The following is a 143,070-nucleotide window of genomic DNA, read 5'->3' as shown; positions in this document are numbered from 1 at the left end:
CGGTTGTTTAATGGCTAGGTTGTTGCAGTTATCAAATCTTGTGTGCCTAATGGGCTAGGTGACTTGATTGTATCTCTGAAGGTAGGAGTATTTGAATCCCACTATTAACTTAATTTTGAAATTTTCTTTGCTGGGATTTCTCCAATGATGTACTGTGGCTATTATTTGTTTTCAGTATCCTACGGGTACCGTTAGTGCAAGCATCCATCGTAAAGTTCTAACAGAGAGTGAGTTTGGAAGGGACATATCTGTAGGTGCAGTTATGATACTAAAAGAGGTTTCAAATATCCTTCTTATTCTTCTTTTGCATTTCATGAATAGTGAATTGCTGATGAAAATTTTCAATATACATTTTTTTTTTGAGGATGAATAAATAACAACTAAATTTCAATATACATTAGGACACTAACATAAGCTCCTTCTCCCCCAGGTTGTCGTGTTCTCTCCTTCTTGGTCAGCATGTTATCTAAATATAACTCTGCATAATGTGGTTAAGGTGTGTGTTTGTTTTTTCTTACCTGCTCCTTTAACTTGGAAAGATTTATTATTTTATTGTTCTGTTGCTTTCATTTGGAGATCAATAATGTAATTCTGATGTGTCCTCCAAATAATTTCATTACTTATTAAAGCATTTGTCCTTTTTTGGGATCCATAGGCTAAACCGCACCCTTCTAGATACTTTACCAAAGTTTTTTTTCCGTCTTTTCTTTTTTGACATTACATAGGGCAGGGGTCATCCACTATTTGTAGTGTCATTTACAAGTTTGCTGGGCTACCGCAGTCCACAGAGGCACTTGATTGACTTAGCTGGCCACCATTTTTTGGTTGAGCAGCTGGATGTGTTGCTTTCATTTCAATAAGGGCCTAATGAAACTTGTTACTAATCATTATGCAGCTAAGATATGATGGATGAACAATAGCTTTAGCAGCTTCAGAGCCAAATCAATTTTTTTCATTTTTTTATGATGATATGTTCCTTGGCTTGATGTCTACAACTCAATTCAGCTAAGTCCTATCCCAACTGAATCCTGTTTCACCATTAAGTTGAGATCCAAATATTCAAAAGAGAATCTGAAGAACATCTGCTTGGATAGATGTTACCATACTCCCCCCCCCCCCCCAGAGGGTTACTTAATTAAACATTTAAGAATCACATTCAACATACTGTGTTGTTTTACTTCCAAGAGGGAGTAAAGGAAGGGTGTTTCTTAAAGGGTTTATGAGTTTAAAGCAGATACTGCAGATTTTACCAGTTTTTTGTTTATGTAGTTTTGCTGGAGTTTAATCATGGAGGTCATTTTTCATCTTGCAGGCCACAGAATTTTTTTTAACTTTATGAATCACTTTCACATGACTTAATGAAAGGATTGGTAAAATAAACATTGATTTTACATGTAACTGAGATGAGAAATAGAGGAATGAAAAGGAAAGGGTCCAAGTAACCAAGTGAAAATCATGTAGGAGTGTATTCCAGTAATCAGTTCTGAGTTTTTTCCTTCTGAATATGATTGAGAATACACAATGCCACTAAACATTATGAAATGATGGTAATTGCATTGAGGCTTATCAGATGCTTTCTTGGGTAACTAGAGGAACATTTCTGTTTTTAAAAGCTTCATTCTCACCTTTGAAGGATGAAAGTGCCTCTCTATTTCCCCAAATAAACTATTCTAGATTTTTCTAGGAAGTTCTACCACTTGTCTGTCCAAAATTGTGTTTTGCTTTGAAATTCAAGATGGCTTGAATATTTGAATTGTCCAGGATCCCCACCTTTAGAGCAACAGAAGCTTAGAGCCTCAACAGTTTGATGATATGAGATTATTACAAAATTATTACAAACTAAGTTTTGTTTTGAAATAATTTGTAGACTTGTGTTTCTATGCCAACTAGGCTATGTTGCTCGATCACACACTTGAGCAGTTTTGTGAAGTGGACAGGAACTGTTAAGTCATATCATTAAAACTGTTGATTGAGAAGCTTTGCAGTTCAATCTGATCCTCGGATGCTCTACATGTCAAAACCATGTGTCTGTCAAAGGATGGCTTGAATTGAGCCATCAGCTGTTCAAAAAATGAGTGACTATATGAGAGTGGCTAGTTCCAATTGCAGCTGATTTGAAATTGCTTACAACAGATTTCCCCACCCCAACTGTTCAATGGAGTTAGTTTTAAGAACACTGACCATGGAAATAATCATGTCGTTATTTCTCATTTTTCTTATCTCATTTATTCATTCCTCTTACTTTGATTTCCCTTTGTGTGGATCTCAGTTTTCCTTACTTTGTTTTGAAAGTATCCATGTAGCCGACCCCATTTAATTGGGATAAGGCTGGGTAGTTGTTGTTGTTGTTGCTAGTAAATGACTACGACATTTAAATTTTATTTCGTCCTCTTGTGTAACGCTGCATCATATGAAAATAAGATATGGTGATTCTTGAAAAGACTATTAGAATTTAACCATGTAATCATATAGAAACTGAATCTGTTTCCCAGTAAGCAGAGAATTTCCTCATGTCCATGTCCTTAGAAATCTAGAGTAGGTACTTTGTTTTATCCTCCAAATAACTTGCTTGTCAACTTGACAGACACTATCTTGTTAACAGGTTTTCGGTAAAGAATGTGGACCTCCTCCAAAACAAAATGACGATGTATCTGGAGACAAACTTGCTGTTTCTGGAAGAGGTAGGTTATTAGCATCTGCTCTAATTCATTTCTTGCACGATCAGAATGTCGCGGATGCATTTTAGAAGTGTATATGCAATCTGTTGATTCAGTTTTTGGATGATCAGAACAAAGCAAAGAAACTAGGCCTGGGATTATGGAGAGGACATCACATTTGACAGACGGAGCAGCTCATGGAATCACAGCTGGTTTTGTCAGAAGAGATGACAATGATGATGGCAGAATGGATGTTGACAGTGAAAAGGGGGAACATAGTCTAGCAGCAGGAAGCTTCCACTTTTACAGCAGCAGTAGTAGTAGGAAGTCCCATCATGCTGCCAAAGAAGAGGCAGTAAGAATAGATTCCAACAGTGAAGAAGGGAAAACAGTCAATAATCATAGGGGACATCCTAAACATGTACCTTTGGGAAGCTTTCACAGCAATAGTAGTGGATGCCAAAATGCTCCTAAGGTAGTGGATACAGACATGGTCAAGGGTCCTAATGATCATGAAGCTGGGAGAACGAATGTAGTTAAGAAGCTGCCACGTATTTCAAGTACTTCACTACCAGAGTGGACTGATGACCAGCTAGAGGAGCTATTTGCTGCTGGTTCTCAAGATAGTGACTCCTTACTCTCATAAGCTGTATAGTTTACTGTATTGATGTGAAACACCAATGTAAACCCCCTCCATTCTTTCCCAGAGAAGAAGGTGAAACACCATAGAAATATCCACCATGATGTTGAAGGTTTCATATACATACACCTGTGTCTAATATTCTCTCCTCTTTTCCTTAAAAGCAATTCAAACATGAGCTACTAGTTGCAGGCCAGGTTCGCTAATAGTTAATGTTATGTTGCTGCAATGCCGCATGTTTTCCCTGGGGATTTGAGGTGGTGGAATTAAGTGCAGTGATTCATGTGGGCAGGCTGGAATCCTCCATCCCCCAGAACGAAGGCACTTAGAACCAACACACACAGGGTGCGGAGCCCCCATATTGGTGGGTCATACGATGGAGGTAGGCCATTAAATTTGACTATATGACTTATTTGACGATCATATATTACCCGTTATTCAAAATGAAAATTATGACCTAAATATTAATCAATGTGATGGAAATTGAGATGGTTTTTGGAGTCATAGAATGTCTTTGTCAAATTTTTATCACATTGACTTGGGCTGGGCACTGGTAATCAGGGGGATTGGTGGTATCGATCAATATATAGATATTCTATGAAGGAATTGAGATGGCTTTTATCACATTGACTTGGGATGAGCTTTAGTTTTTGGAAAACCTAGCCCATTCTGTTGCACCCGTTGGACCCCTAAAATTTGGAATCAGGATCCGGATCCGTCCCAGCTGATTTCGATTTAATCCAAATTGGAATGGGATCGATCATCCTTGACTTATTCCGATCCTGAATTTTAAAACCCAGATACGTATGTATTAGAATCATTATCCCCTCCAATTCCTCACATAGGGGTCGAAATGACCACCCTACCCCTGTCCAAAAACACTGCCCAAAAATGGGGTCCACTCCCCCCTATTAGAGGAATTGGAGGTGATAATTATGTGTATGTATTATGAGGGGAGTAGGATACTATCTATATACTATAAGATATTTATGAAGAGCGAGGGTTTGCTACGATGCCTGTATACGTATTACAGACAATGGGAGGGGTGGAGAGTCTGGAGACGAATCCCATAAACAGATGGGAGGTTTGAGGAGAAACAAAACATATGGGCCCATATTCATGTGTCTTGGCGTGCAGTTTGATTCGCTCATTGGCGGCCGTGTATGAATTACAAAATCTTCTCTATTCTAGCCTCTTGAATACCTATGCGATTCGGGAGTTGAGTGTCTAGGTATTTGTGGAATAGAGAAAAAGTTCTCAGTTTATTGACACCTTCTCAAATGGGAATTTTTTGTTTTTTGTTTTTTTCAGTCTCCTGTCTTGACCATGTGAGCCCCATATAAATGATACCGTTCTCTACGCCCCATCTATTCTTGTGGATTAGAATTCAAGCACAACATTCAGATTCCCAGCCTCAAATATATGTGACTGAAAAAACACCTTTGTAGTTAAAAGTCTTTTTCATATCTAGATGGAATAACCTTGTTACATTATGGATCAGAGAATTCATCCACTTTTTGCCTTAAAAGTGGCATGTGTTTGCCACAGAAGAGATGTGTTTGCCACAGAAGAGAATACTTGTCATTAAGCTTTACAAATAAGGAAAAAGTTGAGATGCAATTAGGCTCTCATTAGCAAGCTTTATTGATAAGACAAAAAAGGTTTAGTGCAATTTGGTACTCTCATAGTCTCATGTGGGGTTTGCCCATAATCCGTGATTGCGTTACTGGTATCCTAAATTAAATATAAGGTGCGGGTTTCCCACGATGAGAGTTTGGAGAACAATCTACACACCACACAAATGGTAGTGTAGAGAATGGTATCATCTACATGGGATCCACATGATTCAAAACAGGAATTATTAGTATGGACCCCACATCTTCGAATCTGCATTCCAATGTTCTCTAATTTTTTTTTTTCTTTAAATATAATTAGTTTAAATTTTTTTTTATTTGATGAAAAAGAAAATTCATTAAAAACTAAGACAAGTAAAGGCATTGCTCCTTTGAGTCTTTGTTTGAATCCTCTTGCCTCGGCTTCTTGAGCTGATCATGTAAACCTAAAGTCCATATTTCACAAGACAAATTAATTATAATAATAACAACAGACGCTTATCCTCCTTTAATTTTGTGGTCGAAACTTCTATCAGTGATGATCAATAGGTGGTTTGAAGAAGAGAAAGAAAGATAGAAGCTTGGTGTGGGGGTGCTTGAGAGTGAGTAGTAGGACCACATTGTAATTAGGGTTGGTCTTTCTGAGAATCAAGTCTTTCCCATGGTCCATACAAAGTAAGCTGTGATGGAGGCTAGGTGTAAATTTTATTGGTTTACTTTATTTTTGGCTATTTTCATTCACTTCTACCAGCATAGTTGGTGATAGAAGAGTTAGATGCATGGATTTAGTTCACAGTGTCGGCACCGATATAGGTCGTCTTGATATTGATAATATTGATATGGGCTGACAATTTTAGGATCCAGCTCCAATGTAACGCGGGGTGCGTTACAAATCTTGTGGCATGGCACCAAAGCTTGCCACGTGGATGGTGTGGATAGCATGTGCACCACTTTTAGGATTTTCAGCTCAATCTGCACCATCTAAATGGGAACTAGTCCACATGACAAGCTCTGATGCTACGCCACAAGATCTATAGCGCATCCCACGCTATAGAAGAGCCCAATTCATAATTTTACAGCTAAGATTTTAATACAAATTTTTTTACTTTCTTATACTAATTGTTTCTTTTTCTAGCATCAGTTTATTATTCCTTATTCCATTTCAAGAAAAGGTTACCTCAATAGTCAATACCATAACCAGATAGGCAAAATGGATAGCAGATCGTATTCCTTTTGGATTAATTCAAAACCATTAGAAGAGAAGAGGGCACCATGTGTCAAGCATATGATAAATCTGAGGCCGTGATTCAATTTTATGGCCACCTTATATCCTATTGCATATTTGTATCTTTTTACTCCTTTTGCTTTATTCATACACTTATTCTCCAAAATTAGAATTGACACACAAAAGTAGAAGAATATAGGGTTTATCTATCACCAAAATTTGGAATTGCCTGACATGACATGCCAAGGGCATAAGAAGCCAGCTATGGTTCAAGGTATTGGTACTGTATCGGCAATATTGATATTATCTGTGATACCGACACGGCCGATACAGATTGAGAGTATCAGCCATTTGAGCTCAATCCTGGCCTGATACGGGCTGATACCAGCTAATCCGATACAGGTCAGGAGTATTAAAAAAAAAAGTGTATTTTTAAATTGTGCCCAATCCTGACCCAATACAGGCTGATACTAGTTGATCCGATACGAGAAAATCAAGAGTATCGGCCAAAAAGCATTTTGTTTTTGAATTTGTGTCTAATCATGGCTCGATACACGCCAATACCAAGTGATCTGATACAGATTGAGAGTATCAGCCTAAAAACAATGTGTTTTTTAATTTGCATTCGTTCTTGACCTGATACCAGTTTATCCATATCGGTATTGAGAGTGATACCGATACCTAAATCAAATGGAGCCATCACAGGCTAGAGTTGAACCCAGGTGCAAGGTATAATTGTCCTGTTAAATAGAAATTGGGGGAAAATTCCACTACGAATGTACTATACTATCACCCTCTCATATAGTAATTTTTTATTATTTTATCTCTGCTACCTTAAATCATATGGAGCTCAGATAAATTATATCGTTCTTTGCATCGCCATTGATATAGCATGACAGATTCCTACGTTATAGGAATCTTCTCCCATAGAAAATCATTTTCATAAGAAAAACCACTTTCTTTTTTTTTTATTGGGGGGAGGGGGGGAGGAGAACATTATCAGGTTGTGTGGTCCCTATGCCCAAACATGACTCCCTTAAAATGACCGTCCCACCCTCTACAAAATGAAAATCTCCCAAATTGATGTCCCTGTGGATCCCTTCCATACAACCGGGCAACATTCTTCTTTTTTTTTTTTTTTGAAAAATTTAGTTTGTTATCGTGTCCATTGCCATCCATAGTGGAAGCTTATGTCATCGTTATGACTAAAACAAATGAAGTATTTTGGCTTAAGTTTATCTAGAAGTCCTGACTCCTAATTCCTCTATCCCTATGGTTCTCTATTTCTTTCTACTTTCAATTCAAAATTCTTTAAGGTTGAAGTCTTAGGGCAACTGATGCAAGCAAATTCCAAACTTGGCGTAGTAAAGTTGACATGAACAAAGGAAAATGATGTCAAAAGTCAAACATGAATAGTCAGATAAAGCCACGTCATGCCCACGTGGCAAAAAGACACGCTTCCCATCAAATTTAATCCACAGAGTCATAACAATCAAGCTCGACACAATCTTTCATCGACAATTAAGGAACACTATATGCTTTTATTATGAAAGACATTTAATATAACAAACAAATTTTATTTAGTACAATTGACCCTTCAACCATGGTTTCAAATATTGTTATCGGATCGATCGTATCGGTTGATTCATAACCGATTCTGTATCGGTGAAACAATTCTCAGTAAAGATAAATTTTGTTCTAAAATCTTTTTTTTTTTTTTTTTTTTTAAATTATAAGTGAGGGCAACACTGATACGACTGCTAGTTATGCAATCGGTCAGAATCGGCCAAAATATACCATTTGGATCAGTTGGAATTGGGATTGACCTTGATCGATTCTGATTTAACCGTTCCATTCCCAATACTTAAAAGTCAAGAGGTTAATTCCCATTCAGACTGATCTAAATCGATCGATCTGTACTGGGTTTCAAAGGTTAGGGTATATTTTGATCGATTCTGATCGATTTCCTATTGATCCAATCGGCCAAGACTAATCTAGATCTCGATTCCGTTCTTTTAAACTCTGACTTCAATTTAACCAATCAATATCGTATAAATGATACCAAATCCAATCTAGGTACATTAATATATACACTAGGCAACCCTATCCATCAAATACTGTGTATCACAACCTTGAAAAATCTGTTTTAATAAATTAAAAAACAAAAACCTTGTTGTAACTAATATTGGTTATCAGTTAGCCCTCAAAGATTTATTTGAGTGATTTTTCATATCTAATTAATAAGGATCACAAATCTAATCTAGCTATGGGATCAAGGTTTTAAAACCTCGAACCTGATATGGGATTGGTCTTCATTGATTTCGATTCAAATCATCCCCGAATCAATTATGAATCAAACGGATTTGGCTGGATTCACACTAACTCGGTTAACTCATTATCAAAGAATTTGGTTAGGACCAGATATAGGATCTGTCATCATCCATCGTGATTGGAATCATACTAGAATCAGCCGTAAATCGACTAGACTCAGCTAAAATGGGTTGGAACTGACCGGACATGGCCCGACTCGGTTGTTCTCTGTATGCCTAGAATCGGGGTAATCGAAAGAGTCAAATTGGCTGATTCTGCCGATTCTAATCCAGTTTTTAATACGAAGATGATAATAGCCTCAGCAATGGAGAGAACTTCAGAAGTATCTTGGATCTGATTTGCTTTGCTTAAGAAGCACCAGATCTGGTGTCTATTTAATAAGATTAGATACATCATAGGCATGGATTTAGGAATCGGTATTGGATCGACCGTTTCGATCAATTCATGTCGATATTAGTCATGGCCGGTTCATAGAAAATTAGTCAGTGCATAGATTAAAAAAAAAAAGTATCAGTATTTTTTTATGCAAAATTGTCCGATCCAAATCAGCATGGATTGGACGGTTTTGGCCTTGATTTTCCTTAAAAATTAGTTTGTTTTTTTTTTTTTGTCAATTTTACCCTTGGTTCTTACCATTCCATCGATATATTGACCTCTATCAATATTGTTCTAAATCGACCAATCCGAAATCATGGTTCCTACTGAAGTGTGCTTAGGGGGCTCATAAAAGATTCCATGATCCATCTCTTTCTTCCCAACCCTTACATGTGAAGGAATGAATTCTAATGTTTCATGACCAGTACACCATTATAAGAGGTTTGGCCAAATTTGGTAATTTAATTACATTAAAGGCTCATATATATTTGGGTCCAAGTGGGATAAATTCTCTTTAACAGTTCAGACCACATTGTAAAGGAAAAAAAGCATCTAAAAGACCTATAGTGGTAATATTCTTTTCTGATAAATTATTAAAAGAAAAAGAGTATATAATATAATTAAGATTAAACAGTTGTGTTTGTTAAGAGAATAATCCCCCATAATTTGATAGGGAGGTTGATGGTGACCGAGGTATGGTATACCTACACAGTGGATCATCAACAATAATAGTGTATGATCAATATGGTAAAGTCTATAGTTGACGATAGCCAAGACCATTTATATATATCAAACCCTGACCATCCATCTTCTGGTTGGACCAAGTTTTGGTTATGACTGAGCCAGGTCCAGATTGAATTTATCCAACTTTGAATGTCAAACCAAGCCTGAGATAAAATCAATCCCTATCTCCATGTTTACTTGGTCATAAATTAATAAATAATTAAATGAATGGAGAGGGTTTGAAAGCACACCAATGAGAAGCGACGAAATGGATTCTTATAAGGGGATGAAAAGGTTATTTTACGCGAAGAAGACAGAGATAGAGAGCCAGGGTGCTAATATTGTATCTATATTCCTATGTGGTCGGCTCAGAGAATCTTTTCCCTTAAACCATGTCATATTCAAGACTGGCCTGTCCCAAGATTCCCAACCCATTTGACAGCCCTCAATGGAACTTCCTGTGGGGTGGGTTTTTACTGTTTAACCTTACCAGGGGTGTCCAAAATGAGATCGCACTACTTGAACCAACCAAAATTGATCAGATTGGATCAAAATTGACCAATTGGACTCTTTATCGATGAGTATTGGTTTTGGTTTTTTGAAACCAGGAAAAGATCGAAAAAGTAAACCCGATAAAGTGCAATAATTTTTATACTTTTTCCTTTTTTCACAATGTGAAAAATCAAAATTGTACTGAAAATAGATTGATTAGGGACCGTTAAAGAAACAAATAATGAACTGAAACTAACTTAGGGAGGGGGCCATAGATATTGGTTTTGATATAACTTTTGTAGATCGAACTGATGTAAGAAAACTGACCGAAATCAAACCGAACCGACCATTTAACACCCTTAAACCTTACAAAGCATGATTAATGATGGAAGCTCAATCCTACCCTAGTATGTGTAACATGATGTGTGTGTGTGCATAGTAAATTCCCTTGTTACGTCAACAGCTTGAAAACAATGAATGAGCAACTAGCCAACTAAAGTGTACAAGAGGAGGGGGGCCAATACTTTTAAGGGACTTTCTTTATAAACAAAAGAAGCCAATTTCTCCTTACCAATGCTTTACAGTAGTTGTTCTTATATTAGAAATAATTTAACTATTTTGCCTCTTAAAGTTTGTTTTAATAAAGTACGGTTAGAAATGTAAGGCTAAAAAGGTCCCCCTACCCCCTACCCTCTACCCCCTACCCCTACCCCGTACCCCCTATTATAGTTTGAAAAGATTATAAGAAAGAAAAAAAACGACATCTTACCGTAAAGGATAGGCAATTAAAATTTGGGTCAATCTCCCCTGTAAGCCGTAACGAAACGTTAAGTATGGGACGAGGAATCAAAGGGAAACACAAATGTCAAACTCATACTCATAATAATAATATATAGATTCTTAAGGGGATAGTGATGGTGTTTGAAGAGAGTAAAAAATATTTGATGGGTTTGCTTTGTCTTTCCTTGAAAGGGACTATTCATCGTAAAAATGATGCCCTATCCGCGCATGAAAAAGGCCATTGTAGATAGAGAGAGATGAATGATATATTTTGAAAGGGAAAGTGTTATCTGCTTGAGAGTGTGGCTTCTACACATGTACGGAGGCCAATGGAAGAATGTACGAGAGCATCAGGTAGGGTGGGGAAGTTATTTCGCCCTGCCATGTGTCTAGGTGTAGGGCGCATATTTTCAGACATAGTTCTTTTTCCCATTTTAAAAATAAAGTTATGAAAAAAAAGGCTGGAACACAGCTGATATATCGCAAGCTAGCATTTGTTATTTCTCTCTCTCTCTCTGAATGACACCCTCCCCCTTTTGTATGAGCCCCATGCCCTCATTGGTGCCCACTATTAGCTTAATACGTGTGGGCGGTGTGCCTAACTCTCTTCCTAAAATTATTTTTTGTGTGACAATTACATCTTCATGAATGATATATTTTTAAAATTAAAAGTGACTAGCTTGATTTTCATGTAGAACATTTATGTACATGGGTATGAAATGCATGAACCACTTTAGTGATTTGATTCCGATTTTATTGTGTGGGAATTGGAGTTTAATTATCATTATTACAAAAGTTGAATTTACATGCCATAGTTTGGTAGCCCTAATCTTTCCTTTTGAAAACAAAGAGCATTTCATCTGCCCAAGTTCAACCAATATTATCTAACAATATATCTTAATTTAGTTCTAAAATGAGGTTAAAGGACAAAGGAAAAAGGTTTCATTAAAAGAAAAAACCAAGGAAAAATAACAAGAAAAAGTAGATTTTACAATACATAAATTCATTGCAAAGCTTAAATTGTTAGTAAATAACGATTTACTGTTTGCTACTTGGCAGTACATGGGTTGATAAAAGACCTCACATACGTCTCAATGATCAAATTTTAGTTCATAGTAAGTAAGGAAAGTTACAGTAATTCAAAATTGTAATGAAATTATTAAAATAACATCAAATGGAGATGAATATAAAATATAAAATAACATCTTTTATAATTTTAGCTACTTCTGCTACTCTTTTGTGTTTATATTGAATCATGGTAGTTTGAAAAGAAATAAATTAAAAGACAAATTTCTTTTAATTTATAAAATCAATAGTGACATAATATTCGTTGTTTCTAAAAACACATAAATTTAAAAAATAATAAGTGATTTCATAACATTATGATAATTTTTTGTTATTTTAAAAAATCTTAAACTAATTGCTTGTGAAATTGTTTGTTAATAAACTATAACTTTAATTTTAATTATTAAATATTTTTCAAATTTATATGAATATTAATTCATTTATTGGATGGTGCACCATGGAATTAAAAGGAAAAAGAAGTGGGGTTGAAAGAGGGAGGGCATGAAGGCCCTCAACGTACCCCCTCTCTCTCTCTCTCTCTTCTACCTACCAATAGAATGGAAAAGAATAAAATGTTAACATCACCCAAATCTTTAAATATTACATGAGGGATACTCTAATGAACATTTTGACAGGTGGATGATTTGAAGCAATGCATGCCACTAATTGGTTAAAGTTTTAATTACTTTCCTAATATATTTTAATCATGATTAATTATTTTTATTACCAATAATTTTGTTTGGATTAGGGGTTGGATTTGATTGCGTCCACATGTCAATATTCCCGTGGTAATCTACCCTCTAATGACATCAACCCTAATCATAAAACAACAAAGGGAGAAAAAAAAAATTAATTTGGTTGATAAATGTGTTACTACTAAATAATTATTTTCTCCCAAAAAAGAAATAATGACTTGAATAGCCATTAAGAGAAATGAAATTTGTTTTTATTTTTGGTAAGGAGGAAAATGCTATTTGAGCAAATTGCATTGGACGCATTAGCACTCTCAATCGCTATTTCTCTTCTCTTCACACTCTCTCTCCTCCCTAATATACGAACCGCCGTGCCTTTTTCTTGCGTATCCTACCCCGCTTTGCTCAAAAAACCCTCTCCCAATTATTAATATTGCAATTGAAAAGTTATCTAATACTCTATATCACCTAAATTCAAAAAATTTAAGAGATCATTTTTGTGATTATTTATACTAAATTTTTTTTTTGTTATGATAATTACAACTATACCCTCACAAATTTTAATAGACATAGTGTTACATGTAATCAACATTACTTTGAGACAATGGCATTTTATGATATAAAGCTCTTGTGTTGACACTAATACATGGCATTTGATAAATATCTTGGTAATAACTATACCAGAAGAAACCAACCCTCCCGTGGCTTCACCTTCCCCAACCCTCACCCTAAAACCCCACCCTTAAAAGGGGGGGGAAAAAAAAAAAAATCAAAAGTTACTAACCCAATAGTAGAATAATTACAAATTGAGAATCTCTTCATCGACCATTATTTTCATTCTCAACTTAGGATTTGTTAAATTTATTATGACCCAATTTTCCCACACACGATGAATCTAACATCTTTTAGAAACGATCTGATGGAACTCTTGGACAATGCGTAGAACATTTCGAACATTAATACACAAGGACAGTATTTATAGCCATCACAATGGTGGGTGAGGAGATCCTTGGATAATGGCGGATTGGTAAAGGAAAATTTTTTCCAACCTATTAACATTACATCTTTAACCCTCTCAAATGAGACAATAAAAGAGTGAAATACAGTTAAGAAGTGAGAGTTTAAAACCAAACAAAAAAATCATTTTCAATGATTTGTCACTTGGTTAGGTTATCAGGCTCTGCAAATTATATTTTTTCAACCCAATTTTATTAAAGAAATAACACAGGTTGTTGTCATAGGCTGTACTTTTATATTTGTTTATTATTAAGGTTTTATTTATATAATTGAAATGCAACTGATGTAGATTTAAAAATCTTAAAAAAGAAAAAAGAAAAAGAAAATAATAAAATCAACAATCCCAACAAAACCCTTCTTTTGCAGAGCTTATTATGTATGATATATCCCTTCCAACAAAAGTAACTAACCCCATGCTGACGTCACCCTCCGTTTACATTTCTTCCTATTTTTAACGTGCCACGCTCACTGACTTTCAACTCTTCTGCCATACACACAGAGAGAGAAAGAGAGAAAGAGAGAAAGAGAGCATTTTGGTGAATGGTGTAGTTGTGTAGAGAAAGAAGAAACGAAACCCAAAAAAGAAATCTTCCCTTCTTTGTTGTAATCATTAATTATCAAAAAAAAAGCCTTCTAACTTTGATTTGTTTCCTTACTTTGCTTCTTCTATGGCACTCTGATGGAATGCTATTTATAGATTGAAGAAAGGGAGAAGCAGAAACTTATTCTGTAGAGATAAAGGATATAATTTTGTGTGCAGATACAGAGGGTCAAGAGGGGGTTTGGTAGAGACTGATAGAGAAATTGTATTTATTTTGTTTGGTTTTTGTAAATTTTTTTGTTGGATTTAATTTCCATGGCTGCTGTTGCGGAGAATGCCATCGGTTCGGATGATCAGTTCATCCATCGTCGCTCTTCTCCTACTATTACTGCTGTTCATTCTGCTGGTGATGTTGCCCCAGATTCTTCTTCTCCCAATTCTGATTCCAAATCTGAGTTTCAGAGCGATGTGCGCAAGCTTGTTGATTTGCTCTCGAAATTGAATCCGTCTGCGAAGGAATTTTTCCCATCTTCTTATTCGCCGGATCGTCAATCACAATCACAGTCTCCGCCAAGTTATTTTAATGGGGTTAATAAGGACTTGGCAAACAACGGGTCTGCGATTTATCGAAGGGTATTGACAGCCTTGGTTTTATCATTTCTCTTTTTCGTGTATTTTGATCTATAAGGTTTGGGATCAGGTTTACCTATCCTGATAATCCATTTCTGAACAAAATGTGTTAGATAAATATATTATATGACACGGTTGGGTTGGGGTGGGGATTTTTTTTTTTTGGGGGGGGGGGGGTGGGGGACATAGCCGCCGGGATGATCTCTATGTTGTAGTTCAATTTACAGAATTATCGATGTCATCTAGGAAATTTATGGGGTTTCGTAGTTTGTCTTATTTCTTATCCTTATTGCGTTGGTGAGTTCATTTAGCTTCTTTTCAATGCCTAGTTGATTTAGGGAGAAGTTTGTTTCTATTAGAATTTTGTCTGTAGGATATTCCATTATTTGATGTTCTTGGTCGGATTCTCAATTTTTTCTCACCCCACTCCTCATCTCTCTTGTAGATGAATATTTGTTCCTTTGTTTGTTTTTAACTGAAATTTATTTTCCTGCTTTGCCAGAAGAGGAACAATTTCAGTCAGGGGAGGAGGAGGTTGAATGGGAGAGCCCTTAGAGCTCAAAGAGAAGATAGCATTAGGCGAACAGTATATGTTTCTGACATCGATCAGCATGTAAGTTTAAGAATTATGTAATACTTATACTCTCCATTTTCGTTGTTGGTTTACTAAATAATTACTTCTTCTGTATGCTATCTACCTAGAAATGTTGGTTTTAGTGCTGGAGATATTACGTTGATGGAACTTTTTTGATCTGTGAAAACTAGGTCACTGAAGAGCGGCTTGCTGCATTGTTCATTAACTGTGGACAAGTAAGTTTGATATTAGTTAGTTTTGTTATCATATCATCTGTTTGGGATAATATCTGTGACTGCTTATAATGTGCAAAGTGTCTCTTGTAATAAAAAAATTTCATTGCCCTTGTAGATTGAAGTAGTCCTTCATACCTTCATTTTTTTTCCCACCTAGAGGCCAGGATTCCATGTGAGTTCAACTATGGTCATGATGTTTCTGTCATGGGGATGTTTTCTTTGGCCTTTTAGGATCTGCCTCTATCAAATTCAAGTGGCTCCTATTGTAGTAACGTGGAAGCAGAAATTTATTTCAGTTAGTTTTCTCTGTGGACATTGTTCATTTGAACTCTGTTATTGTAGACCTGAACATTTTAATTAGGTAATATTTATAAATATTAGTATAGTAAAAGGAACAAAAAAGGGCTTAGATAGAAAAGGTAGAACCAAATAAAATAAGGAAGAGCTTATCAAAAGAAAAAAGGGAAGAAAATATGGCAAGTGTAAAAGATAACCTGCAAGATAATTAAAGAATTCTCATTACAGTCCATAGATTTCCTAACAACTCCTCTAGCAATCAATGGCCGACTTTTAGATACTAAAACCTTATATCTTTCTGACCACCTGTTGATTGGCCATGTATCCTCTGGTTTTTTAAGAATTTGTTGCCTATCAACCCGACTCAATTCAGTAAGCATATATCTCAACTACCTGTGTTAGGACACTGGAATCCTGGTTGTTGTCCTATGCAGGGCCAAATGTTCTGTCAAAGTCATTGCCCCATGTCCTATCATTCTGCTTCAACCCAAAATTATTGGCCTTCTGTCTTATCCTTCATCTTCTGTCGCATCATTTCTCATTGCTGCAGTCATTGGTCATTGTTTCCTATGACTGAAGTATCTTTGCTGATCTTTCCTCATCGTTTGACCTATTGATGCTACCTCTGATTTTACTTTATCCATTCTAGTGTTGCTACTTCATCTCAAAATCATCTCCCTCACTCCTCATTCTACATATGTCTTAGCATTCTGCTCCATAAAGCATGACAATTAATTTTCTTTTCTTTTTTTTTGTTTTTGTTTGGGGGGTGGGGGGTGAACCATAGGTTTAGAAAAAAATGAAAGATGGTTCAATATTGCTAGTGTTTTTGCATGGCGTCTCAACTGGTTTAGATGGTTTTTTCATTTTTTATCCATTCTTCACATGTACTTTATCTTTGTATTCCTTCTTCTTACAGATTTTTACTGTTCCCCCTTGCTTCCTTAATAAAATATGTTTTTTCTTATTAATCTTCATTTCCCTTAGTAAAGTTCCCATATTGTGAATGCCTCTGAGCTCTTTGTTCTCATTTTTGTCTTTTTATGAGCATGCTTTAATGTCAATCTTTAATTTGGTTCTTATTCTTAACATCTGCAAATTTTGAAAACTCTTTCATGTTGAAACCTGTAAAATCAATTGGCTTTAATAGATCTAGTGGAGAAATGGTATCATGCAATAATGCAGGTTTGAATTTTAGTATTTGTTATTCGTCAATTTTTTTCTTACACTATAGGTGAATGAGTTGTAGCAAATCCCGACTTTCATAAAGAGAGGAACCCTCTTTGTGGTGAATCATTTGAGTCCCTAACCTCTTAACATGACTTGTAGCCCTTTTATTGGATTAACCATGAGGTGGTAGGCATTTATTTACACATACATTTGGGCTAATTGTGGTGAAAACATGAATATCTCAGCAAATAAGTTTGTTCATTCTCAGTAGGTGTTGATTCGTTGGTGATTAACCTGCTGACATTGCCAGCATGTCATTTCCACTCTTATGTTATGAATGGGAATATGATCATATCTTTTACTCACTACATCCCATGAAGACTGTCCACTTTGACAAATCTCACTTTTTAAGGTGAGATATTTATCCCATTAATTACCCATTAATTTTATTCAACATTTCCAAAATTATCCCCACTAGTCTCTTTGTTGTTCATTTAATTTTGCTTTTTAAGTTTTAATAGAACACATAACAAAGGGTAATTCGGGAGTGTGAAAATTTTAATGTATTAAATGGTTCAATGGATAAAAAATTTGGAACAGAATAAAGTCCTAAAGAGGAGAGAGGAGTATCTATGATGTTTGATGTATTATGAGTTTATGACTATGTCCTACCATGACTTGGTTGTTTAATTTCTATTGCTCTTTTATGAGAACATGTTTTGCTTGTAGAGAAACAGATTTTAGGGTATGATGTACTTGAAGAGTGCAAAATTGTTGCTTTGAACTGTATATTTAGTTACCATGGTAAAGTGATGACACAAATCTGATATCTGCATTTTTAAATGTATACTTTGAAGGTAGTTGACTGTCGTGTTTGTGGTGATCCTCATTCAGTTCTTCGGTTTGCATTTATAGAGTTTGCTGATGAGCGTAAGTTGTTATCTTGCTCCATACTTTTCATCTTTCTTATGTATTTGTTGTATGCTGCAAAAAATTTATATGGTTCTGTAAAATTGTGATTTTCATGGGGAATAAATGTTTAACAGAAGGTGCAAGAGCAGCTCTCAACCTTGGTGGGACCATGCTGGGTTACTATCCCGTCAGAGTTTTACCTTCAAAAACTGCTATATTGCCCGTGAACCCTACATTCCTTCCCAGGGTGCGAACTAGAAATGCCCTTCCTGTTTTTGGTTTGATCAATCTCTTTAGGGTTGCTAGCTACTGTATTTTCCAATTTTGTTGGGCCATAAATTCTTGTTCCTTTTTCAACAATTTTGATTGGATTATATTTATTTTATGACTGAATAGTCCGAAGATGAACGGGAGATGTGCGCCAGGACAATCTATTGTACAAATATTGATAAGAAGGTATATTCTTGTTGATTTGTTTTTGGAAGTTGATCGCTCTGGTTTTTGTGGTAAATGTCTGAATGCACTTCTCTGCCTCATTTCTAGTGGAAGTGATTGAATGCAACTTGGGTTTATCTTTATGATCTTATGTTTTTAAACATGGCCATTGGTGTGGCCTATTTTTTCTTTACTTTTACATTTTTGGGACAATTTCCCAGTTAAAGTTTTTTATTGGCAGGTTACTCAAAATGATGTAAAAGTTTTCTTTGAGACAATCTGTGGTGAGGTCAGAACAATGCCCCAGAACTTTTTATTCTCCCCCCTCCCCCATTATTCCTCCCCCCCCTCCCCCTTTTCTTATCAGACCAAAAACTGTTTGCTTTGAAGTTACTTTGCTTAGCTTTCATAAACTTCATTTATAGGTTTCTCGCCTGAGGCTCTTGGGAGATAATGTGCATTCAACACGTATAGCATTTGTCGAGTTTACCATGGTAATATTCTAGACAACAGTGTTGCAATGCCTGTAACTGCAGACTGTCCTTTGTTCTAATTTTTAGTTAAGATGTGGCAGTAATTCCTTTTTTTACAACAATTATTTCCTTTTAAATGCATGCATGTGTGCTAACTGTACATGTTGAGTCTCCCACAGTTTCACATGTCAGATGATGTTAGTTTTCTATTGTTCATTTAACCGATTTCAAAACTTTTATTTGTCATTAATTTGTTGGTATACATATTGCTCTTTCATGAAGTCGTATCGCCTTTTTACTTATGACCAGATCTTATTTATTGCAAGAAACTATTACTAATTTCTATCTAGTCTTTTCTGGGGTCTTTGGAGCACCGTGATCTGGGTTGACTTTCTCATTAGCAAAAAGATTTTAGGCTAGAGGGGTAACTAAGGAACAGAGGCTTGAGATAAGGCCCGGCAAGAAAAAATGAAATAACAAAACAGTTTATTTTTTGGGGATGGCCAGATGGGTGAGAGCCACTAAAGAAGTTTGTGACCCTATATGTTGAGGGCAGCTTGATCTTATGTCACTTCAGATGTCTTTAGGGGGGATTTCTGTAGACTATTTTTGAGGCATTGGGATGTTGTGACCTCTTCCTCAATGCTTCGGTGCTTCAGTTGGGTCCAGCATTAGTGGATGCATCCTGCACTGGATTTGCTTCGGTACTTCTAGTGACCTACTTGTTGAACTTCTGGAGCCCCCAATACTTCAGGTACAGGGCTGCAGGAACTAGATTTGAAGCCTGTTTCATTCACTTGAATCTTATGTAATATCCTCCTTCATTCACTTGAATCTTCTCTTTTGTATTTAAGCTCAATTTCATGTAAACCTTAAAACATGATCATTTTAAAATCTGGTAGCTGATTATTGTCATTTGATGTTTGGGGCTTCGGCTGCAAAATCATAACCTCATCCTTTTTGCCTTAGGCTCTCCCACCTGAGTCTGTCAATTTATGATTTTCTGTTGGTGTAATAAAAAAAAGAAGTGGCTGATATTGTGGTGTTGTGATTTTCAGTGTGAAAACATGTATCGGGTTCCAGCTTCGGAATTTGCTTTTTAGTCAATGACTGAGTTGGGTGGCATACTGGTGTTCCATACTTTGGTTTGGGGCTTGGGTTGTGAAATCACAACTTGACCCCAATTTGGTAGTAGTTGAGGCCTTAGGCAATCTGATTCGAGTATGTCATGTATTTGTGTTTGTTGGTGTAATAAAATGAGTGGCTGATTTGGTGGTTGTAGTGATATTCAATGGAAAAACATGAACTCAGTTCCTAGCCTCTGAATTTACTTGGTTAATAACTAGTAGCTCAAGCAAAATTAAACTCGGGTTTCGTCTGGGGGAGTTAACTGAGGTGAAATTTCTGGTTGTTTTGGGCTGCCTTCAGTTCCTAGGATGGGTTAGGATAACAATGCCAGGAGGCAGATCAAGATTCATGGGCTAGGCTTCTGGAGTTGTACTTTTGCTAACTTAGCCACTGTCATTTCAATCTCTTCCTGGAAATTCCCATAGTCTATCAGATCTCTGTATCAGTTCATTTGTTTTTAAATTATCTTCTTGATTGTATTCCCTCTAGTGTTCTCTTGTTTAATGAATACATATTGGGTCTGTATTTTGAGTAATGGTGCCAGTTGCTACATTAAGATTGTTCCATTACTTCTCTTGTGGACTGGTGTTCAAGGATAAAATAATTGTGTTTTCTAAAGGATGTGTATTTTGCATTACACCCTCCAGAGAAGGGGGAGAGGGGGGGGGGGGCACACACACATGTCCTCCAGAATTGTCACTACTACATCATTAAGATGAAGTAAACTAGCAGCTCCTCTTTTAGCTGACAAATCAGCATGATGACTAGTACGATAAAGAGCATAAATATATATAAGTATTCAATGCATCTTTTTGGTCACCCATTAACAGGATCTGCATCAATACCACTGACAGTTGTGAATTTCATTGACAGATTGTGAGGAATTTTGAAAGTTCACTAGTTTCTTGTTTTCATTTTTCATTGAATTAAAATCCTTGGGGTGTTTGTCCAATTGTATAGTTATCAAAAAGGCGGTGCCTGTTCTCTATACAGAAACTTCTGAAAAGGGACTAACATGTAAGGTTGGGAGCCTAACTAAAAAACTTCAACCAGTTTATCAGAATTTTCTATTTAATAGACCCAGTATAGATGTTAGTACTTACCTATCGGAGTAGCCCATAGTACCTCCTGAGCACTGGTAGAAACACTCAGTGAAGCTAGCTTTTGGTGTGTAACCATGCTTCATTATTCATTCAAACTGGAAACTCTAACTTATCTTTGTAAACTGACTCTTTGCTTGTCATGTCACAGGCAGAAAGTGCCATTATGGCACTGAACTGCAGTGGGATGATTTTGGGAAGCCTTCCGGTTAGGTATGATACTCAAGCTGGCTCACTGGACTGTATTTCATTTTACTAGTGTAGGTGGTGATTTTGTCCAACTGAAGTTGTGAACTTGTGTGCAGGGTAAGCCCTTCAAAAACACCAGTAAGGCCTCGAGTTCCACGCATAACAGTGAACTGACTAGTCTAAGAACCATGAAGCAATGTCATTGGTTTGTTTGTTCCTTGTTGAGAGAGACTATGTTGTGTTGAAGGGGTGGTGAAACTTTGTAGTTTCAGTATGTAACCATCTTTTCGTGGCAACATTTTCTGCATCTGAACGTTTATGGCCTGATCTTCAGGCTTTGATAGAATCGGCTCATTCATAGCTTTATCATCAACGTACTTTCTCACCATGTTTATTATTATTACCTTATGGGTGCTGCTTTATCCTGTCATTACTAGCAAAACAGTAAGCAACAAAACTTCCTTGCTGTTGTACCTGTTTAGGTTCCAAGTTAAAGCACCATTGCATATAAATCCAATGGTGTAATGTTTGGTTTTGACAAATATCAAATGGAGAGTCACCATCCCATACACTGCTCGCTCGCTATCCATTGCTGATTGTTATGAACTTGCACTGGCATGGTTATAGCATGGTTATGTAGGAAAGGTTTCTCTAACCATTCCTGTAACTTTTCTTTCACTATTTGTTATGCATGGATGAAGCTTGTTAAGTGTCACTGTGGGTAACTCGTTTTGAAACACCTCCTCATGGGTTATCAGTTGTCTTGAGGACCTTGGATTAATCTCCAGTGGAGCTTCCAAGTGGAGAGGATTTATGGTTTTAACGTTTATCCTTGCTGAGTTCCTTCATAACTCTGTCAGAGTTGGGTTGGATTGGCTGTGTTTTACTTGGAATCTATGAATTTAATTGTCCTGTTGTTTAGTTCATTATATGTTTGTCCAGATTCAGTACAGAACTTGGCTTTTACTTGGTGGGAGGGATAAACATGAACCTTAGTTAAGCTCGCTTTTCATCAAAAAAAGATTTGTCCTCTCTCTCTCTTTTTTGTTTGGATAAGATAAAAGGATTTTCTTTCTGTATGATCATAAATAGCTCAAGTCCCAGTAACCTTTAAAGTTGGGCCATGAGTGTGCGTGTGTGCATTTTTGTCTCATCTGCTGTGTTGCCGGATGTGCATCGCCGCCCCACCGGTACTGCAAAGGATTTTAAATACCTTACGCCCATCTCTTGCCAAGCTACCATCGCTTTCCCATCTCTCTATCTCTTTTTGTGCGCTAACCCTGTGTCCATTTCTTTTTCACAAGCCACTACAAAAAAAATTTATGCAGTTTTCTTCCTAAATTTTTCTTTTTCAGACAACCACATCTTACAAAACCACGGTTCCGAAAATCCAAATCGGATCAATCATATTGGCCGTGACCGATTTCAATTTCTTCCGATTTGACATGATTGTTCTTTCCAAGAAACCTTAGAATCACTTCAGTGTTTAGATCTGATAGCAGATTCTAGGGTTCTTGGGTCTGGATCATAATCAGGATTTTGAATCCTTGCACACAACTCTCTTGTTTTCCTTTTTTCCTCTCCATATTGTTGTCTTTTTCTATCTTGTTATTCTTTCGTTTTTTTTTTCCCCGCAAGCAAACAATGTTGGTGTTTCGGTTGCACGGACAATGAAGGGATTGAAATCAAATCAACATCAAAGTAGAAATTATTGTACTCATTATTACCTAACGTGATTGTTTAATTAATTCTAAAACATTCTATAGAGAAGGCAGAATTATCCATAGGTGAAGTGACCGCGTGAGGACCATAAATGGAAAACCGAAAATCTGAATTCAATATGCATCCCTATCCGTTTAGATTTTTATCCTGTCGAGGTCCCTGCCTGGTATGGTTGTCTAGTTCCTTTTATAGGAAGGCGAAAATGATGACTTAATCTCACTTGGGCAATGTGTTCGGGTAAGGGGTTAGGTTGTCATTTCTGGCCCCTTATAAGAGGAACCAGACAACTGTACCAGGCAGAAAACCGGAGAGGATAATGATCCGGGACATTTGTATTCATTTAGAGATATTGGGGAAAAAAAAATTTGAATACCCGATAAAAATCAATCTAAAAAATCCAAATACATGATAATAAAAAATTAAGTAAATAATGATCTTGAGGGTTATTGAAGATTCAACAGGTTCTAGAATATGAGGAAAAGAAAATCATGATCTAAGAGGTATGGATTTAGAGTGAATTATATTTGCTAGGGAGAGGAAGGTCCGGATTACACAAGACATGGATGTAAAATTGTAAATAGATGGTTGAAAATCCGAATTCAATCCACATCCGAATCCGTGTAGAGGTATCTGTATTCGGCCAATGAATATTCGAATCCGATCACATCTAATCCGTATCCGATCCATTTACAGGTCTTCACTCATCATCACACTCCTACTCTATTTACAAGCTCGAAACTACCCTCCCCATTGGCAATCTAACGCCATTGATGCGCATGGCATGGATTAAGGTATCGGTTGATCTGTATCAGTATTGGTTATATCAACCCATCCATATACCAATGCGCATCTTTGGTATCTGTAAAAAATGTGGATAAAAAAACTACCCTTCCCTTTGGCAATCTAACGTTTTTTTCTTTCTTTTGGGGTGTTAATCTCTCATTTCCTCCTCTTCTTCTTCATTGTGCTACGCGATCAGGCAGCGATCTCTTGCCTTGATTCCGAACTGATGTCGTTGGTATAAAAACTCATTTATCCCACCCCAAAAACAACCTTTTTTGGGGGGAGGGGTATTAGATGATCTATTGATTTGGCCATGAACAGCTCGTGATAGAAGGATTACAAACTTCCATCAATCACGGAGTAGAAATAAGCCAAACTATCGTACACGGTATTGACAGGAGCCTCGTGTTAGGGAATCAACAAGAACATTTGCTTCCCTAGAAATACAAAAAAAACGACCAAGTCCTAAAACAATGGGACAACTGCTTAATATCATCAATGATAGGAGCAATAGATGGAGAACCGAGCTTGAGGGCTTCAGGAGAGGCGATATTACGTTCACGCAGTCTGATTCGGGAAACTGCTTCAAGGAGTCCACTCCTAATTGCAAGTGCTTCACCCACTGTAGCATTTTCAAATTGAACAAACTCTGTTTTGACCAATATAGGGAGGCCCTGATGATTTCTAATAAAAATCAAGATCAACCCCCACCCAGTAACACTGTATATGTTATGACACGTCGTTTTGTCTCAGTTCTCTCGATCCCGGTCCAATCCTAGATCGGAAATCAGTATTGGATCAAAAGTAAAATTGTAAAAGAAAAAAAAGAAAAAAAAAAAAAAAAAGCTGCCTTTTAATGAAAACTAGGGGTAAAATTGATCAATCTAGGCTGACCCGAATCAGTATCAGATAGGTTTGCGGAGACCAATACCGATACCGGTATCTCAATCCCTAACTTAGAGACTTCTGAAATCTTTCCATAGTGAGGGGGTGTTCACACTCTAGGGGGTCTTACAACTATTGAACAAGTACCCTGGGAGGTTGTCGGACCTTGAGTTGATGTTCAATTGCATCGACTGGCCTGTCATCCAAAAATGTGATCATGAGACTCTCATTGATGATGCTAGAAACCTGTAACTCTACCCCCCTTATAGAAGTATTTAAGATTCGTAAGAAAATTCTTTGTCGGGCTCCCATGACTCGATCTCTGTCCTTTCCATTTGAAAAGACATTGCTACCCCCATTGTTTTGAGGAGGACAGATATAGATACATGGGAATGCTGGCGTAGGCCACACTCCCGACAGAAAACTACTTCCATTAAGATTCGCATTCTTCGTGCTCATTTGGCAAAAAATGTTCTTGTATCAAATGTATTAGAATTGAAAGAAAAAAAAGTGATTCACCCAAGTCATTAGGTCTTAAAGAGTATGTGTCGAGTTTAAAAACTTAGGTTTCCAACTATGCCTGTTTAGCCTAAAGAAAGTGGTGGGATGGGAAGGATGGGAAGGATGTGGAGGACTAGGGTGTGTAAAGGTATGTGGAAGAACTTTTGTGTCATAACTCTCACCTAATTTGTCACATGGCAGATAATGCAAGTGGAGATGCACCTAAAAGAACAATATATATTATTTAATTTGCATGAGGTTATGAAATAGAAAATTTATTTTGGGAAAAGTTCAAACCCGAACATACACACACACTCTCTCTCCTCCTTAAATAAAATGGCCTCGATGTTATGTCCAAAATCATCTGCAGCACCTTATTGATGCACTCCTCTATCAATCGATCTGTATTGATATTGACTGTGACTGATATTAATATGTATCGTTGGCCTTTGTAAAAAAGAAAAAGGCATCATTTTGGTAGATTCGACTGATACCAACCTACTTACTCACATGCATCGATATCAATCAATTTCGAAGCTGGTCAATACCCGTTTTGACACTTTTGAGTTAGAACCATGCTCCTCTGTACCACTTGTTCAAAAAACCCTCTCTCCATTTGTTTGTTGGGTTTTCTTTTCCATCACTATGCCTAGTAAAATATAATGTTTTACTATTTCTTTGCATGCCCACTTTGTCTTCCAAAAATCAAATCAATCCAAAAGAGGGCATTATTGGCATTTAACATCATCCGTCAAGAAAAAGACGATTCCGTGGCCACGGCGAAGAAAGGGTGAATGGGGTCATGGCTCATGGGTGAGAACTGAGAAGAGAACAGGGAGTAAGGAGACAAAAGAGTACAAAACACAACCGTCGCGGCATCGGGGAGAGAGAAGGTAAAAAAAAAAAAAAAAAGGGGGAAAGAAAAAATAAATTCCAACGGTAGGGATCCGGCGCGAAACACAATTTTGCTTTCGAACTCCCTTCGATTCGACGAATCCTTATTGGCGCCACCTTCCCCCGCCAATTTTATTTTTTTAATCTCTCATTCACTGGTAAAAACCAAACGATAATACATAAACCGAAGAGAATCTCTCTCTTTCTCTCTCATCATTTCTTTCTTCTTTATTTCCCTCTCTATATTCTCATTTCTCTATGAAAATTCAAATTCAAAATCTTTCAAAACAGCTATTCTATTCTCTGTTCACTTGTTCTATCTGCTTACTGCACATGGCGTTAGGGCTAGGGTTAGGTTTCCGTTTATTATTGTGTGATTTATCCTTTTGTTTTAGTTATACTGCAAGTACTATTACTTAAACTGACTCTGATGATTCTACATTTTTCATTTTTCTTTTTTGTTTGGTGATAAAATCCTGTTCTAGGGTTTCATGGCGGAGTCTGGAGCTCCAGGCACTCCTGAGAGCGTTCATTCGGGCGAACAAGGCGGCGGTGGGAGTGCTGGGGGTTCTCAATCGGCTAGTTCTGCAACGAGAGAACAGGACAGGTTCCTTCCCATAGCTAACATCAGTCGGATCATGAAGAAAGTTGTTCCCCAAAATGGGAAGATCTCCAAGGAGGCTAAGGATTGTGTGCAGGAATGTGTCTCTGAATTCATCAGCTTCATTACTAGCGAGTATATCTTCTCACAAATTCAATAAGATCACTTCTTTTCCTCAGACAAATGATTAACATTTTATGCGTTTTCAATATTCTTGTCATTTTACAGTTCTTTTTCCTTACGTGTTACTAGCTGCTATTTTCAATTGATGAATTGGTTTAGGGCTAGCGACAAGTGCAACCGAGAAAAGAGAAAGACAATCAATGGAGACGATTTGTTGTGGGCCATGGCGACGCTAGGGTTCGAAGAATATATTGAACCGCTCAAGTTGTATTTGCAGATATACAGAGAGGTACTGGAAATGCAAGTATTTTTTCTTTTAATGCGTTTTTTGAGTTTATTGGTTCTTCCTGATCCCCCATTCATCATTATGTAATATCATAATTTATTTTATGCGAGTATTGACAATTGTTTCTCTCCTCCCTCCTTTTTGATTGGTTTGGTTCGTTGGCTCAACCATTGAGATTTGCTCAGCAGATGGAGGTATTTCATTCTACCTCTGACACCTTTTATCATCCCTGATTATTCGTCTTCATATCATCTTTTCAATAAACATAACAAACAGTTGTTCATATTTAGAGTTAAACTGGGCATGCAGTCTAAACTGTCGTATTAGGATTATGATTTGGATATTTGTAGGAATCAATGAGATATTAACTAGAATAAGAGGAGAAATGAACAGTTCTCCTTTTCTCATTTTGAATGCAAAATTTAGAATTGTGGAAAAAAAAAAAAGGAGTCACCTCCGGCCCCAAGCAATTCATTCTACATAAGAATTGGTCTTGAAGTCAATGTGCTCTATTAGTGGAACCTCCCTTTGTCCCTCTCGTAATCTAAGAACTGCTGCATGTATTTTTTGAGAGGGTTTGGCTGGCATTTGATGTGGTCACAATATCTCTTATAACGATGAAGTCTCTTAGGATTTGCTGTTTTTCCTTCTCCATGGCTTTGTTTGTTTCAACCTCATATTTTTTCAGGATTTGCTAAGAAAAATACAAAATTGCATAAGGATTAAGAGGGAAAAATGTTTTTCTGAAATGCAATACAAAAGGTTGAAAAAAACATACATTTTAAATTTTAGGATGCTGTTTTCCTAAAAAAGTGGTGGTATCTTAATCATTGATACACTTGGCACCCATGGAGGACTCCAACCCCATCTGGATGAATTCTTTTCCTCTGTTCAACCATGCCTAAAAATGCTTTCTTGTCATGTCCAACCAAAAAAATGACATAGTTTAAATAAAAAAAGATGAAGGTGAAAGGTTTTGTACACTGCCATGCATGAATACAGTCGTCACTTCAGCCAATTGATTACCTGTGTAGTGCTGACTGTATACATATACGACCATGTATGAAAACCAGTTCCAAAGATAAAGTATAAAATTTATAAATAAGAATAGGGCAAGAGAATGCTAACTGGTCGTGTAGCCCCTACACCAATGCGGGGGGAGCCAATGAGAGTGCGCACAGAGGCATAGGTTTGGGTGGGATTTTCTATTTCAATGGGGGCTGCACGGTCTATTTGTGCGCTCCTGTGTCTGGGCGCAGTAACCACGCGACCGGTTAGTGTTCTTTTTCCCATAAGAATAATTTTCTAGGAAAATATATTGCAGTGACATACTAAGCCCATCAATTGGATGTTTAAATTCATGATGACTCTGTTGTCGCATAGTTCTTGACAGCATGATCATTTGGTTTTCAATGATAAGCCATTCTTGTTGTACCTACCAGCCTGTTCATCCATGGGAAAGACTAATCTCCCATTTGGTGTCTATGTTTAAAGGGTGACAGTAAGGTTCGCTCTGCTGATCAGGCTGGAAGAAAGGATGTTGTTTCAGTCCGTGGAGACTAGGTTACTCAGGTAAATAATAAAACCTGTACATTGTGTTGCATAGTATTTTTCTGGGGGGGGAAAAGTACTGTTATGCTAGGTACTTGTTCCAAAAAACCTTTCCCAACAAAAAAAGTTGTTTTTAAAAAAAAAAATAAAATTTTTCAGCAACCAATGAGGGGAAAAAAATAACAGCTGTTGAAAACATAAACACAGTTTTCTGGCTTATCATTTTTGCGTGTCTTTGAGTTGCATGTGGGTTTTAATTGGTAAAACGACTAATTGCCATGCTAAACATAAGGCATAAAAGCTAGATTCTTAGAAGATAGAAACATTGAGCTCCCTCCCTCAATCTCTTTCTCTCTCATCTCACCCATCAACTCAATTGCTGCTGCTGTGGCTATAACAATGATGTATTGTTTCTATATCTCAAACTTTTTTGTGGCTTCATTTTAGTATTTGTTACTCCGTTTTTGCTTAACTAGTATCTTATGGTTTTCATTGACATCTTAGCCTTTGTTCCAATCATGGTTCAAAATATCGCGATATATTGCCGATATTTTGGTATATTTCGGATATCTCGACACTGTTGAGACGAGATGACCATACGAAATGGAAAAAGTATAAATTTTGGTATATTACTTAAACAATGTGTACTTAACTATTTATACATCAGGGTCCGACCGTATACTATCAATCAAGGGTGCAAACCCAAAACACCACTTTGAGTTCATTTTTTTGAAATATGAAGGTTTGAATGTGTTTATTTAGCTTAAATAAGGGTGTATATGAAGTATCAGGCCTTAATATGGCCAAAACCCCACCGAGATGGACTGCCAAAATATGGTAGAAAAAATACCATATTTCGGCGAAATTTTGGTAAATTTCAGATATATTGGAAATCTTGACCTGCCCAAAATGGCGAGACGAGACGAGATCTTGAACTATGGTTCCAATCATACACCTAAGTGTTGGACACTTTTTGATTCTTGAGGGCTTAAGAAGGGGAAGGCAGAAAAAACTAATAAAAAAGAAAATTTTTCTTTGTATTGCTCTAGGAAAACAAAAAAGATTGTTCTCCATGGTGGAGAGATTTCATCTGTTTTCTTCTCAAAATGGAGCACCTGTCTGCATAGTTGTCAAGGTGGCAAGGCGACCCAAAGTGGTGGACGGGTGCCTAAGCACTTAGGGGACAAGGTGCCCACTTAGGAGACCAAGGTGTCTAAGTGTTTCCCCTTTTTTTCTAATAGTGTTTAGTATGCTACAATATATACCTTATATCATAAAAAATCAACATTAAGCCATATCAAGTCATCAAAAATCAACATTAAGAAACATCAAGTCACATCAAGTCATAAAAAATTTATATTGCCTCCACTGAAGCGTTGCATGCTCATCAGACACTACACTGTCTGTCGCTATTGGAACTAGCTGCACTGTGTGTTGTAACTAACACCATTCAGCATTGGAGCCACTGATGCAATCTGGGGTTCGAAAACCTGGCTCGGATGCCTAATGGGGCCTCCTAATCAATAATAGCCCAATTCAAGAATTGAGTGGCAGAATAAATATTTTAAAATTGCAAGGGGGATGGTAAAGCCATAAGTAACCAAATAGAGGAGGGGCACTTGATCCACTAAGGCAAGGACACAAGGAGAATTAGTATTTATTATCTAGGGTTAAACTTGGGAGGTGAATCAAAAGGAAGGGCAACGGGTAATAAAGGTGAAAAGGAGGGGTATTTTAAAAAGTGGGGTGAAATAAGGAAGAAGAAACAAAAGCCTCTCATTCAAAGCTCCAAATTGCAGGAAAATTGAAGGTTAAGTTTGAAATTCCTTTCTCTATCAAACCCACCAAAAAAAAGAGCCCAAGGATCAAGAACCAAACAGAATAATTTCTGCAAGTTAGCTTTAGCGTAAGCAGAGAAACCGGCATTAATCTCTGATTTCAGTCTCACTATGGGAGCTTTCTAGGATTATTTCCCATGGTTCAGGTCGCCCTTGGGAGTGGAAGCCAACACCCAAATATCAGCCCACAGATTGAAGGAACTGAGGAATTTCAGTGACTTGCTTCCAACCAACAATACTTCTAGCGACAGGGAACAAGGATAAATAGGAGAAGGGAAAGCAGAAATAAGGAAGAAGAATAATAGAAGAAGAGGGAGTCTTGCTGGATGGGGAAGAAAAAGGAAAGATGAGAGAGAAGAGAGGGGAGGGAAGAAGCTTGCATACACAAGGCCACGAAGGCACACATCACACAAAATCAATAAAACCCAATGCAAAGCGTCTTACAATAAAGCGGTAGTCGCCTAGGCCTCAACAACCGCCTTTGGACGCACATCTCCATTTCATCCATCCTATTTTAATTCTCTAGGCAACATCATCCTTTATATCGCCTCCTTTATTTACGATTGTACCCAAATATCTTGAATAATCACCTTATGGTATCTTCCTCTCATCAATATACACCTCATTAAATGTCCTAATGTAACTAAATTTACATATATTCCATCTTTGTTCTACTTATCTTAAAACCTTTTAATTCTAAAGTTGTTCTCCATAACTCTAACTTGGTGTTAATTCTTGCTTTTGTCTTATCTACCAAAATGATATCATCATAAAAAAGCATACACCAAGGAACCTCATATTGTATGTCTCTAATTAAATCATCCATGATAAGTGCAAACGAATAAGGACTTAAGGTTGATCCTTGATATAACCTGATGCAGATACACTACCTTGGACCGACCCAAACCCAGTTGGGTATATAAACTAGGGATGTAAACGGATATTCGAAAATGCATTCGTATCCGTTTAGGAGAATCCGAATCTGTTCAAAACTAATCGGATACGAATACGATAATCCCCCTATCCGACCAATTATTATCCGATTCGTTTAGCAATTCAAAGGTAATAAAATATCTGAAATGTATTTTTGGGTTTGTCTACCCTTTTAAGTTACCTTATTGGATTTTGTTATCTTATTTTTATAAATTTATAAGTTAAGATAATGTTATTCTTTTTCTAAATTTGCTATTGGTTTATATATATTGTTTTAAGCAATGTGATACATGGAATCACATATCTATTAAAATAAATACAAGATAAAATCAAAAGTAAAAGACGTAAGAAAATCGAAGACTAAGAAGAGTAGAAGAAAGGGTAATTGGTGAACTCTCAAGTCTCAATCCTAACCCTCATCATAAAAATGATAAAGATGTCAATGGATAGTCGAAAATTCGTATTCGATTTATGTTCATATCCATTTACGAGAATTTGTATTAAAAAAATCACTATCCGGAAACTATTCGAATCCGTCCGAATATAATCGGATACGAATATGATAATGCCACTATCGGACTGAATTCGATCCGTTTACATCCATAATAGAAACAAAGATGAACCAGGTCTAGTTTGAGATTTTGGATCTCCTAGGATTTTAGGAATTTATGTTAGTTGGAGAAATAATGTCTTCTAGTGTATTTTATTCTGTTTATTGTAGAAGTTAGCTACATAGGATATTTGGTTTCCCAATTGTTCTTAGTTTCCTAGTTAGAGAGTTGGTCTTTATTTTTAGGAGTCTTTTATTTCCCTTTATATATGATGTAATTCTCCATCATTAGAGACAGATTTGAAGAATGAATTGAGTTTATAGTTTGAGTAGCTTGAGGACAGTGTGCGTGTGCACCCTTCACCCCCTCCTTATGCGATTTCTTCTCTTTCCCCTTGTAACTCTGATATCTTTCCAGTTCCCCTCTTCTCCTAACTGGCCCTCCACCAATTTGGTATTAGAGCCGAAGGATCTCCATGTCCTTCCCTGTACATCTCTCATCTCATTCTCCTTCCCTAATCTTCCTTCATATTGATGTTCAGCCGATCCCAGCAGAAAAAAAAAATTCACTTCGATTCCACAGAAGACCCCACCCATTGCGGATACATCAGTATCCCCAAACCCCATTCCCCCTGACCACCCGTAGCAGCCCCTCCCTCTATATTCCTAGTTTTCACCACATTCCTTTTTACCCACTGAAAACCCAATCCCTGCCCTTCGATTCCACCCTTTAATAAAAACCCAACCTACTTTGTTTTTCCTTCTCTTCTTCGTCGCTGTAATAGTGGACCCAAAAAAAAAATTTCTTGCGTATCACTGAACTCCAACCCGCAATGAACCCCACCGCCCCTTTCCCTTTGAAATCTAGGGTTCGACCTAGTGAAAAAAAAAGCTGAGTAGAGAAGATAGAGTGAGAGTCAGAAGAAGAGAGACAGAGAACATAAAAAAAAGGAGAGAAAACTCCTACCTGGTTCGAAGCTGTCGCTACATTCTTCCATTGAAGTCGCCGTCCTTTGTTGAAGTCCAAGTGTGAGTCAAATTCCCCCAACTGTTGTTCGATTCTCCTTGTCAAAGTCCTTCTGCCATTTTTTCCATTAAAGTAGCGTTAGGAAGAACCCTTCTGCGCGCCTAAACTCCTCCGATTCTCCCTACCCAAGTCGAACACGGTAACCCCACTCACAAGTCCCCTTTTGTGTCTTTCTCTTTTTATTTTCCTAAACTGCCCCCTCTAGTTTATCCTTATTTTGTTATTAGCCCTTCATTTAAAACCACTTTTCCCATAATATTCCCCCTTATTCTTTTCGTTTATTTAGGTCTTCTTTTTTTATTTCCAATATTACCCCCTTATTTTACCCCCCAAAAATATTACCCCCCTTATTCAGTTATTCTATTTTGTCTTTCTTTTATTTTCTTCCAAGTTTACACCTTCCCACCAATACATTACCGTAGCCTTCTTTTCTTCTCTTTAGTTTGCAATCCACTAAATAACTATTTTGCCATTGCTATCATAAACCCACTATCATGGAAGTTGCTCGGTATGATTTACTCCTTTCGATTAGCGATGGTTCTGTAAATTGCAAACATAACTTTCTAATTTGACAACAGGATTTTGGGAGCTTGCCAATATTAACAACAATTTCTATGATCACATGTCAAGCATGATCATAGTTATCAAGGCGGAAAGGCGACCATGGTGTTTTAGAGGGTAAAAAATCAAGCGACACCTCATGGCATCAAGGTGCTCGCCTAGGCGCCTAAGGCCTTTAAGGACCCTGGATACCATGGCGTCGCCTTGATAACTATGAGCATGATACAATCTTCAGAAGGCAGATTAGATGTGGAAGCAAATGCGGATAATGAAAGTGACGTTCAAATTAAAGTATACGTGTTCGATTTCAGTTGTTAAACCCCACAATCAAATTCCCATCAAAGGGACATCATTCGCTAATGACCATCAAAAGATTGTGATGGTTGATCATGAGATGCGTTGGATCATTGCCCCATCAAAGCCGATGTTTGTGGATGCTGATCGACTGGTGCTGGTTCTGTCATTTTACAAAACTCGTCCACGAGTTTTTCTCAACACCGGGGGAATTGATGCAGATACACTACCTTGGACCGACCCAAACCCAGTTGGGTACATAGACAAAGATGAACCGGGTCCAGTTTGAGATTGTGGATCTCCTAGGATTTTACGAATTTATGTTATTTGGAGAAATAATGTCTTTTAGTTTGTTTTATTCTATTTATTTTAGAAGGTAGCTACGTATGGTATTTGGTTTCCCAATTGTTCTTAGTTTCCTAGTTAGAGAGTTAGTCTTTATTTTTAGGATTCTTTTATTTCTCTTTATATATGATATAATTCCCCATCATTAGAGACAGATTTGAAGAATGAATTGAGTTTATGGTTTGAGTAGCTTGAGGGCTGTGTGTGTGTGCACTCTTCTCCCCCTCCTTATGCGATTTCTTCTCTCTTCCCCCTTGCAACTCTGATATCTTTTCAGTTCCCCTCTTCTCCTAACCGGCCCTCCACCATAAGCCCATTGTAATTGAGACTTCATTACCTTAACCTCCCAGAGTTCTTATGCTAGTCACCACACCATCATTCATACCTTTTAATTATGTCCACATATTTATTTGAGACCTTTCTCTTCTCTACTCTATGCTAGATTAACTCTCTAGGGACTTTGTTGTAGGTTTTTTCTAGGTCTATAAAGACCATATGGAGATCCTTCTTGCTCTCTCTATATCTTTCCATGAGCATCCTAGTAAGAAAATAGCTTCCATCGTGGATGTTCATGGCATTAAACCATAATAGTTTCCTTTCTCGTGGTGGGTTTCAATAACCCTCTCCCATAACTTCATCTTATGATTCATTAATTTTATACTTCTATAGTTATTGCAGTTCTAAATGTCACCTTTATTTTGTAAATTAGGACCACAATGCTTCTTCTCCATTCATCCTGGCTTTTCTTTATGCTCATAATCTTTTTAAATAATTTTGTTAGTCAGGCTAAACCATAGATTCCTATGCTCTTACATACTTCTATTGGTACCTCGTCTGGGTTAGGTCCCTTGCCTACTTTCATCTTTCTTAAAACTTCTTTTGCTTTAGGCACCCTACTTTTGTGTATATATCTACAAGTGGTGTGTAGATGAGTAATGCCGTTTTCTGGGGCACTATTACTTGAAATGTGATGACTTTGGGAATTGTGACTTGTGTCTATGTGAGACAACCCACTTTATTTATAATAGTAAGATACAAGCACAAAGATGATAAAGCCCCTAGGACAACACAAAATAAACCCCAAGGACAAATATACCCTTGAACCCATGTTACAACACTCCTCCTTAATGTAAAGCGAGGTTTGGGTTAACCCAGCCCCAATTAAACCCACAATAATTCACAGCAGTCAACTAATATTAACCCCAACAGCAAAGGTACAAACCAGGGCCAAAAATTCAGATTTAGGGTGCAAACAGAAACTCAGGTTTCAGTCAAGTAATGGGACTGGAATCAATGTCGAGTGCAGGCCTAGGTATGCTCAGCAAACCCTCCAAGTAGGGGCTGATTTGAATGGCCAGAAACAAGATTACCAACAGGACACCAAAATTTGAAAGTATAGAACTGGGTGTAAAAACCAAACCAGCCAGCAGTTTGGATCCAAACTTGGATCGAGTGGAGGGCATAGTTGTCAAGGCGTCGCCTAGGCGTCCAGGCACCTTGCTCGCGCCTTGATTTCTGGTGTCGCCTAGGCGACGTCTTGTCATCTTGTTTTTTATCCCCCTCTACCGCCTTGATTCGTGTAGGCGCCTTAACAACTATGGTGGAGGGTATGAGGAGAGGGGCTTGTGCTCCAAATTTCAGCCTATTATGATGGCTGGTTGCTGAGATATGAACTGGAATCAAAATTAGAAGGTTTGTTGAGATCCTGCAAACCAGCAGCAACTTGGACTCCAAACAGGGATCGAGTGTAGCTCTCCTTGACAGGGTTCAGCCCTCCAAAGCCCTGCTGAAACAGGGTTCAGGTTGCAGAGAAGTGTAGGCTCGAAGTTTTTGGAGAATTTTGGGCAGAAAACTGATCTGCTGGGTGACTCGATCCTTCTATGGTTGTGATCAGCAGCAGCAGTCTCTAGTTGAATATGGGGATGTATTCTGGTCCTTCACTGATGCAGCAGCAGCACTCGATTGTGGCCTCAAGCAATCGAGAATGTGGAGTTCGAATGGGAGAAGAAGAGAAGATAGAAGAGGAGGAGGTAGGGGAATGGTTCTCTCAGCCTGGGTCTCTCACCCACGCCTATCCCAACTGTTGAAACAAGGAGGTTCTCCCATAATCGATGGCAAGCTTGGCCAGAAAATTCTATTCTCAAAAATTGTGTTCCTTCCTTACAATAAGAGGCCTATTAATAGCTTAGGCAAGCTTACAATAAAAATAGAAACTAATCTAAAATAGAAAGTAAGGAAAATAGAAACTACTAAATCCTAACTAAAATAGGAGGTAATGAAAATTAGTAACTACTAGGCTTTAGCCACAAGCAAGGAACAGGAATTAAAAACTAGTAAATATGGTAACTACTAAAGGCTGCAGTCATAAAAATAGAAACTAAAGTGCACCGATCCTAGTTGACTGGTCAAAGGAGAATCTGTTAAAATTGTGGAGCATCTATGGGCAGCTTCTAGAAACCCTGCTGGGCTGGCTCGAGCTGATCCAGTTCTGTCCCAAAAAAGGACCTGGTTCGATGGTTCTTTGCTTCTTCCTCTTGCCAGAATCTTCATCACTCCTCTTGGTGCATGGATGTCACACATGCCTAACTTGCACACAAGAGGACAAAACAATTTACTATTTAATCCCTTAGTAAAAACATCAGCAAGCTGGTCTCTTTGATGAAATGGGGGTCAATCTCCTCATGCTTGGTGTGATCGTGCTAGACCAGGTTGTGAGCAATACTGATAGCAGATTTGTTGTCACAATGAAACATCATAGGCAAAGATGTAGGAATAGCCAAGTCGTTTTACAATGCCTAGAGCCATATTTATTCACAAATGCCATGGGACATAGCGCGGAACTCAGTTGCAACACTTGACCTTGCAATAATGGATGAAGACATTTTATTGAATAATTATTTAAGAAATGGTTAAAAGACTTAAAGTTTCTACTACAAACTACTAAGTACAGTGAAGTGTGAACAATGCATATGTTGAATTATGTACACCAGAATATCGTGGGGGTATTTTGGTCATTTTATAGTTGTATTTTTTACTTTTTTGTTCCTCCTAGTTAAGTCGGCTGTACTAGGGGTATTGTTGGTTATTCATATGTAATCTCTCATATTATAAATACAATGCTTGTTTGATCATATTGATCATCCAAGCAATTATTACTCTTTAATGCAGGTTTGCTAACATGGTATCAGAGCAGGTTTCGAATTAGGGCAGTCTCCTCTCCTCCCATTCTCGATTTCCCCTCCCTTTCCCTTCATTCTCGAGCTCTTCTTCCCCTCTCTTTCCCTTTGTTCTTCATCCTCCCACTAGGGTAGCACTGATGAGGTGATCTACAGATCCAGTTGTTGCCCTCCATCACCTCATTCATGTTATAAAATTTTTTCAGATCGATAGGAGCTTGTACATTGCTTGTGATATTTGAAGACTTCAAGTTTTTTGGACGGATTCGTCTACTCTACCAAAGGATCTCTCTACTTTATTGAAGCTCAAGAACTGCAGTAGATTTATATTGGATAAGGTTCTATCTCCTGCCATACTAAGGCTTCTCCCCTTGATTGATTTTGTTCTCATCTTGGGTTTTTTTCAAAACCCTGCAAAATATAGATTTTGGTTTTCTCCTTCTCTGTTGCTGCTGATTTTTTGAAGGGTACTCTAGTTCTATTAGAAGCACACTTGATCCAAGTTTCAGCTCCTTTTGGTGGTTCTTTTATTGCAATCTACCCTCCTTCGATTTCACCAAAATCAGGGTTTTTTCCAAAACCTTAAAAAAGTCTATCTCAGGGATTGCCCTACCTGTTGCTGTTGGTTTTTAGGGACAACTCTTCCTACATTTAAAAAGGTTTTTCCTCCAATTTCCAGCTCTTATGTTGGAGTATTTATTGGGTTTCTCATCACCACAGCACCTCTTTGCGATTTTGATTTCTCTGCTGCATCATAGATGGCTTTGAGGTCTCTTTTGGCACTTCTGCTGCTGATGGATATGGTAGGAATGAACCCCGCGACCTTCTCCCTAATCCTATCAAGTTGGATGAGAGCAATTACCTGATATGGTCTCACTCTGCCTACTTTGCCATTGCTGGCCTTGGGCTTACTGGCCATATCGATGGTACTGTTGCTAGGCCAACTGAAGCTGGTGCTCCTTTGAACAGGTGGATCTCCAATAATGGTATCCTAATGTCTTATTTGATTGGCTCAATGCAATTAGACCTTGCCAGTGGATTTCTTCTTCTTGATACTGCTGCCCTGATATGGTCTGCCTGCAAGGAAACATATGGACAGCTTGGTAATGATGCCCAGGTTTATGAACTCCGGAAGAAAGTTCTTCATACCATTCAAGGGGAGTTATCTGTCTACAAGTACTATGCTACTCTTCGCAGCCTTTGGAAACAGTTGGACCATTTTTTTTATTACCATCCTTCTACTCCTGGTGATATTGCCTCTTACAAGAAGCATGTTGACAAAATACAGGTGTATGACTTCTTGGCTGGATTAAATGGGGATTATGATTAGATTAGAGTTCAAGTGTTGGGTCACTCTCCTTTTCCCACACTTGAACAATCTTATGCCTTGGTCTCCTCTGAAGAGTACCGTAGGGCTGCTATGCTCCATCCTCCACCTACTGAGAGATCAGCTCTCCAGACTGCTTCCACAACTATTCCTATGATTGCTTGTTCCTCCCCTTCTGGTGATTCTACCAAGAGCATTGTCACTTGTGAACATTGTCATAAGCCCTACAACACCAAGGACAAATGTTGGAAACTTCACGGGAAGCCAACTGACTTTGAAGCAAACGGGCTGGCAAGAAGAAACCAAACAAGAAGGCCCATCACTCTGAGTCTGTTGCTATAGCCCCTATTACTGACACTGGTCTATCTCAGAAGGATCTACAGGCATTCCTACGTGTGCTAAAGTCTTCCGCTACTGTTGCCTCTACTACAACAGCTATTGCCAATTCACCTACTCCTTCAGGTTCAAACTTTGCTCGGTTAGGTATTTCATTTGGTGGTCATTGTGTTTCTATGGCTTCTCATCCTTAGATCATTGATTCTGGAGCTATAGATCATATGACCGGGTCCTCTAGTCTCTTCCATCGTTATTGTCCCACTTTTGGGAAAGACAAAGTCAAAGTAGCTGATGTTTTCATTTCTTCCATCTCTGGAAAAGGAATCATCAACTGCACTTCCTCTCTTTCTTTGTCTTCTGTTTTGCATATTCCTAATTTTACTACTAACCTTCTTTCTATCAGTAATATTACTTGTGATCTTAACCGCAAAGTAACTTTTTTTCCTTCTCATTGTGTTTTTCAATTGGCTTATGGGAAGATGATTGGATTGGGTAAAGTGCACGGTGGTTTGTACCTGTTTGATGATGGTCGTCTCACTCCACCCCCATTACCATCTCCACATCAGAACTCCTTAGTCTCTTCTAAAATTTACTATGGCACTCTAGCTTAGGTCATCTTCCATTAGGGATTTTAGCATCTTTATTTCCTACTTAGGTCAAAAAATGTGATAAGATCGAATTTTTTTGTGAGGTTTGTGTTCTGGCCAAACAGACACGTTCAACTTATTCAATTTCAAATAAAGAGTTCTTCCATTTTTCAATTGGTGCATTCTGATGTTTGGGGCCCTAGTTATAAAACTTCACTTTCTGGTCATCGTTGGTTTGTTTCTTTTATTGATTGTCATTTTAGATACACATGGGTTTATCTTGTCCACACTAAAAGTCAAGTTTTTTCCTATTTTCAGCATTTTCATAAAATGGTCCAAACTCAGTTCTAGGCTACTCTCAAGGTTTTGAGAAGTGATAATGGCACTGAGTATAGGGAAACTCAATTTCAAAAATATTTTGCTGATCATGGGATTGTTCACTAGACTAGTTGTGTCGATACCCCGGCCTAAAATGGTATGGCTAAAAGGAAGAACCAACACTTGTTGGAAGTTGCCAGGGCGTTGATGTTTTCGCGCCATGTTCCCTCCCAATATTGGGGGGATGCTGTTCTCATTGCAATCTATCTCATTAATCGGTTGCCTTCCCGTGTTCTTGACTCCCGTAGTCCGACTAAAATTTTACATGGGAGTTCCACCTTTGTGGTTCCTCCCAAAGTGTTTGGTTGTGTGTGCTATGCCAGAGAAACGAAATCTCATGGAAAACTTGAACCTCGAGGGTTGTGGTGTATTTTTTTGGGCTACTCTCCAACCTAGAAAGGTTATAAGTGTTACCATCCCCCTTCCCGTTGTACTCTGGTCAGTATGGATGTCGTTTTCCATGAAAGTCTTTCTTATTATCCATCCCCACATCTTCAGGGGGAGAGTTCTAGTTCTAGTGAAGATGTGTTTGTGTTTCCTCCCCCATCTCCCTTGGCTGCTGCCCAGCCTCCTTAGTTGCTGTCCAACCTCCTTTAGTTGCTGCCCAGCCTTTTTCGTCTGCTGCCCAACCTCCTTTGGCTGCTGCCCAGCCTCCTTTGGTTGCTGCCCCTTCTTCCGAAGGGATTCCTTTACAGGGGGAGCTTGTTGAAAATAATGGTTGTGATGTTCTTGGTTAGGGAGAGTTGACTCCAGTCCAGAGAACCATCAGTGACTTTCGGAAGAAAATTGACAACTCTAATACTATAACCTACAGAAAGAGATGCTCCAACAGAGGGCAACATCAATCCATGACTTTCGAAAGAAAATTGACAACTTTAATACCATAACCTACAAAAAGAGATGCTCCAACAGAGGGCAACATCAATCCACTATGGCACCAATACCTATCCAATTGTTGGCTCAGGATCCATATCCTCCTCCTCTTGATGAGCCCTCTCCTTCCGACCTATCTATTGCTCATTGCAAAGGTACTAGGACTTGCACCCTACATCCCATTTCTTGCTTTGTTTCTTATAGTTTTCTTTCTCCGTCTTTTCATGCATTTGTGTCCTCTCTTTCTTCTATTTCTATTCCTAAAAATTGGCAGGAAGCTTATATAGATGGAAAGTGGAAGGCAACTAAGTTGGAAGAAATGAAAGGGAAAAAACTAGTGGGATGTAAGTGGGTGTTTGTGGTCAAACAAAAGGTTAATGGGACTATGGATTGATATAAGGCACGTCTGGTTGCAAAAGGCTTCACTCAGACATATGGGATTGACTACTAGGAGACCTATGCTCTTGTTGCAAAGTTGAATACAGTTCGGATTTTGCTATCTTGTGCAGTCAAATCTTGGATGGGATCTACAACAGCTGGATGTAAAGAATGCCTTCCTAAATAGAGAACTTGGTGAGGTGGTGTACATAGATATTCCACCAAGATTTTCTTGTGACAGTAATCAAGGTAAGTGTGCAAATTAAAGCGAGCATTTTATGGGCTGAAGCAATTACTTCGAGCATGGTTTAGTCGGTTTCACAAGGCCATGATTTTCGTGGGCTATAAGCAGAGTAATGCTGATTACACTCTCTTTATAAGGAGGGCTGGTGAAAAACTCACTGTTCTTATAGTCTATATGGATGACATTATGGTTACTGGCAACGATGGTGATGAGATCAGTTGGTTGAAGAAGTTTCTTGGGCAGGAGTTTGAGATTAAAGATTTAGGGAAGCTATGGTACTTTTTTAGGATTGAGGTTGTTAGGTCTTCTAAAGGCATCTTTCTCTCCCAGAGAAAGTATGTCCTAGACTTGTTGGCTGAAACTGGTTTGTTAGGTTGTCACCCTTCAGATACTCCTATGGAGGCTATTGTTCGTCTCAAAGAGGAGAGTGAATCTGTTGATAAAGGCCGATACCAAAGACTAGTGGGGAAGCTAACTTATCTCTCACACACATGTCCAGACATTGCAATTGTTGTGAGTATTGAGTTAGTTCATGCATGACCCCTATTCTTCTCATATGGAGGTTGTTCTTCGGATTCTTCACTATTTGAAGTCAGCTCCTAGAAAGGGCATTCTTCTGTCTTCTCATGATCACCTACAGATAGAGGCATATACCGATGTTGATTGGGTTGGTTCTGTAGATCGGAAGTCTATCTCTGGGTATTGTTCTTTTGTAGGAGGCAACCTTGTCACTTGGTGTAGCAAGAAGCAAAATGTGATGGCTCGTTCTAGTGCTGAAGCAGAGTTTCGTGCTATGGCACAAGGCATTTATGAGTCACTTTGGCTAAAGGCTTGCTATAAGACTTTGGTGTTCCTGTTCATCTTCCTATGATGTTGTACTGTGACAACGAAGCTGCAATCAGCATTGCACACAACCTGGTATAGCATGATCATGGTATAAAATTTTGCGATATATCGTCGAAATTTTGGTAATTTTGACACTACCGAGACGAGATGGGCTTCCGAAATGAAAAAAGTTCAAATTTCGTAGAAATAATGTGTATTGAGTAGTATATTTCGGTATATTTTGGTAAATTTTGTAGAAATACTTTGTGTATTGAGTATTGAACTATTGACTATTATGAAGTTTATGCACTTATGACTTTATGAGTTTAAACTTTAAAGTTTAAACTAAAGGCTACATTTGACTTTATTTTTGTTTCATTACTTTGCTTAAATTTCTTATTATGTCTTTTAGTATTTAAACAATATGTATTTAACTATTTTATACATCAGGGTCCGATTGTATATAGTCAATCAAGGGTGCAAACCCAAAACACCACTTTGAGTTCATTTTTTTTGCAATATGAAGGTTTAAATGTGTTTATTTAGCTTAAATAAGGGTGTACATGAAGTATCAGGCCTTAATATGGCCAAAAACCCATCGAGATGGAGTGTCGAAATATGGCAGAAAAAATACCATATTTCGGCGAAATTTCAGTATATTTCAGATATCTCGGTAGGCCCAAGATACCGATATATCGCGAGATATTGAACTATGAGCATGATCGCACCAAGCATGTTGAAGTGGACATGCATTTCATTAAGGAGAAGTTGGAAGAAGGGTTGATTTGTGTTCCCTTTGTGAAGTCTACTGATCAGGTTGTTGATATTTTCATCAAGGGGTTGTCTGGGAAATTGTTCCATCCTAATCTAGTCAAGTTGGGCATGATTGATATATTTGCTCCAACTTGGGGAGTGTTGAATTATGTACACCAGAATACCGTGGGGGTATTTTGGTCATTTTACAGTTATATTTTTTTATTTCTTTGTTCCTCCTAGTTAAGCCGGCTGTATTAGGGGTATTTTTGGTTATTCATATGTAATTTCTCATATTATAAATACAATGCTTGTTTGATCATATTGATCATCCAAGCAATTACTCCCTAATTCAGGTCTACTAACATTGCATAGACACCCAACCCAAGTACAGTGAACAATACATAAGTCATAGACACCTTACTACTGATGTAGCCTAGGTGAAATAAATCTCACTTAGGACCAGGTTCTGTCTTAGGGCTGGCTGAATGGACAGATTAGGGTTACTAGGGCAGAAGTTAGGGTTAGGAATGGGAGATTGAGTTAGGGTTTATTGGATAATGGTCTGCAGGTTTTTAGGAGTCTATTAGTATTGGATCTAACTAGGTTTAAATAAGAAATAGAAATTCAGAATATCAGGGTTAGGGTTTTGGGTTTTGGGACTAAAGAGGATAAAGGGATCTAGGGTTTCTAGAGGGAGTCAGGCCAAGAGCTTCTGGCCTAGTGTCACAGAGGTAGGGGATAGGGTTTGGCTGAAGTATGGGATGATTTGGATGGCTGGTTAGGTCTAGGCAGGTTTAGGGTTGTTGGGGTGTAATGGAGAAGAGAGGAAATTAGGGTTTAGTTGTTGAGATGAAGGCTGCAGGTTAGGTCGAGTGGAAGGTCTGCTGTGAGGGATCTGTGGTTAGAAGTTTAATGAAAACTGATGGTCAGATCTGTAGTTACGAAGGAATCCTAGTTAAAATAGGAGTTGCAGATTTAATGGGGTTGAGGGTTATGGAAATTGATAGAGGATGTAGGGCTGGGTTAGGGAATAAGAAGGAACTAATTATTTGCAGAATTCTGTAACGGCTTACTTGTAATAGAAGAACTTCAATGGCAGCAACTCGAAGAGCTTGATTGAAGAAGAAGAAGAACCTCCCGATCTGCGAGATGCAAGGAGTCGCTGGATTTCTCCAACCTTAGCCCTTGATATAACTCACAAGGGGTCTTGATATGACACACAAGACAGAGAAGCAGCAGCAGTCATGGCGGCAGCAGCTAGAAGAAACAAAATTTCAAACATAATAGGTGGGGGAGCCTCCCACGATTCTTCTATTTATAATAATAAAGGGGGGCCAAAAGGCCTTACAAATAATCAATCTAAAGCAATCCTAATTAGATTAGGAGTTGGGATTCCTAATCTGAATCCTAATTATAAAACATAGAATAGACTTATACTCTAAATAGGAGTATAAGTGTAAACAACTAAAACAAATAAAATAAAATACTAATCCCTCTAAAATCGTGGAGGGGAACTAAGAAGATAAACCATGAAAAAGACTGTTTTAACCCTAGGCTAAAAGAACAAACAAATAAAAAGGCTCCAACAAAAATCAAAGAACAGCCAAATTAATCATGGTTTCGGCTTCTGCATCAACTACCCTAGTCTTCCATGTCCCAACTCCCAACAATACAATACTATGAGTATGTGACTAGCCACATAGCAGCAGCAATCAATCTCTTTGTAGTGATGTGGCAACCCCTAGTAGTGTATCCCGGTAGTTTTGAGTGATGAAGTGGCTAAAAAGTCAAGAACCAAGGTTTTCCCCCCCTTCTCTAGACAGAAAACTCCCTTCTCTATCGAGTTACTTCAAAATTTCAAAGTTTGTCTTGAGTTAGTGCCTTTTTATAGTGTGCAATGTACCTTTTTCAGAAATTTCGGCGAGACGGTACAAAAGTACCAAAATCTCGCCGAAATTTCGGTCGAGATATTCGAGTTAGTGCAGGTTTTATGTCTCGGTTATGAACTTATCTTGAGGATCTTGGTTTCTAGAGTTTTTCGATATCTCACCGAGATTTAGAACTATGGCTGGGATCAAATGAACTGTCACAGTGGCAAAGAACATTCTGGATGTAGGACAAAACATGAAGAAAAAGTGGCCAAAACACTATTTGCGTTATTGTTCACGTGAACAGTGTCACAGCCCTTATATTGCCTTGGTGTGAATGATATTAGAAGATCTTGTGGGGGCCAAGACTAGATCGTGTGAAGATTTTTTTACAAGAGTCAATTTTGTCTATGCATGGGGATTTAGGAGTTAGTTTAGTTTCTATTTAATAGTTATTTTGTTTCTATTTTTTGGTACTAGTAACTTAGTCAAGTAGGCTTTCTATTTCAGTTAGTTTCTAACTTAGTTTAATACTTGTGAAGCAAGTCTCAGCCATATAAGAGAATGCTATTTTATTTCCTTCTATTTTTGACTCATCCCCTTGAGTATATTTATATGTAACAGCTCATAGAGGCTCCCCATGATTTTAATGAAGTTGAATGTTGCTTTGAGCAAGTTTCATGTCCAAGTGTGTGACATGAAGGACTGTTGAGAGCCGAAACCCGAAGGGCTGAGAGAACCAAATCTCCTTATCCCCCTTTATCTTCTTCTCCTATCTTCTTCCCTTCCACGATCGATCTCCCCTGCTGTGACTAGCTTGTGACCATAGTTTGAAATTTCGTCCCGTCTTGCCATTTCAGGCTGGTCGAAATTTCTAAAATTTCGGCGAAATATGGTATTTTTTTCTGCCATATTTCGGCACTCCATCTTGGTGGGTTTTTGGCCATATTAAGGTCTGATACTTCATGTACACCCTTATTTAAGCTAAATAGACACATTTAAACTTTCACATTTCAAAAAAATGAACCCAAAGTGGTGGTTTGGGTTTGCACCTTTGATTGACAACGGTCGGACCCTGATGTATAAATAGTTAAATATACATTGTTTAAGTAATATACCGAAATTTGAACATTTTTCATTTCGGAAACCCATCTTGTCTCGATAGTGTCAAGATTTCCAAAATATGCCGATATATCGGTGATATATTGCGAAATTTTGAGCCTTGCTTGTGACTGCTACAAGCTTCTGTTGTGAACCTCTTGGAGACCAGACTCAAACCACCAATTAAGCGTAGACTGCTGCTGTTGCAATCAATCAAAGAGAGACCTTCTACACCCTGCGGTTCTGCTCCAGCCTTGGTTTTTCTCCTGCAACTTTGTTCTCCAATTTCTCAACAACAAGAAATCTGATCCAGCAGTGCTTTGGAGGACTGATTGAGATCACCAAAGACTACACTCGATCCCTGGTTTGGTGTCCTAATACCCATTGGTTTGGAAGAACTGCCCTAACCTTCTAATTTTGACTCCAGTTCATATCTCAGCAACCTGCCATCACAACAGGCTGAAATTGGGGGCAGAAGGCCTCCTCATACCCTCCACTCAATCCTAATTGGGAGTCATTCCCACTGCTGGTTTGCAAGTTATTGTTTTCTTTCTATTTTGGTGTTTACCTTCTAATTTTGATTTGCTTCCCGTATTGATAATCTACTGCAACTATTATCGATCCTACTGTAGAGTGGTTCTTAATTAATCCCCTTCTACATTATGCATTGGTATTGTTGTAGATGCTTCATATGACTGTCCCTGCTCTTCCATTCCCATTGGATTGCTTGTAGTCCTTGCCTCATAACTGGAGAAAGTAATGTTTGAAATAAAATATGTTAAAATTGGAGGCCAAATGCTTTTTTGTTTGTAAAACAAACCATATTTAGCAAACCGATAAACTGTGGAAAATTATTGCAATGAGGCTCAAAACATTTATTCAAGTTTTGTCGAAAAATGACACTACAATATCTTTGACCTAACAACCACCATGACTTTGAGGTAGCAATCCAAGTGGTGATGCATGACATACATGTAATGCTAAATCAGATTCTAAAAGAATATGTTTTATTATACTTTGTAGTGTAGCACCCATGAGCCTATTTTCATTAATTGGGTGGTCATTGTTAATACATTGCCACAGAACGAGTTTAAAGTGTGGTAGAACTGGCAATTTCCATGCATACTTCCGAAGAGACTTCTTAAGGATTAACTCAATATTCTGAGTCGAGAAAGTTACAGCTTTCACTATCTAATTTTAGTTGCTGAGCATATCCAAGTGTACATTGTTGTGCTTGGCAAGTGGATTCTCAGTATTTCATTGGCAACAGTGAAGGGAAGATTTAGTGCAGACTGCAGAGTTTACTCTAATTCGCTGTTTAGTTACCATTCAGTGTTGATTTCATTCTTTGGGCTTCACCTCGTGTTTTCTCAACTTAATAATGAAAGTAGGATACGTTTTTACCTTCATTTGTTTGAGGCACTTGTCAGCATGGTTTGTGGTATCCTATTCCGGCCTTCGAATTGGCTGATTCTGCTTACTTGAACCATGCTTGTTGGACTATTCTTTTCTACTAGGTCAGCTCATCCTAAATAGGGTTCCTGTTTTAAACTGTTTAATTATTATTTCTGATGATGGATCACCCTAAAAAAGTATGAGTTCTATATTCGGGAAAAGGAACGCCACTCGGTCGTGTGCTGTGGCGTGTACCTGCGCCCAGACACAGCCGGGAGCGAAGTGACCAGCACACCCCTTCCTTTCCATGGGGGTGGGTGGTCATTTCGCTCCCGGCTGTGTCTGGGCGCAGGTGCACGCCACAGCACACGACTGGGTGGCATTCTTTCTCCTTCTATATTATTAGTGAATGTGGAGAAGCAATAGCTGATGAAGATGCTTGAATGTCTGATTTTGCAGTTAATGGTGCAGCAGGGAAGTGACTTCTTTCATTGAGGGTTGTGATTGGATTGATGGAATGTGCACACTAATTAGATCTTGTTTGGGTTATGTTCTCACAGTAAATTCTAGTAGTGATAGTTATTATACTTCATCAGGTGATGTGGAGGGCCATCTGGTTCAGGAAACAGTAATTGATAGCAACCACTGGTATTACTCTGCTAGTGGCAGGGGTCCCAGGAGGTCATGGGATCAACTTTCCTTCACCTGGGAGAGTGTTTTGCAATTCATAGTATTATATTTGATCACTCATCACATTTATTGAATTTTGGGTTCTAAAACACCACAAAAGTGAATGTAGGGTTACAATTACATTGTTAATAGGATGCAGACGCTTGTCTTTTCCTTTTGCAATTAGTCTAATGACCTTTGGTTCATGACTAATTGGGTTTCAGTTGAATTAGGATGATGTTTGATTACATTCTTGGAGCTTCATAATGAAAACATATTTTGGGTGTTTGATACTTGGATTGCAACTGAAATGGCAACTAAAGCTAATATGTATTTGTGACTTGAGTTATGTTCTGGTCTGAAGTTTCTTCACTAGAAAGAAGAAAACCAAGACTGCTAGAATAATAACTGATGCAGTCAGAGATGAAGCTCCATTTGTGGAGGATGATGTGGACCATGAACAAGCTCTCCCAAAACAATCGAGGTGGAGGCCTGACCGGTTGGCCTTGAAACGGCAAGGATAGAGTAGCCTAACAGCCTAGTAGTACTATTGTTTTTAGTAGTTTCTACAGTTTCCTTATTTATCTGAATTTCTTGCTATTCTTGGTAATGACTTTGTTAGTGGATTGGTATTTTTTTTTATTTCCTTTTTGAATAGTTGTTTGAGCAAGTTGTGCCTTCTTTTCAACTCGTAATTTTTCCTGACCTTGTTCCTGGAAGAGCAGAAGTTATCTTATTTTCTTGTTTCTTGCTTCTCTCACCTGCAGTGACTACAATAATGACCACAAAAACAAATAGAACATAAACTTAAGCACAATATAGACCTAGCTTTCTAAGGTTGTCAATTGGAATGGTTCTAGGTAATCAGGACAGGTCCTACTTGATTTCAATATTTTGGGGTCATGACCAGTACTGTTCCTATTAGCTAACCGGTTCTAAAATTTGGAACCAGTTTTGATTATTAATGGTTAAGATGGTTTGGATTCTTAATATGTTCTCAACTCTGTACATGCTACACAGTGGGAGAGAACCAGTGATGCAATAGCTAATAGCTTCCACACCTTGGAACCAGTATAGATTATTAATGGGTGGAATTGAAATTACCTGATTGTGAGAACAGGGGAAGCAATAGCTGGAGGTCGTTAAGGAGGAGGTGGTCAATGTTGGTAGTGTAAGGTGGTGAATCCAAGTGGCTGAAGCTATGAAGGGATCCACAAATAACCTACATTAGAGCATCTCTAAGGTTCTGTCTGGTTGCAAGCAAAGAAAGGGTAGGAAAGGGAAGAGAAGTGAAATCGGTTTGAGAAAAAAAAATGAAACATTTGTAACCATGATTGTAATTTACTTAAAACTCTTATTGTATTTGGTATTTATACTTTAAAGATGTAATCGTTTATATTTTTTTTCTTTTTAAATCAAAGAGATTTAATTACAAAATAAATAAAAAGTTAATAACTACGTTTGAAATATTTTGAAACTAGTTACACAATCATTATTGACAAGTATTACAAATCTTTCCATTTTAATTGTGTCAACATCATTTCCTTTTCGTAGTTATCATTATTGATAACTATGTTTTCTAAAACAAATTAGTGCAACTAGAAGAATATTACCCATGATAAGTATCAATATTGTTCCAAATGAGAAGAATTATTGAACCACTAAATCCAACTAGAAGCTATTTCTATCAAAACTCAAATTTCAAAAAGTGGTTATTAGTAATCTCAAAATCATCACATAACCAGTCTAGTCTGTAAGCAATATTCTTCTTCCAATCCTTATCTTTAAAGAAAGCCTAATCCCTAAGCAAGTGATATGATGATATGATTAATTACAACCAAATTAATGACCAGTTGAATTGAAACATTAAAACAAAAACTAGCAAATCAAGAATTATAAAGTAAGGGTGAATTAGGGAGTTAACACAATGTCCTACAGATGGAACTCCTCCCCATTAAATCTCCTAAAGTTGAGAAATAGTACTGGAAAGAAGAATGTCTTATAGCAGGTAATTACACTTTGTATCTTATATAGTAAGCAACTATCCATGCATGCACTTGACAATCTTTTCCGCCTTCTACTTCTTCTGTTTCAAATGCCTTTAGCCAAAGCATGCACCTCATTTGCAAAAGCACCCTCTTTTTAGTAACACAAACACATGTACGTACACAACCCACATGCAAAAGCCTCTCTTTTCCTTTCTACATGTTATCTTATCCATCCAACCTTTTCCCTTGCATCACCAGGCAAGAGACTTGGATCAAAAAAAGAAAGGAAAGAGAGCATTGACGAGCTAATAGGAACATGCATGGTTTCTTTTTCTTTTAGGTTTTTCTTGGATGGAGAGAGAGAGAGATATTTTGAAGAAGATGAAATAAGTATAGATAAACGAAAACCTACAACGAAGCAAAAAGAATGAAAATCACAAACAACAATTACACAATGGATACAAGGATTAACGTGGTTTGACAAAATTGCTTATGTACATGCTGAGATGAGACTTGCTTCACTATCCTCACACATCTCTCAGATTATAGAGAAAAATCATCTTGCTACAAATATATAGTAAAACTCTACATAAGTACATATTACTAAAATATTCATGTAACCTTACAAAAATTGACCTCAAGGCCACTGGTCATTTGGGCCCTATAGCCTCTTAACAGTCCTTCGGAATCAGTACACAAATGTAAGCAATGGAATACAAGACATCGTACCCCACCACTAGGTAAAATGTAAAATTGTGTACCATAATATGCTTTTTAGAAAGTCCTCTTTTTTCAAGAGTTTCCTTTCCCCCCCCCCCCTCTTTTATCATTTATAGCATAACATGCATATATGCCATAGTTGGAAAGCCAAGTTTTCTAACTTGACTCGCCTTTCAGAAACCTGGTGACTCGGCCTTGCCAAATCTAGTTAAGGCGAGTCATATTTTTTTAATGCAATAAAATACTTTGCTTTTATTAGTCATTACATATATACATGAGAGAGAGAGAGAGAGAGATATGAAGGCAAGATACTCAAATTGGAATTATTTTTTTAGTGAGTTATTATTTTCGAATTACACTTTTATTAGTTATTACATTTGTTGATTTATTTACTTAACAGTTAAGTAATCAACTATTTATTTTCAAAAAATGACTAGACTCATTGAGTTTATGGTGACTCGGGTAAAAAGATGGAGTCTTATTTGATTCAAACAATTTATGATTGAGTCTTGTTATTTTTCACCCTAATCTAGTTTACATAAATCTTGATTAGATCTATTAAAATACTACTCGACTCGGATGACTCACCTTAGTCAAAACCTGATTTTCCAACTATGTAAACATGCATGGCTCGAATGATCTTGGACATGTTGGTCTTGTTAAGTTTCTTTCGCCACAAGTAACCACCCCACCCCATCTCACGGCATCCATGGACGGACGGTGTGAGTGTGAGATGGGGTGGGATAGTTACCAGCAGGAAAGGGGATCTGGATTCATCCTTAAATTGGGCCTATACTGACAGCAATAGTTTCCACTCCAGGATTGTTGGAATGTTGAGGTTCCATTCAAGACCCACAGTTCCATGTAGTGTGTAAAGCATTATAGGGTCTCTTGTGAATCCCAAAAAAAAAAAACTTAAAAGAGTCTGAACCTTTTTTTTTTATGAAAACAAAAGAGTCTGAACTTTGAAGTGCCTTTCGAACATGCATTTATGAAATATGTTTTGGCTTGACTTTACTGCTTTAGCAAAATGAATTAGTTGTCAGTATATTATAATTCAAACTAAGATTAGAGACTAATTATGTCGACCGTTTGGTTTGTTCTAGTAAGTAAACCGGTTTAAGTTGAATATTTGATCACAGTGCCAATGCATGTCTCACACTCTCACCATTCCACTTTGGTTTTAAGTTTGCAGGTTAACCACTTTAAATGTCCAGATTAATTAAGTTCTAATAATTAACTACTTTAGGTTACGATCCAACACTAAAGTAGAGAGAATCTCTTAACCTATGGTCATCCATGGGATCTCACCCTTTGATTGGAGTAGAGAAGGGTATTTCAGACCTTCAACAATAGGGACGAAAATTAATGATGATTGATATTCATTCTTTCCATAGACCAATCATATCATCAATTCACCATCAATGAAGAGATATTTTTCTCTTACAATGAAGAAAAACTAAATCCATATTTTTAGTACGTAAGTACTAGAGGTTCTCTTCACTTTCCCTTAGTAAAGCATAGGGTTAAATCATCAAATGCATAATTAAAAAAATCCCCCAAAAATATAAGGTGTTTTAGGGCATCATGCTACATTGATTTTTGATAAATCCTACACAACTAGAACGTAATGTGATTAACATGTAGAGACTTTTTGGACCTTAAACTTCATATTCCATTTCTAAATAGCGATGACAAGGCTTAGAGAGCTAAGTATGCAAGGAACTCATTTCAAAAAGAGTTTCTTTCTCGTCCCTAGGCCTAGTGAAGTAAAAGGCTTCACAATTTGTCACATGACAGTATATGAGTAATCCATGTGATAGAAAACCAGACAAGCATCTCATTTGTATAATTTAAACTTAAAATGAGTAAAGGAAGTAGCTAAAATTACGAAAGATGTCATTTTATATTTTATATTCATTTCCATTTGATGGCATTTTGATAATTTTACTAAAACTTTGAATCGGAGTTAGAGCAAGTTTCCTTGTTTACTGGCATGTTTCACAAATATTCAACTGTTTCAAATGCCTTTAACTATTGAGATGTATGTGGAGTCCTCTATCACATAGACTAACCCATGTACTACCAAATGTCAAATAGTAAAACGTTATACTTCACTATGCATGTTATCTAATGACGCTTAGAAGGACCCTTTCAAAAATTATGAGATTGAAACAAATGGTCAGTTGAATATTTGTGAACTGGTCCAGGTTTGAACCAAACAAGTAGGATGACTCACTTGTAAAGTACCAAGCCAATTGGAGACCCCTAGAACCCCGTAATATCTTATTTATTACTTTTGTAGATGGTTTAATTGCATGTTCATAAAGAGTGAGCTGATAGGATCATATAAGATTTGGGTTTATTTAAAACATCAAGTCATCAACATTTATGCTTTGGAAATGTTCTTTTCAGCAAACAGCGGAGGAAAGTGTGGGAAAGGGATATGAACAAAAGCTACTTTGGGATTTGGTGGAGATAAGGGTAGTGCGGCCTCTGTAGAGTTATGGGGTCACTTCACCACGTAATCGCCTATTCCTTCCTCTTATACCAAACACTTCCTAGGTAGGTTTACCTTTGAAATTCCACCATATCCATGCATAGTGTTTCATCCAATTAAAGCATTCTAGCAGTGTCAGTTTATCCTTAATGCCCAAATTGCCCCATTGTCACCCAACTCTCTCCTCCTCTTCCCCCCCACCCCAAAAAAAAAAAAAAAACATTTATAAAAAAAAAACATTCTAATTGTTTTAAAAAAAAAGAGGTATATCCAGTGCATGAGGCTCTTGTCGTCACTACATAGTCTGGAGAGAATCATAATGTACGTAATTTTACCCCCTCGCAGAAAGACTATTTTTCAATTTGAACCTGCAACCACTAGGTCACAATGAAATAACCATACTGTTGCACTGACACCCACCCTCTACTACATTTTAATTGTTTTTCCCCTCACTAATATCTTTAAAATTAGCAAAATCACAAGTGACTGGTCAACTCTTAGTTTAGGGCTGCCTTAAAAAATGATGATTTCACTAAAGCCCCATGGCTAAATTATTTTCATACTAGGCTTGATATGGTAATTAGTCATTTACACTTATGAAGATTACACACCTCTAGAAATTACAATTGTTTTTTTCCTATTAAATATTTGATCATTTATATGATCCCTTATGTTTAATAATCAACATTTGCTTTTTTAGTTTCTCTTTTGTTCTATTCCCAACCCCCACCCTCCCAATATGGTATATAAATGCCTCTTGGCCTTAGTTGTCTTGAACATTTTGGTTAATATGTGAATCCTAAATCCTTGGAAAGCTACCCATGTTAGCTTTTGGCTTTTACTGGGATTTCAAGGATTGTCTGTGACCCATTATATTGTGGTTTCCAACCCTTTACATATGATGAGACACTCCCCTTATCCCTTCTATGGCTTCTTTTGACACCAGACCTAAGCTTTTCTAGCAGAAGTTCCTGGTGGGCTGGCTGGCTGTGACTTAAAGTGGGAGGTAATGTCTGCTAATAGGCAGAACCCACTAATCCCTCCTTAATTGATCTGTTAAAAAGAAACTAAAGATCATGCAAATTATAATCTCTAGATTAATAGTATGTCATTAGTTACATCCAATGTATTAGTGTGTTACCACTTACCACATTCGAATTCCTAACCAGCCTTTCTGGGAATTAATTAATCCAGAATCAAATCTGGCATATCCTTTTGGCAAGTTGATGCCTAATGGTTTTAATAACTATAGCAAAAGTAATCTGAGACTAAACATCTCCTACTTAAGTACCAATCTAGATTATAAAGTGTTAAGTAATCTCATTTGGTATCAAAATCCAGTCAACATCATTGGATTCCATTACTAATTATCATCTAATTTATTTCATTGATAGGTTTCACCCTGTCACATACTATTAATTCCTTTATGGATCATCATTCTAAGCATAACATCATTATGCCTAGTGAAGTATAACACTTCACTATTTGCCACTTGGCTTAGTCCATGTAATAAAGGATCCCACATAAATCTCAATGACTAAATTTTAATCCAAAATAAGCAAAGAGAGTTGCTCAAACTCTGATTCAAAGTTTTAGCAAAATTACCAAAATGTCGGAGATTAATATAAAATACAAAATAGCATCTTTTGTAATTTAACTACTTCCTCCATTCATATTATCTTGAAATTTTACAATGAGATGCTTGCCCATGTACTACCATGTCGAAAATAGTGAATCGTTATACATCACTAATTATCGTTGAAGTACACTGATTCTTCTTCTTAGATTGGTTTATTTTTTTGGATACCTCAAAGCTTCTCACATTGCCACAGAAATGGAGGAGATTCTACCTAACTTCTTGCTCTACATTGAACCTTTGATCCCAAATAAGGATAAAACTTAATAAGGGGGTAATTTGGGCTAGGCTCTACAAGATCCAAGTTGACTCAACCAAGTTTTAAGCTGTGACTGTATTAGTTAGCTGTCTATTCTCAATTTCTTTTCATGTAAATTAAAGCTGTTAAATATATCTTTCCATGTAAGCTGTGGTATATCTTTACATGTAAAGCTAGTTCTGCCATGTATAGATCTTCCAATGTATATATTGTTTCCTCTTTAATGGAGTTATAGAGTGGATTTTACCATTTCACACCAAGAAGCTTTCCTAAGTCAGGAGATGAAGATTGATATTCAAAAGCACCCTAATAGATACTGCTAAAGGCCAAAATGGTCTAAAGAGTGAAATTGCAAAATAGTGGGTCTAAATAGATATGCATATTTCTATATTACCCATGTGATCAATGCCCCTAAAATACCTAAGCTTTGAAGCTTTACTCGTCATCCAAGAAAATTTTAATTTTTCTACTAAAAAATTATCAACAAATGAAGTCCTTGTTTGACCATTTGGAAGTAGACAATATATTTGGATTGAAATTTTGCAACAAGTGGGGGAGAGATGATGTGGAAACACGTGGACGCTTTTGATTAGCCTCTTAATCTATCATGTGCAAAAATGAATACTCTCTTATTCCACACTTTTTGACCTTGCCCCATGGCAAAAATAATTGATGTCTGATCGAAATTGTTAACTACTCAACCAAGTTGTTAACAACTCAGCTAATTATTAGAGGGGACCTGTTTTCTTATAGATCGACATGGACGAAAGAATCTTCTTAATGGGCACCTAGATTTGCCATGTGATAGGTCGAATGGGATTTTAATTTTGTGCATAACTAAACTCTAAGGGTTTCCATGCAAATGTCAAGTTTCAGTCCAAATTGAGTTTGACAAGTGAGGATCAAAGCTTGAAAAATCTATATGCATGGAGTATTTTATTGAAGGCTGAAATTTTAAACGTGGTCAGACAATTAATCCATGTACCAGATTTGCCACATCACTCTTCTCAAAGTGGTGGTTTGAGAATTTTTGTGCCATTAAGAATCTTGATAGGCAAAAGTTTCCGTGCACGATCTTGTCCCCCTTCTTATAATAGGGGTCAAAATGACATACCTTCTATTTGACACTTTGTAACCCGTTCCACCTTATGATCCGTGCATGGAAACTGAGTGTGATTCATGTCCTTGTACGAGGATGGTCCTTGGGACCCCACTGCCCACCCACCTAGAATCCACTGCCCCCTTGTGGATCGTTTAGATTCTAGGTAGGTGGACGTGGGGTCCCATTGTCCCAATAACCGTCCTCGTACAAGGACGTGAGCCGAACTCATGAAAATCTCCCCCATTTTAATATTATAAAATTGTTTATTAAAATCAAAGACGTACAATTCAGACATTTTTTTTTGTGGTCGAGCTCCTTTGCGGCCTAGGGTTATGTGGCCATCATGTTATGCACAATTCCTAAATCGCCACCTCAGCACATATGCCTATCCAATGGTTGGACATCAAACTCCTTTCAAAATTGAATTTTGGGTTGCATTTTTTAGGAGCTCGATGCTTAATCATTTTTTTTTTGGATAGAGATGTCCAATCATTGGATGGGCATCTATGTTGAGGTAACGACCTGAGAGTTGCACACAGCATGATGACTATACAATCACAGGCTGCTGAGACGATCCAAATCCTTCTTCTTTTTTTTAAGGTACATTTTTTTTTTTTTTTTAGATTAAGAGCTTGTATATAGGGGGAAGGAGGGAATTAAGGGATGGGGATAGGCCCCAAAGTGGTTATAACTCATGACCTCTTATTTGAGGAGTTGGTCTTTTGCAAACTTAGCTGACCCCTTGGGATACATTGTTTTTTAAGGTACATTGTTATGACACCAATTCTAAAACCCATTTGTGAGCGAGCTTTTTGTCTGTATTTCATTTGAAGAAAAGAAAGTGTAATGAAGGGTTTTTTCGTCATTTCAGTGAGCTTTATCCGGAGGAAGAAAGTGGCGGAGGCTAAAGAGGGGTAGACGTTTCGTCGATGGAAAGAGAAAGACCCAAGCAAGAGCAGAAATTAACAAATTAAGACGACAAAAGGAGCCGTAGACTGGGAGAAGATGAGAAAACGAAGTCATTTAAAAACCAGCTAAGAGGTAAGTGTTAAGGCAACACTGCCAAGGCAAGCCAAACCCAAACCCACCTCAAAACCCCTCTTAACAAAATTGCAAACAAGCAAAGAAAGGAATTCGTCACAGCTTCTCTCCCCCCCTATTTCTCTCCCTCCTCCAAACCTATTCAGATTTCTCTCTCTCTCTCTCTCTCCACCCCAGCAGCTACCTTCTCAAGAACTACCATGATTCACATTTTTCTTCTCTATGCTCTCTGCTTCTCGGGTACTCTCTCTCTCTCTCTTGAAATTTTGGTTTTCTAGTCTGCATTAATGGAGAAACCACTTATTTTGATTTATGGGTTTTGTTTTGTTTTACAGATTTTGGATTGATACATGGAGTTGAAGCTTTAGGTGTCAACTATGGCCAAATTGGCAACAATCTCCTTCCACCACAGGATGTCCTTGCCCTTTTAAACTCCCTAGAGATAACCAAAACAAGAATCTATGATACCAATCCCCAAGTCCTCACTGCATTTGCCAACACCGGTATCGAACTTATCGTCACCGTCGAAAACGAGATCCTCGACGATATGATGGACCCACAACAAGCCCTTCAATGGGTTACCACCCACATTAAACCCTACTTCCCTGCAACAAGAATCACCGGCATCTCTGTCGGCAATGAGGTCTTCACAAGCAGTGATTCTTCTGTAATAGCTAATGTAGTCCCTGCCATGGTCAGTATCCATGGAGCACTGGTTCAACTAGGCCTAGACTCATACATACAAGTCTCTACAGCCAGTTCCTTAGGAGTCTTAGCCAACTCCTTTCCACCATCTGCCGGTTGCTTCCGGAGTGATCTCGCCGGAGTCATGTCGCAGTTCTTGCACTTCTTATGGAACACTAAAGCACCTTTTTGGATCAATGCTTACCCATATTTTGCTTACAAAGATGATCCAAATAGAATCCCTCTAGATTATGTTCTCTTCAATCCTAATCCAGGAATGGTTGATCCATACACAAAGTTAAACTACGATAACATGTTATATGCACAGGTTGATGCAGTGATATTTGCTGTTTCAAGAATGGGTTTTGGAGGAATGGAAGTTAGAGTTTCAGAAACTGGGTGGCCTTCTAAAGGAGACCCAAATGAGTATGGTGCAACTTTACAGAATGCAGCAACTTATAATACAAATTTGTTGAGAAGGCAGATGAAGAATGAAGGAACACCATTGAGACCTGGACAGAGGCTTGAGGTTTATGTGTTTGCTTTATTTAATGAAGATATGAAGCCTGGGCCAACTTCAGAGAGGAATTATGGACTTTATAAACCTGATGGCACCATGGCTTATAATCTGGGGATTTCTGCTTTATCTACAACTCCTTCATCAACTTCTTCTTCATCAATTCCTTCTTCATTAACTCCGGCTTCCATCTCTCTTACTTCCTCTGCTACTCAGGTAAAAGTAAAACCATAGGTCCCTTTTTTTTTTTAATTAAAAATTTTTTACTTTGAATTTGTTAATAAGTTGCAGCCCCAAGGCTTAATTAAATGTACCTATTGTGTATGTTACATTACATTAATTTCATGTTAATTTCTTTGTTTCCAATTAAAAGGAGTATAGATGTGCAGAATATTGTGATTAAAATTTATGATCTGATTCTACTTTTTCTTTTTTTTTTTCTTCTGTGCCTTTTATGATATTATTGTGTAACAGGCCAAAGCAAGCAGATATGAAAGCTTGGAATATTGGATTTTTGTATACTTGTTGACATTCCAAGTCTTAATGAGAAGACCATTCTAAGCAGATAGAGTTGGCCATGGAAATTGAAAAATCCAAAAAGGGTGTTTGGAGTTTGGACTACTAAGATGGTGCATGGAATATTTGAAGGTGATTATGTCAATACATGGAAGTGTCTTAATGATTGAATTTGAATTTCAAAAATTTGACACGTGGTTAATTCAAAATATTCTCTAATCATCATCTAATGGTTGAAATTATCACATCATCTTTCCACGTGGAAAAAATTGATGTACCCCATACATATATGCCATATGGGTGGCCTCTTCATAAAACCTTTTGCCCTTTATTTTCTTAATTGCGGTTATATGAGAATAAATCATCTTGATTGGTTGGGAGTAAAGCGATCCACTTTGGGACGTGGAATCCACAAACGGTTCTAAATTCTCATACATGATGTGTTTCCATTTTTTTTTTCTTTTTAAGTAAATCTTGGTCTGTGCGGTGCTTACCTTTTCTACATAGTAGGATAATAAAAATAGAATCCAAGGGCAAAAGGGTTGATCGATTCTTATTATTTTATTAATTAAAATTAATGATAAACCAGACAAGGAGGACGAGAGATGGGTGAGCTTTAATGCTTTATTCCCTTCCACAACCGTCAGCATTAAAGGGTCCTAAGTAAAATTAATGATAAACTAGATTAAGGAGAGAGAAGAGAGAGAGACGGAGAACCAGCTTTATTCCCTGACAATAACCGCCACCATGGGCCATATTGATACTTTTTTAAGAAATGCGATAAATCAAAGGCTCACTAGCCTCTTGTCTCTTTCTCCCACCACCCCACCCCTGCTTCTATCTTCATGTTTCGTTAGTGGAAACATAGTCTCTTAAGGCAGTTTCAGCCATTTTCACATGCTGACCACCAATTGTTTGGGTACTATCTAGGCACGAGACTCATAATATAACTATAACCGGCCAAATCCTCACCGTCCAAAACAAAAATTAAAAGGTGGGAGAGAGAGAAAAGGAGAGTCCAATGTGAGACCCACCCACCAACTAGAGAGAGAGAGAGAGTTATAGACCTATACACCTTTTCTATCATTCTAAGGATAGAATTTGTCACCTTTAATAGAAAATGGTAGACTTGGTCCCCCTTGTTAAGAGTGGCAATTTAGCATGATATGCTGACTAGCTTCTCTCCACTCTTATTGCAAGCAATGATGAAATGAGGATTGAGAGCTTTCAATTTAAGGTGAGGAAGTTGAGTGATGTTCATTGTAGACCCAGCTGCTCAAGACAACGAACGGTAGAGTTAAAGTCCACTATTAACTTATTGCAAGCAATTCACTGAGACACCATTAAAATAAATTCCTCTCCACTTACTTTGCCTTGTCTCTGTTTTAGTTTAATCTTTCGAGAATTCTATACCTGCATCGCCCTTACATAGTATGAGTTCTTGAGATGTAAGAATAACAATATGGGCAGCAATATAAGACTATATTCTATATATAACCAAAACAATGTAGACTTACTTGTAATCAGTTGTATATTGAAAATGAAAAGACGGGTTCCACTTCGTAGAAACAAAAACCAATTGATGTTGGATTGAGTCGTATCAATGCGACACTCTCTTTAAGGTTTTTATTTGTCCCTTAATAGTGAAGTCCGGATTGACGTGCAATTATACCTCCAAGATGAAACAATCCACAAATCACTTAAGGCAACACTCCTATTGTGATTATAGAAGGGGATCCGAAAGCTAAACTCAATACACCTTGAACACTAATACTGGAGGAGGAACCAAAACACAGAGGAAGAACGATCTTTGGGTTTAGAAACTACGTATGGACCAATCTTTGTTACAGGTAATAGAATACGAAATACAGTCAAAGCACACACTCTGTTATGTCTCAAAAACTGTTGAAGAAGTAAAGTGACTTCTTCGATCTGTTCGTTCAACTATTTATGTAGAAACATACGGGTGAGTGTGTATGTATACGTACAGATATGACTATACATACATGTACTCCTACCTACAGGTGCCTCTACAAGTAAGAGTGTGTTTGTTTGAAGTTCGAATTTTAAACTTTCATATTAAAAAAAAACTGAAATTCGAAATTCAAACTAACTATATATGTAAGACCACATCCTCACCCAACCTTGAGCTTCCCTTGGAACCCTATGTCCTTTAAGGACTCATGAGTACTAATGGGAGAAAGTTCTCTATCCGGGCATGAGTCTAGCGCTCTCCCAATTTGAAAAGACACCCCTGCTCACTTGTTTTGAGGAGGAGAGAGATAGACACATGGGAGTACTGGTGTAGGCCACACTCCCGGACAGAGAATCACTTCTCTTTATATACAAGTTCACCTCTTTGAAGCTAAGCAATATGGGACTAAAAAAGGAGATTCCTTAATCATTGCTTGCTTTTAGCTCCAACATAACAAGTGCAAATTCGAAACAAAGAAAAGCAGGAAAACAAAAGTGAGTGATTTTGAATCTTAAAATAAAAAATACAACATGAGATACAAACCATTGGATCATAATGGCGCTAGGTGAAACCCCTAACTTGAGGATTGAGCTCCTCTCTAGGGAGCCCAACACGCCCAGGGGGTATCCAGCTGTTGGGCTGTGCCGCACACATCCTTAAGCGTGTGCCGAGATGTGTGAGGCACAGCCAAACCCTTGGATGCCCCCTGGGCACTCCCTGGGCGCTAAGCTCCCTGGAGAGGAGCCGGATCCCTAACCTGAACAGGAGAATATTAGAACAAGAGAAGAGTTTTACATCAGTTTATATCTAAATCCATTATCGTTGGAATGAGATAAGGTAATATAAATGTAAACAAAACCATGGCTACTAAAGCAAGACAAGAAGTGAAAACAAAAAAATAAAGGGTGGCATATAAGGCTAAGGCCAATTGTGTTTGATTGTCCACTTTGTCAAGCTGGTTTTAACTCTTTTTTGATCTTCAAAGAAAGGAACCAAACTGGGTTCGGACTCTGACTAATCACATAGGAATAAGAGACTTTCCATTCCTCTATGGTGCGTTGATCTTTAGTAATAAAAACTTAAAGAGGATGCTTCTTAATTCAGCTAATGTAGATGAATGTTTGCTCCACGCACCCTCACTGCAAATGCTTCTAATCAGATTCCCTTCTAACTAAGACTGCCATATTCTCTCTGTCTATGCTTTACCAAACCAGAGGGTATCATTCCTGTAGAGGGAGATCAAATCATGAAACTATAGCTTAAAATCCATAAACCTACCCAAGCCCCTGTTCATGGGCTAGAGAACCCAATTTTGTGTTGGACATTCGTTGGGTTAACTCAAACCCCCTGGTGCCTGGTGGGTATAGTGTTGGCCGGACTTGGACTATAGAGATTGGGCTTTAGCTGTGCCCCAAGCCTGCCCAGTTGATCAATGAGGTCAAATTTTTCCATCACTACTCTTACAACACAATTTTACTTTCACGATTAGTAGGTCTACACAAGCAGAGGAGGGAAAGAAGAAAATAGAAAAAGAGATGTCCACAACATGAATTTCTAATTTTGAGTCCATTCTAAAAAATGGGCTAACCTGAGTCCATTCTATAGAATGGGTTGTGCCTGAATTGACATCAGCCTGGGCCATCTCGATTTTACCATTCTTCCAGCCACTGCATGAGCATATTCTTGAAGCCTTACCATTGGTTTCCTGAAGTAACTCCAAGGACAGAGCCCTGCTTGTGGTATATGACATAAACCAGCAGATAAAGAGAAGGGCAACTGAGAAATGCATCTTCACAATTAGGATCTAAATGGGGGGAAAAGAAGTGGTGAAATGCCATATCAATTAGAAAAAGGCATATTACCATGACAAGTTGAATAAAGGAACATTCCAGGTTGGGTCTTATTCAGATTTTGAGGAGGTATAGACAAGATGAAACTAGAACTTGGCCTCTGCTCCACACTGTTCTACCTGATTTATCATCTTTTTGTATACTTCCTCTTTCAGACTTCTCTTTCTTACTACTCTGTATCAGTTTCCTTCTCTCCTGCTCTTGAGAAAGCAAAATATTCTAAAGCTGCTTCTGCATCTATGCTTTTAGTTGACATTTTCATGCCAAGCTTCTTTCCAAGTTCTCTTTCAAAACTAAAAAGTTTGGCCTTCTTTCTTTCTGCTGAAATCTCTGAATTATCCAGAAATATGTTGTTGTCCTGAGGTTCTTGAAGGCTTGACTTGAGCTGAAAGAAGGGAGAACCAAACCTAGTAAATAAGTTATTCAAACAAAGAGTTATATTGTCAGAGAGATGTAACTATTAAAACAAGTAGTCATTTTTACAAACTGTAAACAGATGCAGAAACCAAGACAGAAGAAACTGTACTATGCAAAGAACCCATGAAAATCTAATATTAACCCAATTACTCGAAGAATCTAGTCGCATTGGCTCAAAAAAGTTGCTAAAACATTATAGAAACCTAGGATGCTAGTTGCTTCTCTTATGTACCCCTTGAAATAAATCTTGTCCTCTTCCTCTCCTATAAATCACTGGAAATCACTGTTTGCTGATGATAAAGATTAATTTAACCCAAAACAGGTGTGATATGAACATAAGCCACAATAACATCATCACGTGCAAAGATTGGAAGGAACTACAACCTTCTATTAAGCAGAGTTATGAGCATAGTTTGCAAAACCAATGACTCACTAAGAGCAATTTGGGGACCATCTATTTCTTTTACTCAATATCATGATAAAGATGTTACCAAAATTTCAAAACCACTATGGTCTTTGAGAACAGCTCTGGATTTGGTTGCAGTGAAGGTTTTTGTTTTTTTAATTTTCTATTCCTTTTCCATTGCTTAATTACTTCAATTAAAGGTCAACCAAATAAAAAATTTTCCAGTTATCCGACTTTTCTCAGCTGTATCATACATAAGGGTTGGTTTCAATCCCAAAGCATCCACTATCAATGTTCTGGTTCAACTGCCCATAAGGAGGCAGAGATATAAGATATGTTATCCATAGAACTAGAATGAGTGGATGAAGGTTGAAAATTCCCCACAAGGGTTGAAAAGGATAAGTAGGGGTTTTTCAATTTAAATGAGGAAAAGAGACGCAATGACAACAACAAACTATGGACCTGATAGAGTGGAATTTGTGAAGTCCACCCAGATAGTTGGGATAAGGTTTGGCGAGGTTGACTTTAGAGTACATTGGATGGAAAAGACAATCAATCCAAAAAGAAAAACCTCATCACCTACAGTTTCTTTTTTTTGCCTGTGCTGTACATAACTTTGGTAACCAGTCCAATGAAATGAAGCCATACCCTGTGTTTCATTAAATAGGTAATGATGAATCTCCAAAAATATCATATATCAGAACTATCAGAGAAATCTTAATTGCGATAAGGTTCTAGGGTTTACTATTGTGGTGAACTGGTCCCATAGAAATGGAACTATTTGTTAATAAAAAAAACATTCCTTATCTTTTTGTTTGAAATCTTTTTTCCTACTGAATCCTGATAGAACTTCTTAGCACCTTACAGAAACACAGGAAAGGAAACAAACACATGAACAGTCCCTCTCCCCTGGGATCACCTTCTAAAAAAGTTTGGAGGTAGATATTGATCATTCCTGAGCATGTAAAAGATAGAATTCTAAGAAGCATTATTACCAAAATCAAATTTCCTTTACGAAAGCAATAAATCAAATCATTCAAACCATGACATAATGAGGAGATTCAATCGCTCCCTAAAATCGTCCAGCCTGCGCCTCAGATCTTGCACCTGTTGACGTGATTCCAAAATGAATCCTGAATTTGTCCTTTGAAATCCTCCATGTACATCTCTTAATCGCAAAACCAGTTCTCCTCCTCTACCTCCTATCTAATCACATCTTTCAATTGTTTACACTCCAGGCATGAGATCTCCACCCTGTGACCTAATGTCTTCAAATTCAATGCTGCTCGTTCTTCAGCTCCAGCATAAGGCAATCTCTGTTCTATGGATCTGGGGTTTGAAAGCTTCGATTCCAACAGCAGAGACCTCTTTCCTTGGACTTGGAGTTGATACAAGCGCCAGTAGACAGTGAATGAACCTCTTTTTTCTGTCGAAAGGATAATTCAAAAGTGAGGTTAAACTTTAAACCGAGTCTTTTATATGAGCAACAAAATCAAGCGGGAACTGAAATGTGTAAATTGTGTTACAGGTCCCTCATGTTTTCTACAATTACACATTAAAATCCGTTATTCCACCTTCTAAAATTACACCCACTGTCCTAATTTGCATGTACTTGGTTTCTCCAATTCTAAATTTTAATTTCTCATTATTGTAGAAAATATAATAGTTTCCTCTATCCATCGTAGCCTGCTCTCCAGCCAATCTAAATCTTTTCCGTCGTATTCTTTCTTTGTTGTTTCAAAGCTTCTTGTATTCGAGACAATTTGTTGTTGCATTTTGTCAAAACATAGTGATGCGGGAGAAAATTGTTGGGTGATGCTGGTCGGTAGATGGGTGGACCTGCAATCAAGATAGTAAACACAAGAGGGGGATTGGAGATGGCTATCGGGGATCCTTCGATGCCTAAGTCAATGCTCAGAGCAATCAATCAAAGTCGATGGATTAGGGGTGAGTGAGAAAGAAAAAAGAAAGAACATTCCAAATTGGAAGGTATTGACCCTATTCAAGTGTAGGTGAATCAGAGGATGTGGTTATATGATAGTGGGGTGGGTTACCACATTATTTTGCATGTGATAGTTGTTCAATCATCTAGTTATCTAATTATGGATAAATTATGTCCAGTATTGTGTTGTGGGGGTATAGTGGGAGTAGTTTAAGTAATGAGTAATGAAAGCCTGAGAAAGATTTGTAATGGGAATGAGAACTAAACTAGTAGTTGTGTAATGACTGATTCCTCAATAGTATGGAAATGAATGAAGGAGTTTTTGAAATCCCAAAATTATCTTTAGAAGAGATGAGATATGATTTCTTACCAAAGTTAAGACGCCAGGCTTTGGCCTGTAAAATAAAAAAACCCCTTATTTTCTCTCATTTCTCTTCTATCTCCACCCTTATTTTTTCTTATAACCCCATTGATGATTAATTTGACTAGTTCCATTGTTAACATATTCGCTAATTTCACGATCATCTCAACCATATGCGTACCATGTTATGTCATCGTATGTTAACATAGTTAAACTATGGAAAACTAATCTTATCATACCAACCATTAGGTGTAAATAGCTTTCAATAATACATAATTATGCATCTAATTGTTAGGGTCTTCTGTTCTCTCTTATTCCTAGTAATATATTGGTTAACCTCGTCAGCTTTGGAAAATAGAAGCCAGAAAAGTGGTGAGTTCTTTAAATAAGATGTTAATTAAGATGGAAATATAAGAATCATTAATTTTAACCAGTGGAACAAACTCACCAACCTACTATACGTACGTTTCATAATTTCCCCCCTTTCTTCTAGGTTTGCTGATCAAAGATGAGTCAAAGGATACCACACGTTCTCAAAATCTATATCCTCCATGTTTTAGAGACGTAGACCAAATAAATACTTTGATTAGTTGATGTGTCTCTTTCAAAATATAAATCCACAATGTATGACTTTCTTTCTACATGGTTAGAAACTACCACCATACAGGACAAAGTTTTCCTCCATCCATAGAGAACGGTTCACTCATCATCTTAGGGCTCACAAACCCCTCCTAGGGTTTTTAGTATGTTTCAAAATACACTCCCGATAATCAGTCCTACCTCTCGGTGAATTGGATCTCATTCATCATGGGTGGAAGGAAACTCGATCTATATTATTCCATTTTATCTGTCCCCATATCTTTCATTGTGTGACATCCTAATCGTTCACAAATTACTATTACCCTAATTTCTTCCATTGAACTTCCTTTTGCAACCTTTACATATACAACAATGAACCGCCACACCAAGGGAAGCTTATCCAGTGATTTTGATTTGTTTCATCCTTACTTGGAGATATTTCTTTGCTAAGGGGGGAAGGGGGTTAGGGAGGAGATATTTCTTCTAATCTCTCTCTATTTCTTTCCTTCCTTCCTCTTTGTCAAGATCATTCCATCAACATCTTAAAAGAAAGAAGTAAGGGGAAGATATTTCTTCTTCTAATCTCTCTCTTCTTCCTCTTTGTCAAGATCATTCCATCAACATCTTGCTTGAGAGAGAGAGAACTCTATATGGGAAGAAAAGTTGTTGGAAAGGTACATAACCTAGTGCATGTCCTATAGTTATATGGTAGACAACTCAAATGTCACACTTAACTTTTTACCAATTGAATACTTAAACTCATTCCACCAATACCCTTTTATTAGAGATCAGGTCATCTACTGCATGGTTTAATCTCTAAAAAAGCAGTTATTTGGTAAAATATGAACCATTCTCCTACCTATAAAAAGATAATATTAACCAAAAGTCTTTGTCTATCAATTAAACTAATAGGGATAGGAACATATGCTAGCTAGTTCATGAGACTCCTGTTTTTACTTTTTCAGAGTCTGATGACCTCCTCTTGTTTGATCTTTTCACTCTTGGCTGTATGAGTTGGTGAACCTCTTGTTTGTGTTTCCAATGAAGTTTTTTATACCTAAAGAATAAAAAATAAAAGGAACATCTAATCATACAAACATTTTTTTCCCATTAAATCCTCCAATAAATCAAATTCATCTATCTTGGATTCTTGATTGATTTAAAAAAAAAAATTCATTGGTTCTACTATACACTAGCCTCAAACATCTACCCTCAACTTTCTTTCCCAAATCTTTTACCACTTCCTACCAACTTATTACAATATTAATTATTCATTGCTTGTACCCACATGTGACCATGGGTCTACGTGTGTGTGAGATGTACCACGTAACCCATATACCTGGTTGTTTCTTATATTTATATTTTGGGAACGTGCTCTCTGAGAGCATGGTCCTACGCCAATGTGTGGGCCAAGGGCTCATACATAGAAGTATCAATAGGGGTAGAATTTTCACTTTTCATGGGGATGTGACAATCGTTTTGGCCCCATCTGCGTTTGAGTGCAACATGCACGCTTTCGAACAGAGTTCTTTTTCTCATATATCTAAATTTTGTTTTGAAAATGATGTTTTTATAGAAAAAAAGAAAAAAGAAAAAAAAGAATGCACATTGTATAAATGTTCCATATTTTGCCAAACATAAATACGTCAGACATATTTTTCCATATTTTGTAAGTATTTACAAGTATATCTCAATTATATATCGAAAAATATATAGATTCGTCACCACTTGGCATATGGCACACATGTAGATAGACCAATGGAATAAGTGAACTTAGGTCAAATTTCAAAACTTAAACAAGCATGGAAAGTGATTAAAATACGGGTTTAAAAATTCATATAAAATTACTTACAAGTAAGTCATTTTCATTCTATTAGAATACAATGACATTTACATAATTTTTTGTCAAATTGAACTCACTTTTGACGAGGTCGGAGGGGATTTGAGGTCCTCCATAACATGGATCCACCTATGTATGCCCAATGACAGGTGATGACAAATTTTTTTTTTCTAATATATAAATAAACATTGTGACTACCAAGTATGGTACTTAGTCTCATTGCAAGCAAAATAAAGAGAAGGGAAATCAAATCAATACTATAATGGAAATTTTTGTAATCATTACCTTCAATGATTGTGCAGTTAATTATAAAACATTTCTAACAGATTTTTTAAATTTTGGAAAAAGATTATCGGAACTGTTGAGGGAGGGTACACCATACATTAGCATATTCTCTCTATCTCTCTCTTATATATATATATATATAAAACCGTTCCATCTCACTTCACTGGTGCACTCCTCTTTGCCGATTGTAAGAAAACCCTTTCTCTTAAATTTATTGTACTTCACAGTCAACTCTTTTTATTTGAAAAATATAATAAATATTATATATTAAGATAGGGAACACGTTCCCAGTATGGGGAGCTTGGCCCTTGCACTAGCACAGGGGCCAATGGGTGTGCACAAGCATTAACAGAGGCGAAATTTTGCCTTTCATGGGTTGTAAGGGGATCATTTCGTTCCATCTAGTATTTGGGTGCAAGCGCCATACTCAGAGATAGAATCCTTTTCATCATAAAAATATTACTACTAAGTATGGTAAAAAGTTTTAGGTAGGCTACACAATCATAATTATAAAACGGGGAAGCGTTCTTTGTAGGGGAGCTTAGGGGCCACGTGCTCATGATAGCCAATGAGAGCCTACGTTGGCATCTCGGGGGTGGGATTTCTGCCATTCATGGGGTTGGGGTAGTCATTGCCCCCACTATGTTTGGGCGTGGCCTACGTTCCCCTAGAAAACATTTTCCCTTATAAAACTTTCATTTTGTTAAAATTGATTTCACTTCTTTTTAAATGCAAACCAAATCAAAGCTTAGATTTTTTTTTTCAACAAAAAAAAGAGGGGAAAAATATCACTCTCCCCGCAGCATCCTCTATGTCTTCTCACGTGGGGCAGTGAAATGACTACCCCATCCTCCCCTTTGATCCCGGTGCACGTGAACCCATTGGCCTCTGTGCTGGTGCAATGACCATGCAGCTTGATAGAAAACCATTCCAAAGAGAAAATAAGAGGAAAGGTTGAGGGTAGGCTAACACCTTCTTTTCTCCTTTTTCATATACAATGACCTCTCTACTGTTGTCTACAATATTGTTCCATTGTTCCTCATTGGTGCGCTCACCTCGCCTATGCCGTTTGCTCAAACAAACCTCTCCTAGCCCCAACACCCCCCCCCCAAAAAAAAGAAAGAACTTTGTCTAGGACTATAGCCTACGTCAGCACTCTCATGAGCCTATCTCTCTCCTCTCTACGTAAAAAGACACCTCTACCCACCTTGTTTTGAGGAGGAGAGATAAACACATTGGAATATTGGTGTAGGCCATACTATTTTTTTTTTGATAAAAGGTGTAGGCCATACTCTCGAACAGAAAATTGCATCCAAAAAAAAAAATAGGAGTATTCTCTGTGGGGAGTGCAAGAGCCACGTGCATGAGGCAGCAAATGAGAGCGTGGACTGTTATCTCAGGGCAGGGAGGACATTTCCCTAGTGGGGGCGTGGCCTGTGCCCCACAGAGAACATTTTCCCCCAAAAAAAATAATAAAGCCTTTTTTTTGGGCCCAATAACATCCGTGTACGACATCCCCAACACCCTAAGTCCAGCCCAATCCCTGACGTGGGATTGCCAAGCCCGGAGACGATCCACAATATCTTTATTGACTTTTTTCTCTTTTGATAGGGCCCACACTCACAATCATTGCAAAAGAGACGTAAAGATATTACATTATTACATATATATATTGGCAATATAAGGGTCTTTACGTCATTATACTTCGTTGATGGTTGACGCTACGGTTACGCACTACGCTTTATCATAAAACGTGTATTCTCCAAAGTGCACATACAAAACTTGGTCCACCACCTGACTTCCCGACAATCCACGTGGACATATATATCTACACGTCATCATACTCCATTCTTTGTTCTGAGGTAAACAGGGCATTCCAGTAATTGAATGGAATCCATAGACCCTTTTTCGTATTTTGAGTTTTTCTGATTCTTACCCGGTCTACTACTCTACCATTTCGTACTGTTCTATCTCTGCTGCGTCTTTTGCTTCTTTTCAGCCATCCCTGGCTCGATCTTTATTTTCGTTTTTTTAAAGTGTCTCTCGTGTCTCGCCGAAGAGAGTACAGAAACCGGAAAGAAAACAAAAGAATCAGAGATGAAGTGAGAGAAGAAAAGAGAAATTTATATAGAAATAGAGGGAGAGGTCAGAGGTTATCTACTACTGTTTCTTCTGAGAAAGTTCTGATCTTGTGCCTGTTCCTGTTGGCAAATCTTCTCGATCTCCAATAATTTCTGAATTCTCTCTCGAAGAATTCTTGCATCGAAATCATCGTCGGTCTGGATTCTGTCGAATCAGAGACTGCAAATGGTAACGGTTTATCTTATGGTTCAAGGATCTCTAGGAGGAATTCGTTTAATTTTCTAGCTCAATCTTTGGTTTGTGTGTTTGATTTCGTGGTTAAATAGTTTGAAGCACTGCTTTTCTTCAATTAGTGCGTTTAATTCTCTGATTTTTTTTTGTTTTTTTGGGAGGGGAATTGAGGTTGTATGTTTGTTGAGTTCACTTGGTGTGGTTTTTGGTGACTTGCAGGGTATGATGAGGTTTTGCTGTAGTGGTTTCGGATTAATGGGAGTCGAAGACGGGATTTTTGTGGTGGATTTTGTTCTGTTTTGAGCGCTAGGGTTTGGTTTTTAGTTCGTTCGACTGAGTTCGTTGACTAGTGACTTTTAGTGTGTTTCAAATTGAAGAGGATTTGTAATTATGAGTGGACTGTGTTGGGGTATTTTTGGGAAGGAATTCAAAGCTGTTGGTATAGTCGTTAATTTGGTTTGGGAGCGTTAGGAAAAAAAGGCTGAAAAGAGGTGTTTTTCGTTATTCTTTCTCTATGGGGAATAAGTTGGGTAAGAGGCGGCAGATGGTCGATGAGAAGTATACAAGGCCGCAGGGGTTGTATCAACACAAGGATGTCGATCATAAGAAGCTGAGGAAACTCATTCTTGACTCCAAGTTGGCTCCATGTTACCCCGGGGACGAAGACTGCGCCTTCGATCTCGAAGAATGTCCAATCTGTTTTTTGGTTAGTAAATTCGTTTGTCGTCTTTTTCCAAATCTCCATGCAATTTTAGTTTTTTCCGGATGTCACAAAAGACATGCTGCAGGCCTTATATCGGATGCTGGTTTGCAATTGGGAATTCTTGTGAGTTTTATAGTGAAACCACTCTAATGAAACCATTTTGATCGTACTTGTCTTCTTTTAGTATTACCCGAGTCTGAATCGCTCGAGATGCTGCATGAAAGGCATTTGTACAGGTATGCCATCCTAATCTAGTTCTAGCTTTCCAAATGTTTCTTAAATATTTGTTGAAATGTGAATTAAGTCTTGATAGCGTGTTCATTGCCAGAGTGCTTTCTGCAGATGAAGCCTCCTCATTCAACTCGTCCAACACAGTATCCTTTGCCTGTTGAATCTGAATACTTTCTTGAGTTTCAACTGTTCATGTTTTTGCTGCAGATGTCCCCACATCTTCCATGTCCAATTACGGGTGATTTGTTTTATAATCTTAATGATAATTTTCTTTTTTATACTTAACCATACGAAGATGCCCCTTTTGCAAAACCTCTAATTATGCTGTGGAGTATCGTGGAATGAGGTCAAAAGAAGAAAAGGGCATGGAGCAAGTTGTAAGGAAATTTTAATGGATTGTTTTATCCTTGTGGAGCTTTCAAAGTTCTCCATTGCTAGTGCATGTTGTAGATCTTTGTACTGCTTTTATTTCAGGAAGAGCAGCGGGTTATAGAAGCAAAAATAAGGATGAGGCAGCAGGAGCTTCAAGAGGAAGAAGAGAGAATGCAGAGAAGACAAGAGATGAGTTCCTCCAGCAGGGTTATGGCTCCAGCAGACGTTGAATATCAGGATGCAGCGTGTAAGATCACTTTCAGTTTTACCCAGCATTCATTTGATTTCTTATTATTAATATCTCATCTACTAGAAACTTTAGTTCTGGTGGTATAACTTGATTTATGTACCACAGTGCCATCGTTTCATTTCCCTGTGGAAGACGATGAGATGTCTTCTCAGGATTCATGTGTTGTACCTTCAATTATGCAATCTTCACGTTCTAGGCAGAACAGGTATGTGACGTTCTTGCTCTGTCGATGATCATTTTCTTTCAATTTATCATTGTGTAAATTCTTTCATTGGATTTCCTATGCCTTTGCTGAGAAATTATCAAGGTTCTAATTATTTTGCTAGAAACATAGGAACTGGCAGATAAATCTCTGATCTGGTAGCATACACATAAAAAATTAAAAGCAAGAAAAGAAGTTAGGAACAGCAAGAATCACTAATCTGCAACACTATTTACTTAATAATCATACTCAAACCGATACTTTAATCACATGTATTCCAACTTGGAAAAACTAACATTATAAGTTAAACCATAAAGCACTCTTAAGTCCCCCCCCCCCACCAATATAAAAGTTACTATTAATGGTAAGTTTCTTGTCTGGTAAAATACTATGAATAGTAACTTAATGCTTACTATAACTGGTGAAACTGGGTTTTACTATAGACCGTAAGAAAACCCTAATTACAATGAATTGTTTTTTTTTCCAATTCAACCAAATAATCTTATTAATTAAGAAAAGCCAAATTTATTAAACAATATTATAAGACTTACTATAGTTAGAAAAATTAGGATTTACCATTACAGAAACCAATGTTTTTATTTTAAAATTTGATTCATAAAAAGTAAAATGAATAAATGAATAAATGCTGTAAATTATATTGATTTAGAGATCAACAAATTCATCAAATTGCTAGCTATAAATATTCGTTAGGTGTTAGTTAGTCATCTTGTGATCTGTGTCATAGAGTTGGATGATGCTTACTGTCAAAGTTGGGCTTCTCATTGGGCAAATTTGGAGATTAAGATGTACAGAATTTAGTGGTAAGAGCGATTCAGGAGGTGTACCTCTCCAAAGGCCGCAGAATTGTATTCACTGTATCATCCTGTCTGGTTAAACACTTCAGATTCAGATACCAACCTTTGTACTCCTAGGTGGGCTGGAATTCAATGACCTCTTCAGTCTTCAATATCTTTTAGTTGTGGTTGTGTGGTCATTATAATGTCTCTATTGATGTATTTGATTACTAATATTTGAACCTGGAAAAGTCCATTCTTTAGGTTTTGTAAGGCAATGAATACATCCCTGTGGAAGTAGTTGGGAGGCTATGCTGATGATCCTCTGCAGCTTTACCTTTCTTTATGAGGTGTTGCCTTAGTGATGAAAACTAAATTTATTAGTCCACTAAAAGTTATAGGTTCTCTAAAGTATGCTTGTTTCAATGGAATGCATCCTTAGACAAAATTTAAACAGTTGATCATTCTATTATAAGGGAAGAAAATGAAACACATGTTTATGACTTGTATAGAGGGCGATGAGTCTACGAGTCACTTGTTTCATTTTTACAAATTCATATGGGATTTTAGTGTGAATTTCTGTTCCTATGTGGTGTTTATTTCAAGGAGGTGTTTGCGGGGTTGACTGCAATGTGAAAGGAGAGCACTATAGGATTTTGCCTTCTATGGTATCCTTGTCAATTTGGGAGGGAAGTAAATGAAAGGCTTTCACACATTAGAAGAAGGGGAGAGGAAAGTGAAGATAAGGTGGTTCATTGAACATCAATTTTCGAATCAATTACAAGATGTTAATGCTTATACGGTTGTATTCTCTGACATGGATTATTTGTTCATGCAATTATGAAATCCTCGTTCTGTTTAATTCATAGACTATACTGCATCACTATCCTGGAATTGTCAAGTTGTATAAAACCTGAACAGGACATGTGATTAGAAAGTAGTGATGAGCATTCTGTGATGTGGATTTCTAGTTACCATTGTTGTATGCTTGTATTTACTTGTAAAATCAACTTTTATATTGTGATGCCATATAGCCTTCATATTATGTAATAGATTTGTTTGAGGAGTTACTTATTTTGGTTCTTGTGGAGATTTATTTTGTATTTGGCACAAAATGCAGGGAAGATGAATTTGACATGGATCTGGAGGATATAATGGTCATGGAAGCAATCTGGCTTTCCATTCAGGTGATGTTCAGGATAGCTAATGTGCACACATAGATATCAAATTTGAAACCATTTGTAACATATTTCATCTACAAAAACTTGTGCACTGTTGTTTTTCCTGAGATTTTGAGGAACCTCTTTTTTTTGTTGTAATTTTTGGAATAATCTTCAGAGTAAAAGCGTAGTTACATTTTTTGAGTTCATTTGCAAGGTTTATCTGAGTGGGATTAAAAATTGAGCTGTAGATCATAAGTCATTCAGAATTACTGAACCAGTTCAATAATGCAAATCCATTTGGGATGGGGCCTCATCAATTTTTCATGGAACTCTGCCTCCTTATATGCCCATTTTTGCTTGTTCTCTGGCCACAGATCATCTAAATGCATATGTAGAAAGAAAGAAAAAATATTATGAATTAATTTAACCTGACATTCCAATAGTTGAGTTTATTCTTTGAGCTGATTTTCCTAATTTTATTGAACTGTGTTCCAAACTTCCAAAAAAAGTAGAATTAAAGAACAAATTGAATGAAAATGTACCTAACCATCCAAGAGATGAGTTTATTTCTTTTAGCTGATGCTCCCACATCTGTTGAACCTTCAAGTATGCACTAGTTTATACATTACTTTTGGATCGTCAGGTGATCATGAATTTTTGGGTTTTGATCCATCAGGAAGTGATCTGTCTATTTGACATTTTGGGTTTATACATTGTTTGACATTAAGGTGTAATCTTCATATCTTAGACTACTGTGTTAAATAACCATAATGCAACTGGTGGCTACAAAATGGAGAATATTAACAGAAGATACATGAATAGATTTGGTGCTTTTAGTTTTGTGAGCTCACAAACTGCTGGTGGAAATAAAGAGTAGTTGTTAAACCTGGTCACTTTTCTTTGAGGTTTTGCTTGTCATGAAAAACAAATTGCCAGTAGTACAGTGTGAAAAGAAGTCCATGATCTTATAGACTTGCTGGTTTTTTCTGGCAGCAGAGCTTACCCTACTTGCAAGTCTTGCTGCAAGTGAGCTAGTGTTTCTTCCGATGCTCTCAATCATAACAATGATGCTGATGCGATATTGTCAATAGATATTGTCACCTTTGGTGTTTGTATGGGTTTCAAAGATCAGATTTGCAAGCCAACAATCTATAGATTAATAAGGCCTATATCACCTTATGGAAGAAGCTAAAGTTTTCACATTCTTGGAAGTCCTCTGGCAATGCTGAGGATTTAATTAGTGTGGGGTCTCCAATCATTTCTTGGCAATTCTGATCTGGATCAGTTCAGAGCAGCTCAATATTAGTCATTGTAAACGAATTAGAAAATAAAGGGGAATGAGGAGAGCCATGCTGAAATAAGCTGATAGAAAGATGGACTCACCTTCGATTTGACTAGAGACACTGCAATTTACTCATTGTAAACGAATTAGAATATGGCTCAACACCCAAAATAGAAGGTAAACTGTAGCCAATAGGTTTAGGATGTGTGGCCCCGTCCACTGAGTTTCTGCACCATATTTTCATGGTTAAAACCAGTTGTCAACCAAGACTAGCATTATCATTTGGGAGACTTAAATGCAAGGGTGCTGGACCCTAGGAGATTAGCTGCTACTCCTGCTAGACTTTTTGCTGTGCAGTTCCGTAGTGAGATCCCTCCCGTCTCTGTTTGTGTTGTGTAGTATGACGTCCACTTCATGTTTGACTCTTGTTCCTTAAATTGTCCCTTCGCATAGTGGTGCTGTGAGAATCCAACTCTGCTTTCTTCTTCTAGCTTCTGTAGCAGGGGCGACCTAATATTATTTGTTTGGGGTTAGCTTGCTGCACAAAATGTGTTCCAGAACATATGGGACCCATCCAATGAATTGAAGGGTTGATTTTCTTTTAACTTGCAGCTATGTATTTTTGAGGGTGTAGCTTGATTTTCTTCAGTATTTGCTACTACCTAAATAGACTCTGGATATTTCTCCCAGTTAACTCTCTTGAAGTTTCTAGTGAAACAAGAATTTCTTTGCTCCTTGCAATTCTGTTATTTTGGTGATCTAGTGGCTTTCCTTTTTTGAGTTGTCTCCCACTCAGGTTAGGCTTCACTTCTCTATTTTCTGTAGTTGGAATTAGAACTCTGGTTGCCAACCTGCCATACATGATTATGACTTCTGCAAGTCTATTGTTTCGGTGATTGAGTAGCTCACGTGTTAGGGACCCTCCTAAGAATCAAATCTGGAGTTGGATCACTTGTTAGGGACCTCCCCCCTCAGAATCAAAGGGAGTGGATCATTCAGGGGAACTCTATGAAGCGATAAGTCCATGCTTCCCTACCAATACCACCCTTTCTTGCCTATGAATCAATTGCATCCTTCTCTGTAACTATTTGATCTATCTCAATAATTCAGGCTTTATGGGTTTCCTTTGTTCTACCAAGAATTCTTTCTGGAATCTATCTTTGTATGCATCCTCTCCTGCACTATTTACCTGGACATGGCTGGCCAGCAAGCTCAAATGGAGCAGATTCTTGTAGAACGATGAAAATTCTTCCCTCTGTGATTCTTAACAGCTAGTTACATTGTAATCAGAACATTGCCCAGGCGACATCTAAGCAAACTATGTAGGCATTGTGGAGCATGGACTGATTGCCTCATGCAGGAGTGAGTGCTACCAGCAAAATGGTTACGTATAACTGTGACTGCTAGCTCTTGACTTTGTTATTTTTTTTGATATTTGTCTAAATCCTTGCATTGGGCATTCAGATGCCAAAATATTGTAATTATTGTATTGTTTTGCTGTTGGAATTCACTACTTTGGGTGTGTTAATATTGTGTTCCCTTTTTTTGGTTTTTAAGAATTTAACATCTTCTGTTTCGTTGCGCTATTGTAGTTTTTATATACTATTCCTTGATTTAAAGTAATCGTTGTATCCTTTTGCCGATGAATAGGCTCAGTTTGACCTGGTTACAACTAGTCAATGCTTCACCCCAAACGTGGATACATATTGATTTGCTTGGAAACCTTGGCAGATTGTTAATTCAGAAGCTCTTCTGCATGAAAATTTGGTGTCAATGACCATAAACCATGATTACTTCTGGTGCCCATTGTGGCACCAGAAAGGGAATGGCAAATTTGAGTAAATAGATGGCTTGTATCCCATCTGTTGCATTTGAAGGGTTCAAAATTAGTGTATTGTTAAATCCAGGATTTTCTGTGAAGAAGCTTGACTGCAATTGTTTCAGCTTCACCGTATTGAAAACAAAGTGGGCTACCGGCTATTGATGATATAGTATTACAACAGAAGGGACTGGGTTCTTGGGTCAGAGCAATACATGAAGACAACCCACTATATCATAGGATAGGACTTGATATATAGATGAGGTCTATTGATCCCAGATTCAGATAATTCATCTGCTAGGGTACTTAGCAGGTTGTGTTTTCCACTAAAAGATATATTTCTTTAAGCACTTGGAAATGGCCTTCCTATTATGATACAGATATCTCCTGGGCATCCATCTGTCAACTTCATGTCTTTTAAGCAGATGAGTCAGATTGGGTAATGGCCATTGATGATCTTTACGTTTGTTTTTGGAAGTTTTGAGACAATATTCAGGATATATGGGACTTAGAAGGAACTATGTTTGGAAATCCTAATTGTAAACTAGTATTAGTCTGCTACTGTTATTGCTACCACTACCACTCGTAATACAATTTATAGTGCCTAGGTGGCATACTTAAACCAATTTTACAAATTAATGGTGTTTTCTGATAAAATTATGCATAGACCAATTTTACAACTTCTCAGTTTTTTTCCCCTAATCCTGCTTCATTTAATCTCACAGAAATCTTGCGGAAAAACAAATGTACAGGTGAATGATGCTCAGAGACATCCAACTCCTATTGCTGCTACACCCACAGAGCAGTTTGTCACCAGAGATCATTATGCTTCTCCAGCAATGGTTCCATTGGCTGAAGCATCGTCTCCATCTGGTGGTCTTGCTTGTGCAATTGCTGCTCTTGCTGAGCGTCAGCATATGGATGGCAATCCCTCCACTAATGATGTTGGAAATTCTAGAGCTTTCAGCGTGGTCACAGCTTCTGGAATGTCATCCAATGGAACAGAGAGAATGGCAGATAATTACCCTTCAGGCAGCTGGATCGATGTCTCACCGGACAGTGGAAGGGCAGTGTCAAGGGAGGAGGGAGAGTGGGGAATAGAGCATGGGTCAGAGGTTGCTGAGGCAGGGACTAGCTATGCCGGCTCAGATGCCACAGTAGATGCAGGGGGAGGTGGATCTTCTCTACAGGATGGTATGGATGACCGGTTTCAGCCTAACATGACGGGGGCTGTCATGCCTGAGAGTTTTGATGAGCAGATGATGCTGGCAATGGCTGTTTCACTAGCAGAAGCTCGAGCAAGAACGAGTACTCAAGGATTGGCATGGTTTTAGCTGGTGAAGCTACCCATTGGTGGCTTTCTTACCCCCCTTGTACTACTCCTGCCCTTTCAATCTCTCCCCATTCTATCAGGGGCTTGAGCAAGACCAAGTGCTCAAGGGGTCAAATTGCTTTTGCTCAAGTTACCATTCATTTGCTCTCACCCACTTGGTGAGGTCTTTTTCATCCTGTTCCTGTTGTTACTACGTATATAGATGTAAAGATGGAAAGTTTGTTTTGAGTTGATGTAAGTTTCTTAGGCGCATGAATCAGAATCATGTAATAATCTCACCCTCCCCACATTCCTACACACACACACACCCAAAAAGGAAAAAACCCACCCCATCCTCTAGAGAAGAGGGACAAGTGAATCTGAAACTGAGACGGAGTGTGAAGTATACAACATATAGTGAGTGAAAGGATCTCATTGAACAAGCTGGAAGGGAAAGGGAAAGAGAAAAAAGGAGAATCTGCAACTGAGAGACTGAACTAAACAACATACAGAGGATCTCATAGAACATGCTGGGCTGAAAAAAAAATTATGAAATAGTATGGAGAGCTATGAAGGCGTAAAGGTTCATCCAGCCTCATTTGTGGGCTTAGTGATCTAGTATGCAGGTCACTGACATTGGTTCCATTACAACAACCGCCCCCCCCCCCCCCCCCCTCCCTCTTTCTTCTGTGTCTCAACTAGGTGGCAAGGGTTTCTCTAGGTGAGCACTACTAAGGAGGATTCTCTTGGTTGGGTTGTTATTTCTACCTTGTGCATGGTTGATGTGGACAGTCCAATTCTTGGATAAAGCCCCACTTGGATTAACCATTTGGAGGATAGTGTGGATTTGTCAGACATCAAATTTGTGCACATGCCTTCCATGAATTGAACATTGATCTCTTATTTCCATTTGCTGTTGGAATCTTGACTAAAATTGATGTGTGAAATTTGCTCACATGCCTAACAAGAAATTCTTTCATTGGGGCATTCGACTAGACACCATGCATGGGAGTCAAGTGCGATTAATCAAACATCTGCAGTTATCTTCATTTGAAAGAAAGAAAAGAACAAAGTATTTAGAAAAGAAAAGAAATGAAATAAAGAATGGAAGAGGGTTAGCCCTTCTCATCCATGACTCCAGTGCCATAGGTGTCAATGAGCGAGTCTAAAACATGATCTAATAAGGGTGTACCAGTTTCGGTTTGGTTTTAAAAAAGCCCGAAGTCATTTAAGGATCTGCGAGGACCTCAGATCTCCTTGGGCTGACTGGTTACCACAAAAAATTCAAAAATGGGTAAATGGCAAAATAGCTAGTACCCTTCACGAATATGTTAAAAAGGGATTCTGTTACTGCTGAATCTACCTAATTTCTCTAAGGGAAGAGTCACCGGCGGAAGCTAACCAGGAGCTCTTCTCTCAATCTCTCAATTTCTTATTTGCAATTGATATTGATGTAGTAATGTAGGTCACATCAACGCTTGCAGAACCGTCCAGAACCATGATTGGTGGGTTCTCCATACAAAAATACAAAAATTCAGAGAATCCTCCTAATCCATTAGGTGTAGGAGGTCCATGCTCATCATTCAAGGTAGCTGCACTATTGCTTACTTTAGTCATTCTTTAAAGGGAGAGGGTTGGGTATGCAGCAGCTCCAAGTAAGTTAGCGACTGTGCCCAATGGAGATGGTGGAACGAGGAAGGCATGCAGAGGGTGGGAGAGAGACAGACAAAGGCTGGGTAAGCCACCCGTTTACACAACCTTTCCCTTCCTTACAAAGGGTGAAAAATCAAACTCGGTCTACATATGAGAAGGAAATGTTAGGTTTGATTATGTGTATAGATGAAGTAGTTTAGGGCACATTTGCTAATCGTGATGGAATACTCTTCTACGAAGGATAGAGAATTTAACTTTATTGGGACTCGTCATAAAGTCAAATTTTACAACACAGGTCATGAAGAGCTCCATAAAGACTTTCAAACGAATAAGAATGGCTTTTTATTAAGTGGACATAAGAATGCAGGTACGAGAATTTCTAAAAGCTTGTGACTTTTGTCGACAAAAATAAAATTGCGCATGGAGGGTTCAATGGGGATAGGTCTGGAGACACCTGCAATAAGACTAGAGAAAACTAGCTCTAATACCATGAACCGAGAAACCCAATTGAACCAACCAGTCAAGTTCTTCATTGTTTTAACTTGGTTTAAATCGGGGCTTTATGGCTAGGTTAACAGTATCTGAACTCAAACGGGTCTAGAATGTAGAGAGATAAAAGTAGGGCAGTTTGTAACCCAACCCAACAAATAGGAAAATCTGATCATGGGCATGGGTTTATTTAGTATTTTTTATAGGAAAGAGGTTCTCCACCAAGGAGGGTACGCTTGCACCCTCTCTCTTCTCCTCATATGAAATGATCTTATTATCCTCTTATGAATGAAATTGTGCTGTCGCACCTCATTGGTGCACTCCTCTATGTTGTTTGTTCTGAGAACTCCCAGTTTGATATTAGGGTCTAGAGGGAGGGTTCACCATGACACCAGTTAAGAGGGGAATCTCCCACACCACCCTAATGGTAGCAAATCATATAGGACCCACATGATCAAGATAAGAAATTTAAAAAAAAAAAAAAAAAAAAAAAAGAGAAACATAAACCTCATGTGAAGGACCGACTCCTCTCCTTGGAGGCATTTGCCCAATGAGTTTTTCAACGGTTGGGCTGCCTAGCACACATTCCGGTGCATGCTCAATGATGTGTGCCAATCAACCTAGTCGTCGGATGCTCATTGGGCTAGCGCGCTCATGGGAGAGGTGCCGGATCCATAGATATTACACTGGCGTCATAGGAAACTTTTTCACTAAGACATATTAAAGAGGAAGAGGTTGGGAGTTGGGAGTTGGGAGTTGGGAGTTGTTGAGAGACATACATAGGGAAGGAGAAGGTAAGCATGTGAGCCCATCCCAGCCATTAATCCTCACATGTTGTACCCTCCATCCTTTAACCACTCTTTGGGTTTCCACATGGAACTGTCTTCCTTCCTTCATGCTTAAGTCCTAATCCACCTAAAAGATAAACATATTTGCCCCATATACTAAATACAATAGGGACAATCTTAAGTATGGGAAACCAAAGGAATGAACCATTCCATAGATATTGGTGTGTTAGGCCGTATCCACTGTACAAGGCTCCTCTGAGGAAGATCAAATGTACGGAGCCTTCTGTTTCTAGAGAAGTTGTTTTCAGGACTTGAACACATGACCAAACATTCTATAGATCTAGGTGGGTCTCACATATTAAATCCTTAGAGCCTTGGACTTGGAGGACAGGGACCCTAGATTAAATCTAATAGAAACAAAATTTAACTTAAATTCATCATCCACCCCACCCCCACCCCCATGCATCTAAGATTTTTAAAACTTGGAATCAGGAAGAAGACTATTCTCCATCGATTCTAATTTGAAATCAGTTGGACTCATTCAAAGGTGGTTTGACTTAGTCAAAACTTGGTTACTCAGAATTAGGATCGATTGGTTCTATGTCGAATTGGCTAATTTTGATCCAATTTTTGAACCACATGCATTTCATCAAGTCTTTATTTTGGTTAGAGGTGTCAAAATGGAAGCCAACCGAAAAGATTGATCGGATCAAATTGAAATAGAGCAGACCAAATGAATTCGACCGGACCAACCGCTGAGGCTGACAAGGAGTAATTGAAACCGGGGTAAAAAACTGATTAAAACCCAGAAAAACCAATAAAAATGGATAATTTGTAATAAATCTTCCTTTTATAGATGAAAAACTGAAACCAAACCGATAATAAACCAATAAGATATTGTTAAGAGAAGCTGATAAGATTCCAAAATTGACCGATTAGATGAATATCGGTTGTGGTTTTGATTTTATAGATTGACTAATTATAGGTCAGAAATCGAACCAAAATTATATAGGAAACCGAAAAAGCGACCTAAACTGGACCAAACCAACCATCTAATAACCTCCTTGATTTTTGTTGTCAATAAATGTTGAAATATGGTTAAAAAAGTTCTAAACAGTAAATGAGGGTTGCGTTGGGTATAAATTTTACTCTTAAAAAGTACTTTTGACCCATAAGTAATTTTTTCCGATTGTATGTACTCGTGAGTGTGTAGAAATGAATTATTTTGAGCGTTACCAAACACAACCCAGATGACCACAAAATTTAATGGAGCTGATTTTCCAATATGGAATTTTTTTACCGTTTGTTTCAGTTTTACATTGTCAATGTAAAATTTTTTGTGTTGAAAAATTTTCCAATGCTTTTTTCTATAAAACAAACAATCATTAGAACAATTTTCAACATGTAAAATTTTGCACGTCAATTTTTTTTAATTGAAAATTTTCAAGTAAAATGTTTGGAGTAAAATTTTATTCTGACACAAACAGAGCCAAGTGGAAATCCTTCAAATTGAGGAGATATGTATACTATTGAGAGCCCACAGAGGCACAGACACCTTCCCTACCATCATCAGCAATAATAGAGGCATAAGGCTCAGTAATGTACTTCCAACACAATTGTATCACGTGGACTACATGTGCTTGAGACCGTTCTAGGTGATAACGTGCTTCAAGAAAAAGAAAAAAAGAAAAACCGCCCCCGAAACATGAGACTCCATCAATTGCGGGGTTTGGTGAAGGTCATAATGTGTGTAGCTTTAATCTCATTTTTTAGAAAGACTATATACAGATTAAGATTCAAACCCATGATCTCTTGGTCACAATGGAGCAACCTTATTCTAAACACAGTGCTCACAAACAAAAAATAACAAAAAGATGAAATTATGAGAATCATGAAAAATGGATCATCTGCACCACATGTGAGAGATAACCACTTATCTTTTTTGTTTTCATTAAATACCTTTTTTCCTTCTCCTCCTACTCTTCTTGTAAAGGACAAAAAAGAGACCGGTGGTTATATCTCAGATGTATGTCCACTTGCACGTACGTGGTGAGGAAGCCGACTCTAATATTCCCACAAGATCTTAACACGTGTCATTCATTATTCTGTGTAACTACATGGACCACAACCTGCAAACTTGTAGCAGAACCAGCAAAACAATATTTCATTAATCATAAATAAAAGATTCCGATCCAACGCTTAGGAATCCTCTAGGGTAAGAAACAAAAACAGTCTACCACTACCGTACGGTCACTGTACCGTCACTGTAGGAGAGAGAGAAGAGTGGATTATATCTGTTCTTCAATTTGAAACTTCTCATGTTAATTGATTATTATATAAAGCCCTTAAATTAAATTAAACAAACAGTTCCTACTAAAGCACGCTTAAGTAATTTCGTGGAACGCTGTGTTCTTTATGTTGGGTATGGGGTTTCAAAATTAATTTTAGCGCCTTTTGTCAGGCTGTCAGCTATAAATTGAAATCCCACTCTCATCTGAGATTCTGATCTGACATTTTCATTTAATAGTTTAAAATTTTATTTCTGTTGTCTTTGTTAAGCTTTACTTGCTTCTTCGATGGCTTGATCTCGTCCTCTACTTTCCCAAGTTTCTGCAGAATGAAGACATTCTCGTAGATGCATTTCCTTCTTCGACGCTAGATTTCACATTCAGGTACCGCGGATTTCTTTTCTAGCTTTTGATTGAGATATGTTCTGAGTTGGAGGTCTCTGTTTATGGATTCGCTTGCCAATCTTGATTGAAGATCAACTTCGAACCTTTTGGCGTTTTAACTTACACACGAAAAACTATGGAGTGGCAATGCTGTTCTGGTTTTGGATCTGATTCTGATCCCTGGCAGACTAGCCGATACTCGAAGATCTGAAAGGAGATGAGATGTTCCTTTCTCCATCTCTTTTCCGCTATATATTTTTCTCGAACTTAGAATCGTTTTGATGTTTTGTTCTTCTAAACTCTTCCGATTTTCTTCGAATCGCTACCAGATGTTTTCCTTACTTGTTCATTCTTGTTTAATAGTTTACACTAATCACAATCGATAGAGATCTTCATTTTACTCGAGAGAATGCTTGTAAATAAGCTCCTATATCCGCTCGATACGCCGATCTTCATTTTACTCGAGAGATTTTCTTCGAACACTTCAGTTGCAATATCGTTGTAAATCAAGCTCATTGTGACAAGAGAAAACTCCATTATTATAGATTCAAAATAGCTCGTAATTGAACAACAGAGAGCAGCAGAGATTCCTACACTGAGGTTGAGTTCTCAATCGTAAAGACTAGACTACAGATTATAGGACTTTGTAGAACGGTCATGCCCTACTTTTGAGGTTGGCAGGAAAGCTTCTTTGCCAGTTCCCATATTAGACCAATGCATTCGCTTCACTGCAAAAGCTTTTTACACATGGAGTTCATTAATATGGACATTTTCACTTTTAGAAAGGAGTTCTTAAGATCTGCAATTCCCATAAAGTTTTTAACTCCATATAATTTTGCCACGTTTCATCCATAAAAACTTTTTTTTTCCATTTTTTTGCATGACACAAAAATTGAAAGCATGTGCCTACCTCTGCAATTTTTTATTTATTTATTTTTCATTTCATGTGTTGTCATCTCACATTATTTGTATTATATTCTAAAATATCTAAGATCTTGTCGTTTTATTATATGATACACTCTGCTTTTTGCAGAGAGAGTAGTACGGTGTCTCTGACCGTTTCAACGCCTATCCTCTCTTCCACTCTGCTGGTCCGCTTGCCAGAGAGAGCTTAAGAACGATCAGATGCCACGATCGAGGTCGGTAAACTTCATCTGAAATGACGATTCGATTCTTTGGTACTTTGTTCCTTCTAACCGTATTTCGTATTTTGGCACTGAGAACTGTAGACCTGTAAACTGATCGGTTCGGCTCGAATACAGATTGGATGTAATTGGATTCGAATATTTTTTAGTCGAATATGGATATTGTTTACACCTCTGTCTTGTGTAACCCAAACCTTCCTCTCCTTAGTGGATACAATTCACTCGCAATCCATAGTTTTAGATCATGATTCTCTTTTCTTTATATTCTAGAACCTATTAAATCTTCAAAAATCCTTAAAATCGTTATTTTTTTAATTTTTTATAATTAAGTATTTGAACTCAGATTTTTATCAGAGTATTTGAATATTTTTCTGAATATTTCTAATCGAATGCAAATATCCCTAAACGGATACAGATTTGAATGGAATTCGGATTTTCGATTATCCATTTACAATCCTCCTGAGAAGAGGCTTTTCTGCTCTCTCTCTCTCTCTCTCTCTCTCTCTCTCTCTCTCTCTCTCTCCTACTAGTTTGTTTATTTATTAGGTTCTTCTTTCTCCTCCAATAAAGCGTTTATGATGATTTGATAGTTGGTTCGCTGTGGTTCCAATCCAATTGGTAATGGATGGTTGTGGTTTTCCTTATTCAAAGTAACGGCCATGATAGAACAGAAATATTCCGATTTAAATGTCCTGTAAAGTCATCGTAATAAGTGGAACAGAAATCCTTTTTTTTTTTTCATTTTTTTAAACTTTCGGAATAGTTGGTTATTTAATGTGCTTTGCTTCGTCTGTAGAGGGTCGGAGTTGCCCCAGGGGCAATCTCTCCGGGGTCCACTCCCTGTGCGAATTTTGAGCTCGTCTGAGTCTGACTCGCAGAATCATCACCAGCATCATCAACGACCCACAGTCGATCGGAGCCCGAAGGTGGGAGTTGCAGACTGGCGATCCCTGCGGAGCTCTCACCTTGACTCGTTACAGCAGAAGAAGCTGGGAACCCGCATTGCCGACTTAGAATCCTAACTGGGTCAAGCTCAGGAAGAGCTCAAGAAGCTTAAAGACCAGTTGGCTTATGCTGAAGCTGCCAAAAAAGAAGCTCAAGCAGAGCTTGAAAAGAAAGTCCAGAAACCAATCGTCCAGGAGATCAGCAAGGAAGAAGACTTACAACCTTTTTCACCCCAGGAAGTCTATGAATCATCGCCATCAAATGTGAAAAACCTCAGCAATCCAGACGAGTCCACCGACGTCTTTAAAGTCCCAGTTGAAACTAAAGCTACGCCGGACCTCAAGCTCGAGCTTACAGAAATGGGGACTGAAGAAGACAACGATGCGAATCAAACAGAGAAAGTGGAGGATTGTGTAGAACCACCACAAACACCGCCGTTGCCGGAGCCTGAGAAGCAGTCATCTGATGACTCAGCCCTCTTGAAAGACCAAATCAATTCGCTAAATGAGAATTTGCTAGAGAAGAAGAAAGAGCTGGAGCTATCAAGAGAAGAGAACGAGAGGCTGAAGAAGCAGGTGAAGGACGCAGCAGCGAAGGGTGCCTCAGCTTTAGCGAAGGAAGAAGAAAATGACTTGAAGCTGGCCAAAGTTGGAGAAGAGCTTGAAGAGATTAAGATTAACATGTGCATGTTGAAGAAAAAGCTTGAAACAGTGGAAGCAGCAAAAGCGATGTTGGAGACAGAGATGAAGAAGATGAGAGTGCAGACGGAGCAGTGGAAGAAAGCAGCAGACGCAGCTGCGGCGATACTGTCTGGTGGACTGGAGATAAACGGAAAGAGTGCTGCAGACCCGTGCGTGTCCGTGGATAAGCACCTCGGGAGCGGCTTCGGAGCGAATGATGGGTCCGGCAGCTTCGTGGGTTCGCCTCTCCTGGCTGACGATTTGGAAGATGGATTCGGAAGCGGCAAGAGGAAGGGTGCCGGATTGCGGATGTTTGGTGATATTTGGAAGAGGAAGGGCCAGAAATAGACCGGTTTCGGTCCGCTCTTGGTCTGGGCTGATATATTATTACCTGTTACGGCCCCTCTCTTAGTTCTTTTTTAGGATTGCGAAATAGTTACTCACTGTTTTGCACGGCCCTAAATTTGCCACGTGGCAAGTGCTCTCTCATAAGTTGTCAAAACTGTGACATTAATCCCTAGAAAGTGTAGTTGGTGTATTTTGGCCCAGCTTGAAACAGGCCAGTCCATGCAAGACGGCCTTTTATAAAAAGCTGCTCATCAACTTCAACTCTCTTCGTTATTGTTTAAGAATTAAATTAGTATATTGGTAGTCTTTTGGTTTTTTTTTTACCTCTTTTTTGGGGTAGAAAAATTAATAGAAACCCGGCTAATCAGGGTCCGGTTTATTCAGTTTAGGTGGGTTGTTCTTCTGTTAAACGTACTCTCTGGAGTTCCTGCTCTCTCGGCAACTCATCTGGTGATTTGTATTTCATTTGCTGACATTTCGGTGTTAATCTCTCTTCTCTGACGATCTAAATGATCTGTTTTGTAGGATATGTGCCCTATTGGATTCATTCCTTTCCTTGTTCATGGTTAAGGTTTGTATTAATTCCCTTCTACCCTCAAAAAATAAATAATCAATTCAATCTCACTTCTAATAATGTCGATCATATGTAGCTTTGAAAATGGTTGAAAAATCAACTTTCAAAAACTTCATTAACTATTGAAAATACTCCTAGGCTGTGTTTGGTATGGAATCTTGGCACGCATTCTTGGTTGATTTCATATTCTTGGATGTTAAAAATAGCATTTTTTAGGGAAAATTACATTGTCACCCCCTGAGGTTTATATTAAATACAAAATGATCTCCTATATTTTTAAATTATATAATCACACCCCTTGAGTTTAGATTAATTGTCACCGTCAGCCCCATTCCGTTAGTTAATTAAGTTAATTATAATTTTAAATGATTAATATAACCATTCTATGGTGTGAGCTTACTATTTTGCACATAGGGCATTCTAACTTCCTACCCCCTTTCCCTGTTACTCGAATCAGAAAGAGGGTGTAGGATTCTAATTGAATTCATCGGTATCTGTCGTTTCAATCAATCTTCGTTCTTTCACTTCATCTCTCTCGCGCTACTACTATAAGTTTCCATCTCTTCTCACTTTATTCCTAAATCCTAGTATCCTGAAGTGGGTCGTACATGTTTAGGGATTGAAACCTACCGGAAATATGAGGAGCAGCCCTAATGGCCGCATTCTGAGTAGACAAGGAGGATCATAAAAATAACGTAATTTGTTCGATTGCTCTTCTGCATTTTCATGATTATGCCCAGGATTTGAAAGAACAGTTTTCGAGAAAGCCTTGATTTGGCTCAAGAAGGCAAATGCCTTGATCAGTCGAACAAAACCCTAGATGAAATGTCGCCACTGAACTTCTTGTTTGCTAAATTGATCACAGAAGCTGGTGAGTTCCCCAAATTGAGAGGGATTTGCCCTTCGAATTGGTTGTTGTTGAGGAAAATTGCGTCCAGGTTCTTGCTGAAGAGATCTTAGGAATGGGTCCTGAGAATTTGTTGGGTGAGCATCCAGAATAGAGTGTTATAGATTAATAACCCACCCTTGTTAGATATAGACTCAAAGGCTTTAAGTACATCATAATATCAGATTAGGTGGGACGAATCCAGTGTATCTACCTACATATGAGACAAATCAACAAATCAGATGAAAAAAGACTTTTGGCCATCGGTGTATCTCTGAGGAAAGCCTCCCAAGATTTTAACTCAACTCTCTCTCTCTCTCTAGAATTGCTTAAAGATTTTGTTTGTTGTTTTTTTGGATGTTAAAAGGATATTTCCGTAATGGGTTCCTATGGTTTTTATCTGTTTTCGTTTCTTTGAGGTTAACCAGAATCATTGAACATATAAACATATATAATTGGTCTTTTAGACTACAAACTGTGTGGGTTCATGAGTCCAAGACGTTCAATGTATGTGTGTTAGTTTTGTGTTTTGGATCATTGGGGAATGAGTTACCTTCTTCCAGTGAAAGGGCTCGAGAGGAGATTGTTACTGAGGTGTAGCTCAGTTAGAGCTGAGAGATCTTTAAAAGTATTAGGAACAGTGCCTGAAAATTGGTTGCTATTGAGGTGAATGAGGGTGAGGTCTGAGAAGAGAGTGTTATTTCACTAGAGAGCCTTGAAGATTGGCCTGGTTCAGATCTATCCCTCTCACAACAAGGTCGCCGGAGGAACCAGATATTTCTCCATATTGAGTGCTCAAACAGAAAATGCCTCTGTAAGAACAGACATTGGAACCTACCCATGTGCTTAAGATGCCCAATGGGTCATCGGTTATTGCAAAAATTTCCATGCCTGAAGAACTGTGTAAGCTGCATTTAGTTTTTCATTTGCAATTCCTTTCCCTACATGAAGAGGAAGATGAATATGCAGATTTTGATTTTGGTTTCTCGTTAGATCTCTGTTTCGAGTTAGGAAGATAAAAGTGCTGAGGTATGGGTGCTTTTAGGTATGGGGTTGAAGATGTTGACTTGTGTTCATAGAGATTCAGTGAACAAGAAGAAAGGGTTAGAGAGGAAAGAGGATGAAGAGCTGAATGTGCTTGTGAAAGATGAATAGAATGAAACAGAAACAAAGTCAAGAGGAAGAAGAAAGGATTAGAGAGGAAAAAGGATGAAGAGCTGAGCCGCCTTGGTTTTTGGTTTATGATCTTAGAAGAGGGCAAAGTTGGCATTTTACATTGTATTGTTTAACCTTTTTTTTGTTAATGATATTAGATGAGGGCAAAGTTGATATTTTACATTGTATTAGTTAACACCGTCCACTCAGGGGGTGCAATTGTATAATTTAGAAACACAGAGGATCGCTCTGTATTTAAGATAAACCTCAAGGGGTCGTAGTGTAATTTTTCCTTGTTTTTATCGTATGAGAATACAAAATCAACTTACATTGCATCCAAAGATTGCATACCAAATAACGGTGATTTTTTTTCTATCATTTGCTAACACTTTAATTTTAGCCGAGGGAGTATCTAAATGACACCTCTTTGTTGTACTCATAATCTAACTAATGAAAATATTCCTAATGTAATTCAAAAAAAAAAAAAAAAAATCCTAATATGATGATGACAGCTAGTGATTTGTCTATCCTTTGCTGACACCTTAATTTCAATCAAGAGTGTGTCTAAATGAAAGTTATGAAACCTATTTGGTGTATTTAGAATTCGACATCTTTAATTGTCTCTTGTTATATTTATGATCTGATGAAATTGAAATAGAAATCATACCAAAACAGCCCTAAGTGGAGATGAGACGAGAACTTGACACATGGTTAATCCAAAATAGGGACTTGCCATCTAGTAGTTATGGCAATCCTCCAGGATTTCTCCACGTGGCTGAGAAGGTTACCCCATAACAAAATTCTTCCTTGATGAGCATACTTATCCTTTTCCATTTATGTATCGAATTAAAAAAAATGACAAATATTATTCTCGGGTTTGGATTTCAAAGGAAGATTGCTTATGTAGTTGCACCTTATGGAAGACCGATGTGATAATTTTATTCATTTGATATAATAAGTCGCTTGGATTGACAAGGTGTCGCCAAGTAATTTACCTAAAATTGTTTTTAAAGAAAAAAGAATTCTGTGAGGGGCGTAGTAGCTGTGTCTAGACACAAAGGGGGGCAAAATGACCATCCCGCCTCCCATAAAATGTAAATATGATGCCTAGATACATGCTTTTATACATGCTCTCATTGGCCCATGCATATAGGGGCCACGCTTCCCCGCAAGAAACACTTCCCATATATCTCACATGTATTGAAACATTCCCTTGAATTATTTAGCCATTTTCATATTGGCCTACACCCTTTCATAGTTATGGGCTTGTCAATGCTTTACCTTTCCAGCTGAAGAAGTCCATTTGACATAGACGACGCTTCAAGAAGTTCTCCCCTACTGCAAGATCTTTAGCTCACACCCTCCAAAAAAAAGTTTTTACTTTGGGGATGTCAGGATGTGTGAGAGGAGAGTAGGGGTGCAACCGGGCCCACATGTGTGGGAATAGAGTAGGGGTGCAATTAAGCTGGAATTTTTAAAACTCTAGGTTAACTTAGCTTAATCTAGGCCCAACTCAGCGTGAGGGCGAACTGGGATATCGCTGCTCAGACCTAGCTCTATCGGACCCAACCTAGCTTGGCTTGATTAACGTTTGATTTCCCTATTTTTGTTATTTTAGGGCTACAAAGAGTCTAGTTAGCTTGATCTGTTTTTTTAATCGTATATATGATATCATTATGAACAATTGTATAGTATATACAACTGGCGTGCGCATGGATTGTACAAATTCTAACCCTTAAGTTTAATGAATTTTTCTTTTCCATAAAAAAAAATTGTATAGTATATATTTTATATATACAAAATTAAACCAGATCAAGCTCACTCCGAGCCTCAAACCAAATCTGACCTAGACCTACTGTAGACCTGAAAATCTCAACCCTAACTCTCCCTGCGGGCTAATAAAGCCCAACCCATGCCCTATCAGGCTCAGAGCAGGCTGGGTGAGCTCGAGCTATGCTAACTTCGGATTCGGCTCCTCTCCTTGGGGGCATCGCCCAATGAGTGCCCAATAAGGTATCCCACGGATGAGTTGTACCACACACATCTCGATAATCCCGATGGCTGATTGGGCAGGTGTCGGGATGTGTACAGTACAACTCATCCATTGGATGCCTCATTGGGCACTCATTGAGTGATGCCCTCCAAAAAGAGGAACCCAATCCACCAACTTTCACCCTCACGTGAGAGAGTGTCAAGAAACAACGGCGCATAATATTTGAAGCATGGGAGAGGGCTTCTTACAAGGGCAGTATGAGAAAGAATCTGCAGACCATAATCAATAAGGGATTGAATAAGAGAAATATCAGTACGAGTCCCACTATTTAGGTGGATCAGTTTCTCCCATAAAAAATAACGGAATATTTGCGTTTGCCTCGGTCGTGTACTCGTCGTGTATCCATTTTTTTTGGTAAAGGTTGGGGTGTAAATGAATAATCGAAATCCGTTTCCGTATCCGTTTAGCACTATCCGAAGCCATCCAAAAACTAAACGGATGCGGATACGGATAGGCTGTAGCTATCCGAAAAGCTATTTTTACATATAAACGAGTAAAATTTTTGATCTTTAGCCGTTTAGTACTATCCGAATCCATCCGAAAGTTAATCGGATACGGATACGGGTACAACACTATCCGAACCGAATCCGATCCGTTTACATGTAGGTAAAGATGTGCACATTACAGTAACCGTTTCACATACTTCTGGAACATTTGGGCTTCCTTCTTTGGCTGTCCCACTCCAGAACCTTCTCCTAGAACCCTAAAATATAAACCCCCGAACTCCATTTTATTGTAATCCATACATTTTCTTCAACGACATTTCTCTGAAACTTCTTCTCCATCCTACTTCATCGTCTCTCAGGCTACCATTCGTCTCACTTAATAGCAGAAACAGTTGCAAAATGGCGGACGAAGTGGCGCTAGATTTAGAGGAACTTCGCCATCTTCAAAGCATTGTTAAGAGGCCTCGGATTCTTTCCCTTCTCTCCTCCGAAATTCGCAACTTGGAGAAGGTATCCCACATTATTCTTTCCCCACTCTCCTTCACATGTTTTTTTATTTGTCGCTTGCAGTCTATGATGTTTTTTCGTAATAGATACTGTTTATCCGGAAGTTGAAACTATTATTACTGAGCGATTTGATGCTGGTTAACATCAACGAGAAAACATTGCTCTCATGAGATTTCAGAGGGCTTTGATTGAGGTGCAGAAATGGGTCTTTAGGAGGAGTTAGACATGCCGCAGTAGTGAGTTTAACATGGGAGAAGTTTCGCTGACTGAAGAAATTCGTTACGTAGATATAGAAATGCAACTATACATAACCCATATAGGAATCTATAAAATGTTAAATTAACACACTTTTTCCAGAAAATTTCTTTTTCTGCGTGATTATTTTTGTTCCCTTATATGTACTGATGCCTTGGCTGCCCTACATGATAACCTAGACAGTAAAAATAGTATGACTAAATACGATTGCGTTATATTTTGGAGTTTGAAGTTTGATAGTTCTGTAGTTCATTTTCTAGGTGTGTCGTATTGACTATCATTAATGGATGAAGTATACATGTAAGATGCCATCAGATTCGTTAGGTTTCAACAGCTCCTAATTTAAGTGAAGTTGGTTAACATCTGCAACTTGAAACGATTATTATCCTTCAAGATACTAGAATTTCCAAGGAGCCAAAGATTGATTTGGTATATTATTTATTTCTTCACGACACGTTTCATGATTAAAGTGACTTATTTTTTGATAGGGTCAGATAGATCATCTTTTAAATATGTATTTTCTATTACTGCTTTTAAATGTAATGCTAAATTTAATTATGGCTTTTGTCTTTGTACAAATCTCAATAACATCTTGTAGATATTGGTTGTAAAGAGTGTATTTGCTCTTACGGTTCGATAAATATTATTTATATTTTGGGGGAAGAGATGATTTGTCTGTTGATGAACTCTAATATTGAATTTCAATGAAATGCTGTAAAAAGGTTATTTGTGTGCAGTATTACTAGCTTCTTAAGTTACTAAAGTCTGTCGGGATTCTTATGATCATGTTACGCATGTATCAGTGTGTGCACACAAGTGTGTGTTAAAGTATGGTTTTGAACGAAGTACAATCATGGTCATATTGATGTCAAAGATCTAGTCAGGGACAGCTGAGCCAACATTTTTTATTTTTTTATTTTTTTGAACTGGGGGGTACACCACACCAGTCATGACTGTAACTTCTGATCATTTCCCCCCCCCCCCCAAAGAAACTCTGTGAAGCTGGAAATTGGAAATAATAACCTAAATTGAGTGGACCTCTTGTATTTGGAGGATACTGGAATTGCAGGAACAGAATTTGAGAAAGAACCTAAAGCTATAGATGAGAGATGGAAATTCAACTTTATATTCATATGTGCCAGATTAGAGACTTAGATAAGTACTTGTCCTCTAGGATGAACCAATTCCTATCGGGCAGAATAAAGTTGAATATGAGTTTAAGAGAAATATCTTTTGACGACTAGAATTTCATCATCTACATCATAGTAGTATTTACAATTAGAAAATGTTCATTAATACCAACCAACACAATAATGTTAGTATCAACTAGCCCCATAAAAAGAGCAACCCAGTGCCCGAGGCTCCTGCTACTGTACGGTCTGGGAGGGGCAAATGTACGCTGCCTTACCCTCTGCTATGCAATAGAGGCTGTTTTCAAGTTTTGAACCCGCAACCAACAGGTTGCAATAACACACAACTTATCCGTTGCATCAAGGCTCGCCCGCTAGTAATGTTCAAATGGAATATGAGTCTAAGAGAAATCATTTTACAACTCTGAATTCATCTCCTACAAAATAAGATCACTACAATTAAAAAATGGACAATAATACCAACCAACACAAGAGTATTAGTATAAACTGGCTCCATAGTAATATTACTAGGACTGATAAATGACAAAAATAATTCACAAGGAACAAAAAGAGTATTTTTACTGGTGGATCCCCTTGTCCAATGGGATAAAAAGGCTGTCTGTGACTTGGACATAGGTGGTGAACCCTTTTCTTAGGCTTTCTGAGCCCCTAAGTCTGCATCACCATGTATTGAAAATATGAACTGGTTGTTGTAATTCTTATTGAAGCATCTCATGGGACAGGAATAATAGCATTTCCTTCCCAGTTTATCACAATGAATGACAGCTATAAAATATGTAGAACAGAGGTAGTTTTGGGACTTGTATTGATGTCTGGATGTAAGCAATATATATATTTATATTTATATAGGAACACTAACCGATACGATACACATGGATTGGCAGTATCAGACAAGTTTACCCTTTGTTTTCCTTAAAAACGGGTTTTTGACTATTTTAACCCTTGTCCATACTTTTTAACCAGTATAGTATCGGCTAGGTATTGGTACCAGTCACCTTTAAAACCGTGCAGTATCGGGCGATCCAATTCTGATACTTCAAACCATGATTGTGAGTGATATGTTGCCCTTTTTTTGTTTTTAGGGGGTTGGGTGGGGGCTTGTGTTTTTCCTGCTTCTGTGTGGATGTGCCAAAGCCTTCTCTTAATTTGCTGGCAATAAATTGTGTGACGTGTGGTTTTTTTTTGGGGGGGGTTGTGAATGCGATACTAACACCATATTTTGTGTTTTTCCTGCCTTCTGTGTGGATATGCCAATGCCTTCTCTTAATTTTCTGCCAATACTCAAGTTTGGTAACGTTTAAATGTGTTACCTTCTGGTACAAAGTTCCTTACGTAATAGATTTATATAAGGAAAGTATCTCAGTGAAATTCACATGAATTCAATGTGTTTTCAATATCAAATTTTAGTTGTTCTGGAGTTCAGAGAGTTGAAATCAACATGTAGACACCAGTGATCTGAATATGAGCTAACAGAGTTAATATACTAATACTGAATCAAATGCTCTTGATTTTGTCATCCTCTACAGTCGTCAAAAGATGCGTCTTCCGGAGCTACTTCACATACACCAACTCCAATTCCAGTTCCAGTCAAGGTGTCTGCAACCCCTGCAATTAACTATGTTACTCTTGGATCATTCAGCTGGGATCAAGACAGTGACAAAGTCAAGGTATGACTCGCTAGTCTCTCTTCATTGAAAATAGGCATAACTACTTTTTTGAACAAAAATAACATAGTTATTCCTACATTTCTCAGAGAAGTTGGTTTCTAGATAAATAGGGTTTAAGATGAAGTAATCCAAGATTGAGCCTTTTCAGCCCTTATCAAGTTGGTTTCTTTAACTGGCAATTCTACTTGATCTTCCTGAATTAGACAGTTTTGAGACCACTTGCTGTGTAAACGATGGCTTTGCTAGTTTGCTAGGTGAGCTAGCATGTGAATCTGGATGCTGAAGAATCTTTTGCTTAGTAGCTTAGTTGGCAGCCAGAAGACCTCTACATGTCAATTTTAGCCCTAAATCATTTTACCTTCAATGAGCAAAGGTTGATTGGGGAAACCATCCAGTAAATTGTGAGCATGATAATTGAAGTGGAGGTAGGAACCCAATTGGAGCTACATCTCTGCATGGGTTAAATCAACGCCCCATGTGGTGCAATTTAGGGGTTGTACCCCACTGGAAAAGGTGAGGGGGGGGGGTTGATTTAGTCATTATTTTTGGTTGGTACATCTCTTCGTGAGTTTTATAGCTTACTCCCCCCTTTCCTTTTCATATTTGGAGTCTTGGCATTTACCATTGACACATCTGTAGGCAATTTTGCTCTACCATCCTGATTATGGTTGATTCAGTCGGTGACTAGGATTTTGTGATGATTAGAATTTATGTTTCATTATTCAGATTTATGTGTTGTTGGAAGGAGTGGATCAAGAGAAACTGGAGAGTTCATTTAAGCCAATGGCTTTTGATATAAAATTCCATGATGTCCAAGGGAAGAACTACCGTTGTGGCATGCCGAAACTGCATAAGGAAATAGTTCCAGAGAAGTCAAAGGTGATCGTTAAGCCAAACAAGGTTATAATCACGTTGATTAAAGCTTCAAAAGGAAACTGGCTCGATTTGCAGTACAAGGAAGATAAGGTAAGTAGAGCACATAGTTTTGAGATGTAAAATGCCAAAGTCCTTTCCACCCCTTTCCTTTCCCCACTGGTCTTTCTCCCTTCGTTTCTCTTGCTATCTTTCTCCTTTCTAGTTTGCTTTGAATCCACTCTGATAGTTATTTTATTTCCATTTTCTGTAGCTGAAGCCGAATATGGAGAAAGATCGCGATCCCATGGCAGGAATAATGGATTTGATGAAGGTATGGTACTCAAATTGCTTATTTATTTTTGTGAGATTATTGCCTGCTTTGCATTTCAATGGTCTTGCAGTTTAATTTACTTACAATGGGTAGGAAACTTTGCCAATGTTTTGATACATTTTGGCTTATTGCAGAACATGTACGAGGAAGGGGATGAAGACATGAAGCGGACCATCGCAAAAGCTTGGACAGATGCAAGATCTGGGAAAACAGCTGATCCTATGAGAGGTTACCCTTGAGCTATTACCGATGGCAGCTGGAAATGGAAAAATTGTCCAAATTTTTTTTTTTTTTTTTTGCCATGTTGGTTTTTTTGTTTGAGCTCCTCTGCACCTGTCTGGTTTGTAGATGATTATGTTTTAGAACTGGTATCTACCAACTACTTTGAAAAAGGAAATTGAGCTTTATCCATGGTCAAATGGTTTTTGGTAGGATATGTATTATCTTTATCTAAATATTTATCTTGGAAGCGGAATCAATTCCCCTGCAGAACTTAACTTGCTTTGACTTCTTGGACGTTGAGTTGCAAAGTGTCAAGAGTTTTCTTCTATAACCTCCTTGACAGGGTTGAAGGCACCATATAACCATGGTGCCTCCTTCATAGTTCATTTGGTAGTTACAGTAGAAGTTTCTTTTCTACCGAGGTTCAAGATTTCGGTTTTGATTGGGATTTTAACCTGATTGAAAACGAATATACCACCACCAAAATTGCCGAGATGACACAAATGGTTGAAAAGCCACCATAGGACCATAGCTTGGGCTACTCAACAATGAACGTGGTTATCAATCAAGTTTCTGATATAAGCCCAGGATGGATCCCTTTCAAGGGGAGGTGCAAGAACCAGTGGCAAGTAGAAACTTAACCGAAGAGATTGCCTGGTCGGCATGTTGAGAATGATGAAGGCACTTGGACAGACCATATGGCCTCTCTTATCAGCTACTTTAAGTGACCCCACACTGCTTGTGAATTAAAGCCAAATTTAATTGGAGGCTCGAGATTATATGAAAATTAGTCAACACTCTAATCTATTGAAACATCACTACCCTCTTCAGCCCTAGCAAAGATAATGATATCTGTAGAACATAGATGAGTCACCAACGGATCAACACAGAGTTGGTGGACCTTTATTTCACTGCGCCTAGTTGAGTAATCAAACACTCCAAATTGATGGCCATCCTCAGCATATCCCCTTTTGGATGGTATTGATATTGATGGACCAGCTCACAACACAATCAAATTGTCTGAAGTGTCTGGATTCTGGACTTACAAAGGCAGTTAGAGTAAGACTCACAAGCTTGGATGAATAAGGCTGGAGTTGGTTTGCAAGGATCTTTGCAATAATAATTCCCATTGTGCATTTGTTTGTGTTCAAATTTCTCTAATTCCAAGTAGAGTTTGAGCTTGTTAAGAGTTTCCTGTTCCTCCTGAAGATAGAGGTTGAAGGGATCAAGTTGGACTTTTTGTTGGATGGAGTCCGCCGTCCTTCTCTGATCCAAATTGAAGACCATGCATGACTGATATCAATGTTCCTCCCAAAATATACACGAGTTTTCTCGACATCCTGCTTTCTCTCTATCTTTTAAGCTACCAACGAATTTTCTGGACTATCATTCATTGATGAAATTCCAATGACCCAATTGCTTTATGACTCGAGCTTCTACATTCTTGAATTGGGATGGGAAGGAGAGATAACACTACCACCTTGGTTGTGCATGTGCCCAGTTAGATCATTGAATTGAGAGTTAGCAGTAGACTTCCCTTTGCCATCCTTTGTCGATTACGTTTTATGCCTTCAGATTTTGCCAGTCCCCTTCATTGCCTTTACCATCACCTTCTGGTTGGAGGGAGAAATCACTGAAGGGTTGGTGTGTGACGGACAGGATCCGCTTTTGTAGGGAATTAACCCCACATGGAGAAACTTTTGGCTTTGGACATCTTTATATACCAGAAAGAGCTCTCCATCTAATAGCTTAAGCTTTTGGATTGGATATTTCAATATGATATCAAAACTATAAGATCCACTTTCATTAAAAAAAAAATAAAAAAATTCTTAAGACACTATGTCAAATATATATGTTTGGATTTCAATAAGGAACCTGAATTTCCAAGACCAATTAGAAGCAATTCCTATTCTGATTCTTCACAAATGCACCAATCCCTGAACTGACTCGGCGTGAAAAATCTAGAGAATATGTAAGTAAAAACTGGAAAGAGAAATTATCCAACAATACGTAAAAAGATGCAGCTTCAATCTCCACTACTCCCAACACCTCTTTTACCAAAGTGAGAATGTGGGACTTTTTGTGGATGATCCATGATTCTGGACTATTCCTCAAACTGCGATCTCAAGAAAATGATCTGGCGACAAGCCACACCCTGGTTTCATGCTTTATTTCTCAGGACTGTCATCATTGCAGAATTTGGCTACCATAATCATCATTGAACTTTTTGTAACGATGGGCATTGAGATGAGCAGATGGTCGAGTGTTCTTCAAGGCGATCTCAATATCTTCATGCCTGATGGGACCAACCCTTGGCAACTCTGCATTTAACATGCAGGAAATTTACACTTCAGGCAACATGATTAGCTAAGTATTGGAGTACACAAAGAAAAAAAAAAAAGATCAGCTCAGTACAGGGAACATCCTAAACTGTCAAGGAAAAAGCATAACATCGCCGTACAGTCCCAAGCTTTGCAGAAAATGACTCTATGTTAGTTTCTTCAGGTGAATGTAGTATGTGTTTGCCTTACGGTGAAGTTAGTTTGTGTCAAATATCTTTGATATCCAAAAACCAGAGATTATAAGAAAAAAGACAATCTTTTCCTTTTTGGGGAGAGGGGCAAGAAAATCTTACTGGCAGAAAGTTTATAATAAAAAATATAATCTCAATATGTATATTTAAATAAAATCTGAATATCCTGGTTCAATCTGTCACAAGGAAATTTAATATGCTCAACAGTGTCTGACACTGGGACTTCAGGAAACCTGAAACGTATACACTCCTGTACAATCTATTTCATACTGTTGAGAGATAATTACAAATTTCATTACTAAAACACACATAAATGTCTACGTACTAGTTCCAAAAAGAAGACACATGGATTACGTTTTCTAGTACAAGTTCCAAGATGCATCTAATGTGAAAAAAATCTGACCCAGTAACCACATATATGCATATGACAAAATAGAGTATCCTCATCACCGGGCTTCTAATGGGAATGTAGCAAGTAGTGAAAGGATTGCAGATATAGCAGAGATAATAGTAATGGTCGAAGAGCATTACTCCATTATTATTTTTTTTGTTCTTTTTAAACCTTCCCAGAAAAAAGGTTCAGTTTGAAAACAGTATTACTAGTCAAGTACGCACATAATAAAATGTGTGTTTCTTATTCAAGTGCCAAATGAGTTTTAGTTGCTCTATAGTTAATTTCTCCAAGTGACAAAGCATAAGAAGGCAATGTATTAATAAAAATTAGGTTATTAAAGTTTCAATAAGAATTTAAGAAAGATAAAAAAAAAAGAAAACGTATTACATTTGCAAAGATGTCCATGAGTTCGGATGAATTAGAATGTTTATTCTATTTAATGAAATCAACCATCCAAAAGAAACGTCCACCATATTAACAAACCTTATAATTCATGGATGATTATGTTGCATTGAAAAGTAAATAAATTTGGCTGCTAAAGACATTATTAAAATTGAGAAAAAAAGTAAAGCATGGAAAAAATAGAAAACAATTTGGAAGATTTTAAAATACATAAAAGTTATGTTATTTCCCATAAAATCTTATTTTAATTGGTGACCAATGGCCCATTGGATTTTGGGCATTTTCTAACCATGCACTAATACCCATAAAGGTGGCTTATCAAAGACAACTCTGTATCACCTTTTGAAGTAGCTAATGCCAGAGGTTATCATGTTTAGGGAATCCATACAACTGCTTCAATGATTTGGTTTTTTGGTAAAAACTTGGACTTGTTTGAACCTAGTTGGGATAAGGTTTAGTTGAGTTGAGGTGGAACGCTTTAGACCAGGGCACAGAACATCATAGGCTATTTTTCATTGACACAGGAGCATGCAACCAGTGAGTATGGTATGGCATGATTGACAATCAACCCAGACCTTCCAAAACCTTAAGAACCACTTGGATGGACCACAGGCTAAGGTTGGAATCAATCAATCCATATTGTCATTTCTAGACCCTTGTTAGGATGGCTGTACTTCACTTGTGCATCTATTCCAAAGGCAAATAAATATCAAACAACCTAAATCATATGGTTGGAAACCGTATTGTCAAGATAGGAAATGCACATTGAAATTAACAGCAATAGACAACTTTTGGACCTTAAAGTAAAAAAATTAAGGGAACTGCTGCAGTTGGCGGGAAGGAAACAATCTAGAAAAAAAATTGCTTAACAAAAAAAAATCTGCAATAATTTATGGTAGTAGCAATAAATGTGGCAAACTTGCTGGTCTTAACATGTGTATACTAGTACAGGAGTGCCTGATAAATTTTCTTGATAATGCGCTAAAGTTTCTCATCCTTATATAAAGACATCACCGTAGACCTATCTATTTACTGAAAAATAAAAAGTAAGTTACATACCCTCCTCAGGCACCACTTCTTGCTTTTCTTCTAGAAGTACCATTAACCGCCTCAGGGGCTGCATGGCAGCCTCCTTGCAAACTAACCGGATATCTGAACCAGAATAATCTTCTGTCCTTTCCACCAGCACATCATATGGAATCTCCTCTTCACCAGGTACTGATGGCAAGAGTTCCTCAAACATTGCTGCTCTTGCTTCTGGCTCCGGAAGAGGAACAAGGATCTAATTTATACAGTGACCAAATTCAGTAAAAGCTAGAATGCACAAGAACATAAACATGTGTGTGGCTTGCATCAATATTGCAAATACATCTCATTAGGAAATTGATCATGCTCTTCAAGGTTTTCAAATACCTTGAAACCATAAAAAATTTCTTCCCCCACCCCTGAAATTTTCATTTTTTATTTCTATATTGACCCTGCAGTTCACATCTAGCCCTTGATTAAGTTCAGAGTCATCTATATTTGCCAACACACATATGTTGGGCCTATCCTCTGCCCAAATTGGGCTCATTCAATGTGTCTTGGGGAGCAGCCTCAATTCCTAGGTGGGTCATCAATGATGGCCTTATATCTGCCATATGGCAGCTTTCTTAGCACCAAAATTGACCATGACAGCTTAGTTGACCAAATCTGACCACATAGTAGCTTAATACGACTCCCCACCCAAACCCCCAAAATAAGTGCCTATTTCCAAAACTCAAAACCGAAGAATGTGTCAAACATGAACATCCACATAGGCTTTTTTTTTTTAACTACTTCCATAATCTTTTTCCTGAATCCTTTTGACAGTAGAAACTGAATCATACCCAAATTCTTCCCAAATTCATAGTCAACTATTCCCTACCATAAATTTGTTAAATTTAGTTAGTTATCATGTTTTCTTTCTTTTCTCCAGGCAAGTAGGTGAAATATTGAAATAGAAACAACTATTTATTAGTGTCACTCTTCGAACAATTAAAATGGAAATTTATTTTTCTATTTATGGATGAAGAATTCCTCTTAAATACTAATTAGAATTGCTTCAGCAATTGGGAAAAGTAAATTTTGCTTTAAAATGAAGTAACTTGATAGTGCATGCTTTCATTGTATTATGGCATTAAGTGTTTTTGAGTTCCAACGATACCCGTTTCTCAAGGCGCCGAAGCATTGCTGCATCCAGTTCCCAAGGCAGATTTGTTGCAGCCAAAACAAAAACAAGTTCATCTGTCCGTGTCAAACCATCCATCTGCAGTCTAAATGAATGATCAATTTTTCCAAATAACATAGAACATACATTGAGGTCTATCCATTAAACATTAACATAGTAAAATAAAATGCCATCATTGGCACAAGAGTAAAAGAGATTCAAATAAGTAATGGTTTTTCAAAGAGTAGTAAGTGATCCTTAACAAATGGGGAGAAGAATAATAGAGTACTTGCTGCTATTTTGTATTAAAAAAAAAATCCAGTTTGCTATTTTAACCCATTGGCAAGATGCCTTGTAGAAATTGAGTACTTGGACGAGGATACTAAAGTTCAGAATAATACTCCAGAGTTTATGCTTTAAATCCAACCAGCAAGAGCACCAATCCAACAACCACTCGTGGTCTTTGTAGGACTGTACATCAGAAAAGCTGCTTGGTGACTTCAAGTTTTTCTTCAGGTCCATTTCCAAAGAATTAGGAGCCTAAAAGATTCCTCCCCCCCCCCCCCCATCCCACAAAAAAAAAAAAAAAAAGAAGGGGGGAAGGGAGGGAGAGAAAGAGAGAGAGAGAGAGAGAGCTCTGGTTCAATAAGTTAATAATATCCCCCCTTCAGGTTTTGGTGATAATGATTCCCATTACATATCTGGACATAGAGCAACTTGTCCAGACCGGTGAATTATGTTTCTGACATGGCCCATGTTAGGTCGATGGTATGTCATGGTCCTCATGGACAAGTTATATAGATTTGAATTGTTGCCTAAGGTTTGCACTGGGAGTGGGGAGGCAAAAGAACTACATACTAAATTACATCCAGGCATATCTAATTCTCCATGCATCATTGGTGAGAATCTTAAGAAAGTCAATAGGGATTTAATCCAGGCATACCTATTTCTAGTGACAGTAACTGGGTGTGATTAACAAAGATTTTAAACTACCAGCCTTTTAAATTTAGATTGGGGCCTCAATCATAGTTTGAAAACTCGTCTCGACCAGGTTGAGATACTCGAGATCTCAGCAAGAGTACATTTTTTTTTGTTTCGGAACGAAGTTTCGGTGGGCAAATGGCCATAGTTGGTTCCGAAACTTTAAGGGAAGTTTGTTTTAGACTTAATAAACATATTTAAATCTTCAAATTGAAGAAAAAAAAAAACCACCCTATTTGGTGTTTTGGATTTGCACCCTTGGTTGGCAATTAAGGCCGAACCCTTAATGTAATATTGCCTATTCTACACATTGTTTGAATGATATGAGACATAATTTGCATGTAAAACAATTAAATTATGCAATAATGAATGAAGACACATAATATTGAATAATTATTTAAGAAATAGTTAACGATTTAAAGTTTCAACTACAAACTACAGTGAACAACAAGTCAATAATACATAAGTCACACTGTCATAGACACCATTCTACCAAATACCAACTATCAACTACCAAGTACAGTGAACAATAATACATAAGTTATAGACACCCTAGTCTTCGTAGTATATCCCAGTAGCAAGGAGTGATGATGTGGCCAAAAAGTGAAGGAACAATGTTTTCCCCCTTCTACAGACCAAAACAGCACCGTCTCTGTCGAAATATTTCAAAATTTTGAAATGAGTCTCGAGTTAGTGCCCTTTTATAAAGGGCTTTGTAGCAGATTCCCAATATTTCGGCGAGATGGTACAAAGTAACGAAATCTCGGTCGAGATATTCGAAACATTGCATTTTTTCATCTCATATGACATCATGTCTCGAGAAGGTTGAGATTCTCGAGATATTCCAGATTTCGCCTAGATTTTGGCGAGTTTTTGAAATATGGCCTCAAAGTATCTAATATGCAGTAATCTATCTCTTCAATGATAATAAATTCAGGAAAGCATAAAAAAAAGGAGCCAAGCTCTCCTCTGTTTAGTGTTTAATAAGTTCTCAAATTGTAGTTAATATATTCAGCCAACTCCAAGGCAGGAAAACAACAACTGGAAAAATGCAAGTATACGGAACAGTCGCTGCAACACTTCTATGGGCTATCTAAATTACAAAAACAGTATGTAACAGAATTATATAACCAATTTCCGAGACTGAATTACAGATAGAATATGATCATTTGAGACAATATCATAAATCAAGAAATGAGATAGAACTGATGAATAATTCAATGAAATGCATGAAAGATTTGCTGTGCAACTAACTAAACAAGAGATTGTTAAGAAAATGACAGATAAATAGGCCTTGTTCTAAAAGGCCAAGGTATTAAAAGTTGAAATTTGTAATTCAGAAATTTTGAAGTTAAGAGACTTTACATCACTGTGTGTGATGGAACTCCCAGCTTTGAAGGGTTCCTTCTATTATTTGGATTGAACAATTCTGAATTGATACTGATGATGACGATAACTTTCCACAGAGGACTGTTGATTGCAAGGTCTACTAGCTTTCGAGACATACCAATATGCTACTCTAAGAATAATTGACCTTGTGGCATGTATGGCCTAAAGTTGACCAACTATCTAATATGGATTCTCCTGTTCACCAGAGTACCAATGCTGACATGACACAGGTACAGGTATGGGATCTGGGCTGGATCCCCCTGCTGCTGCTTGGACAAAGTTTCTTTCAGAAAGGTACAGGTATGAATGTAAAAAATATAAATGCAAATGGATATATGTTTGACGCAACGGTTAAGTTGCGCTATTGCAACCATTAGGTTGCGGGTTCAAAACATGGAAACAGCCTCTCCACGAAGCGGGGGTAAGGCTGCATATATTTGCCCCTCCCAGACCCTGCAGTAGCGGGAGCCTTGTGCACTGGGACACTTTTATTTTATTTTTACATTCATATCTTTGAGTAAATCTAATAAGAAAACAATGTGCCTTCTCATACAAATTCATAAATTTTTCCTCCAACAAGAAAGTCCACATCATCATGAGGTTTAATACCTACGCATTTGGCCCAATATATATATATAAGAAAAGAAGGAAAATCACCTGTATTAGTAGCTCAGTTTTCAAACGCCGACTTGCTTCATGTTCACTGTTCCCTTCACCGCGTTGACTAATGATAGCATCAATTTCATCAAGAAATATGGTTGATGGTGCATGGTGCCTTGCAAGTTCAAATAAAACTTTCACTAACTTCTCCGAATCACCTGTAATGACAGAAAAACTTAAGCAACATCACACTTCTAATATGAAAATCAAAACTATCTGATCATCAGAATCATTATTTCATATGATGATCATAAAAGTTTCATGAGATTTTTTTCTCAAAAGATTTTAATAAGTTAAAATTTTCTTTTCAAGTATCTAACTTGTACAAAATATCCTGAATCTCCTACTTCACAATCTCTTCACTCTGACATTACTATCATGCTGCAAATACTAATGGATACTACTCGAATAAGAGTTGGTAAAATCAAATCATAAATTGGGAATAATTAAAGAGCAAAGAATTATCAACAATTAAATCTTGCTTTATATGAATAGAGCAAATAATTTGGTTAAAAGAAATCTGTAAGAAATGTCAAACAGACCAAATCAACAGAAAAATATGAATTTAACAGAATCTTTGCATACCACGCCATTTGCTAACAACCGATGATGCAGAAATGTTGAAAAAAGTGGTCCTACACTCAGTTGCAACAGCCTTGGCAAGCATAGTCTGCAATTTGGAAGTTGTAAATAAGTTCTTATTAGAAATGCCAATCACAAGTCACAACAACAGGAATGAAAAAAAAGAAAGACCAAGCAATTTATCATGAAAATTTGAAATAACATTTTCAGGGGAACAAAGCAGAAACTTTGTAGGATTTATGTTCTGAACAATGTTTTAACCAAAGCTGAAGCTTAAACCTTCACTGTTGGAACTGGAACAGAAAAATCTTGACTCTAATAAGAGAAACATTAAGACAGAGGGATCAACAGCGTGGAGTTTTTTTTTGGGGGGTTGGGGTGGGGGTGGGGAGGAGGGGAGGTACAGAACCTTGTTAATGGATGGGTGATTATTTTCTTTCCATGATGCTTGTAGGAGTTCTTATGAACTTCATTGGTCTCCATTCACAAGATTAGTATAAAGGAGTATCGAAACCTGTTTTACATCGACGCAGAAGGGCCTACAGATTATACTCTAGGAGTCAGATTTGACAAACCCCAAAAAATAGGATTTGGGGATTCAAGCAGTAGCATAGTTATCATGGCGGGAAAGCGACCATGGCGTTTTAGAGGGTCAAAATTCAAGGCGACACCGCCATGGCGGCAAGGCGCCCAAGGCGTCCAAGTCGACCAATGAGCCTGGACGCCATGGCGACGCCTTGATAACTATGAGCAGTAGGTATATAGAATCACAAATTTTAAATATATTATTAGCTAATTTTTATTATAAGTAAAAAATAATATTTTACAAGTGCTATTAGAGGGGCAGAATTAATAGAAAAACAAAAAAATGTAAATAAATACAGACAAAAGGGTTTCTCTAAACTTTGTTCCAAACTTAAGTTCTTTTCTTTTTTCCCTCCTCTGTCCCTAAATATAAAGAGAGTGAATGTGGACAAGCTTATAGGTATAACACAAACAATATGCAAGAATCCATTGAGCTTCATTCTCCATCTTTGGTACAGAATGAAACGGATTCATGGTTCACATTGGTTTTTCGTATGTTGTATGGTGTGGTGTTTCTGATCATTTTACAGGGTTTTCTCCAAGTATATTCACAGAATCATGAACTAGAATTACCATCAAGAAGCAGGAAATAGCTGAAAACAAGCAAGAATTTTTCATCTTCACCAAACCATTCTTAGAAGGACAAACAACAGAATATTAATAAAGGATCTATATTTCCATGCAAGTGAAATTTCAAAACATTAACCAATGACAATAAAGAATGCGAACAGACCTTCCCCGTTCCTGGAGGGCCAAAAAGTAGAATACCTTTCCATGGTGATAGAAGACCAGTAAAGTACCTGAACAACATGCAAGGGAGTTTCAGTTCATAACTGAAGGCTTCAAGTTCATAATATGACTTTAGTCATTCACAAAAAAAAAGAATAGACTGAAAACGGCAAGAGAAATTGAAGAGAACCTATTAAATTTACAACACATTGATTATTCAGGTCAAGATAAAGGAATGATCTTGAAAATGCAGAGAACTGAGAGAAGAAATCTAATCTCTGCTTCATTAAATCCATGAAAACATAAAACTTTGTTTTAGCCTTAAATATTTATCTCCAAAACATTCAGTTCTCCAGCAGGCATATCAAGAAATTCCATGTCAGTAATCTTATAAAATAATGACAGCTATATATGATGAAACTAGGTATTTTTACGGTCCAGATTTTGTATCAATTAGGGTTCAAAAAGAGAAATTCAGAACCAAGGCTACATATTGTCCAGGCCACGAGTATATTCCCCCCCTCCCCCCCTCCCCCTTCCAAAAGAAAAAAAAGAGGAAATTACTGATTAATAGTATCCCAAGCTAAATATATCTCAATATTTGATAGTTTATATATACAAGGACGCTTTAATCTAAAATCCTTGTTGGAAGAAGTTTTCAAAAAATATAGTAATAATAAAAAATAAAGCATGTTCCAGTGGCTTGATTCATCTAGTGCTAATGACAAACTTACTTGGGATACTTTATTGGCATGACAACTGCTTCCTTAAGAAGTCTTTTGGCATTCTCCAACCCCTTAATACTTTCCCATTTCACATCTGGACTCCCACGAATAATATCTCTGTTGAGGAAGCAAAAGAATAGAAACAATATCAATATAATAAATTTGTAGAAATCATGGTTAGCAAATAAAAAAATTCACCAACAGACAGTAAATTACAGAATGAATCTTAAATTAAGTATTGGTCAAGGCATAAAGTCCAGTCCTTGACATTTTCAATTACCTACATAAACTCTCCGCTAATGCACGCATTTCTACAGATTCTAAAGGCGGAAACAGCGGTTTCTGCCTGCAAAAGTAATATAGAAGAAGTTAGCAGGTTGCTAGAAGAGCAGAAATATTCCTGCAGCTTTACAGCATAAAAAATAATATCAAAGAATGGTGTCATCATGTAATATAGCTGGGTAGTACATCACATCATAGTTGTCAAGGTGGCAAGGCAACCCAAGGCGGTGGAGGGGTGCCTAAGCGCTTAGGCGATAAGGCACCCACCTAGGCGACCAAGGCGCCCAAGTGTTATTTTTTATTTCCCCTCTTTTCTAACATTATTTAGTATGTTACAATATATGCCTTATATCGTCAAAAATCAACATTAAGCCACATCAAGTCATCAAAAATCAACATTAAGCCACATCAAGTTATCAAAAATCAACATTAAGCCACATCAAGTCATCAAAAATCAACATTAAATTGCATCCAGTCATCAAAAATCAATATTACCCCAAATCAAGTCATAAAAAATCAGCATAGAACTAGAAGACAGCAGAACTGAAGAAGCAAGCTATTGGAAGTTTGAAACAATCAAAAATACAGTTTTTTTTGGGTGAATATCAAAACTTACAGTTGGTTTATATTTTTCTTGGAATTGGTTATTGTCATGGTATACCTAGTCTCACACTTGGTATATATTGTTCTTAGAAAATATGATCTTATCTATGGGTTATTAAATTGCTCTCGATTTAGAGAACTATTTTTGTTCTCTAAGAAGTTTGACTAGTCAAATGAATTTGTTTTTAGATGAGACTTTTTGCATTAGGAGAGCACAAACCCAGCTTCCATCAAATCTAAGATTGCATAAATCTGATTTATATCGAAGGAGTTATACTCCCGTCAAACCTTATTTGGTGTGCGTGAAATCCGTGAATGCCGTCAAAATTGCTCTGAATGAAATATTTTTTTAAGATATTAAATCAAATCAATATTTTACTGCTCTTTCGGTTTTTAGCAATGTTTTTTACAATATTAAGATTTATGGAATTTTTGGACTTGAGAAAAATCTAAGCATTAAAAGTTGAAAATGTCACCTACTGCTAAAAATCCAGTTTTTGTTCTTGAACTGGGGGGAGGGGGGAGAAGGGGTTTGACTTTTTATCCTTTTGTAATTTGATTTTTTAACTATTTTTATTTGATTCAAATATGGGGGTATTAGCTTATTTATGATTAATACCTTAAGTAAATGTAATATTAAAATATTTATTTAAATGATATTTAGCATAAATAAGGGCCAATGCGTTCGATACCACTAAGGGGACCACTACCTAGACCCCAAAAAGTCAGCAACGCCTTGACAACTATGTCACATAACTTGTATAAGAAGATTAATCAACATCAATTTGACTATGCATCCTCCAATGATAAAGGGACATTACCCAGTGCTGATCCTACCTATACGGGGTCCTGGGAGGTGGGACTTTGGAGTCGGTCCAAACAGTAGGCATTTTTGCACAAAGTGGCCACCCTCAAGACTTGAACCCCGGCAGCCCGAAACTTTTTCCATTGCTCCAAGCAATGGTCCCTCCAATTATAAATATTCAAAAGATCAATTGGAAATATGTTAAATGAAAGATATTACTAGCATGTGGTACTTCCATTAAGCATATGTTCAAGAGGATATCATGATTATGCAACAAATTTTTCTTTGTATCTATGGTTTAATCAAGTTAGTAGTGAAAAAAAATGAAGACATGAAATAGTTTTCTCATTAATTTGATAGATTGGATTCAAGAGTTTTACGAAATTCTCATTCATAGTAACCAAAAAGAAAAGCTGAAAACTGTAGCAAGTCCGACCTTGCCACGTTTAGTACAAATTGCATGGCTAATGAGTACTGTTGCAAATGTATATTATCTTGATTATGGTGCCCATGACTCTCCCAATGTATCACTTTGTGCAACCTAATCAAATATCTCTGTGCCACAATCATCAGGAAGCATGAACTATAATGGATAAATACTTGGTAATACATGGTTGGTTCCATTCTATGACACAAAAAGGATGGATGCAAAAAGGTGCAAAGTTGGCTGTCTGTTATATCTACGTTACAGAAAAATTTTATCCTCCGTTCACTTCACAATTCACATGGTTTCATGTTACAGAACACACAATGCACACAACAATTGACCATAATTAAGGGTAGTTCCTATAGTATGTTTCATATAAGGGTTTACTCAAGGAGTTATTTTGAGTTTTGACAGATTTTCAGATTAAAAAGATGGACAAGCATTGGAATTAATCCATCTAGTACTCAAAGGAGAGATCTATGATGATATGCTTTAACATACGGTGTTTCATTAAATCTGTCAGAAGGAACTCCATTAAGCTGTGGTGTGCTCTTTTTCTCCTGAAACGGAAAATTAAAAAGAGAAACACAGAGAAAAAAGAAATAAGGAGATGATTAAGTATTAAAAGTTAAAACACTAAAATGACAGATGGAAAAAAAAGAAGAAGCAATGCTTGTCTCCATTAATGCGTTATAAGCCACTAACCTGATTCCGATACTGCTCGTAAATGGCCATATCAGATGTGTTTCTTACGTTTCCATTCCCATTAATTGAACCATTCGAAGAACCACCACTGGAATCCGCAGTCTGATCACGCGAGGCTTGATCTTTCTGCTCAGGCTCCCTTTTCCCCCCGAATTTCGCATCATAAAACGTCTGGAAATCCTAACGGTACACCAAGAAACAGCTTTTTCAATCAATAAAAAATTTTCGGATTCACATATTACGCAGATTACAGGATCCACGCATGCAGTCAAATCTACTAGCAGACACAAAAACAAGACACCAAAAAAAAAAAGCATTTGCAAGAAATTAGCAGCTAAAAGAACGCTTAATGAAAAGATTAACGCAAATATAATCCACAGGATAGAACTTTGAGACACAATATTAGCAAAAAGAATCATTATACAAGCACCGAAGAAAACGATCCAGATCAAGATTAGGAAGAAAAATAAATATAAGACTCGGAAATTAAATTAAAATGCGACTAAGATAACAGCTGAAATGAATCGACAAAGAAGACTCAATTACCTTGAACGACCAACGAGTATGAGAAGGCTCGTCCGCCATTGCTGTTAATGGTGAATCTCTGACTCAGAGAGGAGACGACGAAAAGAGAGATGTTAAGTGTTAGCACTTAGCACAACACACTCACCCTCTCTCTCTCCCTCTCCCTCTCCCTCTCTTTCTCTGGCAGAGCAAGCTATAGGTCACTGGGAGTGTAATAACTACGAACCTCAAAGAAGCTTTCACTTGAAAAGCGCATCTGCTGCGGAGACCAGAGAAGTGGAGAATGCTTTGGTTGGTTGGATTGTCAAAATGAGTTGTAGACAAATTTTTTATTTTTATTTTTTGGGGGTTAAACAGAAAACAGTACGACCGATGAAAATTGAAAACAATGTGGGGCAAGGTTGGATCGAGCTGTCAACATTCAACAATCATTAGACCGATCGAAGGGTATATATGTAATATAACAGATGAATCCTAAATCCTAATCTAAGGGACAGAGAAATGATATTGCTGTACACTCTGCTTCATCTGAATAGTTTTGCTTTCTTTCTCCACCACTACTATGGCACCTTAGGTTGAAAGAATCTTTAGCCCTTTCTTTATTTGGAGGCTTTTTTTGGGTGACTTTATACTTTGTCACGTATACAATGATTTAGAGTATCACCCTATCAAAAAGAATCAGGAATCCTTTTAATCTTTTTTTTTTTGGGTAAAGAAGAACCCTTATAAATCATGTTTTAGGTATCAGGAATCAGGTATCAGCCGGATCCTTATCGATATCATATATTACTATTGGCATCGATCATATCGGATGGTTTTGCCCTCAAAGATACTGAAATCTGATCATATTTTAAAAATTATACAACGAGTTTTCCAACAATTCTTACAAAGACCTCTAGGAACTTTGAAAAGTTGTTTGATGCATGAGTTTCATTTTCGCACCATTAATGCTAATATTGGCATGTTTGGGCCAATGAAAGAAATAACTGATTAGTCCTTCTATTGTAAGAATTGGTAACTAGATATGGATAAAGGAGCATTGAATACATATGGTGAGCTACAAAGTAGTTAGAGAGCTTAACATATCTTTATTAACATTCAGGATTTGGGTCCTCTGTAATGCGACAGAGTTTGTAGCGCACCATCCGATGGTCCGCAGTGGTCGGACACGCAGCCCAACACACAAGCGGGGTGTTGGACTGCATTCCCAAGCCCTGTGGTCCGTTGGATGTGCGCTACACTCCCTGTTGCGCTACAAAGGAGCCCAACCGCTAACATTCATTGATCCAATATGGATCACCGATGGATTACCTAAAACCATGCTTATACTTTTTCCTTGTAGGAAAATAAATGATTCTACCATCCATTATAATTAGGGGAAAGTTTCTTAAATCCACAATGAAGGATACATTCATGTTTCTACCGTTATTTATCCTCTACATGTTGGCAGTCAAAAATGTCTGCTGCCATTCCCAAACACAAACAATGATGGTTACCAGTGAAGGGATTCCTCCTTCACCATGGGTGAAGAAAAATTCAGTCTAACTAATTATGTGTCCTTTCGTTTATGTCTAGCATTCACTTTCTCATTAATCTTCTTTCTACCATAGTAAGTCTACACTTGATTGATTCCTTGGATAAAAAAAAGGGGGGGTGGGTTGGAGAAAGAAAGCAAAAAGAGGAAGTGTCTCCTACCAGATCATTTGGTTTGCGCTTATAAAGCTGATTGAAAATCCTCTGATATAAACTATTGTACGATACATAGTAGCAGTGGTCGCAGTACTGTAGGCGTGCATGGACATAGAATGGGGATACATGGCAATACTTTGGAAGATATTTGATTGAATTAGGCTTTAAAACTGATCATATGGCTAATCCAAACAATGTATTATTATCCAACAGTCATAATAGTCACATCATAGTTCCACCTTTTTTTTTTTTTTTTAATGCTGCATCAGTATTCCACTTGGCACAATGAAAATGATCTAATTTAGTAAGCTTACCAAAGCCAGGCCAGTTCAGATGAGTTTTTCTCTTTTATTAAAGAATAATAAGTAAACTATCAACTAAATACCAATAGAAATTTTGTTAAATATTATCAAAAGATATATTTTATACTTTCATCAACTATCTTCTTGTTGTATGGGTCAAATATTATACTGAGGCAGAGCATAGGATATAAAAAGACCAAACTACATTCTAATCCATGCAAATCTGAGTTCATCTCTCTTTTTCAAGTCCATCTTTTGGCTTTAGACAAAAGAGAAGCAAAAAAGAGTGAAGAGTGATTTTCTCTTGTGAAGAAATTCAATTTTTTTCCACTTCCTGCATTTGTTTCAACTTTCAATAGAAAAAAATGATCTGTAGGATGGGTGTGGCCCTGGGAATCATATATCAAATAGACCCAGACATGTCTGTCCAAGCATGGACTCATAACAAAACTAAGCATCACTAATAATTGTTTGGTTTAGATTTCCCTTATTGGAACGAATAATTAATATGCCATTGGAACCATAGTTTTTAAAACCAGAATGAACTGGTAATAAAACCAAAAAAATAAAAAAACAGAAAATTTTGGTCAGTCTATTGGTTTCTGTCCTATTTCGTCTCACTCTCAATTTTGGTCAGGTTTATTGGTATAATTGACCCGGATTGAGCATGAACAACCAATATTCTACATTTTCATAGTGTAGATCGAAACAAACTATTGGCTGGTTTTGGTCTGGTTTATGTTTGGCACCATTTTACACCAATTAAACAAAGGCAAACACATCAAACAGAATACAAATTTGTACATGAAAGCCTATGAGACATTACTAATTGATAGATCACAGAGACACAGATTGAAATGATGAAGCAAGTCCATTCAAGAGGATATGACATGCATCAATGGAGGACATGTCCTAATCAACAAAAGGTTCCACATTTCTACTTCCAACTAACACACTATCTTAAAGCAAATAACTAACAGATTATGGGAATGATTTAATTGGGAAGACGCATTAATCTGCAAGTATGTATCATGTTTGGGTGGATGCAGCCACCAACTATCACTCTAAACAAGTTGAAGTAATCCCTCTGAAAATGGGAACAGTAGCCAATGTAGCAAAATTCACCACAAGGACTGTAGTAATTTAATGAGGTAAATTACAAAAAGTGCTACTCACTTTCATCACTTACATAGTCTTCACACAAGGACTGAAGTACAGTGCTTGTATCAGTGGCCTTTGGCTCGTCTTCTTTCTCGTTCTTCTCTTCCTCTTGATTGCTTTCAATAGAAGGTGGTAAAGGCTTCTTCACAACAGAAATTCTGACTAAATGAGTTTTGGAGATGAATTTGTCCTTTTTAGGTGCATCAGAATCATCAATAGTTTCTGTCAAAAGGGGTTGAACAAAGAATTAGTTACAGCACAAAACAGATATTTTACAGACCTTCATGCAATTTTATTAAACTACAAACGTCACCAAATAATAAGTACCAAAATATCCAGTTCTTAGACATTCTTACACTTTTGAATGTCGCTTCCTATGTTAGTACTTTTCTTGGTTGCTCACACATTTATTTATTGACTAAAAATACATAGGCAACTGGCACTAATTGATATGGGTTTTACGTTCAATCTTCTAAATCTACTGGAAGTTCTTCTCCACGCACAGCAACTAATGCCCCCACAAAATCTGACAGAAAAATTCTCCAAATATTGCTGATCGAAGGCCATTCTGAGGCGGAAAAACTTGGGCTGAAATGTGGGCTTAAATAAACCCATTGCATGGGCCCAAACATGGGCCTGAACAGTGCCACGATCACTGTTCATATGAACAGTGATTTCTGCCTTGAACTGCATCAGGCCCATTATCCACATGCAATTTATATTGCCCAACAGTTAAACATAAGCACACAATGAATGTTGATTCTAACATTTCCATAGCATTCCACATGTTAATTTTTCCCAAGAGAGTTTACGAATTGATCCACCAGATCAACAGACCCTGGTGCATAGTTCATTTTTGACAAGGGGAGACAAAATTAAGACCACGTTATAATTTCTTAAGATACTCCTTAGTTCCAACGCTAAATCTACTAAGATTTTTTTTCCTTTGGTTGGGGTTAGGGTTGGGGGGGATGAAAAGCTATTAAGAGTTGATACTCAAATGTGACATGTTCCAAATGAAATATGCCAAGTTTTCCCTTCCCTCTTTTTCCCCCCTTCCCACAGCTTAATTGTGAATCAACATTTTATTACCTTCTTTTTTTTTTTTTCCTTCAAGCTGAAAGGAAAGAGGGAGGGGGGGGGGGGGGAAGCAAAATAAGAAATCCAAACTACTTTCCTATAAGGAATCTAGCCTTGCCTTTATTCACAACATAAATCCCATAAAGGACGTTCCAGCTAAAAATTTTTTGGTGAAAAGAAAACTTTTAACTCCAAAAGTATTAAAATCTAAACATAGAAAACAAAAATTAAATAAACTCAACAGTAAAACCAACCTTTAGTACTGAAGCTGTCAAATGTACTGCCTTCTCTCAGCCAATTTGTTGGTTTCCCCGCTTCTAGAGAAACTTTTCTCCTCTGCATCAGACATAATCATGAGTTGCCAAGGAGGTAAATGCATAACTTCTCCCAGTATTTGAAGTGTGTTAAAATATAGAAACTAATATTATAAAGACAATATTCACAGGCCTTTTTTTTTGAAGAATGAAGACAAACAAGAACAATGGTGATAGCATAACAAGGTAATGGTATTACACGTCTCTGTAAAGACGTATGTAGATATCTATGTATGTAACAAGATGTATATGTTCAAGAATATTAGTTGAGAACAGCGTAGGACAATATCAAATCTAAAATTCAGGTAAATTCATTGTCAAACACTAGCTCAGCGAGGAGGATTGAGATTAGGGTTGTAAACGGATCGGATTCGGCTCGGATAGTGCTATATCTGCATCCGCATCCGATTAGCTATCGGACGGATTCGGATAGTGCTAAACGGATACGGACACGGATACGGATCGGATATTTTATCCGTTTACATGTAAATATAGCTTTTCGGATAGCTATAGCCTATCCGTATCCGCATCCGCTTAGCTTTCAGACGGATTCGGATAGTGCTAAACGGATACGGACATGGATACGGAAACGGATTTCGGCTATTCATTTACACCCCTAATTGAGATGTCAGTATGAACCATGAATATTTTTTTGTACAATTGCAAATTTTAGATGAATATAAGTGTTACTCAGAGGTTAATAAAATTAATGACCAAATACCAATAGGACCTCACGATAAGCAAAGATTACGTACAGGCAAATTGATAAAATTGTCCCCAGGGACAGAAAATAACAGGAAAATGGGTATCTCGATCCACAATGGAACATTTAAGACAACACTAGCTCACAGTATAGTAAATGCAAATGTTGTTGATGCAACAGCCCTCTATTGGTAAATAAAACAGAATCAATTTGGAGACCAAAGACAGGTAGTCCACTCCAAAAACAAGTCCACAGGGTTCACTTTCAGGTAACAACCAGTCATGTAGAGGTTTTTAAGTCTGAATTTTATTTGAGAGTCATTTCAAGGGTATATATGTAATTTCATTTATCTTGAATTAGTTAAGCAAGTCTGGCTGTGTGGTTGGGTTTTAGTCTTTAAAATTCCTTTCATTTAATAGCATGTGAATCTCATTAATCTATTAGAGCTCTAGTCCAAATATGCATTTAAGAGAGTCAACCTAGATTTCTATCATTAGTAGGATTTTCAAAAGAGCTGTATGCTGTATTTTTTGAGGTTGAAAACAAATGGGTTTGTTTTTGAGAATTATATGTCTATGATCAGTGGAGAATGGCACCCCATTCCCTTCAATTGCAAGAATAAAGATTTTGGTGCCGACCTAGGTTTCAACCAGCCAGAAACAAAAATTTGGTCAAAACCACGTCGAAACCTGGTATTTTTTGGGTAAAACTCGACATGTGATGGGCTGGTCAAAACTGGTAGAAACTACCGAAACTGGGTTGGTTGAAATAGGTCGAAACTATCGAAATATCTGAAATATTGTCGAAACTTGGTATTTTTTAAACTCCCCTAAGGTTTCGTCTCGGTTAGCTGCGAAACCGAGATTTAGTTCTATTTATCTTTGTTTCATCTTCTTTATTACATCTTTTATTCGAGATATCTCCAAAGAAATAACTAACCATAAATGGAACTTTTCCTCATCAGCAGCAACAGGAAACTATTGTCTTCAATTTTTATTTTTTTGGTAAATAAATATATTACCAAACCCCAGAGGGGGGCAGGGAAGAGAGAACCAAAGAATCAATATACAAGAGGGGGGAGAGGGGGGAGAGGGAAACAAAAACAAAAACCTACAAGGCCGACAACCAGCCTGCACAGGGGGAGCGATCAGCCAGCCTACGCAGAGGAGGCAGACCGCAAGAGGGCAAGATCAAGGCCCCAAAAAATCAAAATATGCCTGTTCCTAGCGTTGTCCGAGGAGAGCCTCTGGCAAATGCAGCTGAGCTTAGAGGACATATCGAAAGAGATGGCTTTCCAAATCACATCAAAAGATCTAGAGTTGGAAGTCCATCTCCCGAGGTTCCTCTCCATCCAGAGATGGTGGATAGAGGCGCTGAAGACTAGCTTCCCTATGGTGTCGCAGATGGAGTTTCTAGAAAAGGAATTGAGCAACCAGAGCCATTCTCGATCAAAACTCCTGATTCTTCTACTGCGCGGCCAGATGGAGGCTAAAGTCTTTTTCCAGATGGAGGAAGAGAAGGGACAGTCAAAGAAGAGATGAGGAATATCTTCACGGCCTATCCAGTAAAGGCTGCAAGAGGGGGCTGCAGGGATGGTGCGGTGGATAAGGAAGGCTTGGGTGGGCAGGCAAAGTCTGAGGGCTCTCCAAACAGTTAGGCTATGGCGGGGAATGTGGCCTTTGAACCAAACAAGGTTATGCCAGGGGACGGAGGGGCAAGGTTCCTTGGTGAGATTCCAGGCAGAAGAGGAGGAGAAGATGCCATTGGGGGAGGGGAGCCAGATAACCTTATCTGCGCGGTGGGAAGGCAAAAGGGGCAAGGGAGGAAGGTTAGCCCAGATCAGAGAGATGATGTTTGGGTTGAGAGAAGGGTGAGAAGTCCAAGAATCAGAGGAAATGAGGGAGGAGACAGGGGCGGCCTTTGTGAGGCCAGAGTAAAAGATGGCCCTAGGGCCAAGGAGATTATAGAGGATACCAGGGGGATGCCAAGGATCAAGCCAAAGAGAAGTGGAATTGCCATCAGTAATGGAAGAGGAGATACCACGGAGAGCCAAAGGGCGGAGGGAGAGAATCTTACGCCAAATCCAAGAGGAGTCAGCATGGATGGGGACAGTCCAGATGGAGTCAGTTTTAAGGAGATGAGAGTGTACCTAAGAGACCCAGATAGAGTCTAGGCGGGAAGAGATTCTCCAAAGGAGCTTGAGGATACCCGCAGTATTAGAGTCACGGATACGGCGGAGGCCCAGACCACCTTCAGACTTAGGGAGGCAGATAGAATTCCAGTTGACAGGGTGGAGAAATTTGGGGGTATCGCTACCCTTCCAAAGGAAGGCGCAGAGGATGCGCTCAATGGCCTTGATGGTGGAATTGGGAATGTAGAAAATGCCAATCCAATAGATGTAGGTAGCTTGGAGGACCGAGCGGATGCATTCAAGTCTGCCCACATAGGAAAGAAGCTTGCCTTTCCAAAGCTGAAGGCGCTTGTGGATGTTGTCGAGCATAGGAGTGCAATGATGGCTCAAGAGCTTGGCTGGAATCAGAGGAAGGCCAAGGTAGAAGACAGGAAGAGAACCAATGGAGAAGCCAGTTAAGAGGCGGAGGGCCTCTTTATTGGAGTCCGAGATACCAAAAAGGAAGATTTTGGATTTGAGGAGATTGACCCTAAGGCTAGAGAGGGATTCAAAGAGATGGAGAGAGTCCATGATGGCCGAGATGGAGGCGTGGGACGCCTTAGAGAAGATCATCAGGTCATCGGCAAAGGCAAGATGGGAGAGGTTGATGTGCTTGCATTTAGGAAGAGGGGAAATGAGATGGAGATCTGTTTTGGTTTGAAGGCTCCTGGAGAGGACTTCCAAAGCAAGGGAGAAGAGGAAAGGGGAGAGAGGTCAGCCTTAATGGATACCAACTTTAGAACGGAAAAAACCAGCGGGAGAGCCATTGACCAAGACAGAGAAGGAGGGGGAGGAGATACAGGTATAGATCCAGCGAATGAAGACAGGGGGGAATCCCATAAGGGAGAGAACATCATAAATGAAATCCCAACGGATAGAGTCAAAAGCTTTGTGAAGATCGATTTTCAAGAGGGCTGCCGGAGAATGCGATTTGCGGTCAAAGCCTTTGATGATCTCAGAGCAGAGGATGATGTTGTCCGCAATGCTTCTACCGAAGATGAAGGCCGACTGGTTGGGACTCACAAGGGAGGGAATGACCTTCTTAATCCGATTGGCAAGAATCTTGGCAATGAACTTGTAGATGAGGTTGCAAAGGGAGATGGGCCGAAAGTCAGTCAGAGAAGAAGCCCCTTCCTTTTTGGGGATGAGGCAGATAAAAGTTTGATTGATCTGAGCTAGCTGACCAGGTTTGTAAAAGAAACTGCGGATGGCTTTGAAGATCTCTCCTTTGAAGGAGTCCCAGTTGCTGAGAAAGAAGCCCATACTGAATCCATCAGGGCCCGGAGCTTTGTTGGACTTGTGGGAAAGGATAGCTTGAGAGATTTCGTCATCAGAGGGGATGGCAACGAGGAAGGAAACAAGGGAGGGGGGAATGGACTTGTCGATGAGAGTTGGGGGGATAGGGGAGGGGGGGAAGGGAAGGGTTGAAAAGGGAGGAGAAGAAGGAGGAAGCAGCCTCTATGATAGCAGGGGGGAGGAGAGGGAGGTCCCGTCAGAGGCGACCAGGAGGGTGATGGAATTCAAGTTCTGCCTGGCTTTAAGGGAGCGGTGGAAATAGGCAGAGCTCGAATCACTAAGCTCCAGCCACTTGGAACGAGATTTCTAGCGGAGAAAGCTTTCCTCAGAGAGGGAGAGAGAGGATAGCTCAGCGGAGAGACGCTTCTCCTTAGCGGCAAAGACCGGGTTGAGAGGGTCAGACTGGAGTTTAAATTGAATGATGGAGAGAAGGGATATTGCCAAAGGTGGAGAGGTTCCATCTTCGAAGAGAAGACTTGGTGTTGCGGGGCTTACGAGCCAGAGCAACCAGAGGGAGAGAGCGGGAGGAGACCGGAAGACGCCAGGCTTTTTTAATGGTGGGAAGGTAAAGGGGGTGGGACGTCCACATGTCGAAGAACTTGAAAGGTTTGGGGCCAAACGAGGAATAAGGCTGGAGAGAGATGAGGCAGGGACAGTGATTGGAGAGGCCTTGAAGAAGAAAGGAGGCATGGGGATGGGGGAGAGAGGAGAGCCAGGATTCGTTAACGAGAAAACGGTCAAGCTTGCAGGTAATGCGGTCAGAGCCGACGCGACAGTTGTGCCAGGTGAGAGGGGAACCTAACCACCGGAGATCATCAAGGCCCAGGTCGTCAATGTAATCATTGAAGGGGTCGACCGCCGAAAGGTCGATGGGCCTACCTCCCATTTTTTCAAGCTGAGAACGGACAACATTGAAGTCCCCGCCTATGCCCCAAGGAGGGGAGTCCAAACCAGGCGGAAGGAGGGAGAGATCGAACTAGAGGGCCAGACGGTCCAAAGGCTGGTTGAAAGCATAAACCACACTGATGAAGAGGGGAGAGGGAGAGTTGTGAAAGGTTAGGCAAAGATGGACGAATTGGGAGTAGTGGGAAAGGGAGATGTGGAGTTTGGAAGGGTCTCAAAGAATCCAGATTCGACCAGAAGTTGAATGGGTGTAATTGGAAAGGAAAGACCAGGAGGGGGCAATGGATGCAGCGATATGAGGGGCATTTTCCTGGAGGACACGCGTCTCGAGGAGGCCACAAAAGGAGTTAGAGGATTTGATGAAGGAATGAAGCTCGAGATGCTTGGCCAAGGAATTATAGCCACAGACATTCCAAACAAAGCCAGACAACACATGAACTAAGGCAAACGGGAGAGCGAGATTCTAGGAGGGGTGCTCTTATGGAGCCTGCGGGCATAGGTAGGGGTGTCAATGGGTCGGGTTGGGCCAGGCCTGCCCTAAACCCTAACCCAACCCTAGAGGCCTTAACCTAAACCCTGACCAGACCAGACCCTGATTTTGTCTGTAATCCCATGTGCCTTTAGGGCTTTTTTCGTCTTTTGCTTTTTAATTTTTTTATTAGGCTATATATATAAATAAATATTAGACCAAATATATATATATATATGCAATATTAATACAGGGTCGGGTTGGGCCGAGCCGGGCTAAGCCCGGGATCTAAACCCTGACCCGACCCGACCCTGCCAGGGCCAGACTATAACTAAACCCAAACCCGCCCTCAGGGTTGAAAAATCAGTGTCGGGTCCGGGCCGGGCTCAGGGCGGGTTCAGGCCAGCCGGGCTTTATTGACACCCCTAGGCATAGGCAACCGCTGGGCTGCGAACCAAAGGCCTACGAGAGGGGAGGGGTAAGGCCACCCCAGGAAGAAAAGGGTGGAATTTAGCGGATAAGGTTAGAGGAGAGGGGGAGGGGGGGACGAGGGGGAAGGCAAGGGAGGGGGGATGGAGGGGGGTCAAAAAAGGGAATGAGAGGTTCCGAAGTAGACCGGGAAAGGGTCGGGAGGGAGGAGAAGGTGATTGGTAGCGGGTTGGGGTATGATTTTTGGTAGAGATGTGCTGGTGGTTGGATGATAGGGAGGTTGTAAGTGAAGAAGGATTTGGGCTGAGAAGTAGTGCTCGGTTGGGCCAAGAGGATGGGCTGGGAGGAGGGTGGGGTGGGGTTGGGCCTTGAGAGAGGGCTCAAAAAGGGTTTTGGGTAGGTCAAGGGAGGGGGCTGCGAGAAATTTGGAGAGGGGGGGATGGGCCGAAAAGAAGGGCCATTAGAAGAGGGTGGATGGGCCAAGGGGGTGGGCTGAGAGGTTAAAGAAGAGGAGGGGGGGAGATGGGCCGTGAAGATGGGCCAGAAATAGGGAGGTGTTCATTAAGTGAAAAGGGGAGGGAAATGGGATCACGTGCTGGAAGCCACGTGGAGGGGGCAGGTGTAGGTAAAAGGGGGGGGGGGTAGTTTGGTCACAATTGAAAGACTTAGGGGGGTTTGAAAAGCGACAAAGAGGGGGGGGGGTTATATCTTACAATAGCGTAGTCACCTTAGACCGAGGAACTATCACAAGAATGGCTAAGTTTCCTTTGCTGGGAACTCGCAGCGACCAAAGCAGGAGCGCAATCGCCCAAATGTGGAAGGGAGGAAGCCTCGATGTGGATGTCAAGCGCAGGCAAATCGTCCGAGAGAGACTGGGGAGGCGACAACAACGATTGATCGAGGGTCGCAGGCAGCAGATCATCGTCAACAGCAGCTTTGGAGCAGCTTTCCAGGGAGGCGTCAGGTCCATGCTCAGTGGTCAGGCCAGCAGGGGTTGCAGGTAACGGGGGTTCCATCGGAGAAGGCTACACACGGCGCTGAGGGTGGCGATTGTTACGACGGCGACGGGAGGTTGATCTTCCAATACACGGCGAAGCCGGCGAGAGAACAGGAAGAGGAGTTGCAGCGGCGACGGGAGTTCGATCTTCCACTTCAGAAGCTGGGGCTTGCATAGGGACAGGTTGAACTGAATCAGCAGTGTTACCCGATGGTAGGTCACCTGGCAAGGCAGCAAGGGAAAGAGGAGAAGCAGCGGCACAGCTTTTCGTTGAGTGCCCAAAGGTCTTACAGTGGTCGCATCGAGGGGGTAACCAGTCGAAGTTGATAGGCTGAGCAAAGCTGAACCCATCGTCTTCAACAACCGTGATGAACGAGGGAGGAGCAATCTCAGCAGAAACGTCAACACAGATACGAGCATAAGAAAGACGGTCCATCTTGAGAGTGCGAGCGTCGGTGTGCAGGGGAAAACCAACAACAGAGCCCAGGCGGCTGAGACATTCGCGGGACCAATAATGGAGGGGGAGGCCAGGGAGGGTGATCCACAAGGGAACAGTGCTGAAGTCGACCTTGTGGAGCAGGAGATGGGGGGTCCATTGGCGGAGGAAGATAGGCTGGGAGCCCACCATCTAGGGAGCACCCTCCAGAACACGAGCTTTAATCTCATCGGAGAAGAAGCTGAAAACGAAAACACCAGTGTCAAGGAGGAAGATTTCTAATGATCCAGCAGGTCTCCATTGCTTCGACAGGGAGGCTTTGACAAGGTTAAAAGGGGGTCTGGGTCCAAGGAAGTGTCCTACCAGGAAGGAGTTCCATTTTGGAATCTCAGGGGAGAGGAGAGAATCGGGGAAATGGACAAGAAGGAGGCCATTTTCAACAGCAGGGGGGAAGTAGGTAAGGGATGGGTCTGCAGAAGTGAGGGGCGTGGATGACTGGAAGAGAGAAGACCAGGTTTTGGTACCATGAGTGGGCGAGGGAGAGGGAGGGGTAGAAGGGGGTGATGGCAACTGGGAGGAAGGTGTGGGGATGACAGTGGAGAGAGCTGCCGGAGCCTGGGGAGGGGGGGGGGAGCCGCGAGGGTGGTTCATTTCATTGTCCTTCTTAGTCTAGTCCTAAAAAAAAAAGGATGAGACTGATCAATTGTCTTCAATTTATATAAATGTAAGACAGATAAACACACACATAAAGAACCTGAATAATCAAAAGGAGGGGGACCATACCTTGGAACCAACATTCGATGATGTGCCACCATCAGTTGAAAGCTGATTTAAATCATTATCGTCGTCATCGATCCTTTTAACATAGTTCTTTGATCCCTGGGTAATATTTAAATTTAAAGAAAAAAAATGGAAACAACCCATATGAGGAACAAAACAATCAACCAGAGAAGATAAAAATAGCAATTCCAATAACTGCATGTCTCCACCTAAAAAGAAAAGCAACTAAATAAGAAAACAAACTAGAAGAAGAGGGAATAAATCCATAGACTAACCTGGGAAAAAATTGACTTTATGAGTTCTTCATCCTCTTCTGCCAATTTCTTCTCTTGTCAAGAATAAAAATAGTTTGACAGAGTCAGTAATTCCAAACTGAAGTCAGCAGAAGAAGAAATTATTCCACTTTATCAGTTACCCAAAGTATATGGGCTCTGAAAATCCAAAGTTTGTCATTTTCAGAGTGATGGGTCGACCAACAAAGGTTCTGTACCCTAGTCCTCACAAACCGAAAACCCTCTTTCAATGGATAATGCAGATTTATAGATCACAGCACATGTATTGGTATACAATAGCACCTAATTAAAGAGGTGCAATGATTATAAGATTCCTTTAATATAATGAAAACCTAATTCAATGGCACCCTAGCTATAAAGGTGGCGATAATCGTAAAAAGAATGAGAGGCCGGGTTCACTCGACAGAGCACATCTTAAAGCTCCTTGTTCGGTTAAATCATCTGCAAAACAGTTTGTCAATCTTTACCTTCACTGTAACAATATGTTCACAATGGATTTAAGCAACCTCACCTCATTAAGAAGATGGGTAAGCCTCCAAGAGGCTCCCTGTCACAGCCTAAGTGTTGGCAAGGCCTTGACACGTATGGAAGCATGCGAGTGTGTGGCACAGTGTCTCGATGATGGCTTTTGTTCCTAGCACAGAGCATGGCAAAGCACCGTGGCATCATGTTGGTGTTATAAGAAAATAGTAGGGGCAATTTGTAGGACCAAAGAATCATGACAATTTGAAATATGATAGTAGGACTTTTTGAGGGGGCTGATATCTCCTCATGGAGGAGGGGCAATTGCTTAAGAGCAACCTTGAGGAGGGTCGTGTTACATGTGCTCCAATGGGTCAAAAGGAAGAGTAACGAGGTAATTTCATTTATCTTTTATAAATCCCTCTTTGAACATCCCATTCTTTGCTTTCAACCTTTTCTTTCCCAAAGAGATACCATGCGACCTAACACTCTCAAGGAGCTGCAACCTGAAACCCTAGGTGCATCTCTCACTCTCTCAATCGAATCTTCCATCGTTCTGGTTTCAAGGAAAGAATCATCTGTGCTTCTCTCGGTCCTTCCCCGGTTGCTTTAAAGTGCATTTTTTTTAAATCTATTTTTTGTTGTTCATTTTTCCACTATAGATATTTTCTTCGGAGATTGCCAGAAAGACTGAATTCTCACCAGCATCAATTTGGATATTGTGGTGAATTTCTCTTGTGCTTTATGGGTGGTTGCATACTACTTGGTATCTTTACGCTATGTTATTTGAAGCCAAAGGATATATAGAACTCCAAATAATTAGCAGACATTTCATGAACACTGTATTTATCTTTGAATGAAAGATCCTCAATTGGAAATCCTGCCTTGTAGGGCATTTTATTGGTAGCCGCCACCCTTTTCCGATTGTCAAATCCTCTCTTTCCAATCGATGGAAGCTCCTGGGTTCAGTAGAGACTTTTATGCTTGGAAATGGCTTTCTTCATCTTCAAATTTTCTGATAACCAGGACAAATCTCGCATTCTTGAAGGCGGTCAGTGGAATGTTGGTAGGAAACATATCCTTCTCAGGCAATGGGATCAATACCTGCAGCTCAACAAGCTTGACCTTAGCTCCATCCCTCTATGGGTTTCTCTGCCAGGGCTACCGCTTCATTTCCGATGTGAGGATGGTCTCAGTGTGGTAGGCTCTGTTCTTGGAAGGCGTCTCTTCTCAGATGGAAGAACCAAGAAAAAAGATCGATTGGCCTTTGCCAGAATCTGCGTGGAAGTCGCGGCTGATGCCCCCCTTTCGTTCTCCATCACAGTCTCTGACAATGAGGGGTTCTCCTTCCAGCAGCCTGTGAGCTTCGACTGGACTCCCCCCCCCCCCCAATTGTGTTTCCTGTCGAGTGTTTGGTCACTTACAGGGCAAATGCCAACCCCGGCAAACTCCATCTTCCATTCCCACCTCTTCTAGAATCCTCCCCCATCTCCCTCTTGAGCCTCTTGTTCTCACCGTCCCTCCTCTTTCCATCACTCCAGCCATTTCCACCCCCCCTATTTTACCCTCTTTCGATCCCCTCCCTTCCTCTCACTCCCTGAACCCTCCCCCTATAGCCTCCCGTTGTGGCGGTGAGGTGCCCTCTCTCCCTCTCCCTCTCCCTCTCAGGGTCGCCGCCGGCGACAATCTCGTAATTCAGTTCATCACCAGGGTTCCGCCTTCTCTTCCCCTCGCGGCCTCCCCTTAGCTCCTCCCTCTTGCCCGATGGTCTCCGGCAGCCTTCGGACTGCTGGTCCCAACCGCTTCCTCCCCTTGGAAACTCTACTTGACTCCTCTGCTGTCCCTGCCACTCTGACCTCCTCTTCTGCGACTTTGGCGATGTCCCCTTCCTCTGTTGAAGAGCCTCTTTCCTCTTCTGTCGTTGAGTCGTTTTCTCCCTCTGTCGTAGTTCAAGAACTCGCGAGCTCTTGCCGAGATCTCCCCGAGTTTCTCGGTTTTTGGAAAAGCCGAGACGATACTGCCTGCGAGTCTCAAAAGTGCAATATCTCGGCGAGATCTCGGATCTCGATTTCGACCCATTTTTTAACCCACCTACCACTTAAATACCTCACCTAACTCGACAAAACTCGACATATCTCGGCGAGATCTCGGACCTCGGGTTGACCCAAAGTTGAGGCTTCGAGTTGGAATAAAAAAAATGCACCAACTCGGCGAGATCTCGGATCTCACCGAGATCTCGACTCGTCTCGGTTTTTCCAAGAGCCGAGTTGGTACCGAGACCCGAGTTTTAGTACCTTGCTGTCGCCTTGGCCTCTCCATCTCCAGACACCCCTTCTTTTATCCATCCCATTTCTTCCCCCTTTCGCTTCGGGATTTCCACCTATCTCAAAGGCCTAAAAAATCCCTTCTTGTCTTCTTTGCGTGGTACCCTTTTAGTGGGCCCCGCGGTGGTCCCTTCTCCTTTTTCATCTCATGCCATTGCTCAACTCATCTCCCCCTCCCCCTCCCCCTCCTCTTCCGCTGTTTCGGCTGGGCCTAACAGTCCAGTTGCTCCTTGTACTTCGTCCCTTTGCTCTAACCCTGCATTCTTAGCCCACTCTTGTTTGGGACTTAGTTCTTCAATTGATGCTCCCTCCTTTGAGTCCCAGCCTAACGCTCCCCTGCCTTTTCGTGTTTTCCGCCGCCATAACCCCAATTCCCCTCCTTTCCCCAAGATTCACCTTTACATTGCCTACTCCCTTCCCTGCGCTGAGAAGATTTTGCCTCCAAGTTTGGTTACCAGAGATCATGTTTTTTGCTGTGAGACTGTGGATCCGGGCTAGAGGTCTTGTTTCGCTGAGGCTGCCTACGGGTTGTCTTGTTGGTCTTTTTGTTTTGGTTTGTTTAGCGCGTAGTTCTTGTTTGGGCCCTTGCCTTTTATTTTGATAGCCCTTGCCATTTTGGCAGGTCTTGTAATTGGTTCGCGCTTGTTCCCTTCCCCCCCCCCCCCCTTTTCTTTCCTTTGGTAATGAAATTATTTATTCATCCAAAAAAAAAGAACCTCAATTGGAAAACCCATACTGACATGCATTGTTTACTTAATCCACAACACTTATCAGATTAAAGACAAGTTTTTGGTGCTTAGGTTTCAAATCCTCATGAAACTTCGCTTACTTTTCATTGCTTCACGCATTCTCTGTAATTATTTATAATGGAGTCAAAGGGTTGTTGCACTATGACCATCTTGGTTAAAACCTCAGAACTGTAATAAATCTAATCAGATCATTGGCTCCAATCGTATTCACCATTTTTATGAGAATAGAAAGGAATGGAACATCATATAATTCAAAAATCTCACTGGCTCTTAAAACTCTTTAGAAGTTAGACAGGGGAACCTTGATCTTGGGACTGCATGCAGTTTAAAGAGGCTACTACTGTTAAGAGGTGCAAGCTTGTGGCATTGAGCTGGGCCTGTTTGAACCATGTATTTTGAAAAACTGTTGTAACATCAAACCTAATTTTCATAACCATCTTAAGGTGCATTTGATTTATCATATTAGCACGCTGTACCTTTATGAAGGTGTAGAAATTGGGTACGTTACCAATGCATAAATCTAAGCATTCAAAGCATGATACAAGTGCAAGAGCAGGTCTGGGACTGAGAAGTGATCTATATCGAAGTCCTGCTTTAGGATTTGGAAATGGGTTTCACACTGAAGTGTCATGCATTTCTGTAAAATAAACCAATGCAGCTATTGAGGTGGTGCTCTGAAGCTCTATTGGATGCACCTACAATAGAGGAAGACGGTAGAAGTTAGGCACCTACCACCCTCCCCCCCAAAAAAGTAGTTAGACTATCTGATATGATCCTGGGTTGAAAAAACCCTATTTGGATTTTCTATGGGCCCACCCAAGCGCTAAACAACTCAGGAAACAAGAAGAAAGAGAATAATGGAATAAAAAACAGGAGGAAGAAATAGGCATCATGGCAAAGAGAAGAAAAGGAAGAGAGAGAGAGAGAAAGAAGAGGGAGATCGCACAATCAGCCACGCAGGCTTCAACTCAAACAACTCAATTGATCTTTTCATTATCAAATCTGTCTCCTCTATCGTAGGTTATAAGCCAATATATAAAGAGAACTACAAACAAAGAAATAGAAATTAATTCAACCAAGGAAACTACTACCTCCTTGTGTAGTTATCTCCTACAATATAAAAATCAAATAAAAAGATTACATAATCACTCTCTCTTAATAACAAGGTATTAATCCTCCATCTGTTGGTTTTTTTTTAGGTCATCCTTCTCTTGCTATTAGAAGCTCTAGTTTCATCTTGAGCTTGTATTGTGGGGATCCTTTCATTCTCATCTGATCCAGAATCTGTATATTAGTTAGTTCAAAGGCATATCATATTCCCAAACGTGGAAGGATAGACTCCTTAGAGTCACCCATATTCTATATCTTAATGCCTATATTCTGTCATTATGGTTACCACCAGAACCACCATTGGGAGGGGGAGATGTTTGGGGTCGATTTTACTTGAAGACTTATTTCATAAATTCAAAACTTCTTCAGACCATAGAAAAAGAATGTTCTGAACAAAACAAATTGCAGAACTATCCCTGTATATTGGTTTCAGACCTATCGACCTATCCAGTTCAACTTGCGAAAGGCATTGTCAGGGTGAATTGTTTTGTTGTCTGGTTTCAAAGGTTGTGGTTATGGGTTGTATGATTGTTTAACTGCTGGACTAAGGGAAGTTATTGTTTAAGAGTAGGAAATGCACAATTGTCTAACTGCTAAAACATACATGATGTCTTGAAGGAGAATTTTTGTTTTCTCTTTCAATTTCAATCAGAGATTCTACAATTGTTCATGACGTTGTGCATATGATGGAATATTTGCATGATATCTCATCTTTCCATCTTGAAATTCAATTGAAATGAACTTAACAACTCTACTTTATGGTCTGTAGCTCAATCGGTAGAGCACTTGGAACATGAGCATGTCTTAAGCAAAGGGGATGGTGGTTCGAATCCACTCATAGTTGTCACAGCATCTAGGCGATACAAGGAGTTGGAGAGGGTCCAAAATCAAGGCGACACCAACTAGCCGACCAAGACGTCCAAGGCGTCGCCTAAGCAACACCTTGACAACTATGAATCCACCAAAACCCTTTTGATCCAATTATTCATAGCAAAGTCAGTTAAGGCAATAATGTAAAAGTGTAGTTACACTTAAATCATATTCATAATTATGGGTGGTATAACTATGATATAATGGAATCTTCGTAATTATTGAGTGTATTGATAGAAATGATTCTGAAAAAAGGACTTCTAAACACTATTCCTGATCTTTTCTGTTCACGATTCGATCCCGGAAAAGATATACCGATGACCATTTTACTTCCATTGCTCATTCTAGTGGGAGCAGAATCAAGACAAGATCGATTCCACCTAGGCCAAATCATCCTATAAGAGGGCCCCCATAGCATTGAATTGGAGAGAGAGAGGTGTGAGAGGGCATATATATGGTCGCATGCCTTTCTTTTTCCAAAGCAATATAGGGTTATAGAATAAATTCTACACATAGGCATACCAAACCTATTTCTCAGTATATTATATATTATGTATAGTAGGAACCAAATGATTATTATTTATGCTCCATAAATTATTTCTCATAAATAGGTCATAAATATAAATAGAAATTATACCAAAGATAACCTCAAGAATGCAAGGGCTTTTGTGGGATTTTACTATTAACAGTGTGGGATAACCTAGAGGGGGGTGAATAGGTTATCACTAGTGAAATAATGTCCTTTTTAAATTTTCCTTGAATTAAGACAAGATAGAGAAAGATAAATTGTGCAAATAGAGGACACACAAGATTTATAGTGGTTTGGCTAAACCAGCCTACGTCCACTCCTCTCAACCTTGAGAGAATTTCACTAGTTTCTTCCTTTCAATATAGTAAGTGGGAAGAACACCTTTACAATCTTTTTCCACCGGATAAGAGGATCCCAATCTTTTAAGGATAAGAGAATCCGAATCTTTTAAGGATAAGAGGGATCCTTGCAAAACCTAAGTGCAGTCTAGGCTAATGCAACAATGCTCTGTAAACTCAAAAGCATAAACAAATACAAAAGAGTAAGGTAATGATTACCTAGGCAAGGAGTGTGATGTGTACTCCTTGTAAGTGTCAAATGATGCAAAATGAATGCTTGTAATGATGACCTTCTTTAAGACTTTTCTTTAGAGTGCAAGCAAGTGAAGGTCTCTGAGCTTTGAAGTCAATCTTTGAATGATATTGATGTAGACAAGAAAACTTCAATGATTAGAGCAAGAATTGACTTTTCTCCTTTCATAAAAGTTGTATTTTGGACTGTAGTGGATAGGTGAAAAGGTCTGACATGTTCTTTATTTATAGGCTCATTAATGGCCTTTAGAACATGTGCAAAATGTGCTCTAACGGATCTATTTTTATCCCATCTGGTCGACCTGAACATTGATCCGGTCGACCGGATCATAGCCGTTGGGAAAACTAGCCGTTAAAAACTAGCCGTTGGAGAGCAGAAGTGGCATCCAGTCGATGTCCGGTCGACCGGATCATCGTCCCACTTGATTCGGTCGACCGGATCATTTCTGGGAACGTACCAGTGAGGCCACTGTTTCACCCGGTCGATGCACACCCTGTGATCCGGTCGACCGGATCACAGTCCGGATCCCTATCTTAGCTTGATTTTGACAGTTTGACTGTGGGGATTAGTCCGGGGCTTTCTCCAACCAATTCCAACATATTCTAAGGTCAGAGGGGGTTCAATTATAACCTCCTAAGGTCTCTAATTGATGCATATGCTTTTTCATTTATATTATGCAAATGCAATTACAAGTATACAGTGTGTATCTAAGTATGTGCACACGAGCATCTTGTTGAGGGTCTTGGTTTCTTTCTTCTAGTGATGTTCTTCAATCTTCAAAAGGTCTTTTAAAATCTTCTTTTCTTGAAAAGCTTCACATGCCTTCGAGATCTTGATCTTCAAGGCTTTGTTCTGAACATCCTTACTTCGTACTATATGTCTTCTACTGCTTTGACCTATTGGCCCTGTTGACATATAGACATATACAAGACCTTGTCCAATATGTTTGTTATCATCAAAATACTTATGGAGATAGGGTCGAATTCCCCAACAAACAGTCCTTATGAGGAAATAAGAAGAGTTTCTTCTTCCTCACGAGAAACAACGAGGACGGCAGAGACAGCTTGTTAGCGATTACAACAGCTCTTCGCCCAGGGCATCAAATCTCTTGGAAATTAAGAGTGTATGTTCATAATCCCCTGCTCTATTAATTCCAAGCAAACAAAACCTCCAAAACTTAAAGAATATTTAATTAATAATTTGCAGAACCAGAGGGAGGCGATAGTTATAGAACCAGATTTAGTTTCAAGTTGGTATAGCTCTCAGCAGGGAAATTGGTTTGGGCTGAAACTCTAGGGTTTAGGTCACCGTAGGGGAGAGAATCAATTCTCAGTTTCAGCTCGATCTGAGTTTCAGAGATGGAGTTCCAGGGAACTCTCCTCGGACTAGATATACCACAAGCACATAAAACAGGGGAGGATAACGACAAGGCTACCAGGGAAGGAAAAAGAATAAGGTAGAAGGAAAGAAGAAGATAATGGGAAGATAAAGGAAATCTGACCTGAGAAGGAAGATTAACCAGAAGGGAGTAGAATCGGCAGAAAGAAGACCTCGGCTTGTCTGTTATCAGCTTCTCACGCAAGCACTGTTGTGACCAAAATCTCAAACTCTATCCATTCCATCTGACATTGCTGGGCTACATTGCAAGCATATATACTCTCCTAAGCTAAAGTAGACTCAAACAAGGAAACTGTAAAATTATATCCTACGTAACTCATCCCCAAAATCAAATGCAAATTACAACAATAACCCTAAGAAATAAATAATTCCATACCAATCCTTATTAAAACAAAATCTTACTGGTTTAGATATGGTTAGTCTCAGTCTGGGTTTCCAAATCGGGTTATGCCGGTCCAGCCATGCACATGCAACTGCATCAACAGCTAGACCAAAAATGCCTGATTGATTTGAGTTAAAGTTGAGCCAGCTGAAGTTGTAACTTATTGGCCCAAACCTGAGTCAAATATGATTAAATATCAAGCCAAATGTAAAAGTGGAGCCTAATGTACAGGTTCATATTTATTAGAAATGATGGGATACAGATTGGTCACCTTTTATCCCAGACCTTATTTCTGCATGCCAATACCTAAAAAGGGCGTACCCAGTGCACAAGGCTCCCACCACTGTGGGGTCTGGGAAGGGTCATAATGTACACAGCCTTACCCCCGCTTCGCGGAGAGGCTGTTTCCCGACTCGAACTGCAATATCACAAGAATGACTGCACCTTCGGCACTAAAGAATGATTGCACCTTCGGCACTAAAGAATGACAGCACCTCTATGCTAATAAGCACTAACATTCCATATATTACTTAAGTTCAGCACACAGATGTTGCATTTTTCTTTGGGCTTTAAGGCTTTAGATTTCTCAAGTAATTTCATTTGCATCAAGGAATCTGAATTAATTGAAAGTAGACAACAGATCCATCATACCTTTTCCTCAGTTTTGCGTTGCAAGGCCTCAAGCACCGCATATTCTCTCACGGTTGCATGTCTAGACTGAAAATCATAGAGAAGAACTTTGTTTCAGTGACTCATATATCGATCAGATAAATCAGAGAGCAGAGCATAAAAGGACATTGCCTTCATGAATTACGACAATTGGACCTACTCATGAGGCATTTGACCACTTCATCTAGAAACATTCACAGCCAACTGGAACTTCTAAACCCCATGATCATGTAACATGAAGTGAATATACAGATTTTGGAAACATTTAAACTGGAAAGATACCTTCATCGACTTCAATTCATCCAATGCTGCAAGATTGTTCATCTCTCTTTTTGAATCCAACGTTCTGTTCTCCAAGGATTTCATTGCATCTCCCATCTCTTCATCATCCCTTCTCCTCTTCTCTTTTTCACCTTCCTAATTAAAGATATAACGACGGATTAACAAAGAACTTTATAGAATTTAATTTCAAAAACCAACCAAAAATTAATAGATGAGAAAAATGTCCATATATCTCAAACCAGTTACTAGTTAGTCACCTCATCCTCTGCACGCCAAGGCTCAAAATTGCAAGTTGCACCTGCCTCTCCAACATAATCTGAATTTTGTGGATCAGTCTTCATTATCAGTTCAGCAGAGCACTTGGTGCATTTGAAGTAGAACCGGAATTTTTGGATACCCAAATATGTCTGCAAAATATTTTAAAACTCCATTTAGTGGATTACACGTTTAATAGATGAAAATAACACAACATATTTGAAGTGATCTCATTAACTACTAAATTTCCATGCAAAATGAAATGGATAACTGTAGATGCTCACAACATGTGTAAAACACTTCATTATATTATGCATCAAGCCTGTATTTTATTTTAAATAAATATAAACTGACTCCACAAGTCCATCAAGTGACAATTACAAGAGTGAATCTTTATCCATAGGGCTGTTGTCTGGTGCATTTGAAGAGCTAGGAATGATCAAGTGTTCAACAACCATAATGATTCATTCCATGTGGCGGTAAACAGAGTCGAATACAGTCTCTTATGGTGGGTTCTTCCTGCTCTGAACTTGGAGATGTAAATCTTTAAACTGTTAGAAATCAGTGGGGTTTGGAGCAGTAGTAGGATATACTTGTGAATTCTATCTGTTAGTATAGCTGACTCAGACGTTCTCTTTGGCCCTGTACAGCTTCCTCTGCATATCAAAGGAAAAAAAATAGTTTCATTTTACTCCAAATATTCTTGGCTTACTTCTAATATAGCAATTGATTTCTTGAGTTAGATAATCTGCAGCTACAAGTATCCATATTTTCTTCATCCGGTTCTTGATCCTTTTCAAGAAACATAAATCTAAATTCTGCTTTCAACTGTGCCTTCTTATGCTGGCGTTTTCTTTGATTAGTTTGCATATGATTTCTAAATTGAAAAGTATCTTTATGCTAGAGATGCAGGTGCATTACCTTGAATCGACCCAAACCCAGTTGGGTATCCAGATGTAGTTAAACCGGGTCCAGTTTGAGTCTTGGGTCTAGTAGGATTTTAAGAAGTTTATTTTATTTGGGAAAGTATTATGTAATCTTATAATTTGGGTAGGATACGTAGGAGATAGATAGCAAGTTATTTCAGTTTCAGTTTTACAGTCTAACTAGGAGTCGTTGAGTCTTTGATTTTTGTCTTTGTTTTCCCCTTTAAATACTTGCATTGTAACCAACGTTAGAACAGATTGAATATGGAATAGTTGAGTTATGGTTTGAAGCCAATGTGACGGTGCGTGTGCACTCTTCTCCCCCCCCCCCCCCTCCACTTCTTATGTAATTTCTTTTCTCAGCCCCTGCTACTCTGACTTTTCCCAGCTTCCCCTCTTCTCCTAATCGGCCCTCCATCAGCTAGCAGGGCCCTTTATTTAGGAAATCTGCTCACTCAGTTTTCCCTATTTCATGTTAGCTCCAAATTCCTTAACAGGTTGATTTGGTATACTTCTTCTTCATCGCTACCTTCTCTACCTTTGTCCTGCCTATATATTTTCTTTAGCACTCCCTCGGTCACAAATTAAGTAATGAGCTATTATTAAGCCCTCTTGCATTGATTAGCACATTCATTCGCCCATCGTGAAGAAAAATTAGATAAGCAATGGAAGGGCAACTGAAAAATGAGGGGTTTTAAATGCTTAACCTCTCTTAATTAAATTTCGCCTTTTCCAAAGGGGATGGCCATTGTAAGATGGAAGGAGAATTTCTTTTATCATCTTTTCTGATACCCTTAATTGTTTCTTAAATGCTTTAATTATTTCACACCCTCAACCATTATTGTCATAGTATTTTATTTCCTGGACCATGTAACTCAGAAAAAGTCAAGATTTGTCAAAAATTCCCTGCATCACTTCTTTCAATACTACTAAATCTGAAATTTCAATTTCTAACAAGTCTTCTCATTCAAACTAAAAACATCAAAACCTAGAAGCACTGTTGCATCGAAGTCTAGACATATGTTTTGCCTCTTACAGTCAAGAGAGGAAGGAGCTAGTAACTTTGAAGACATTTGTCTTAGTCTCGGACACGGATAGAGAGTACCAAATGGACAAGTCTATATGAAATAAGTCTAACTGTCAACTTTTAAGGGAAAATGAGTAGAGGAGGAGAAAGATATGGACCAGTATACTGTGATGTTCATTGAATGAATTGATTTATATTATTTTAGCACTAGAATCAGCTATTAGCATTTAACATAGAGAAATAATAATCCTAGGGAAAGTAAAACTTAATAGACCATGTGCATAATAAGATAAGTAATAATTACTTAGTTACCTCCCCGATAACATCTTCTTTCCTTGAGCTGACCTTTGTCCCCTTATACATATAATTTCCACAAGTTTTACAACGTATACTCATGGGAAGCATCGTCCGTACTTTAATCTGTTCGTCCTTCTGCTGCCTCCTACGGGGAAGTTTTGAAGGATCAAAATCTGGAGGGTAATATTTATTCAAAACCTTTCTCTCTCCCATCTTTTCTTCTCAAAATCAAAGAAATCTACCAGACCTGTAGCCAAGAAGAGGTTTAAAAAGGGTGAATTAGTTGTTTATCTTTGATTTTCCCCAAAGCATTCACAAAGACAAATTCTAATGCATCCAGCAACTTCTAAAAACTAGTTTCACTTTTCAGATTGAAACTGTCACAACAGCATCATTAACTAGTTTAAGTTATTGAGCAGAAAATCATGAAAGCCAAATATACTAATGATGTAGCCTAGGTGAAATAAGTCTCACTTAGGACCAGGTTGTGTAATAGGTTGGCCGAATGGGCAGATTAGGGTGATTAGGGCAAAAATTAGGGTTAGGAATTGGAGATTGAGTTAGGGTTTTATTAGGTAATGGTATGCAGGTTTTTAGGGGTCTATTGGTATAGGTTTTACTTAGGCTTGAATAGGAAATAAGGTTTCAGAATTATTAGGGTTAGGGTTTTGGGTTTTGGGAATGAAGGGAATAAAGGGATCTAGGGTTTCTAAGGGGAGACAGGCCAAGAGCTTCTGGCCGAGTGTCACAGAGGTAGGGGAGAGGGTTCGGTTGAAGTTTGGAGTGATTTGGATGGTTGATTAGGGCTGGGCAGTGTTTAGGAGCTTTTAGGGTTTAAGAGAGAAGGGCTGTAAGCTAGGGTTAAACAAAGGGAATAAGAGAACAGCTGTAACTTACGGTTGCAGGTCTGAATGTGCAGAAGCAGCAGCAGCAGATTGAATATTGAAGAGACCTCCTGACCTTGACAGTGCAAGGAGTCACATGAGAACCCACCCTTCACCACCTTGAGTCCACAAGGATGCAAGCTCGCAGAGGAGCAGAGGCAGCAGCTCGAAGACAGCAATTCCTGATCTGAAAACAGAGATTTTTTTTTATGTTTAAAGTTGTGGGGGAGCCTCCCACGAATTGGTTATTTATAATAAAAGGGGGTGGCCAAAAGGCTTTACAAATAAGCAACTTAAAAGCAATCCTAGTCAGATTAGGAGTGGGAATTCCTAATCTGAATCCTAATCACAAACATAACACATCATAGACTTATACTCTAAATAGGAGTATAAGTTTGAACAACTAACACAACTAAATACTTATCCCTCTAAAATCGTGGAGGGAGAACTTAAGAAAATAAATATAAAAAGACTGTTTTAACCCTAGTAAGAAGAACTGAAAAGTAAAAAGGCTCCAACGCAACTCAAAGGCTGCTCTTCTTCTTCCTGCGTGAACTTGGATCTGCATCAGCTCTCCCCGGCTTAGAAACATTCATCTCCGATGAATGGGTGAATGCCATGTAGCGATCATATAACTCCGGATCGAGCCTCTTGAAATCATCAGCATGTATCCAAGTGCTGTCCTGACGTGGGCGACCTTTCCACTTGACAAGGAAAGAGTGGTAACCGGCACCTTGACGAGTCGTCTTGTGCATATCATCTAGAACTTCTTCAATCACATCTTCGGAGGTGGCTTTAGTTGGGGCAGCCGCAACATGTGCTTTGAATCGCCATTATCTGAATGATGCCCCGTGTACAAGTATAGATCAGCCACATTGAAAACATTGCTTATGCCCATATCATCAGGCAACTCTAGAACATAAGCATTAGGTCCAATACGTTTCAGCACCTTGTATGGACCCATCTTCTTGGGATGGAGCTTACTGTTGACACCCGGTTGGTGTCTCGCTGGATTTACCCGTACCATGACCATGTCTCCGGGCTTGAACTCAACGAACCGGCGATGCTTGTCGGCAGTGGACTTGTAGTGATCATAACTGAGTGCAATTTTGCGGCGAACATCTGCATGCACTTCGGTGATATGGCGGATGAATTCATCGGCTTCAACACTTACCCGAGCTTGAGGGGGTAAGGGAATGAGATCAACCGGCCGGCGGGGTTGTATCCCAAGGAGAATCTCGAAAGGAGTACAACCGGTGGTCCTGTTCACGGAGCTGTTGTATGCAAACTCAGCAATGTCAAGGATAGAGGGCCACGTCTTCTCATAATCTCGGACCAAACACCGCAGCAAATTACCAAGGCTCCTGTTGACTACCTCTGTTTGTCCGTCAGTCTGGGGATGGAATGCAATAGAGAACAAAAGCTTGGTGTTTGTCTTCAGCCATAGAGTCTTCTAGAAATAACTCATAAACTTCACATCACGATCGGATACGATGGTACTGGGTAACCCATGAATGCGCACAATCTCCTTGAAGAATAGCTTGGCAATGTGGGAAGCATCAAGTGTTCTTCGACAAGGAATGAAGTGAGCCATCTTGGTGAATCTGTCAACCACTACCATGATGGAGTCAAATCTTTCTTTAGTAGGGGGAAGACCAAGTACGAAATCCATACTGAGATCAACCCATGGTTGGTGAGGGATCGGCAATGGCGAATAGAGGCCCGTGTTTTGCTTGGTACCTTTAGCTAGCTGGCAAACTCGGCACTGCTTGATTACATGCTCTACATCCTTGGCAAAGAGAGGCCAATAGTACCGATCAGTCACCTGTAAGATGGTTTTATCTTCCCCGAAGTGTCCTCCTAAACCTCCTCCATGTAACTCCCTGATAATGTGGTATCGTAAGGACGAATAGGGAATGCACAGCCGGGTTCCTAAGAACAAGTAACCATCATGTAATGAGTAAGGGTGCTGTCCACCCTGCTTCAAATCAGCATATAGGACTTTAAAGTCCTTGTCACTAGCATACTCGTCTCTGATCTGCTCGATGCTAAGTGCATGGGCTGAGAAAGTGTTCAAGGTCAGGACTTTTCTACTCAGTGCATCAGCCACTGTATTTTCCTTTCCTGACTTGTATTTGAGGGCAAAGTTGAAATCCTGTAAATATGCAACCCATTTAGCATGCCTGGTGCTAATGGACTTCTGTGAGTGGAGGTGCTTGAGTGCCTCATGATCAGTGTACAGGACGAACTCTTTGCCAATAAGGTAGTGTCTCCAATGCCGCAAGACTTGAACAACAGCATAAAGCTCTATATCATAAGTAGAGTACCGAGTCTTGGCATCATTAAGTTTCTCACTGTAGAATGCAATAGGGTACCCATTCTGCATAAGAACTCTGCCTAGACCAACATGGGAAGCATCAGTAGCAACTTCGAAAATATGGTCAAAGTTGGGTAGGCGTAGCACCGGAGCTTCAGTCATCTTCTTCTTAATCACTTGGAAGGCCTTTTGAGCGGCTGCTGTCCATGCGAACGGACCCTTGTTCTGTTTGGTGCATTCGGTTATGGGTGCCATGATGGCATTGAAATTGCAAATGAATCGCCTGTAAAAAGAAGCCAAACTGTGGAAGCTTCGTACTTCAGTAAATGTCTTCGGAGTAGGCCATTCAACAACGCTTCGGACCTTTTCCGGATCAGCTTCAACACCCTTTGAAGAAATTATAAAACCAAGGAAAACAACCTTGGGCAACATGAAGGACCATTTCTTTAAACAACTTCTCTTGCCGGAGTACTCTGAGAACTTGTTTCAGGTGGTCTATGTGCTCATCTGGGTCTTTACTGTACACCAAAATATCATCAAAATAAACAACAAGAAATTTACCGATGAAGGGACGAAGTACCTGGGTCATGACTCTCATGAAGGTGCTAGGTGCATTCGTCAGGCCAAAGGGCATGACCTTCCACTCGAATAATCCATCTTTGGTCTTGAAGGCTGTCTTCCATTCGTCTCCAGGCCGTCTGCGAATCTAATAGTATCCACTGCGAAGGTCAATCTTAGAGAAGATCTTAGAACCGGACAGCATGTCTAGCATCTCATCAAGTCTAGGAATTGGGAACCTATACTTGATGGTGATCTTGTTGATAGCTCGGCTGTCCACACACATGCGCCACGAACCATCCTTCTTTGGTGTCAACAAGGCTGGAACAGCACAAGGGCTTATGCTTTCTTCAATAAACCCCTTCTTGAGAAACTCTCCAACTTGTTTATTAAGCTCTTCATGCTCAGAGGGACTCATCCTGTAGGCGGGCAGGTTTGGTAACATAGCACCAGGTACCAAATCGATGGCATGTTGAATGTCTCTGAGTGGTGGCAACTCGTTGGGCAGTTCTTTTGGTATTACATCTGAAAAATCCTGCAATAATTCCTTGATGGGTTGTGTAAACTCCTGTTCGGATGGGGCAGCAACTTCTTGAGTCACCAAGGCAGGAACCAGACCTGTATCATGGCTGGTTTGTTCAAATTCCCTTTGTGGAACAGCTAGCAATTTATTTTCAGATTCTGTCCCCTTTTGATTAGTGCGCATGACACGACGTTTCCGTATTTCTGCAGGCAAATTAAGTGGGTACCACTTGATCTCTTCTCCTTTATGTTGAAACACACAGAGGTTTTTTCTTCCTAGGAGAGCAACATCATTGTCGTACAGCCATGGTCTTCCTAGTAGAACATCAGTCATTCTCATCGGAATGATATCACACCAAATTTCCTCTGAATATTTTTGGGCTTGTAAGGGAACATAGCATCGCTTGTTCACATCAAGCTTATTCACATTCAATAAGGAGACTTTGTAGGGCATTGGGTGCTTCTCAAATTTCAGATTCGCCTTCTTCACAAGATCTTCAGACACAACATTAACGCAGCTACCACTATCAACAATTATCTGGGCAATACGGTCACCTGTTCGCAAGCGGGTATAGAAGATGCAACTACGTCACCAATCTTCACCTTTAGATTCAACACTCAATATACTTGCTACTACGTGTACACCTCGGGTATCTTCAAGTTCATCACCCAAGTCGTCAAAATAAGCAGCCCCATCATCATCATCTTCAGGGGGTAGTGCATAAATACCCTGTTCATCAAATTCGTCAGGGCTGTCTTCTTCCTTGTCAGCTACATTGATTGGTCTTTGTCTTTGTGGGCAGTCCTTAACATAATGTCCCTTTTCATTGCAGCGATAACAAGTATTTAAGTCACTAGTGGTCAATGGGGCCTTGCCCTTGTCCACACGTGAAGAGCTGCCAGTGTAGGGGGTTGTTCGTGTAGAACCAGCAGTGGTGTTATTACCTCTATTGTAACCATTAGTTGGTTTGGATGCTGAAAAAGATTTTCTGGTGTCGACAGCAGTGGAGCCAAACCTTCTAGTGGTGCTCAATAGGTCTTTAGCCTTCAATGCCTTCTCAAAGCAGTCCTTGATGTCCAGAACATCCACAACGCCAATAGCTCTAATGATATCAGATCTCAATCCCAACCGAAATCGAGATAACATTTGAGTAGCACTTTCTATGGTGTCAGTACGAGATGAGAGAGAATCGAACTTTTGCATGTACTCGAATACAGTCATGTTCCCTTGACGAAGGGAGTTGAATTGATCTTGCATCTGAGCTGTATAGTGTCTTGGTAAGTACTTCTCTTTCATATCATACTTCATATCCTCCCAGTTGGTAGGTGCTTTGCCTTCACGTTCCATGTCCCTCTCTGTCTTACGCCACCATTCTCGAGCAGAGCTAATTAATTTAG

At 38.7% G+C, this 143,070-nt stretch overlaps 8 protein-coding genes and 1 pseudogene across 18 annotated transcripts in view; 7 read left to right on the top strand and 2 right to left on the bottom strand.

Annotated features, from left to right (window-relative positions):
- LOC122651143 overlaps positions 1-3,533 on the top strand; it is a 4,458-nt gene extending 925 nt beyond the window's left edge. Inside the window, exons 3-8 of the mRNA XM_043844466.1 lie at positions 19-81; positions 176-277; positions 431-496; positions 2,603-2,681; positions 2,789-3,027; positions 3,073-3,533. Of these exons, the coding sequence (XP_043700401.1) occupies positions 19-81; positions 176-277; positions 431-496; positions 2,603-2,681; positions 2,789-3,027; positions 3,073-3,303 (780 nt within the window). The 3' untranslated portion in view covers positions 3,304-3,533. The remainder of the gene's footprint in view (positions 1-18; positions 82-175; positions 278-430; positions 497-2,602; positions 2,682-2,788; positions 3,028-3,072) is intronic.
- Positions 3,534-14,202: 10,669 nt separating this feature from the next.
- On the top strand, positions 14,203-21,662 carry LOC122652565 (polyadenylate-binding protein-interacting protein 8-like). The gene is made up of 10 exons (XM_043846349.1): positions 14,203-14,784; positions 15,284-15,394; positions 15,547-15,591; positions 17,916-17,988; positions 18,105-18,217; positions 18,367-18,426; positions 18,647-18,694; positions 18,831-18,899; positions 21,258-21,319; positions 21,412-21,662. The coding sequence occupies exons 1-10, from the start codon at positions 14,467-14,469 to the stop codon at positions 21,467-21,469; spliced, it is 957 nt and encodes a 318-aa protein (XP_043702284.1). The 5' UTR covers positions 14,203-14,466; the 3' UTR covers positions 21,470-21,662.
- A 4,361-nt stretch (positions 21,663-26,023) lies between these two features.
- Positions 26,024-48,331, top strand: LOC122653029 (nuclear transcription factor Y subunit B-3-like). Of its 7 annotated transcripts, none has more exons than XM_043846941.1 (6): positions 26,024-26,238; positions 26,560-26,816; positions 26,964-27,093; positions 27,276-27,284; positions 28,585-28,662; positions 47,893-48,331. In XM_043846941.1, the coding sequence occupies exons 2-5, from the start codon at positions 26,572-26,574 to the stop codon at positions 28,651-28,653; spliced, it is 453 nt and encodes a 150-aa protein (XP_043702876.1). In that variant the 5' UTR covers positions 26,024-26,238; positions 26,560-26,571; the 3' UTR covers positions 28,654-28,662; positions 47,893-48,331. The 7 variants fall into 7 exon arrangements, with proteins under 7 accessions (XP_043702876.1, XP_043702875.1, XP_043702878.1 ...); XM_043846940.1 differs by having other exon boundaries at positions 26,025-26,238; positions 26,566-26,816; XM_043846943.1 differs by having other exon boundaries at positions 26,106-26,147; positions 26,564-26,816.
- Positions 48,332-57,342: 9,011 nt separating this feature from the next.
- On the top strand, positions 57,343-59,129 carry LOC122650051 (glucan endo-1,3-beta-glucosidase 11-like). 2 transcript variants are annotated; one of them, XM_043843348.1, is made up of 3 exons: positions 57,343-57,588; positions 57,684-58,765; positions 59,024-59,129. In XM_043843348.1, exons 1-3 carry the CDS (start codon positions 57,549-57,551, stop codon positions 59,108-59,110), a joined length of 1,209 nt encoding a protein of 402 aa, XP_043699283.1. In that variant the 5' UTR covers positions 57,343-57,548; the 3' UTR covers positions 59,111-59,129. The 2 variants fall into 2 exon arrangements, with proteins under 2 accessions (XP_043699283.1, XP_043699284.1); XM_043843349.1 differs by having other exon boundaries at positions 57,684-58,771; positions 59,031-59,129.
- Positions 59,130-70,734: 11,605 nt separating this feature from the next.
- On the top strand, positions 70,735-79,415 carry LOC122652183 (E3 ubiquitin-protein ligase DA2L-like). Of its 2 annotated transcripts, none has more exons than XM_043845859.1 (9): positions 70,735-71,030; positions 71,253-71,739; positions 71,921-71,972; positions 72,065-72,110; positions 72,263-72,344; positions 72,442-72,586; positions 72,695-72,794; positions 74,706-74,772; positions 78,575-79,415. In XM_043845859.1, exons 2-9 carry the CDS (start codon positions 71,548-71,550, stop codon positions 79,181-79,183), a joined length of 1,293 nt encoding a protein of 430 aa, XP_043701794.1. In that variant the 5' UTR covers positions 70,735-71,030; positions 71,253-71,547; the 3' UTR covers positions 79,184-79,415. The 2 variants fall into 2 exon arrangements, with proteins under 2 accessions (XP_043701794.1, XP_043701795.1); XM_043845860.1 differs by having other exon boundaries at positions 70,737-71,030; positions 78,602-79,415.
- A 1,422-nt stretch (positions 79,416-80,837) lies between these two features.
- On the top strand, positions 80,838-88,003 carry LOC122651131 (annotated as a pseudogene).
- A 5,326-nt stretch (positions 88,004-93,329) lies between these two features.
- LOC122652093 (calcyclin-binding protein-like) lies at positions 93,330-98,053 on the top strand. The gene is made up of 5 exons (XM_043845765.1): positions 93,330-93,505; positions 96,435-96,575; positions 97,302-97,541; positions 97,702-97,761; positions 97,896-98,053. Exons 1-5 carry the CDS (start codon positions 93,395-93,397, stop codon positions 97,998-98,000), a joined length of 657 nt encoding a protein of 218 aa, XP_043701700.1. The 5' UTR covers positions 93,330-93,394; the 3' UTR covers positions 98,001-98,053.
- LOC122652092 (katanin p60 ATPase-containing subunit A-like 2) lies at positions 97,602-112,617 on the bottom strand. 3 transcript variants are annotated; one of them, XM_043845763.1, is made up of 12 exons: positions 112,520-112,617; positions 111,974-112,153; positions 111,770-111,828; positions 109,432-109,497; positions 109,161-109,268; positions 108,431-108,497; positions 107,116-107,200; positions 106,528-106,688; positions 103,498-103,599; positions 102,372-102,594; positions 100,136-100,304; positions 97,602-97,612 (listed from the first exon to the last, which is right to left on the bottom strand). In XM_043845763.1, the coding sequence occupies exons 1-11, from the start codon at positions 112,556-112,558 to the stop codon at positions 100,171-100,173; spliced, it is 1,224 nt and encodes a 407-aa protein (XP_043701698.1). In that variant the 5' UTR covers positions 112,559-112,617; the 3' UTR covers positions 97,602-97,612; positions 100,136-100,170. The 3 variants fall into 3 exon arrangements, with proteins under 3 accessions (XP_043701698.1, XP_043701697.1, XP_043701699.1); XM_043845762.1 differs by lacking the exon at positions 97,602-97,612 and having other exon boundaries at positions 99,886-100,304; XM_043845764.1 differs by lacking the exon at positions 97,602-97,612 and having other exon boundaries at positions 99,886-100,304; positions 111,974-112,144.
- A 3,028-nt stretch (positions 112,618-115,645) lies between these two features.
- On the bottom strand, positions 115,646-137,775 carry LOC122649887 (splicing factor YJU2-like). The gene is made up of 8 exons (XM_043843144.1): positions 137,407-137,775; positions 135,144-135,293; positions 134,887-135,021; positions 134,587-134,652; positions 125,503-125,556; positions 125,231-125,326; positions 116,985-117,066; positions 115,646-115,872 (listed from the first exon to the last, which is right to left on the bottom strand). Exons 1-8 carry the CDS (start codon positions 137,602-137,604, stop codon positions 115,658-115,660), a joined length of 996 nt encoding a protein of 331 aa, XP_043699079.1. The 5' UTR covers positions 137,605-137,775; the 3' UTR covers positions 115,646-115,657.
- Positions 137,776-143,070: the final 5,295 nt, after the last annotated feature.

Source organism: Telopea speciosissima, chromosome 2 (assembly GCF_018873765.1).
Source record: "Telopea speciosissima isolate NSW1024214 ecotype Mountain lineage chromosome 2, Tspe_v1, whole genome shotgun sequence".
NCBI lineage: Eukaryota > Viridiplantae > Streptophyta > Magnoliopsida > Proteales > Proteaceae > Telopea > Telopea speciosissima.
The sequence above is the reverse complement of the archived record's forward strand: the minus strand, read 5'-3'. Positions and strand labels throughout refer to the sequence as shown.

Coding starts and splice junctions, on each gene's coding strand:
- LOC122653029 (XM_043846941.1), top strand. CDS start 26,572: ATGGCGGAGTCTGGAGCTCCAGGCACTCCTGAGAGCGTTCATTCGGGC. Junction 26,817..26,963: donor ATCAGCTTCATTACTAGCGA/GTATATCTTCTC, acceptor GAATTGGTTTAG/GGCTAGCGACAAGTGCAACC.
- LOC122652093 (XM_043845765.1), top strand. CDS start 93,395: ATGGCGGACGAAGTGGCGCTAGATTTAGAGGAACTTCGCCATCTTCAA. Junction 93,506..96,434: donor AAATTCGCAACTTGGAGAAG/GTATCCCACATT, acceptor CATCCTCTACAG/TCGTCAAAAGATGCGTCTTC. Junction 97,762..97,895: donor GAATAATGGATTTGATGAAG/GTATGGTACTCA, acceptor GGCTTATTGCAG/AACATGTACGAGGAAGGGGA.
- LOC122652092 (XM_043845763.1), bottom strand. CDS start 112,558: ATGGCGGACGAGCCTTCTCATACTCGTTGGTCGTTCAAG. Junction 111,829..111,973: donor ACGAGCAGTATCGGAATCAG/GTTAGTGGCTTA, acceptor TTTCCGTTTCAG/GAGAAAAAGAGCACACCACA. Junction 102,595..103,497: donor TTCGGCGCCTTGAGAAACGG/GTATCGTTGGAA, acceptor TGTATAAATTAG/ATCCTTGTTCCTCTTCCGGA.
- LOC122652565 (XM_043846349.1), top strand. CDS start 14,467: ATGGCTGCTGTTGCGGAGAATGCCATCGGTTCGGATGATCAGTTCATC. Junction 18,427..18,646: donor GTACAAATATTGATAAGAAG/GTATATTCTTGT, acceptor TTTTATTGGCAG/GTTACTCAAAATGATGTAAA. Junction 21,320..21,411: donor TTGGGAAGCCTTCCGGTTAG/GTATGATACTCA, acceptor ACTTGTGTGCAG/GGTAAGCCCTTCAAAAACAC.
- LOC122650051 (XM_043843348.1), top strand. CDS start 57,549: ATGATTCACATTTTTCTTCTCTATGCTCTCTGCTTCTCGG. Junction 57,589..57,683: donor CTATGCTCTCTGCTTCTCGG/GTACTCTCTCTC, acceptor TTTGTTTTACAG/ATTTTGGATTGATACATGGA. Junction 58,766..59,023: donor TTACTTCCTCTGCTACTCAG/GTAAAAGTAAAA, acceptor ATTGTGTAACAG/GCCAAAGCAAGCAGATATGA.
- LOC122649887 (XM_043843144.1), bottom strand. CDS start 137,604: ATGGGAGAGAGAAAGGTTTTGAATAAATATTACCCTCCAGATTTTGAT. Junction 125,557..134,586: donor AACGCAAAACTGAGGAAAAG/GTATGATGGATC, acceptor TATTCTTGACAA/GAGAAGAAATTGGCAGAAGA. Junction 117,067..125,230: donor CATCGAATGTTGGTTCCAAG/GTATGGTCCCCC, acceptor TGTCTGATGCAG/AGGAGAAAAGTTTCTCTAGA.
- LOC122652183 (XM_043845859.1), top strand. CDS start 71,548: ATGGGGAATAAGTTGGGTAAGAGGCGGCAGATGGTCGATGAGAAGTAT. Junction 72,587..72,694: donor TGAATATCAGGATGCAGCGT/GTAAGATCACTT, acceptor TATGTACCACAG/TGCCATCGTTTCATTTCCCT. Junction 74,773..78,574: donor CAATCTGGCTTTCCATTCAG/GTGATGTTCAGG, acceptor TTAATCTCACAG/AAATCTTGCGGAAAAACAAA.